The sequence below is a fragment of the Neomonachus schauinslandi genome, chromosome X, assembly GCF_002201575.2.
Source record: "Neomonachus schauinslandi chromosome X, ASM220157v2, whole genome shotgun sequence".
Lineage (NCBI taxonomy): Eukaryota > Metazoa > Chordata > Mammalia > Carnivora > Phocidae > Neomonachus > Neomonachus schauinslandi.
In genome coordinates this window covers 46,791,904-46,936,082 of record NC_058419.1, presented here as the reverse complement: position 1 = coordinate 46,936,082, position 144,179 = coordinate 46,791,904, and the positions used below count along the sequence as shown (strand labels likewise).

Sequence of the window (144,179 nt, the reverse complement as noted above, 5' to 3'; positions counted from 1 at the left end):
TTTTTTTGTATGGCTGAATAATATTCTATTATATATATACCACCTCTTGTTTATCCATTCATCAGTCAATAGACACTTGGGCTGCTCCCATAATTTGGCTATTGGAAATAGTGCTGCTATAAACATAGGGGTGCATGCATCCCTTTGAATTAGTGTTTTGTATTCTTTAAGTAAATACCCGGTAGTGTAATTACTGGATCATAAGATAATTCTATTTTTAACTTTTTGAGGAACCTCCATACTGGTTTCCACAGTGGCTGCACTGGTTTGCATTTCCACCAACAGGGCAAGAGAGTTCCTTTTTCTCTGCATTCTTACCAACACCTGTTGTTTCTTGTGTTGATTTTAGCCATTTTGACAGGTGTGAGGTGATATTTCACTGTAGTTTTGATTTACATTTTCCTGATGATAAATGATGTTGAGCATCTTTTCATGTGTCTGTTGGCCATCTGTATGGCTTCTTGGAGAAATGTCTATTTATGTCTTCTGCCCATTTTTTCATTGGATTTTTTTGGGTCTTGAGTTTTATAACTTTTTACATATTTTTGATACTAACACTTTATCAGATATGTCATTTACAAATATCTTCTCCCATTCTGTAGGTTATATTTCAGTTTTGTTGATTCTTTCCTTCACTGTGCAGAAGGTTTCTTTTTATTTTGATGTCATCTCAATAGTTTATTTTTGCTTTTGTTTCCCTTGCCTCAGGAGACATATCTAGAAAAAGGTTGCTCTGGCTGACATCAAAGAGGTTATTGCCTGTGTTCCCTTCTAGGATTTTTATGGCTTTAGGTTTCATATTTAGGTCTTTAATCCATTTTGAATCCATTTTTGTGTATAGTGCAATAAAGTGATCCTGTTCCATTCTTCTGCTGGTTGCTGTCCAGTTTTCCCAACCACCATTTGTTGAAGAAACTGTCTTTTTCCAATTGGATATTCTCTCTTGTATTGTTGAAGATTAATTGACCATACAGTTGTAGGTTTATTTCTGGGTTTTCTATTCTGTTCTATTGATCTATGTGTCTATTTTTGTGCCAGTACCATACTATTTTGATTACTACAGCTTTGTAATATAACTAGGAATCTGGAATTGTGATGCCTCCAGCTTTGCATTTCTTTTTCACAATTGCTTTGGCTATTTGAGGTCTTTTGTGGTTCCATACAAATTTTAGAATTGTTTCTTCTAGTTCTGTAAAAAATGCTGTTGGTATTCTTGGTAGAGATTGCATTAACTGTGTTGAGTGCTTTGGGTAGTGTAGATATTTTAACAATATTTGCTATTCCAATCCAAGAACCTGGAATGTCTTTCCATTTCTTTGTGTCATCTTCGATTTCTTTCATCAATGTTTCATAGTTTTCAGAGTACAGGTCTTTCACCTCTTTGATTAGATTTATCCCTAGGTAGCTTATTATTTTGGGTGCAATTGTAAATGGGATGGTTTTCTTTATGTCTCTTTCTGCTGCTTCATTATTGGTGTACAGAAATACAACAGATTTCTCTACATTGATTTTGTATCCTGCAGCTTTACTGAATTCTTTTATCAGTTCTAGCAGTTTTTTTGTGAAGTCTTTAGGATTTTCTATAAATAGTATCATGTCATCTACAGAGTGAACATTTTACTTCTTCCTTACTGATTCAGATGCCTTTTATTTCTTTTTGTTGTCTGATTGTTGTGGCTAGGACTTCTAGTACTTTGTTGAAGAAAAGTGATGAGAGTGGACATCTTTGTCTTGTTCCTGACCATAGGGGAAAAGCTCTGTTTTTCCCCATTGAGGATGATGTTAGCTGGCAGGGTTTCATAGATGGCCTTTATTATGTTGAGGTATGTTCCCTTTAAACCTTCTTTGTTGAGGGTATTTATCATGAAGGGATGTTGTATTTTGTCAAGTGCATTTTCTTCATCTTTTGAAATGATCATTTGGTTCTTATCTTTTCTCTAATTGATGTGATGTATCACATTGATTGATCTGTGAATACTGAACCACCTAGCAACCCAGAAATAAATCCCACTTGATCATGGTGAAATGTTTTTTTTAATATATTGTTGGATTTGATTTGCTAGTATTTTGTTGAGGATTTTTGCATCTGTGTTCATCAGGGATATTGGCCTGAAGTTCTGTTTTTTAGTGGTGTCTTTATCCAGTTTCGGTACTGGTAATGCTGGCCTCCTAGAATGAATTTGGAAGTTTTCCTTCCTTTTCTATTTTTTGGGATAGTTTGAGAAGAATAGATATTAACTCCTCTTTAAATGTTTGGTAGAATTCGCCTATGAAGCCATCTGGTTCTGGACTTCTGTTTGTTGGGAGTTTTTGATTACTGATTCAATTTCTTTACTAGTTATCAGTCTGTTCAAATTATCTATTTCTTCCTGTTTTAGTTTGGGTAATTTATATGTTTCTAGGAATTTATCCATTTATTCCAGGTTGTCCAATGTGTTGGCATATAGTTTTTCATAATAATCTCTTATAATTGTTTGTATTTCTGTGGTGTTGATTGTTATTTGTCTTCTCTCGTTTGTGACTTTGAGTCCTTTCTCTCTTTTTTCTTGATAAGTCTAGCTAGAGGTTTATCAATTTTATTCATTTTTTTTTCAAAGAACCAGCTCCTAGTTTCATCAATCTGTTATATTGTTTTTTTCAGTTTCTATATCATTTATTTCTGCTCTACTCATTATTATTTCCTTCCTTCTGCTGGTCTTAGGGTTTGTTTATTGTTTGTTTTCTGACTTGAGATTTTTCTTGCTCATTGATGTAGACTTGTATTGTTATAAACTTCCCCCTTAGAACCAATTTTGCTGTATCCCAAAGGTTTTAGAGCATTATGTTTTCATTTTCATTTGTTTCTATGTACTTTTTAACTTTTTCTTTGATTTCCTGGTTGACCTGTTCACTGTTTAGTAGCATGTTGTTTAACTTCCCTGTATTTGTGGTCTTTCCAGATTTTTTCTTGTGGTTGACTTCTAGTCTCATGGCATTGTGGTCAGAAAAGATGCATGGTATGACTTCAATCTTTTCTAATTTGTTGAGGTTTATTTTGTGGGCTAATATGTGATCTATTCTGGAGAATGCTCCATATGCACTTGAAAAGAATGTGTATTCTGCTATTTTAGGATGGAATGTTCTGAATATATCTGTTAAATCCATCTGGTTCAGTGTGTCATTCAAAGCCATTGTTTCCTTGTTGATTTTCTGTTTAGATGATCTGTCCATTGATGTAAACAGGGTGTTAAAGTCCCCTAATATTATTATATTATTATCAATTAGTTCCTTTATTTTGTTATTACCATTTTTAATGTATTTGGGTGCTCCTTTGTTGGGTGCATAAATATTTGCAATTGCTATATCTTCTTGTTCAATTGTCCCCTTTATGATTATACAGTGCCCTCTTTGGCTGTTGTTACAGTCTTTGTTTTAAAGTCTAGTTTGTCTGATATAAGTATTGCTACTCCAGCTTTCTTTTGACATCCATTTGTGTGATAGATGTTTCTCCATCCCCTCATTTTCAATCTGCAGGTGTCTTTAGATCTAAAATGAGTCACTTGTAGGCAGCATATAGATGGGTCTTGATTTTTTATCCATTCTGTCACCCTATGTCTTTTGACTCGAGCATTTAGTCCATTTACATTCAAAGTAATCATTGATAGATATGTATTTATGGCCATTTTATTACCTGTTTTTTGGTTGTGTGAAGATTTTCTCTGATCCTTTCTTGTCCTCTTTTTCATGTTTTGCTGGCTTTCTTTAGTGGTATATTTGGATTTCTTTCTCTTTATTCTTTACATATTTATTAGTGGTTTTAATTTGTGGTTTCCATTAGGTTTGTATATAACATCTTCTGCATATAGCAGTCTATATTAGGTTGATGGTCATTTAAGTTTGAACCCATTCGTTATTCCTCTCCTCCCCAATGTTTTAAGTATATGGTGTCATACTTTACTTTTTTTTTTATTTTGTGAGTCTCTTGACTGATTTTTACAGATTTACTTATTTTTACTGCTTTTGTGCTTCCTACTTTCCTATTCTTACTAGTGGTCTTTCCTTTCCACTCAAAGAATTCCCTCTAACATTTCTTGCAGGACTAGTTTAGTGGTAATGAACTTCTTTTACCTTTGTTTGTCTGGGAAACTCTATCTCTCCTTCTATTCTGAATTTTAGACTTGCTGGATAGAGTATTTTGGCTGCAGATTTTTCCCATTCAGCACTTTGAATATCAAGCCCCTTCATTCTGGCTTCGAAAGTTTCTCCCAAAAAATCTCCTGTATGTAACTGTTTTCTTTTGTCCTGATGCTTTTAAACTTTTTTTTCTTTATCAGTATATTTTGCATTTTAATTATAATAGGTCTTGGTGTGGATCTGCTTTTGTTGCTCTTGTTGGAAGTTCTCTATGCATCCTGGATCTGGATATCTGTTTCCTTCTCCAGATTAGGGAAGTTTCCAGCTATTATTACTTAAAACAAATTTTCTTCCCCCTTCTCTCTCTCTTCTTCTGGGACTCTTATAATGTGAATGTTATTACATTTGATGGTGTCATTGTATTCCTTAAGTCTATTCTCATTTTACGTAATTTTTTTCTCTCTTTTTCAGCTTGATTACTTTCCATTATTCTGTCTTCTAGGTCATTAATTCATTCCTCTGTTTCTTTCAGCTTGCTGTTCATTCTATCAAGCATGTTTCTCATTTCTTTTATTGAGCCTTTTATTTCTGCTGTATTATTCCTTCTCTCTGTGTTAAGGGTCTCACTCATGACTTTGACTCTTTTCTCAAGTCCAGTGAGTATCATTATGATAATTACTTCAAGTTCTTTATAGGGTATATTACTTATATCTGTTTCACTTAGATCTCTGGCTGTGGCCTTGTCCTGTTCTTTCATTTGTGACAAATTCTTCTGCCTTCTCATTTTGTCTAAGTCTCTGTGCCTGCTTCTCTGTGTTAGGAAAGTCAGCTACTTCTGTTCTTGAGGGCAATGGCCTTAGGAAGAAGAGGTCCTGTAGTGCCCTATAATGTTATGTCCCCTGTTCCCCAGGGCCTGGTACTTCCAGGAGTGTCTCCAATGTGTGCTGCATGGGCCCTGCTATTGTGTCCTGGCTGCTTTATCCTCTAGGCTACTAATTTGCAGAGGCTCTCTTTGCCTGTTGTGGGTCCCTGGCCTGGTTGTGGCAAGTTTTAACTAGGTGTGCTCTGGTCTGCTTGTGAATTGAAACCTGTTGCCACTGCCACCAGATCCAGGGCTCTGCAAAACTTCTGGGTTAGGAGACAGGGTGTGGGCAGGGGTTTTCACCAGTCTTCTGGTGGAAGGGGCCCACCTCACTGGGACTGAGGCAAATGTGACTGGGAAGGACAGTTCCACTGGAGCAGGGGGGACCGGGCTTGGTGTCAGCAAGTTAGCACACAAGAGCTATTTGGGTTCCCGCAGGTGGTCCTGTATTTACGCTGAGGGGCAGGGGAGGGAAATGATACCTGCCAGCACCTTTTTTCCTGTAGGGGTCGTTCTGTGAATGCTGCTTCTCTGGGACATGCTCTGAGATAAGCAAATAACTTATGTGCCTTAGGCACTCTTCAGATTGTTGTTTCCACGCTATATATCCACAGGCTGTTTCCCTTGCCTTCTTTCCAAGAGCAGACCCAATGTCTCTGTGCTCTCCCGAAGCCAAGCCTGCTGACCTTTAAACCCAGGCGTTAAGCCCCACTGGTTGCAAGAATTCACAAAATTTGACGCCTCTCAATTTCCAAGCCAGTTGCTATGGGGATTCGGTTTCCTTGTGCACTCCCCTGTCTGCTAGTCTATCTCTTGCCCTTCTCTGCAACCTCAGCTCCCTCCCCACCATAGTGCCATGATCCATTTCTCTCTCAAACTTTATCCCTGCACCTACTACCTTCTTCATTGTGACCAACCTCTTGTCTACCTTTAGCTGTGGAGTTTGTTCTGCCATTTTCCAGGTCAATTTCTGGGGTATTTAGGATGATTTGACAGTTATATAGTTGTATTCATGGGACAAGGTGAGCCTAGGGTCCTCCTACTCCACTGACATCTTCCCCTTTGTCTATGATATATTTCTAAGTGGCAAGATCAAGTAGCTGACAAACATATAAACATTTTTGTAAGATTACATATATATATATATATTTTAAAACTAATATTATATACATACACACAAATATTTTTGTGAGCATGTATTTTCACTTGAATAGCAAAGGCTATGGAATAATACTCATTAAACTTAACAGTGGTTCTTTCTGAGAACTTGTGGGGAGAGGACTTTGATTTTTTTACTTCCTACTTTGGATAGATTATTTGCCAGTGAGGACGTACTTCTTCTATAAGAGAAAAAAGATTAAATACTCCTTCCACACTAAAATTCTTTCAGTTGCTCAAAAATTCCATTATTTTTCACATTTTCAAGATTTTGTCCATGATTTTCCACTGCCTGGAACACTGTCTACACTGACACTTTTACCTGGCTATTCATCTTGCAAGTCTCAATTTCTTCATCACTTTCTCCCAGAAGCCTGCCCTGAGTACCCCTTCCTCTCCCTATAACCTTGCAAAACTGAGTTAGGTGCCCTCCTCTATGTTCCCAAGCATGCTATACTGCTTTAAGATAACACCACACACTGGCTTATAATTATTGGTTTACACCTTCCTCACTACACTTTTATGTACTGCAGTAATCCCAATTGATATTCAAGATCTATTGAATTTATTAATTGATTTATGAACAAAACATTACTGAAAATCCAATTCCTTTTATTCTAAAGAAAAAATAGAGAAATGTGGCAGACATTAAAGGATGGAGCAAAAGCAATGTAACTCAAGCATTTTTCTTTTGTCCAGATGAAGAGCTATGTGGAGAGGTAGAAGGAAAAAAGAAGGCAATCTAAAAGAAAAAAAGATCTGGATAACTTGATCTGTTATAACTTCATCTTTCCCATGCAATCAATATTCCACCCACAATGGATTACTCAGTACTACCACACCCCAAACACATACTTATACACCTATATAATTTTGCTTATGTTATTCTTGAAGTCCACAATGCTCTTTCACATTCCCCCTACTAAAAAAAAAAAAAGTCCTATTTTTCAGTCTTTCAACCTTGCAGAGGCTTTTGATAGAGTTCAACACTACCTTCTTTGTCAAAGACTCTTTTCTTGGTTTTTGTCACACCTCGGTATTTTCCTTCCATTATCTTGGCCACCCTACTTTGGCCTCATTTGCCAGCTCCTCCTCCTCTATCATCTGACTTCTTTTTTTTTAAGATTTTATTTTTTTATTTGAGAGAGAGAGCTGGGAGAGAGAGCAAGAGGGAGAGAGAGTCCAAAGCAGACTCTGTGCTCCGTGCTGAGCACAGAACTGGACATGGGGCTCAATCCCTCGACGACAAGATCATGACCTGAGCAGAAACCAAGAGTCAGACACTTAACTGACTGAAACACCCAGGTGCCCCTATCATCTGACTTTTAATGCTAGTATTTCTACAGTGAAATCTGGCCAGCCAAAGAATAAATAAAGGACCAATGTAACCCACAATGCCAAAAGGCAGTGGAGCAGTATCAAACTCTTGAGAGAACCAAAGTGTGACCCCAAAATTTTATATGCTATCCCTTCAACATATTCTCAAGCATACAAAAGTTCAAGAAATGCAACATTTATGAGTGCTCCTTTTTAAAAAAACTAGTAAATGAGAAAATATAGACAACCAAGAGATATATCAAAACAAAGAACTCAGGCATAAAGAAGCTGTGATAAGAGGACTAATGGTAAGCATTGAATTCATTTAAACACAGAACCAAGACCAAATAAAGAATTTGGGGGGGAGCAGAAAGTAAAAATAATAAAATAACTAACAAAAATCAGGAGACAGGAGGAGAAGTGCAAGGGGGTCTCATTTTGTCACGTTTCATAATGATAGCTTATGTCCTCATATTTATAATAATGGTTTATTATGTACCAGTCACTATACCAAGTATTTTATATGTATTAACTCTTACTACTCACAACAACTCAATGAAATAGGCATTTTTAAATTCCCATTATAGAAATAAGAAAACTGAGGCACATAGGGATTAAATAATTTGTCCACCTTATAGCTAGTTAAGTTGCAGAACTGATTTGAACCTAAGCAGACTATTTCTAGAACCCATGCTCTTAACCAACCACCCAGGGAATCAGTCAACACTATCAAAAATTGAAACATGGAAATAAAAATATAATGACTACAACCTCTTTATATTTTTCAAATCTTTGATATTAACTTTAAAATAATCTTCAGAGACTTCTATTTTTTGAGAGGGAAGAAACATTTATCTGAAGTATATCAATCCTTTTCACTTCAATTTATTTTTCTTTTGTTCAATTCAAGTAATTTTTAAAATTTCATACTTTTTAAAATAGCATGTATATTACTTCTATTTAATTTTTTCTATTCATTTATTAATCCTATATAATAAAATTGATGCTCAGAATAACACTCATTAATCTTAGCAGCTAATGCATATGAAGTGTTTACTATCTTCCAACTAATAGAATGAGCATTTTAAATGGGTTCTTTCATTAAATTATCACAGCAATCTTATAAATAAGTACTATTTTTGTCCTCCTTTATTCAGATAAAGAAACTGAGGCTCAATAATAGTTATTCTTGGTTGCTGCAGATTTGGAAGGATTTTTTTCCCCTTTCTTGTGCTTTTCTATATTGCTTGTATATTTTATGAGTATCTTTTTTATAAAAATGTAAAAACCATTCTAAAAGTACATTTTTAAATAAATAACTGAAGATTCCCTGGGGCTTAGTCTTGAGCCTTTTTCTCTTTCTATTCTGCACTCTTTCTCTATACTATGTCATCAACCCCCATAGCTTTGAATACCATCCACAGGCAAATGGCTCGCAAATCTATAGTCATACCTTAGAGATATTGTGGGTTCAGTTCCAGATCACTGCAATAAAGCAAAAGTCACAATAAAGTGAATGAAATGAAATTTTTGGTTTCCCAGGACATATACAAGTTATGTATACACTATGCTATAGTCTATTAAGTGTGCAATAGCATTATGTCTAAATGTACGTAACTTAATTAAAAAATACTTTACTGCTAAAAAATGTTAACCATCATCTGAGCTTTCAGTAAGTCATAATCACTGATCACAGATCACCATAAGAAATATAATATTGAAAAGTTTGAAATATTATGAGAATTAGCAAAATGTGACACAGAGACACAAAGTGAACAAATGCTATTGGAAAAAAATGGCCCCAACAAACTTGGTCAATGCAGGGTTGCCACAAAACTTCAATTTGTAAAACATGCATTATCTGTGCTCAGGAAAGCAAAGCACAATAAAATGAAGTATGCCTGTATATTTCCACTCCAGGGACTGTCTTCGGAGCTCCAAACACATATGCCCAACTGCCAACTGGACATCTTTTGTATGATTCATACACACCTCAAATTCAACATGTCCAAAACCATATTCATTATCCCAAACTAGTCCTCCTCCATGTTTCCTGACCCCAGTGAATTGCACCACACTCCACCCAAATGCACAAACCAAAAATACACGAATCATTTTTTTATTCCTCCTTTTTTTTCTCACCCTGTATGTCCAATCTATCACCATGCATGTGCTACCTCTAAAATATATCCCAAATCTGTCTACCATCATTATTATCACTTCCTTAGTCCAGACTAATATCATCTCCTGACTGATTAACATTTTAAAATTCTTGCTTCAAGGGGCCCTGGGTGGCTCAGTTGGTTAAGCGACTGCCTTCGGCTCAGGTCAGGATCCCGGAGTCCTGGGATCGAGTCCCACATCGGGCTCCCGGCTCAGCGGGGAGCCTGCTTCTCCCTCTGACCCTATCCCCTCTCATGCTGTTTCTCTCTCTCTCTCTCTCTCTCAAATAAATAAATAAATAAATAAATAAATAAATAAATAAAGAGTCTGCCTTCAGCTCAGGTAATGATCCTGGAATCCTGGGATCAATCCCCACGTTGGGCTCCCTGCTCAGTGGGGAGTCTGCTTCTCCCTCTCCCTCTGCCCCTCCCCACTTGTGTTCTCTCTCTCGCTCACTCACTCTCTCTCTCTCTCAAATAAATAAGTAAAATATTTAAAAAATTAAAAAATAAAATCAAGTTCTTGCTTCCTTACAATTCATTCTTCTCATAGTAGTCAGAGAGATGTTAATAAATGAAAAAGGAATTGTGTATCTCCCTTGCTTAAAACACTTCAATGAATTCCCATTGCTCAAAAAGTTGAAAATAGAGCTACCATACGATCCAGCAATTGCACTACTGGGTATTTATCCCAAAGATACAAATGTAGGGATCCAAAGGGGTACGTGCACCCCATTGCTCTTGGAATAAACTTCAAACCCTTACTATGGCCCTTGTGGCAGAAACTATGAATTGCCTGCCCAATATGTTGCCTCATTCTATAACAAAACCAGCATTTTGTTAGGGGTAGTAATAGGCTGAGTTGAAAATAAAACCTCCCCATGGGGCGCCTGGGTGGCTCAGTCGTTAAGCACCTGCCTTCGGCTCAGGTCATGATCCCAGGGTTTTGGGATCGAGCCCCGCATCGGGCTCCCTGCTCGGCGGAGAGCCTGCTTCTCCCACTCTCCCTGCTTGTGTTCCCTCTCTCGCTGTGTCTCTCTCTGTCAAATAAATAAAATCTTTAAAAAAAAAAAAAAAGAAAAGAAAAAGAAAACCTCCTCAGACTCCAGTATAGCTAGAATTGGCCATCCAACCCAGTTCTAGCCAAGAAGATAAGCAGAAATCTACAAGATAGGGCTTCCAGGGAAACTCCTATTTTCCTGATGGAAAGAGACAGATTCAGCTGTCACATGTCTTTTGTCCTTTTGCATTCTCTCCTTTTTCCTGACTGGGTGTGAAACAGTCATCTTGGAAGCATGAAAATGGAAGTCATGCTCAAAGGATCACAGAGTAAAGATATGGAAGCTTGGGTCCTAGAACTTGCACAAACCCTGGACTGTTGATACTGAGGTTATCATGTCAGAAAAATAAACCTCTTATTTTGTTAAGCCACCATACCTTGTTTTCTTTTACATGCAGCTAAAAACAGTCCTAATAGACACAATCTTGTATGGTATGGTCCTTGTCTATCTCCTCAGCCTTGTCTTAGACAACTTTCCTCCTCCTTCACTGTTTTACAACCACATTGATTTTCCTTTTACTCTTCAAATACAAGATCTCTTCTGCTTCAGGGTATTTGCATGTGCTGTTCCTTCTGCCTGGGATAATCTTTTCCTCACTCTTTATCAGCTAACTTCTACTCATTTTTCAAGTCTGAGTTTAAGAGACATCTCAGCATGGACTTCCCTGACACCTCCAATTCAAATTAGGTGATTTCATAGCACCCTGAAATTTTCTTTCTTAGCATGTTTCATAATTTATATTTTTTTTCTTTATTTACAGGATCTTTTTCCTTCTAGTTTAACGTCTGTCTCCCCAGCTAGACTCAGAGCTTTATAACGTCAGGGACTGTGTTTGTCTTGTCTAAATATATGTCCAGCCCCTATAACAGTGCCTACCACATATAGGGCACTGAGTAAACAGTGCTAATAAATGAACAATTTACTGCAATTCCATGTGTTTTGTGCCATTTTCCCTGCTCTACTGAATCAGAATTAATCATTGCCCCCATCCTTCCATGGCATATTGCTTTGACCTCTATTTTAATTAAATACTTTTAACAAATAAGGCATGTTTTTAAAGATCTCAAAATCTGTTCAGGAGAAAAACACCTATAAGTGAACTAAAATGCAGTATAAGTGCAAGATTTAAAGTATGAGTAAGATACAAAGAAAGAACAAGGAAGGGAAATCCAAGCAAAGAGTATAGCATGTGCAAATGCCCCATAGTGTGAAAAAGCAGAGGGTGCTCAGTATCAATAAAGGGTAAAGTATAAGGAAGGCATTGGAGGCATAGTGTAACATTGTGGAGGGGGAAATCATCTAGCATAGTAAACATAGGTTTCTCCATGAGACTACTCTCATGACTTTCTCTTTTTTTCTAAGCTTGGTTAAGAATTGTAAAACAAATAAAACCATGACTTATATTTCATAAATTACATAATCAATTTCACACATAATTATGCCTGCAACAGTTGCAAAATTATTTTTCTTTGAGACATTAGGATGTGGATGAAGTCACATGTACATGCTTCATGGCCCTGCCCAGTAGAGAACCCCAGTTTACTCCATCTCTATGAAAGAAATTATCCAAAATCAAGGCTGGAGACGTAGGCAGAGTCCAGACCATGAAATGTCTGTGTTGTCACCATAAGTAGCTTTGATTTTATAGACAATGAATAGAAATGAAAGGATTTTAAGCAGGGGAAAGATTATCCCCAGATTTGCGTCTTAGAAAGAGCACCTTGAAGGCAATGAATTGGAGGCAAAGAAACCAGTTAGAATTCTAATGCAACAGTAAAAGTTGTTGCAACTAAGGCAGTGGCAATTGAGAATGGAGAGAACAGAATTGGAGAGATAATTCAGAGGCAAAATTGACTGGATTTAATAATTGATTAGGCATGGGATGAACAAGAAAGAAAAAACTAAGGATCATTTGGAGATTTCCATTCTAAAGACTAATCATCGTGTCATTTAATGAGGGAGATAATACAGAAAGAAAAGTATGTTTGGAAGGGAAGATAATTAATTCAGTTTGAGACGTGTGATATTAGAAGTGCTTATGAAATATCCAAGTGAAGAGATCCAACAGGTTAGAGAGACACATGGGTCTAGAGCCCTAAGAGAACAGCCTGGATTTGAGACCTCTTAGAGACCTAAACTAAGCTTTAATGGTAAACATAGGGAGGAAAGAATGGCTTTGAAGGATGTAAGAATTTAGAATCCACAAAATTTGGTGACTGATTAGATCAAGGGAATATTAAAAAGAGAGGGGAGTCAGGGACAAACCTCAGTTTTCTGGTTTTGGAGCCTGGTTGGATGATGGTTCCACTGTTATGGACTGAACTGTGCCCTTCACCCTACTAAACTCTTATGTTGAAGCCCTAATACTCATTATCTTAGAATGTAACTGTATTCTGAGATAGGGCTTTTAAAGAGGTAATTAAGTAAAAATAAGGTCATATGCATGGGCCCTAGTCCAATAAGACTGTTGTCCTCATAAGAAGAAATTAGGACATGCATAGAGAGAGAATGCCATGTGAACATAGAAGACCATCTACAAAGCAAGGAGAGAGGTCTCAGTATAAAGCAACTCTGCTGACACCTTGATCTTGGGCTTCCAGCCTCTAGAGCTGTGAGAATATAAATTTCTGTTGTTTATGCCACCTAGTCTGTGCTACTTTGTTATGGTACCTCTAGAAAACTAATATAACCACCAAGCAAGATTAAGAATATGGAGGAGAGTAGGTTGGGAAAAGGAGGTTTCAAAAGAAGAAGTTTTATGTGGGACATGTTGAGTTTGAGGTTTCTGAGGTACATCCAGGTAGAGATATTCAAATGCTTTGAAATTCAGGAGATAGAAAGGGATTATAGATACAGATTTAGAAATCATTGATATGCAGCTGACACTTTAAACTATAGGAGTGGGTGAGATCATCTAAGAAGAGTATATAGAGTTAGAATATAATCAAGATAGAACCATAAGGAATATTAACATTAAAAAACAGACTGAGGAAGAGAATTCAGGGAAGGAAAATAATCAGAGAGATAGGATGAAGAGAGAGAGAAAAAATGTATCATTAATCTTTTAATCTGGTTTTTAATTGTAATTAGTTGAGTACATATTGATCTCAGTCCTCAAAAAGTTTTATCATAATGGAGGAGGCAGTACCTTATTCATTTCTGAATCTCCAAGACCAAGTACAGTGCCTGACATTTAATATCCCTGCAATAAATATTTGTTAAAACAAGTGGAATTGAAATCAGGACTTCATTCCTTTTTTGTTTTGTTTGCTTATTTCTGGAGTGTGCAGCATGTATTGCCACTGATATTTTAAGTTCATAGTGAAAAATCATTTCAATGTGTCCTAGGTTTGGTCCCCTTCCAAGCCAACCCCCAGGACAATAGTTTTTATTATAACCTTCTGTCTTTGCCATTCTGGATGGAATTCTGTGCACAGAAGTTATATACATATATGGGTATATCTATGTAACAAATCACAGCACAGGAGCCCCCCGGGCTCCCTCAGGCTCTGGTATGACATATTTGAGCCATATAAATTCAGCTTCTCCTCTGGCATCTGTTAGCTGACTCACTTGCAACTCCACCTCAGCAGTGGTCTCTCAGTCCTCTCAAAGCAGGAAAAGAGTACTGTGTGCTGAGAGAGCATGGCAAAGAATCCTCCAGAGAACTGTGAGGACTGTCACATTCTAAATGTAAGTTGATTCATATTTTTTCCCTTTTGAGCAGAAGCATGGTTTCACAGATTTATCGTATCACAATGTGAACATTAGAAAGTAAAATCAAAGGTGACTTTGAAGTATGGCTTGCTATTTTAAGAGCTATTGTGTATTGTTTTATTCTCTCTGTTCTTTGCTTAGGCAGAAGCTTTTAAATCCAAGAAGATATGTAAATCACTTAAGATTTGTGGATTGGTGTTTGGTATCCTGGCCCTAACTCTAATTGTCCTGTTTTGGGGGGGCAAGCACTTCTGGCCGGAGACACCCAAAAAAGTAAGTAAATGCACATTAATATCTAATGCTTCTGTTTTGAGTTTGATTGAATTTAATTAGTGCTTGACATGTATATTACTCTGAAATGAAAATCATTAAGTCCCTTTTGCATATATTTTCTGGTGGTATGAAAAACTGAATCAAGATTTTGCTTTCTTTTATTTGCCTAATTATTTGGGTAAGGGAAAAATATGTTTTCTGTATTTCAGTTAATAGTAATAGGAGTAGAATTACGCACTTTTTAATAATGCTCGGCTTTAAGAAGTTAAGACTCCTCCTAGAAGCAAATTTTTACTGTAAGAAAAAAATACTTTTCATCTTTCTTTCAATTATCTGGGCAGAAGCTGATGGAAAGTAATTATACCACCACATAAGAAGAAATCACCAGAAATGGCAGCAAAGGATTTTCAGGGATTATGTTTCTGGCTTAACGCATCTGCTCTGAGGACAGGCAGCTAACTCCTTTTCAGAAGAAGCAATTCTCATACCTGACTTCACATGTATTTATGACTTAAAAACAAAAAAACTAGAGCTTTTTGGCTCCTCACCAGCCACAATTGTCACTGACCCACTGAGATAGTAATGCCACAAGGTAGAAACAAGTCATTAATCACAGGTACCTCCGAAAGCTTCTGATAGCGAGATCATTTGGTATACCTAGGTGGCCACTGTAGTTGATATTAGTGTACCTTAATGTTATGATTACTCCCAGACTCACATGCAATAAGCAAGTTTAGATGTGACCCAAAGAAAATCATAGTTCCTTGATGCTAACAATTTCCATTTAAGAGATAAGTAATAAATGTACAAGCTACAAGGTATGTAGATGGTTTTCTGTCTTTGCCACATTTTTCTCTCTGCATGTGGGTTGTTGTTACTTTTGCTATTAATCTGTTATCATGAGATGCTCATTTCTATTTCATAACAGTTGTAGGAAGAGAAGGGCATATATCCAGGAGGGAGAATGAGAGACAAGAAGAAAATGGGTTAGCATGGACTACTGAGAGCCAAAGGAATGATAGGAGCAGAGAGGAAAGAATATGGATAGATGAAAAAGGAGAGGCAAAGGAGAGAAAATAGAAAATTAACTGAACAAGTGTCCAAAAGAAAACAGAGAAATAAGGCATAGTTACCCTTGGATTCTTCACCTCTATTGCCATACCCAGTTTCATTTAGTCCCAGAGGCTATCTTATCAAGTTTAAATAGGAAGGAGAATGAAAAGCAAAGCAGCCCATCTTGTTGGTTCACCTTTTTATTTACACCTTGTTCCAGAAAGGATTTCAGGCATCACCCAATGCCTATAGTTATCCATTTTTCTCATTCTCTCTCTCTCTCCCCTCTCTCTCCCTCCTTCTCTCTCTCTCTCTCTCTCTCTCTCTCTCTCTCTCTCTCTCTCATCTCTTGCACTGTGCCCTGCTTCTGAACTACTTTCTGTTCACATTTCTTTCTAGAGAATCCACCTATATTCAGGCTATCAAGGTGGACAAAGAAATAGAGATCAGGAAGGAAACAGCAAATGAATAAAAGTGCCAAAATGCCTTCCAATCCAATTGGGCTACCACTTAGCCAATTCCCTAGGTAATGTGCTGCCCCACAAATTGAATATTATTGGATCCTTTAGACAATTATAGGTGAGTTAGAGGACAATAACCCCTTTTGTTCTCCATGGTCATAATGTACTTAACTGAGTGTGGTAGGTAGCTAGCCCTTTTGACCACCTGTGCAAGCATGACTAAACATGGGGCCAGATGGCCTTTCTTGTTTTATTGTAGCTGTTGGTACTGCAAATGCTATTTTGAAGTTTATGTGTTTTTCTAAACTTTCAATGTTATTTGCCTCAGTGCAACTATAAATGACTAAGTAAGACCTTGCTTTTATCTTGCAAGGTGCCAAACTCACTAACAGGGCCCATGGTTCCCTCTGCTTCCGTATTATATCATCTTTGCTTCTCACGTCAGTTCCCTTTTTAATGCATTATAAGGAACAATTCTGTGATTCCTCAAATCAAAAGTAAAACCTATTCAGTGCATGCACAGAAGAGGTGGGGTACGCTACCAAATAAAGTTTATCAAGAATCAAATGACTCGGGCGCCTGGGTGGCTCAGTTGGTTAAGCGACTGCCTTCGGCTCAGGTCATGATCCTGGAGTCCCGGGATCGAGTCCCACGTAGGGCTCCCTGCTCAGCAGGGAGTCTGCCTCTCTCTCTGACCCTACCCCCTCTCATGCTCTCTATCTCATTCTCTCTCTCAAATAAATAAATAAAATCTTTAAAAAAAAAAAAAGAATCAAATGACTCACGAAGTAATCCATCTTGGGATGTGCTTTTCAGCAAAGGGATTCTCAGAAATGAACAAAATTATTGCAAAGTAATCTGGTAAAAGACAATAGGTGTCTCCTAGGTAAACTTTTTCCACCATGAACAAAGGTTATTTGTTCCCCATTCCAACTGGGGAGTTGCAATTTATAGTCTTTGATATTTAAGTCCTGGCCTTCACCACAAGACCAGGCTGGGTCCATTGAAAACTAAAGAACCAGCTGGAGATGTGAATGCTTCCCTCAGTCTACCACTACCTTCAATTCCCAGACAGAGTCCAAGAGACCATCTATGTTTCCAATGGCTAAGATTGCCAATAAGTCTGCCTTGGAGTTGACTTATGAATCCTGGGAAGAGAAAAGTAGTCAGATTAGTCTTGGGAAAAGATTTGCAAAAGAAAAGGATCCAGGCATCTTGCACAAATTAAAGACTCTCCCCTTAAGAGTATGGCCTAGCAAGAAATAACAGCAGATTAAAATCCAGGCTCTTCTGGACTTTCCTTTACAACCTATGGGACCTGTGGGGACCATGGGGCCCTTGGTGAACAGAATTGTTGATGCTGTTGTGCTTATGGATGGAGAGATTTGTTGCTCTCCTGGGGCTTCCTCCAAGCTCTTAGTGTTTGCTCCTCTAGCCTCCATCATATCTCCTTTTTATTTCATTTTTTTGACATCTGTTTAAAGTAAACAGTATTTACTTAACGTCTTACATCTGGTGTTGACATTTCCATGCCAGTAAGTCGTTCTTTTCCTTCTATTACCTCCCACCTTGGTGTATACAAAAGATCCAGATTCCTGATCCCAAAGTAGGAGTAAAACATGCTTGATTACCTTTCCTCACCTCAGGCTTGAGCACACGTGCACGCATGCATACACACACACACACACACACACACACACACACTCCAGAAACAGAAAGGCATCAAAATGAAGTGAAACAAAAAGGATTAACTCTGGGGTAGCTGCTGCACTCCCTTATAGGCTACAGACCCCTAACCCACAACCACATATAGGAGCCACTTGAGCTGAATGAAAGCCAGACCATCAAATTCTGTATTCAGCTTTCTCAACTAAGCAGAAGGGACCTATTCAGTCCCAGAGATTTTGAGAGCACATCACAATGAGGTTCCACTTCCAGGCAGTGACTGCTCAGGGATATTTGAAGCCAATTCCCTAGAGGAACATTCTTCTTTAAACCTCCCTGCATTACACATTTAACTTGAAACAATTAGAAGCCAACTCCCCAGCTAATTAATCCAACATGGAGAAAACAAGTCATAAAAATCCCAGCCTTTAAACCAACAATTTATAGATGCAGCACAGACCTTATAACCTATCCCCTCTAACCCTTTGAAGAATGAGGCAGAAAGATGATAATTTAAATAAATGAAATTCTGCCCTTCCTGCCATATCTAGGAACTGCCTGGTGACTTTAGGGCTCTTTAGAAACTGTAAGTCCTAAGGCCACACAGCAATCAACAGATTACTGGGAGCGTCTTCATAACTCCTACATACTATCAGAATGACAAGAGAAGTGGTAGGGATAGGTGGGCATCCTTCTGCCCTCTCCCCCCAACCTCAACTACAAATAATCATTAAGACAGCCTCACCCAGGTTTGCAAGCCCAATTATCATCATAGGCTAGAAATCCTTTGCTTAGAAAAAACACTTCCTTGCTAAGTCTGGATCCAGCTTTCCTGGGCCTGTTTCTCTAATGCTAGCATTGGCCAGAGACCCACTTTCTTCTTCTTCTACTCCTCTTCTTAGCACACAATTGATACAACTCTCCTTCCTGAGTTCCCTGGGCTTTCCTACACAGCGGTTTGGTGGATAAAATGTGGGTCTGGAGAAGCATTCATACCCTCAAGGAAAAAGTTGGAGTTGTAGCTGAAATCTCTTTAGCAGAGGGACTGAGCTTCTCCAGATGGTGCCACATCGGCATTTTAAAAAAGAAGACTTCTCTTCATTTCATTTTCCTCCCAAACCATTGCAGGAGCAAAGTCCATCCTCACACAAACAGCAACTCTCACTGGGCCAACTTTTGCTCTGAGCTATTAGGAGGCAGCCCCAATTATGTGTACCAGGACTCTGGCTACTGTGGGCACATTCTTATTCAGTCCCTTCATTCTCCTAAGGCAGCATTTGCTGAGCAACTTACATGGCACCAGCAAGGGAAACCTGGGTCCTCAAAGGGAGCTGTCTTTCAGCCACTGAGAGTGGCATTGGGGCTGTATAAGGAAAGCAGCCAGGTGATTAACAGGTAGTAGCAGTCCGATCATCAACCTAACAGGTGTTAGCCCAAATCTGAGCAGAACTAATTTTGTCAACTACTCAACATTGCATCTGGCAAGGCATGGGAGATAAAGATGGGAACTGAAACTCCAGAGAAACTTGGTGACTTGCCCAAGGTCACACAGCTTTTAAGTGGCAAAGTTGAGGCTAGGACTAGAACATGGTCTAAGGATTCTTTCTACTGTTCTTACGTTGCATTTAAGAATAAGGGGTGGTGGGGACAGTGGGCATGGGATAACTTCCCAGCCAACTTGAGTCTATAGATGAAAGAAATGGTTTTTTTCTTGTTGAAAAAGAGGAATGTCTGTGCTGCTTATGCCAATTTTTTTCAGGGCTGAGAACTGGTGATTGAAGATGCAGAAGTCCAACTTTGCATAAGAAACAATCTGTCTGCTCTGTGTTGGTAAAGAAATACCCAGAGGCCCTTTAATTCCCACAGGCTAGGTTGGTAATAAAATGGTACAATGCATGCTCTTCCCTTCCTTCCAGCCTAACACCTGCTAGCCAGCTATTCTGAGCATGTATTTCACCTTTGGAGAGTGTACCTCATAAACAGACAGTAAAGGATGAAGGTGGAGAGAAGAGCAGCTAGATTAATCACAGGCTTCAAGAGGCAAACTTAAGCCAAAAGTCCTCAAATCCCTTTTAGGAAAGGCTAAAGGTACTTGCCCCCAGAACAGATCCATCACACTGAAGTCTCTGGCAACATTACTTTTTATAAAAAGCTTTCTTTTCTACTCTCAGAGATTGCCACAGACTGAGGCAAGAAACAGGGAAAATTGTGAAAGGGGGATGTTAGGGCTCATTTGCTACCTGAGTGGAGGCTTTAACTGGATTGAGGAAAGAATTCCTGGGCAGGGAAGAGAAATGAGTTTGTTTTTGCTCCATGTTTTCTCAGTGTGCTCTTCTTACATCTCTCACTGCCTGAACTGAATCACATATCTATTTCATTTCACATCTGAGTCATATTCCACTCCATAGGCTTCCCTGTCCCACTCCAGTGTTCTGGTCCTTATAATTAAGAGCAGCCCTACATGTGGGTAGAATAGGAACCTATTTGAGTTGTGCTGGAAGGATGCCCTTGCCTCCAAAATATCTCTTATTCCTGGTGTCATTCTTCTTAAAATCCATCATTAGTAATTCATTCCTTAGAATTAAGTATTGCACTCAATTTTTAAGAGACAAATACCCATCCCGATCATCTTAGTGTGAAATCATTTGTCAAATTGATTTCTTCTTTGACATAAGGGACCTGGCACTCCATGAGATTCCAAGATGTCTAGACAGGAGACAAAGGGATAGAGGGAGATGGGAAGAAGGGGAAGGACTAAGAAGGTACAAAGTGAACAGGATATGAAAAGAACTAGGTTCCCTAGAAACACCAATGATTAACTTTCCCCATTTGCCAACTTGACAGACGTGTACTCCTCATCACACTCTGTCCTTGCTCTGTCCTTCTTGAAGTAAAGCTGAGTTGGGGGGCAGTGTGAGATGAGCTACTGAGAGCCCAGTCATACCTCTCTCAGGCCAGTCATCCTCTCTCTGCTTTAGTTAGTGCCTGGAAAGGACAAAACCATTTATTCCTTCCTCTCCAGAAAGACCCTCAGCCCCTGAGCCAGTGAGCTTAGTAGAGAGAAAAGTATTTCTGAGGCCAAAGTCATGAGCTCAGTCTTCATATGGGCCAGTGGAACTTGCATAGCCATTACCCAGGCAATGTGCTCCACAGGGACCTGGGCGAGACAGTATGTCTGGATTTGCTCAAACCCATCCCCAAACAGTCCAAAGTGGGCCACAGGCATCATCTTCCTAGACAAGGACAGTCTGTTCTAAAAGGACATCTTTGATAGCAGAATTCCATCTGGGTGAATATATAGCTTTCCACCCCCACCCCTTATCCAGGATTCACATATAAATGAAGTCTTTCTGATCTCACTCCATTTAGCAATCTATCACTGCTTTAAAAAAAAAAAAAAAGCCAAGAAGCTGGTTAGTGGATACAATCAGAATTGACCCCTTCTTCTCCATCAAAACAAAAAACAAAACTAAACTAAACAAAAAACCAAAAAACCTCTTTGAAGGAATGTTGAAAGTAATCAAGATCTGCTGAGCTTGGCAGTTTCCAATAGTTTTCATCTAGCAAGGTGTCCAAATGAAGTGCATTGCCAACAGTGCAGGAAAACTCATTCCACAGAAGTACACTGAAATTCTAAATGTCACCAGTATGGTTCCATAGTCTTCTACTAATGATTGAAAATACAGCCTCTATTTTTCTTTTGCCCAGGTAGGCAGCATTCCAACATCCCCTAGTCTCTAACCTCATTTTTCCATGCAATAATCCATCAGTAGTGTTACTGATGAAACAAACACCTCACCCCACCCCCAATGACTAGTAGTGTCGACATTTGTCTCAACAATGGATAGTATTTCTGAAGAAATTCCCTCCTTTTGGGAGATCTGACAAGACCAGATCTGAAGTAGATGCCTCTGTCCTCTACTTAGGTCAGGCTGACTGAGAGTTCAATTTGTTGCCATAGGTAGAAGTTTCTCAAGCTGGCTGCAGAGCTGGAATTGAGGACATATTTATAACTAGAAGCAAATAACAAGCCTAAAGGAATTTGTTTGCTACCTGTCACAAACCAGGCCAGATTTCCTGAGTTAACTGCAGTGGCTGGAAGGTTGTAAATACCATTTTCCTTCCCCTTTTAAAGTATGGTTTCTTAAAAGACATTGCCAATGTTCAAAATGTCTCTTTATGAAGATGAGAATTTGTCATTGGTAGGAAAAACTTATGTTGAATACTTAATACTTAATTGAGTACACTCAATACTTAAGCATTGGCCCTGTCCAAGGCACTGTAGAGACAAGGAGGTAAATGACATTGTCTCTTCCTATTCAGCAGTTACATAGACTTTTCACACTTGATATAACATTGTTTCTACAAACCCTTCCAACTCGTTTCTCTACTTCAGTTGTGGAAAATTTGACCAGGTTAAACTAACATTTAGTCACAGACACTGGCAGACATTAAAAAGCAACCCAACCCAGTACAAGCTCTAAAATGCTATCACTGGGAACCATATCATTAGAAAGCAACGTTGGCTCTATAGATGACTTGTTTTAGGGGGATTTTAGTTTACCCAGTTTTTTTCCTAAGGAAAAATGAGTATGATAGCAGATGGCCTCCTAACAATAGGGATAAGACAGATTTCCACATGCCCATCAGGTCTGGCTTGGTTTATGATAGGTAGTGAATTACTTTAGGTTTGTTGTTTGTTTCTAGCTACAAATGTGTCATCAGTTATAGCTAATGGGCTTACTCCTATACTGGGACACTTGATGGGACTGGTCCTCTTGGTCCTAAGAAAAAAATTGTCACTTTTAGAGGGCCGGAGAGAGTCTGGGGTTTTGCTACAACCACTCAAGAATGACCTGATAAGAAGCCTTTCCAAGGCACTGTTCTTGGAAGATACCATATTACTTAGTGCGGGGCACTTGACACAGTTGCTGAATTCTATATACAGGAGAACTTGAAGCCAACTGAATTAGGTTTGGAAAACAGAACGCAGGAAAAAACTGAGTGGGTTTGATTAGCCCATAAAAGAGAAGGTCAGGGGAAGGCAATAAATGTTTCCTGGAGTTGAAAGGGAAAAAGGATGCAATTGAGGTCAGGGTAAGACTATTACCTAATATTGGCCAAGGAGAATGGTCTTCAGATTCTAAAAAAGACAGACCCAAGACTATTGAGGTAATATTAAAGCCCTGGATAGATAAGGAAATAAAGAGCAATACCTAAGCATTCTAAATGTGTTCAAATCTCTTTCTCAGCCCCAGTGAATTTCAGGGGGAGAGAGGGGGTGAGCACTTGGAAAGGAAGTGGTAACTTAAAGAAGCAGCATCAGTTTAACATAAGGGGAAAATACTTTACAGGCTGGTTTGCAAAAATATCATTTGCTATTTAGTCCAGGCTGCCAAGAAAACTGTTGGAATTTTAGTGATTAGTTCAGCAACTTGGGTTGAATACAAAATACCGGTTCTGAAGGGATCCCCATATCAGCTCCAGTGCCAAAAAGCACCTCACTTTAATCTTGAGTCTCAGAGAAATCCCAATGGTAAGCTGCTGAGATGGCACCTCACCACAAAGGCTCCAGAAAGAGAAGGTGCCCCAAATATTATGCAATTAAAGTGTCTTATGAAGGGACACACCGAGTATCTTAGAGCTTGTTTTCCTCTGTTATTCCAGACATATGACATGGAGCACACTTTCTACAGCAATGGAGAGAAGAAGAAGATTTACATGGAAATTGATCCTGTGACCAGAACTGAAATATTCAGAAGTGGAAATGGCACTGATGAAACATTGGAAGTACATGACTTTAAAAATGTAAGTTGGATATTCCCCCTCTCAAGGGTTCCCACTTAAAATATTAGAACATTTTAGTCAAGTTAAAAATAGCCTTAAGGCTCCACTTAATTTATAAGACAAAGCTTTCCTTTGAATTCAGATTTTGCCATCCTGGGGCCTTAACGGATCAGGGAACTCATTAACTTTGGCTATTTCAGGAAGTTTTGTTTTGTTTTGTTTTGTTTGTCTGTTTATAGGGTTACACTGGCATCTACTTTGTAGGTCTTCAAAAATGCTTCATCAAAACTCAGATTAAAGTGATTCCTGAATTTTCTGAACCAGAGGAGGAAATAGATGAGGTACGTAAGAATATTAATAGTGGTAGGAAAAGCCATCATTTATTGGGTGTTAACTATGTGCCAGATATTGTACTAAATGCTTTACTCTCATTTGATTCTCACAATGACCCTATAGGTAGGTGCTATCATTATCCCCATTTTCCCATGTGGAAACTTGGTTCAGAACCAAAAAGTGACTTGCCCAAGGTCATACGGTGACGAGCAGATTGGGATCTTGAACTCAGGCCTTTCAGAAAACTAAAGTTCATGCTGTTAGGTGCACAACTGTACTTTTATACGTGGGTAGCCTTTAACATTATGTACATTTGCTTCCAAACCAAAGTTCTAGTTAAGAGGGGTAAGTTGGAGGAACAAAAACAATCCTGCTTAAAGATAAAGTCTTAAAAAACAAAAGTCCCAAGACCACCTGAGATCCTTGCCACTTTATCACACTGTGGCATTCACTCATTTTAAAAATTTTAGTTCATTCATTACCATTGTATGCTGGGCTGCTAATGGAATAATCTGCATTTAACCTCACTTGGAAAGGCAAAAGCAAAGAAGGTGAGAACTACAGTGTAATACAAATTCTCTGAAAACATAATGCCAGGCCAGGGTAAGGTAACCTAAGATACTGGTGCAATCACTAAATGGCCCCCGAAAGCCTAGTGGAGATGGAGGATTATGGCCTAAAACACAGCCACCACTAAAGCCCTTCAAGCTCTTAATGTTTCCCTGATGCTCTGTCTGTAACTAAAGTGTGTTGCTATCAGTGAAGCAATAAGGCGAACCTTAGCTAAGGCCATCTTGTGGCAACACATTCCCCCTGTAGCCAGAAGAAACAAATGTTTGTTTGGTTTGTTTGGCTTTGTTTTAGTGTTTAACTGGCAAATCTAAAATGAAATTATGGCAATGGCACCGTGGTCTCTCTATATACTGTAAAGACCTCTTTCTTCTCTCTCTCCCCCATTCTTTTTCACTATCTTCCTATATAGCTCTTTCCATTTTAATTCTCGCCTACCCATTTATCTTTTGCTTTTGCTTTTCTTATTGTGGGGGCGAGGGAGGGTGAGGTGGGATAGGGAGCACTTTATCCTTTCCTTTACCCAAGTCTCAGAGCTATCATTGGTTCTCCCAGACATGCCACTGGTCTCCTTATGGCCAGAAAAATTACAGGCCTTAGTTACTAGAATTTCCAAGAAAAAGAAGAAGCTTTCCCAAAGATGATGCTCTGCTCTCAAGGCCTATGGTAGTGAAAAATTTGGGAGATTTTTTTAAAAATAAGCATAAATTCAATGCATCTGAGGAACAGAACTTCCAGGATATTAGAAATTGCTGCAGGAGGCAAGGGTAAGATGAAAGGAAAATCAATAGGATAAAAAGGTACTATATGCTGCTTTTTACAGAAAATAATGTAAACATTTGAGTAGGGCCAGCCAGCAATTAAAGCCCTAAACTAAAACAAGATTAATTTTTCTGAAAAGATAAAGGCAAAGGCTCATAATGTCTCATTTTGGCCCTAATTTATTCCTCAATTTTGCCATATCTTTTAAATAACATAAGTATTTATCTCGTGATAGTGAGATTACTTTACCTTCAGAAAATCCATATATGTGTGTATATATATATATTCATTCAGGCTACAGACTTTTTTATGAAATAAGTTTGTGGTTCTGGATGACAAAACCCCTCTTATTCTATAGTTTTCACTACTGTATCTATGGTTTGTGCATGCTAAACATGCAGAGTAGTTATATAAATAGCCTTGATTTTGCTAACAAAGCTAGTCAGCATACCAACCTCCTTTTTTCTACAGTCCCTTTCAATGCATCCCAAGGTCTTTACAGACTCAAGGGCAAGGGAGCTAAGACTTTCGAGTTTTAAATGACTAGGGGAAAAATTATACAAAGCCATATTTCAGAGAACAAATAAAAACACTGAAATCATAAAGCTAGAAAGCAACCAAAGAGAAAAGTAAAAGCCTTATTAAGAGTAGGGGAAATGTCAAGGCCTAAAAAACAAGTGAGTAAGAAGTAGGTATACAAGGTAACTACTTCCGGTACAAGAAACCAAAGAGAAGGCAGTGTTCTTGATAATGGAAGAAAAAAAAAAACTCTGTAAGACAAACTGTATACATCTAGGGTGAAAGGAGTAAAATAGTGGTAAGGCCAGTGAAGTCACAAGCTGGAGACTTGACTTTAAGACAAAAAAGACATCTTTTGTACTACAACTAGCCACCATTAACAGACAAATCTTGTAAAACCCAAATATTAGGTTCGGTTGTTATGTAATTGATCTCACCAGCTTGGACTATAAGAGTTTTTTCAGCTTGAGATCAAATCCTGTTTGTAATCTTAGTTGCAAGCCTAAAACATGCTGGCACTCACAACATCCATTTAAAAGGGCAAAAACAAATGTAAATCACTCAGGATTCCAGAAGCCCAATTAAAACATACATGGCCCAGTGGGAGGCCCAGAAAATGATGGATAGCCTTCCTAGCTGTGAGTGAAATGGTAGCAGAGAAAACTCCTGTTACGGTAAGCAGCCTTACTGTTAGACCCCCAGAGAGGGATCAGTTGTTAACTCTCCCAAGGGCACCTACTGTATGCACATGACAAAGCTAGTTCACTGGCAGCCCTGGGATTGGAATTGTTATTCAGACTCAAAATAGAGTGTTTTCCAGTATCCCATAATGTCTCACTCATTTTATTAATTTCTCCTCCTATCCCTACCTTGAACTTACTTCTCTCAGAATGAAGAAATTACCACAACTTTTTTTGAACAGTCCGTGATTTGGGTCCCAGCAGAAAAGCCTATTGAAAACCGAGACTTTCTGAAAAATTCCAAAATTCTGGAAATTTGTGATAATGTGACCATGTATTGGATCAATCCCACTCTAATAGCAGGTATGCCTTCTTCTCCTCCTCCTTTTTCTCCTCCTCTTTCTAAAGTCAATAACAGGTTAATGTTCCCATCATTTAGAGACTACATTTCTAAGAAAACAAATGATCAGCTTATATCTTCTTAGATGAAACTGTATATGCTGACTGCCAAGGAAAGAAGGAATTTTTTACAGCCAAGTTATATATCAGATAAATTAATGCTGACAAGCTTTTAAATATCCCAGCAAAGGTAATGTCACCCTAATGTGACTAGTGATAGCAAAAATCTAATCTTTCTTTGCACATCTATATTCAGTGCAGTCAGGATACCAAACTATTCCTCAAACCATTATGTACCCAACCCAAGAACAGAGGAGAAAAGAGCCAAACAATGTCCTGTTGTCTCAAGAATGATTCTGTGTCTCAAATGGCGGCATTCCCCCCGAGAAGATAGGACAGTCACTATAATACAAATTTCTTTGTGGCTGTTTTAGGAATCACTATAAAAGTGATTGAGTGCTACAGCTCTAGAGTAGAAGAGTCCAGCTCTCAACTTCCAGTCAGCTCATAAAGAAGGCAAAGGTCTCTGGACATCTTATTTTGCCCAGCTAACAGAGAGTCCAGCCTCCCTCATTCTAGACAGCCTAGATTACCATATTACTCAAGAGAGGCCACTCTAACCAGTGCAGGCATCTACTGGTACTCTTTGGCAGCTTAAAAAAAAAGGTGACTAAATACAATGTGATATTCTGGACTGGATGCTAGAAATTCTGCTTCAGCATTCTTTTTCTAAAAGACATTAGTGGAAATAATGATGAAATCTGAATAAAGTCTATAGTTTACTTAATAGTATTGTACCAATGTTAATTTCTTAGTTTTCATAATTGTACCATGGTTATGTGAGATGCTAATATTAGAGGAAACTACATAAAGGGTATATAGGAATTCTGTACTACCTTTGCAACTCTTCTGTAAATGTAAGATTATTTCTAAATAGGAAGTTTTTTTTTTTTTTAATTTAAGACAGGAAAGAGAGGGGGAAAGGGAGGAAGACAGAGGGCACCGAATCAAATCCAGCAACTAAAAAATATTTACTGAGCACCTATCATAGGTAAAATCATTATGGGAGACTCCTAGGTTCCCTGTCTTCATTTTTTTTAAGATTTTATTTATTTATTTATTTATTTATTTATTTATTTATTTATTTAAAAGAGAGAGAGCATGTGAGCAGGGGGAGGGGCATAGGGAGAGAGAGAGAGAATCCCAAGCAGACTCCACACCCAGCATGGAGTCCCACACAGGGCTCGATCCCAAGATTCTGAGATTATGATCCCAGCCAAAACCAAGAGTCCAACGCCCAGCTGACTGAGTCACCCAGGTGCCATCCTCATCTTTAAAATTAGGATGCTAGTAAGGCAAAGCAGTAAGTGTTTGATGCCAAATGAGCAAAGAATAGGTCTGTGTACATTAGAATAGTCAGATTTGTTTTGGGAAATCTCTTCAAAATTGCAGCTGTAGGAGTTTGGAAAAGTGGTTCATGTTTGCCTAAATGATGGCAGTGAGAAGACACAATGAAAAACTGTATTCCCAACACCATAACCCCAAGCACTTCTTTCAGGAACCATTTGCAAAGCAGGTGAATCACAACTTTGTGTTTATTACCTTAGTTTCAGAGTTACAAAACTTTGAGGAGGATGGTGAAGATCTTCACTTTCCTACCAATGAAAAAAAAGGCATTGAACAAAATGAGCAGTGGGTGGTCCCTCAAGTGAAGGTGGAAAAGACCCGCCATACCAGACAAGCAAGTGAGGAAGAACTTCCAATAAATGACTATGTGAGTTACGTTCATATTACTCTTGTTAGAGGGATAGCAAAGAGCCCTCAAAAAACTCACTACCCCTTAGATCAAAGTCACTAAATGGAGAATGGTCATTGTTTTAACAAAAAAATATTTAAGAAACATGGAATCCCTAAGAGGTTCATTCATAATCAATCTTGATCAATCTTGATCAGACTAAGGAATTTAACTTCTCATCAGTCCCCAACTCATGTAGTCTTGTAGTCCTTCCCTGCTTGGTGGGCCTCTTCTTGGTGAAGCTTCCCCTCCAACCCCGGTTTATTCTTCTTTCAGACTGAAAATGGAATAGAATTTGACCCCATGCTGGATGAGAGAGGTTATTGTTGTATTTACTGCCGTCGAGGCAACCGCTACTGCCGCCGCGTCTGTGAACCTTTACTAGGTTACTACCCGTATCCATACTGCTACCAAGGAGGGCGGGTTATCTGTCGTGTCATCATGCCTTGCAACTGGTGGGTGGCCCGCATGCTGGGGAGGGTCTAATGGCAAGTTTGAGCTCAAGTGCTTAAACTTCTGGCAGCCAACATATAATAAATGCATGCTATTCATATGAATTTCTGCCTATGAGGCATTTGGCTCCTAGTAGCCAGCACTCCAGAATTACTTGTAGGTAATTCCTCTCTTCATGTTCTAATAAACTTCTACATCATCATCAATGGCCTGATTGCTGCTGAACACACTGGGTAAGTGTTTGCTAAGAATGTTTCCTGCAACTGAAATGGAGCAGATCTGTCTAACATGGATGACAATGATGGAAACTGGCATTGTATCAGGTTTGAGGAGTGGAAAAGGGCAAAGCATAAGGATTCTCAAATACCGTAGTTTACTACGCTGTATTGAGAAAGTGGAAATGAGGGGCTGATGAAAAACTGTCCCCATAAATGATGCATAAAAACTTGTCCTTTTGTGCGTAGCCCCAGTGTTTAATTATCTGAGAGACATATTGTGGTCTTGCTCAAGCATCTGTTAAGCTGCTGGACAGGCAGTGAGTCACAGCAGGCCAGCACTAAAATATTCCAAGTGCTCAGATTCAGCAAAGGAGAAAGCTAACCTAGCAAAAAGGGTCCCAGCTCTCCTCCTGTAAACAAGAACTCAACTTTGGACAAATTCAACACTTTATAACCTTCAGGTCTGTCTTTTCTTCAGATCAGTATCTGGTTACATAACTTTCCAAAGCAATTGTCTGGAAAGGGGGATCCATAAATATCATTCACAAAAACAGGCATCATAGGAAATCACCGAGCTGAGGAATCAAATGGGATTTTTTTTTCCCCTCCAAAACCACAAGGAATTAGCGGTATGCCACTTTCTTAAAGGAAGGGTAAGGCCTGGTTTCCAATACCCCAATACTTTGCTTGGGAAAGAGAAAAGGGGCAAAGGAGAGAGAAAAAGCAGTGGTCAGAGGGTAATGTTAACCTTGATGTCCCAGCCAGTTCTAGTTTCAAAATCTTTGTCTACCAATCTGTCACACCTTCTAGTGTCATTTGACTCTAACCCCTTCTTGCTCAACTTCAAGGTTAATGTGTCATGAGCATATCTGTCTGGCACTTTCCATCAGAAAAGCATTTTCAAAGAGTAAAATCTTTACCAAGATGCCTGCGGACCAGGAGTCATTTCCCCCTTTTTAATAGTTGAGGAAGCAAATAGAAACAGATTTGCCCAAGGCTGAGTTAAAATTAGCCAGTCATTAATTGATAATTAGCATACATGCCATACTTGCATTACCAGTTTTCACAGAATGAGCAATTTCACATATCTAAAAATGCAGCATCACTGAAAATATTTCCTTTTTTATTAATGATTTAGAAGACAACTGAGAATTTTGGAATACTTCAATTATCATAATAAACATTAATTTATAGCTGAAATATAAAAATGCAAAAAAATATGAGATTAATTTGAGGTTGTATGGACTTGATGATGTTCTCTATTATTGTAAAAAATTATTCATTTTTAACAATGGTTTTTAAGATCAGCCAATAGTTTTAAATTCCAAAGACATGCAATTTTATGTGGTCTACATTGTACTATATATACTATGCTCTGTGGGGTACAAATGAAGTAGAAGGTATACTCCTTATTTCCAAAGAAAAATAAGACACCCAAAATTTATAAGCCTAAGTACAGAAATTTAGACATAACTACAATTGTATAAGGCATGCTATATACATGTGCATAAACACACAGACAGATGCACACACACACGCATGGTATAGAAAGCTCCATGTCATATTTTAGGGCTAAGAGTTCCTTTTCACATTATTTAATTAAGGAAGCATTTCTTCGTCAAATGAGAGACCTCAACCTGCACATAGTTTCACACTGAGAAAGTGTGATTCCCCTTAATGAGGCCAACCATGAGTTCAAAAGAAAATACAAGGGACATCCTTAAAGAACCATTCAAATCATCTCATGTTTAGAAAGAAACAAGCCAGGGGCATGTGGGTGGCTCAGTTAGTTGAGTGACTGCCTTTGACTCAGGTCATGATCCTGGAGTCCCAGGATCCAGTCCCACATTGGGCTCCCTGCTCAGCAGGGAGTCTGCTTCTCCCTCTGACCCTCCCCCTCCCCATGCTCTCTCTCGCGCTCTCATTCTCTCTCTCTCAAATAAATAAATAAAATCTTTAAAAAAAAAAAAAAAGAAAGAAAGAAAGAAACAAGCCAAAATGACAAACAAACAAAACCAACCACATTAGTCTGTCATCTCATATAGGCCCAAGCCAGGCTGAAAGAGAGAAAGGGTGGTATCTATCTCCTGCTGTAGATTTTTGCCCCTCACCTGAGTTCTGGGCAGACTCCTTACATCATGCCTTGTACTGCCCTCAGATCAGCCCCACTGAAGCTAGCCCTGCCTCTTTTCCTTTTACCACCCCTTCCTAAGCCCAGCCTCCCCAGCATAAGAAGTGACACCAAAGTTACTCTGACCTCCCAAGCCAGAGACCTTGCAGTAATTCTAATTCTCCCTGTCCTCCACTCCAGTCTCTCACCAAATACTGCCAGTTTGTCCTCCTAAACCACCCCTCACTTATGCTTATGATCTAAGCCCCAGCTGTCACAACCTCCTCCCTACTGAAGTCCCCAGGCTGTAGGCTGAAACTAGAACAAATGCTTTTAGATACAGTTGACTTTTCACTTAAAGATTTTATGAACTCCATTTCCTCTCCTGAAAGTCTGTAATTACTACTTACTACATTAAGGATTAGGCCTACCTTGTGTTCAGATAGTCCTTCCTCAAAGCACCCTTAGCACCACCTCATATCATTTTTCTTCTCCCACTACGCTACCCACTCCTTTGCTTGTCTCAGTCGCATTAACTTCATGCTCTATTTGTGCAGTCATCCCGTCTCATTTACAGTTTTCTCTCACTAACTTGAGGAAATTGTACAAACCCACTTTTTTCTTACCTAAACATGAAACCTAAATCCTCTCTGCTTCATTTTGTGCCTGTGTAAGTTAATATATTATTCAATGAACACATCATTTACATAAGAGTTTAACTTGCAAATTTTAGAAGAGGGCCCATACCCTCTCCCATTTTGCTCTGTCCAGAACCTAGCACAGTATCAAAAGCATATAGGTGGTCTTCCAATTTTTTTAAATTTATTTTTATTTAAATTCAATTAATTAACATATAATGTGTTATTCATTTCAGGGGTACAGGTCTGTGATTCATCAGTCTTATATAATACGCAGTGCTCATTACAACACATACCCTCCCCAATGTCCATCACCCAGTTACCCCATCCCCCCATCCCTCCAGCAACCCTGTTTGTTTTCTAAGATTAAGAGTCTCCTATGATTTGTCTCCCTCTCTGGTTTCGTCTTGTTTCATTTTTGGGGGGCTCTTCCAATTTTTTTTATTGAAAGCAATGAGAAAGAAGAGAGGAAAGAAGGTCAAAGAAAAACGGGAGGGCGCCTGGGTGGTTCAGTTGGTTAAGCGACTGCCTTCGGCTCAGGTCATGATCCTGGAGTCCCAGGATCGAGTCCCGCATCGGGCTCCTTGCTCAGCAGGGAGTCTGCTTCTCCCTCTGACCCTCCCTACTCTCATGCTCTCTCTGTCTCATTCTCTCTCAAAAAAAAAAAAAAAAAATAAAAAAAAAAAAAAAAAAAAAAAAAACGGGAGATTGTAAAAGAGCACAGCTATAAGGCTCTTCAGAATATTACTACCAAAAGTTGGCTTTGAGTTCTAGTGAAATTTAGGATGAAAGTTCCTATCTTACTTAAATCCATTTTTGTATTCCTTATCTTTTGACACAGTCCATTTCTACAAGTATGAAGAATTCTTCTAATCCCAGAATGATCAAAAGCATCAATGATTGCCCACAGCTCGATTATCTATTTCCATTATAATGCAGGCTTTTTGCATTTTCTTCTCAATTTTCAACGATTCCATGTATAAAAAAGAAAAAAAAGGCAAAAAGCACATCTGCCGTGAAATCACAAGAAATATCATATTACCTTTCAGATTCTTTGGGGATCTAAATTCCAATCAAGAAAAGTCAGGTGAGGCAAAGCCATCCATTGCTCCCACTCAGCATAAGGGCACTATGCATTAGTGTGCTCAGCGCCTTCCTGCACACCTAAAATGGCTCTTTGGCAGGACTAGGGGCAAAGGAAATCTATTTTGAGTCTTTATATATAAGGCTCACTGTCTGGCTGAGTCCAAAACTGTCACTTTGGCTCCTAAAGTCTAACGCTGAAAGCTTACTGAGATAAATATGGACCTTCTCATTCAGGCTGTCAGGAAATGCATGGATCTATTTTATTTATACCCTTAAAAAATGATTTCATTTTGGCTTTCCTTTTTTGAAGAAGTTTCATTCTGGGGCTTAATTTTGCTGACAACATGCTGTTCCCTAACAAGAAAGAAAAGTGGCTCCATATTAAAAACCAGGTATTACTGTACACACAAAAAAATATGGTCTGTGGCTTGTTCCAAAGTCCTGCTCCTAAGTCTCCTCTGGTATCTTTAATTAATTCCCATGAAAGCTACTTACCCAAGGACTGCATTGATCATTTACTTAGATTAATAGGCAACTCTGGCATTGTGTAACTTAATGAGTGAAGAGTCACTTGTATGCTTACTGTTTTGATATTTGAGTTCCATTTGCCTATCTTTTCTTCCATTCACTTATTTGACAGTCAGACCTATTGTCCTTGCTAAAAGGGCTCAGAAAGAGGCGGATTGGACCAAAGGAAATAGAGTAAGCCACAATAAATCCTTCAACCAAAACAAACAAACAAAAACGAGCAATTCCACAGTGCTGAGATGATCTTACCCTAACAAGTGATATGAATATACTGTCTATATTTATCCTTCCTTGCTGATGCTATCATTTGCCATTCTGAATTTTCCACTGACAGCAGTATTTCTGCTGGTCTTACTTACAGAGATGTTGGCTACTAAAACACAATTCAGGCTCATACCCATATCAGTCATCAGTGAGCCAAGAACAAGAAACTTGCCAAAGGTAGGAGATTTAGGGTACAGGCCCTAGCTATGGTTAAGTTGCTGAAGTAGAGAGTAAGAAAGCGACAATGTGACTAGCTACAAATAGAACACCGGGATTTGAGCTTATTTATTTTGCAAAGGGATCCATATGGCATGCCATCTCACAAATTTACTGTGTCCACTAAAATCCATTCCTCGTGGTGGGGGTTGCCACTCACAGCCATGTCGCTCTAGCCATGTGTATCTATCTGGTGCACCACTGTGATGTAAATTTCCCGTGTTCCCAATAATAGCTTTTGATGTTTTGGTTATGCTAAATCATATCACGTTTAAATCAGAATGGTTTGTGGTTGACCTTTTACATTTCCTGTTCCTCCAAACTACTTCTTTCTTTGAGAGTATCTTTCTACCAATACATGTCAATCTAGGGTAATTGTTTCACTAACATGATCTACAAGATATGAAGAACCCAGCATTCTACTCTGCTAGACACGGTGGCATGGCTGGGAGAAAATAAGTTATTTTCTTTATTGTCTAGTCATTTACAATACATTTGGCATGATAAGATCTATACCTTCTAAACAGTTAAGAAAGTATGAGACAGAGCTTTTCAGAACAATTTAAGAAGGAGAGCAAGAATTCTACATATGATCTCAGAGAACTTCTCTCTTTCAAAAGCCAACAGTGAATCAGAATCAGCCTACCAATTTTGCTGAGAGATACCACAAATCCCTGATTTCCCAAAGATACTTGTTTTCTGTCTCCTTAAGATCAAGTTCAGCAGCATATAACAGAAAATCCCAAAATGACATGATTTAAACAAAGTAGAAGTAGGCAGTCCAGGCAGTCCAGTCAATTGACCCTTGCACCTATCTTTCTGCTCCACCATCCTCAGTATGCAGTTTCCATTCTCAAGGTCATTTCATGATCTGAGCTAACTCCAGTTCTAGCCATCATGTTCATATTCGACTGGCGTCACAAAGAAGCTGAGCAGGACAAAAGGCCACCCTCTATCTTTTAGGGAGACTTTAACTTACATGTTATAAGCCAGAACTTAGCCACATGGCCAAATGCAGCTTCAAAGGAGATTGGTAATCGTCTTTGATCTGGGCGCATTACCACACCAAATGAAATCATGATTCTGTTACTGAGAAAGAAAGAGAAGTTATGCTGGGGGAGGCAACTGCCAATGCTGGCCACACCTAGTTATTTGTTATAGGATCTAGAATCTCTATTATTAAAGTCATCCCTTTTGTATTCAGTTGCTGTCTTTCAAAATCTCTGAATGTAAATATACTACTTGAAAAGTGGTAAAACTTTAACAAATTAAGACCCATTTTTATATGATCACAAACCAGTTTATATGACGAACTTTTTTCTCTGAAGAAGGTGACCATAAGTAAAGAAAATAAAAAACACTAATGCGGAAACAAATAAAAGATATGTTAAGGGAAAGTATCCACAGGACTCTGTGAAGTCAAGGCACTACAGGTTGAAAGGCTGAGGGTAGGAAGAGCCAAAACCAATTTTGCTTACTTCACAATTTTGCTGAGGACTAACCCCACATGACTAGGTTGATACAATGGTATGAAATTGCTGTAGTCTGTAGATCATGCCCAAAGATAGTGTGTCACAAAGCAAATAATTTCATTAACTACTATCTTTTGTAAGGCTTTTATTCGTTTTTCATTTTTATCAGCAAAGAGGGGAGGTGGTTCTAAAAGATTTAGAACTGGTTGGAAAAAGGACAGAAGAAAAACTTTCAAATAACTATAGCTCTTCTACTGGAATCAAAGTAGAGCACCATTTTGAAGAAAAGTATGGGGACAGTTTTTTCTTTTCAAAAACCATTATGAGATTTTGGAGTAAGACCTTTACAAAATGAATATTATTCATCAAAGAGGTTTTGTTTTGACAGACTTAAATTGACTAGTGAAAGTTCATCTTCTACATTAGGGGGAATCAGAATGTGTCTAGTAGAGCAAATTTCATGACACATCATACACAGAGCAGATGTGAGAATCTGAGGCCAGAAAAAACAAGTTTTATTTTAGTGTCACCCAGGGAAATTTCCCTTTTCTTTCAAGTAGCCAATAATCCACACTTATTTTTCTAAATCTTCATTTTTTGCACTATTAATGGATCCCATCCATCATCCCTATGAATATGGCTTTGGAGATATAAAAGGCTGTAACCAATTTATAGGCCAATCCCAGGAGTATAAACCTTTATATTCAGAGAAACTTGGATGACTATTTAGGCCACCAGAGAAAAAATTTAAAAAAATTTATTAGTTTGAAACTTATTTACAGTCTTCGGGCCAACCAACACAAATTGATTCCCTACAGCACATTCATTGTGGGTAGTCAATGAATATTAACCAACATTCCCCAGTGTTCTGACTCAGTATTATATTTAGGCATCTTAAGAATGAAGCCCACTTCAAATACTGAGAGATTTCTTCACAGAAATTCCACTTGTCTTGATATTGGGTCCAATTTTTTTCTAAAACTTGTTTTTCTAGTGTCTACATTTTATTAATGAACTAATCCTTCCCTCTGAGTTTATAAAAAGTTTTACAGAAAATACTGAGAAATGTTTTCATCTGAGAGTATTGCTACCATAGTCTCAGATATTTTGACTTTGGGGGATTGAGAGAGGGGGAAGGAAAGTTGATCTGTTTTAGCTTTTCCTCAAAGCCCTCAAATGCTTGCCCTTCCAGTTTCTGTTTAGATAATAATTAAATGGTCTATAGGAACTGAGAAAAAAAAAACACCTTGAAACATAGAAAATTGAAATTTATCTTTCATCAAGCATTCAGGTATTTCCCTCCAGGTGTCTAATTTCACATGCCAAAGCATGTTGTTTTAAAAACTAGAATGATTCAACATCTCATAACTTTTCTTACGTATTTCTCTACATTTCACACCTTATTCCAAAGTGCTCAATGGGAATACATGTTACTCACAAAAGAAGGGCTATTTTTCATTTTATAGAATAGGAAGTCTAGGAGACCATATTTTCAGACATAAAATTTATAGAATTAAAAGTTTCATTCTGTGTCGTCTTTGAAAAATGAGCAATCCTGCTCCGAAGGTCACATTCCTACCCCATACAGAAGTAGCCCTTGTCTTCTATTATCCAACCCCCAGGAAAAGATTTCTATACTAAAAATAGAGAAAAAGACCTCAGACTTCTTTGTTATACAAAGCCTAAGATCAATAGACTTACTGTGCTCCCTACTGGCAAAATTGAGAGCTACAACCACATCAAAAATTTATTCGACAAAAGCCTTTACAGACCTAGGAATTTTAAATTTGTTTATGATGCCCACAAACAGGATATCTTGCCATTTGAGTTCAAAAATTACCAAAAAAAGACTATTCATTAGCCTGAGAGCAGAAGTAAAGTGAAATCAGAGCACCTCCTGGTTAAGCTGAATATGAATTCATATACTAGTGGCATTTCACATTATTGTCAGTGTTACTAGCTATTCACTAGGCTCTGATCAAACCATATCTAAACATAGCCTGATCCAGTGGTTCTCAAACTTTAGTCTGCATCAGAAGCTCCCAGGGTGCCTATTTAATATGTACAGTCTTAGATCTAAGGCCCAGAAATTCTGATTCTGCAGGTTTGTGATGAAACTCTGGGATCTGCATTTTATCAGTTCTTCCCGTCCCTGGTGATTCTGATGCAAATAGCTCAAAGAATACATTTTTAATAACATTGACATATTTTTTGCAAAACACCTTAATAGTGTGGTCAGAATAATCAGTGACTTACATGTCAACAACACCACCATCAGAAATACGATCTCCCTGATGGGACTGAAGGAATGCCACCCAATTCCTTCTCACACATACTAGCTCTCTGCCTCTACCTGCCTTACCAGTTCCTGTTAAGTGCCTAACCAAAGGAGAACATTTTTAATTAATAATAATAACAACAATAATAACGGACATTTATTGTTTTCTTCTTCCCCACCACAAAGTACTTTTCTTATACAGGTTTTCCCTGCTATCCAAAAGTAGAGGATTCCTATGAAATCTTTCATAAGCCCAGATGACATAAAGAAAAGAAATTTGTTTATATGGAAAAATTTTTGAGCATTCCCAGACCCCAAAAAGTAACTTTTTATAGGCTTTTCTGATACCTTAAGACACATCTTGCTAATGGATGCACAACAAAAATGGAGATAAAACACCGATGCTCACAGACACAGCTCAACCTATGGCAACTTGATGCTGAGATGCTAAGTGAATTTCTTTCAGTTAGTGAAAACAGGTAGCAATATAGCTCTTTCTTAAAAGCAAAGGGGCATAGTGTGAACTTTTTAAAAGCAGGGGAGGGACGCCTGGATGGCTCAGTTGGTTGAGCATCAGACTCTTGGTTTCTGCTCAGGTCATGATCTTGGGGTCTTGAGATCAAGTCCTATGTCAGGCTCACCCTCAGTGCAAGTCTGCTTGGGATTCTTTCCCTCTTCCTCTCCCTCCCTTTCTTCCTCTCCCTCCCCCTCTGCCCTTCCCCACCCTCTGGTGCACATAAACATGCGCAAGCTCTCTCTCTCTCTCTCTTTAAAATAAATAAATATTTTTTGAAAAGCAGGAGATACCTATATTAACTTAATCTTCATTAATCCTATGGATGAGTTAGGAATTATTATCATTCTTATTTTACAAATGAAGAAACTGAGACATTGCCCAAGGTCACACACTTTATAAGTGACAGAGCCAAGATATGAAGGCAGGCAGTTTGGCTCCAAAGCCAATGCATTTAACCACTATGTTATACTAACCGTCTACATTTAAAAGGGAAAATACTAGCTTTTTTTTCTTTGTTATGATATGACTTTTAGTTTGCTCACTAAGATACAAAATTACGAAATTATCGTAAGGAGAAAAAAGATTTGGTATAGCCCTTTATCAGAAGCTTACTTGATCAAGTTCAATTTAGTATGTGATCATGATAATACCCACTATAATGCTTTATAATCTTACCGTGTTTCCAGATAATTCACTGCCTCACTTAAGAGATTTGAAAACTGAAACATTAAGCAAAATTTCCAAGGTCACCACAGAGCTGATGGTGAAACATAATAAAACCTGGTCACCTTCCTCTGTACCCCCAGTTCCTGCATGCTCCCCACTCAGTTCCTCTACATACTGGCCTGATTTGAATAGTGCGGTATCTATAGCCTGGGAATGGTCATGTGTAGAAGATGTAAAAGAACAAATTGTGTATTAAGCAGACTTGGTTGGCATGGCTTTTGGAAAGCATGCTAATGCCTAAAAGACAATAAACAGAATTGAAGACATCAGCCTAGACAAGAGACATGTTTTCTTTACAGTTGTCATAATAAATCTCTCTCTGAACTTTACCTGACATTTAGGTGTAGCAGGTCTTCAAATGCAGACCTTTGATTTTTTTCCCCTATCTTTCTTAACCTCACTTGAAGCATCACTATTTCCTTCTCTATACCCCTCTTATAAAATATTTTTAAAGGATCCTGGACATAATAGTATTCTTCTCATGCCCTGTAAAAACAATTTGTGAGATTAAAGCATGTGCAATTCTTTCTAGTTGCAACTGTAAAGAGAAAGAAGTCACCAGGAGCTGGTTATATTCATGGGCAACTGTAAGTTCCCCTTAGAGCTTACCAGGGCCTGAGAGCAACTTAAAAGAAGAAGCTGCATTCACTATCCTGAGTCATCATCATACCGAATTCCAGGGTGTAGGACTCCATTTTTTCCAGCAATCACCATGAGTCTTAATAGTGTGAAGTTATCAAAATTCATGAAATAATGGTAACAGCAGATTTTGATTGATGGCTTTCTCCCCAGACTGCTTTCATGAACCACTGGAAAAGTCACTTTGATAATAAGACATGCTCTGTGATGCCTCTACACTGCTTTTTCCTCTCCTCTTCCTTTACTATAACAAAGCCCCGATCCAAAGGACCTTTCACATTGTATGTGTGAGGTAAGCAAACAGGCAGCCTTATACTAAGCTGCTTAATTATATTCATAGCATTAAAACCAAGAAATAGATAAGTGAATCAATGGAATGAAATACCATTCCTTAACTACTGAATTAGTAAAAATTAAGAAGATTCTCAGTGTTGAGCTGTATATGTGAAAAAAAGGCACTCTGATATAGTAGTAAAGACAGTGTAATTGATGCAGCTATTTTGAGGGCAATTTGGCAATGTCAATCAAGATTAGAACTGCACATACTCTTTGAATAGCTCTACTTCAGATGGAAATTTAACCTAAAGATATATACTTGCAATATATATAAAAGATAATTCAAACGGTATTATTGTATTGATTGTGCTGAAAAAAAACCTCAATGATTCAGTGATAGGGCATGGTTAAACAAATTATGTCATATCCCCACTCCGGAACAATACAAAAAAAAAAAAAAAAAAACTCCATGACCTGATATAGAAAACTCTCCAAGAGGCATTGTTAAATTGGATAAAAGTAGGCTAAGGAGCAGCTTGTATAATGAAAATAATAGCTAACCAGGCAGAACTTCTGGAATGGCAGGGTAAGGACTTCTGTAAATCCACTCTTCCACTAAAGCAATGCAAATACTGGCAAAATATTAAAAACCAGTTTTTTCAGAAATATGGAAATTCATCAAAGCCTGAAACAATCTGAGGAGCATTTAATCAAGAAAAACTATTTAGTCTCCGTTAAGAACACTTTACAACATTTTTAACTTGGTCTACTCCCATGTCCCTCTCCCCAGTTCCATAACTGCCTTGAAAAACAGTAGCCCCGTGATGGGTATTAAGGAGGGCACGTATTGCATGGAGCACTGGGTGTTATACGCAAACAATGAATCATGGAACACTACACAAAAACTAATGAAGTAATGTATGGTGACTAACATAACATAACAAAGTTAAATTAAATTAAAAAAAGAAAAGAAAAACAGCATACTCACAACCATAGTAGCTGTAAAGAAAACAACAACAGCATTACAGCCACCAGAGGGAGCAGACTGAGTTTGGAGCTCCTCAAAAAGTCCCATCTCCAGAACATTGTCATTATTTAACCTGTCTCACACCTCCCTAGAAAGCCCCATTCATAGAGTGTTTTCATTATTGGACCTGACTTGGAGCTTGCTCTATGAGAAATACCTTATCTGTAAAGCATTTATTGAAAACAATAAGCAGCATGTGATGCAGAGTTGCCAAATTATACTATCTAAAATGCCCTGTTTTCAACAAAAATTATAAGACTCAAAGAAATAGGAAAATGTGGCCCATATCCGAGGTGGCGGGGGGGGGGATATTCAGTAGAAACTGTTCCTAAAGAAAGCTCAGACATTGGGTTTACTAGACAAAGATTTCAAAGGAGCTTTTATAAATATGTTTAAAGAACTAAGGAAAACCATGTCTAAAGAATTAAAGAAAAAGTATGACAATGATACCTCACTATATACAGAATATCAATGAAGGGAAAGATGTTTCTTAAAAGATCCAAATAGAAATTCTGGAGTTGAAAAATACAATAACTGAAATGAAAAATTTACTATAGAAGTGTTCAACAGAAGATTTGAGCTGACAGAAGAAAGAATCAGAGAACCCAAAATAAGTCAATTAAAATTACCTTGTCTGAGTAACAGAAAGTAAGAAGAATAAAGAAAAGTAAACAGAGCCTCACAGACCTATGAGACACCATCAAACATACCCACATACATATAATGGAAGTTCCAGAAAGGTGAGGGGGCAAGGAAGGGGGCAGAAAGAATATTTAAAGAAATAATGACCCAAAACTCCCCACATTCCAGGAAAAGCTTTAATCTACACATCTAAAAAACTCCAAGTTAGGAAAAGCTAAGGATATATACAACCAGACACATTGTAGTCAAACTGTTGAAAGACAAAGACAAAAAGATTTTTGAAAGCAGCAGGAGAGAAACAACTCATCATGTACAGGGATCCTCTATAAGATTAATAGTGGATTTCTGAACAGAAATTGTGGAAGCCAGAATGCAGTGGAAGCACATATTGAAAATATTGAAATGAAAAATTGTCAACCAAGAACTCTGTATTTGACAAAACTATTCCTCAAAAATAAAGGAAAGATGAAGACATTTGCAATGAACAAAAAAATGAGTTTTTACTAGCAGACCTGCCATATAAGAAATACTCATGGGTGTCCTTCAGTCTGAAATAAAAGGACTAGGCACAAGGAAATAAAAAGCACCAATGAAAGTAACTACGTATGTTAATATAAAAGATAATATACATGAAACTAATGTAACATTGTATGTCAACTATGCTTCAATAAAAAAATATAGTATAAATGTATTGTTTGTAACTTTTGTCCTCTCCTACCTTATTTAAAATACAATTTCATAGAGAAATAATTATAAAACTGTGTTGGTGAAACTAAAGATGTATGAAAGAATAATTTTTATAACAATAATAGCTCAAAGGAATGGAAACAGAATGGAGGTATATTGGAACAAAGAGTCTGTATAGAATCGAAATTAAATTAATATTACTCTGAGCTAGATTGTTTTAAAATGATCATTGCAATCCCCAGGGCTACCACTAAGACAATAACTTGAAAAATACATAGTAGAAGAAACAACAATGTAATTTAAATGATACACTTGAAAATATCTATTTATCACAAAAGAAGGAAGTAATGGCAGAGAAGTACAAAAAGACATGAGATATACAGAAAACAAATAACAAAATGGCAGGAGTCAGTCCTTCCTTATCAGTAATTAAATTAAATGTAAATGAAATAAATTCCCCAATTAAAAGACAGAAATTGACAGAATGGATAAAATCAAACATGATTCAACTATTTTCTATCTACAGGAGACACACCTTTTATTTAAAGATCCACATAGGTTAAACATAAAAGGATGGGGAAAGATATATAAGTAGTATATGCAAAAATATATGCAAACAGTAACCAAAAGAAGACTGGAATAGCTATTATCAATAGCACAAAAAAATAACCTTCAAGACAAAATTATTAGAATCAAAGAGGAAGGGATGCCTGGATGGCTCAGTCAGTTAAGCGTCCGCCTTCGGCTCAGGTCATGATCCCAGGACCCTGGGATCAAGTCCTGCATCGGGCTCCCTGCTCAGCAGGAAGCCTGCTTCTCCCTCTGCCTGCTGCTCTCCCTGCTTGTGCTCTCCCTCTCTCTCTCTCTCACAAATAAATAAATAAATAAAATCTTTTTAAAAAAGAATCAAAGAGGGGTATTTTATAATGATGAAAGGGTTGAATCAGTGGAAAGAGATAATTTTTAAATTACACACAACTAAGAAAAGAGCCTCAAAATACATAAATGTAAAATTGACATAATTGAAGGGAGAAATAGGCAAGGCAATAATAATAGTTGGATACTTTAATATCCCACATTCAACAATGGATAGAAAAACTAGGCAGAAGATCAACAAGAATGTAGAAGACATGAACAACACTATCAACCAAATCAGCATAACAGAAATCCACGGAACATTGCACTTAACAGCAGTAGAGTACATATTTTTTTTCAAGTGTACATTACTAAAATCAAGAATGAAAGAGCAGACATCACTATCAAGCTTAGAGAAATAAAAGTATTTCAGGGAATACCATGAACAATTGTATGCATCAAAGTAGATAACCTACAAGAAACAGACAAATTTCTAGAAAGACACAAGGTACCAAAACTAATTCAAAAAGAAATAGAAATCTAAACAGTTTATTAAAAAGTAAAGAGATTGAATTGGTAATCAATACACTTTCCACAAAGATAAACCCCGGTTCAGATGGTTTCACTGGTTAATTCTATCAAACATTTGAAGAAGAATTAAAACCAATCCTTCACAAACTCATAGGATGGAGTACCTCACAACTAATTCTATGAAGCCAGTATTATCCAAATTAGACAAAGACATCACAAGAAAGCTACAGACCAGTATTCCTTATGAATATAAGCATAAAAATCAACAAAACCCAGCAAACCTAATTGAGCAATATATAGGAAGGCTTATATACCATGACCACGTGGGATTTAAGGTTGGTTCAATTTATAAAAATCAATCAATGTAAGATACCATTCCAGTTGAAAAAAAGACAAAAACCACATTATAATCTCAATAAACACAGAAAAAGCATTTGACAAAATACAATACCCTTCCATGATAAAAACATTCAACAAACTAGAAATAGAAGGTAATTTCTTAACCTGATAAAAGGCATTTACAAAAACCCACAGGTAACATCATTCTTAATTGTAAAAGACTGAAAGCTCTCCACTAAGACAAGAATATCTGTCCTCGTCATTTTTATTCAACGTTGGATTAGATATTCTAGACCGGGAAATTAGGCAAGAAAATGAAATAAAAGATATTCAGACCAAAAAGGTTTATGTACAACTATGTCTATTTGCATATGACACAATCTTGTATATAGAAAATCCTAAGAAATCCACAAAACAAAACAAAACGTAGAAGTACACCAAAGCCATAGTATATAAGCTCAATACAGAAAATCAATTGCATTTCTCTACAAAAGCAGTAAACAATCCAAAACTCAAATTAAGGATGTAATTTCATTTACAATAGCATCAAAAGAACGAAATACTTAGAAATAACTTTAACAAACAAAGCAAAAGGCCTGTACACTAATAATTACAAAACTTTACTGAGGGAAGTTAAAGGAGTTATACATAAATGGACAAGCATTCCATGTTATTGGATTGGAAGACTCAGTATTGTTAAGATAGTAATTCTCCCCAAATTGATCTATAGATTCAACACAATCCCTGATGAAATTCCAGCAGGCCATTTGCAGAAACTGATATAGAGATCTCAAAGTTCTATGGAAATGCAAGAAATCCAGGATGGCTAAAACAATCCTGAAAAAAAGAAAACTGTTGGAGGACCCTCACTTCCCAATTTCAAAAGTGACCATAAAGCTTTATTTATCAAGAAAGATAATGCAGTTCAGAAACAAATCCTAATACTTAAAGTCAACTAATTTTTGACAAAGGTATCGAGGCAATTCATTGGGGGAAAAGAATGTTAACTAAATGGTGCTGGATATGCACATGTAAAAAGATGATCTTAGATCCTTACCTCACGTCATACACAAAAATTTACTATAATTTTTCACAGTTGCATATAAGAGCTAAAAACATATAATACTTTTGGAAGAAAATAGAGGATCTATGGGACCTTCGGTTAGGCTAAGATATGACACCAAAAGCATGGTCCATAAAAGAAAAAAAATGGATAAATTAGACCTCATCAAAATTCAATTTTTTTTACTTTGGAAGATACCATTAAGATAATGAAAGACAAACAAAATTAGGAGAAAGTATTAACTAAGCACATACCTCATAAAGGTCTTGTATCCAGAATACAAAAAGAACTCATATTAAGTTAATAAAAAATAACCAAGCTTTTTAAATGGACAAAAGACATGAGCAGACTTTCTGCCAAAGATTTACAAATGGCTAATAAGCACATGAAAATATGCTTAACATCATCAGTCATTAGGGAAATGTAAATTTAAACCACAATGAGATACAATTTTGTGCTCAATAGAGTGCAAGTAAGGCAGACAATTCCAAATGTCAGTGAGAATATAAAGAAATGGGGAGCACCTGAGTGGCTCAGTCGTTAAGTCATGATCTTATGCTCAGGTCATGATCCCAGATCCTGGGATCGAGCCCCGCATTGGGCTCCCTGCTCCATGGGAAGCCTGCTTCTCCCTCTCCCACTCCCCCTGCTTGTGTTCCCTCTTTCGCTGTGTCTCTCTCTGTCAAATAAACAAATAAAATCTTTAAAAAAAAAAAAGAATATAGAGAAACAGGAACCTTTATCAGATGGTGTTGGGAATGTAAATGGGCACTTTGAAAACAGTTTGGCAGTTCATCAAAATGTTAAACATAAAATTACCATACAACCCAGCAATTCCACTCCTAGGTACCTATTGAAGAGAAATGAAACCCATGTCCACATAATGACTTGCATAGAAATACTCACTGCAGCATTATTCAGAATAGCCGAAAATTGGAAACAACCAAAATGTCTACAAACTGGCAAATAGGGAGATAAATATGGTATATTCATAAAATGGAATACTATTCAGCAATAAAAAGAAATGAACTACTGATATCATGGATGAACCTCCAAAACATTTATAAAGTGAAAGAAGCCAGGTCGCCTGGGTGGCTCAGTCAGTTAAGCGTCTGCCTTTGGCTCAGGTCATGATCTCTGGGTCCTGGGATCGAGCCCCACATCAGGCTCCTGGCTCAGCGGGGGGGTCTGCTTCTCCCTCTCCCCCCTGCTCGAGCTCTCTCTCTTTATCTCTGAATAAATAAAATCTTTTTTTAAAAAAGTGAAAGAAGCCAAGCACAAGAGCCCACATATTATATGATTCCATTTATATTAGTTGCCTGGAGTTAGGGGTGGGAACAGGGATTAACTATAAATGAGCATGAGGGACCTCATTGTGGGGATGAAAATGTTCTAAAATAGATTTAAATCATTGAATTGTATACTTGAAATGGGGGGACTCTCTGATAGCCAAAATATATCGCAATAATGTTATTTTTTAAATTATAGCTAACATATATATATAGCACTTAGTATGTACCATGCATTCTGTTGCGTTTAGCATGTAGCACCTCATTTCATCTTTATAACACCCTTATAAAGTAGGCAATATTTATCCCTCTTTCATGAATTAAGAAAGCGAGGCACAGAGAGATGAGGCAACTTGCTGAAGAGCACACAGCCCATAATTAGTAGAGATGGGATCCAAGCCCAGATGGTCTGGCTCCACAATCTACGATCTTAACTAAGGCTTCCACTTGTGGGAGAGAAAAAAAAAATACATAGATATGCTTGTATATGGCAATATGTGGAAGGATTCACAAGGAACTTTTACCAGTAATTCCCTCTGGGAACTAGGAATGAAGGTGGGCAGGAGAGGGAGACAAATTTATTACTTTATACCACTTTGAACTCTGAATTTTTTAAGCATTTTATAATTCGTGCATTCATTTTGTGGATAAGACACATCATTTTTAAATAAAAACATTGGTTATCTTTGATGTGTCAGATTTTTACATTTTTAATTTCTCCTAAACTTTTTGCTATTTTCTAAGTTCTTCAGGCTGTATCTTCAGGCCAAGTTCTCAAATAATTACCATGACATATTTTCTGTTACATTTCGTTCTGCCAGTGTCAGAGCCCCAGGATGGGGGTGAGGCCAAGAAGGGTAGGGATGGGGGCTGAGGAAGACTTGATGCCAGCAGGGCCTGTGTTGCTTGCTCCCCTGCCAGGGCCAGACTGTGACTGGGCCGGATTCAAGACTGTGCTGAGCTGTGGTGGGCAGCTCTGAAATGCAGAGATGCCCTGGGGCACACCCTGGGGTCTGGCCGCCTCAGAAATCGCTGCTATCCTGTAGGGGATCGATCATCTACATGCATGTGCATGTGTGCACACGAAGTCATTGAAAAGCAGGGGTTTGGACTTGTGCCTCCAGGATGAGAGTGATTCTGCTTCCAGCATATGTGTGTGTCTGTGTGGCAGAGGTTGGGTTTTTTGGGTTGTTTTCCACGCGGGATTTAAAGATACTCACAAGGGAATACAGTATGACAACAGCTAAGTGTTGAAGAGTATCTTTACTAACATAGCAAGTATTTGCTTGTAAACTTGGGGAAGCATTCACTGCATGACAAGATGCTTAAAAGAAAATGGACAGGGTTAGGGCACTTGGGTGGGTCCTGGGTCCAGGGTCCTGGGATTGAGCCCTGCCTCGGCCTCTGATCTCAGCGTGGAGTCTACTTCTCCCTCTGCCTCTGCCACTTCCCAACCCCGCCCCCCAACTCATGCTCTCTCTCTCTCATAAATAAATAAAATCTTAAAAAAAAAAAAAGAAAGAAAACAGATAGGGTTAATGTTTACACTGTGATTAACTCTTTGTAAGCATTTCTATTGTTTAGTAATGTGCGGGCAGGGAGTAACAACAGGATTTTTTTTTTTTTTAAAGATTTTATTTATTTATTTGACAGAGAGACACAGTGAGAGAGGAGCACAAGCAGGGGGAGTGGAGGGGGGAGAGGCAGGCTTCCCGCAGAGCAGGGAGCCCGACGCGGGGCTCGATCCCAGGACCCCGGGATCATGACCTGAGCCGAAGGCAGGCGCTTAACGACTGAGCCACCCAGGCGTCCCACAACAGGATATTTTTTAAGATTGTATTTATTTATTTGAGAGAAAGAGAGGGAGCAGAGTGGCGGGGAAGGACAAGAGGGAGAGGGAGAAGCAGACTCCCTGCTGAGCAGAGAGCCAGGATGGGACTGGATGCCAGCACCTCAAGATCATGACCTGAGCCGAAGACAGAGGCTTAACTGAGTCACCCAGGCGCCCCACAACAAGGTTGTTGTTTTTTTTTTTTAATATGTACTTGTAATTGAATGCTAACACTTTACAAAAGCATATTGTGAGAAAATGGGATACTCTTTTCTATGAAAGCTTCCTTTTTAAAAATTTCATATTCAGTAAAGACTAATTAAAAGATATTTGAAGAAGAATCTTTTTTTTTTTTTTTTCATACTTTTCTTCTCTGGCTTGGGCTAGCATGACATAATCCCCAGAGCCTTTTTGTTATCGAGACACAGAAAAATCCAATGAAAAAAGCCTGGGGCTTCAGAGTCCAACAGATTGAAGTTCAAATCCCAGATCTAGTACTAGCTATGTGATCCTGGGCGGGTTATTTAACCTAATCTTCAGCTTTTTTTGTGTTTTTTTTTTCTGAAAAGATGGGATAGCACCACTTCCCCACACAGCTTCATTAACTGCAGCACCTTACACAGTGTCTGGCAATTAGTAAGTGTTCAACAAACATTAGTTCTCTGACCTCCCCTGAGTGGGAGAAAAAAAGACTTTGTGCAAACAGTCTACCTTCTCTTGTATGTTAATTTTCCTGCTACCGCAGTACATGACAGAGTGATAATGTGTGGATGCCGTCCCTCATCTCTCCAAATCTCTTATACTATACCCCAGGTGTGTTTCCCTATGTACACAATGTAGCTACTCTTCCTTTCCAGCAATGATTCTGAGAAGTTGTATCACCCACTTAGATGCTGCATCCTCTCATTTGTGAACTGATCATCCATATCCAGGCAAGCACCAGAACAGTTTGGTTTGTTTTGAGGATGTCGCTACTAGGCACCTTTCCCAGAAGAGGTGGTGAGGAACTTGGGGGAAAAGTCTTTACAAGTTACTACTTCAGTTGTCTTTATTTTTAAAAGAAAAATGTTGAGGACATGGTAATGAGACCACCGCCAGATCCCATATGACAGTCTTATCTAAAGAATTTACATTCACGGGATAAATGTAGGGGATGGAGCCAGTGATAAGGAACTCTTAGAGCAACTGACCTATTTCCCCCAAGTCCCACAAACTGTGTTATTCCTGATGAAGGAGCCAGTTCAGATGAGGGCCTACTATGCACGGACTAGATGTTATAGGAGAAATTTTTGACTTTTGAAAAGTGTTCAGCGTGCTAAGCTTTTGGGTATTGGAGCAGGGAGGAGGATACAAGCAACCCACTATGTCCAACACACAACTAAAGTGTACAACCAGAGAGCAAGGGGTTAGGCCTTGATGATATCTACACTTAATTCCTCCAAGGTCAGGGGCACCTGGGTGGCCCAGTCGGTTAAGCATCTGCCTTCGGCTCAGGTCATGATCACAGGGTCCTGGGATCCAGCCCTGCATCAGGCTCCCTGCTCAGTGGGAAGTCTGCTTCTCCCTCTCCCTCTGCTCCTTCTCTCTCTCTCAAATAAATAAATAAAATAAAATAAAATAAAATAAAAAAATAATTCCTCCAAGGTCAGCATAATCTAAGAGCAGAAAGCCAAGTGCAAGCCTTTGGGGGAAGCCACACTTGAAAAGTAGGAGGAAATTAAAACAGTAAAGTAAACTAAAAAGAGCAGTAAAAAGGAAAGAAAGCAGGATATCACAAGGTCAAAACAAAAAACAAAACAACGATCTTCAGTGGCATCGAAAGTAACAATGAATTCAAAAAAGAGAAGCAGCAAAAAGTGATTTGACCAGGAGGAAGTTAGCTGCGGTTTCTGAGGTTAAGTGGTTTCTGACTGAGCAGGTGGTCTCTATTATATAAACGATGGTTTGTATGGAATGAGATATTTAGATCAACAGCTTATTTCTCACAGAACATTAAAGAGCCATTATAGTTAGATTCACTCACTCATTCATTTATTTCATTAGCATTTGCCGTGCTCTTACAAGTGCCTAATTCTACTAAGCTCCATGAGGTAAGGGGACCTAATAGAAAAGCCATAATTAAATCATAATGGCTTCTCTCTCACAAGGAATCTGGGTGAAGTTTTAGACCTATGACTTCAAAATGAGAGTCTCATTTCCCAGTAACTGTTGCATTGTATGTATTCTTTTCTGATATATTAGCCTTTTGTTTCCCTTTTTGAATTAAAAAAGTTTGGTTTGCCACATCACAGGCCAAGTGTCAACGTCAGACAGCAAGCTTAAAAAAAACCCGAAATCTCAATGCATCTTATGTATGCAGTGAGGAGAGGCAGGAATGGTATTTATACGTTGTATTAAGCTTTCTTTTTTTTTCTTTCTTTTTTTTTTTTTTACAAATACAAAAGCCCACACAGAATAGTCCAAAGGAACCAAAGTTTCCTCAGTTCCACAAAAAAAGCATCCATTGCTTTGCCTCTCATAATTTAATCAGTTTGGTTGGCCGCATCACTGGCAAAGTACCAACTTGGATTCTCGCAGGAGGTTAAAAACATCAAGTCTCAAAGACGCCTGTGTGAGCTCTGAGGGAACACAGAAATGGCATTTATACCTTGTATTAGGTATTTGTTTCCATAAAAGTTTGATGCCTACCACATAAACCCCCCCACACCCACACGGGAATAGGCCAAAGATGCCAAGCTTTCCACACGTTCAGAAAATATACCTGTGGAGTCTGCTTCTCAAGGTGGAGTTCAGAGCCTCTTTGCGGTAAGTAACATGGTGCCTGGAAGTGAGACAACCCACAGGATGCCTTTGGCACATCAAAGGTGGAGGTGAATTTTACAGTCCAGTGTGCACATGCACACATTAGCGATAAGGGACTTTTGTAACTGGCCAGCCAGAATAACGAACCTTAAAAATAAATACGCCAACCCGCCTACAGCGTGATGTGTGGTGTTTTTTTCTTCCTACATTCCTTATTTTCTGGGTTTTTTTTTTTTTTCCTTTTTAACAGTGAGGAAAAATTGGGGTGCCTGGGTGGCTCAGTCGGTTAAGCATCTGCCTTCGGCTCGAGCCCCGCATCAGGCTCCCTGCTCAGCGGGGAGTCTGCTTCTCCCTCTCCCCCTGCTCATGCTCTCTCTCTCTCACTCTCTCTCAAATAAATAAAAATAAAATCTTAAAAAAAATGAGGAAAAACTTTTAACTTAAAAAAAAAAAAAACCTACTTAATGACAACTTTATCAGGCTCTTCTAGGCCATCCTAGTGAAATGTACCTACTTAACACTGCTTGGATTATCCTTTAGTTTCTTTATCCTTTAAATTAGCTTCACTAATTCCAATAGCCAAAATCTGATCTATATATTTGGAAAGCCACTATTTTCCAACTGTTTTATCACTCTGTCTTGAGTCAGACCTGTCAAATGTTTTAATGTAGAATACTCTTTCTGCAGTAACTCAAGGCATATATATATAGACATGTACCCACAAGTCACTATGAATCTTAACTAGTAGTTTTTGCCCACTTTATAACTGTGATTGACTCCCCCTTACCATCAGATTCAAGGACTGCGTGGATGTGTAGCAGAGAAGAGTTAGGTTCTACTAATGGATGTGTAAAGAAACCCAAAACCAAGGAAAAAATTCCCCCATCCCAGCCCAAATTTTAATTATTCATTTCCTTATTACCCCGAAGGTACAAGTTATATCTCTCCCCATCCAACTTCTTTTTTTTTTTTTGATTTTATTTATTTATTTGAGACAGAGAGAATGAGATACAGAGAGCATGAGAGGGAGGAGGGTCAGAGGGAGAAGCAGACTCCCTGCCGAGCAGGGAGCCCGATGCGGGACTCGATCCAGGGACTCCAGGATCATGACCTGAGCCGAAGGCAGTCGCTTAACCAACTGAGCCACCCAGGCGCCCCCCATCCAACTTCTTAATGTAAACTAGACAATCAAAATAGTCCCAGTTCCAGGAGAATGCTAAGCATATGCTATTTCATAATATGAAATGAAATCCTTCCACAGGGAATAGTTTTTATAAACAAAGACTTTTTAAAAAATGAAACCAAGTCAAGACCTCAGTTTCACATTTCCTATCTAAACCTGCACCTTCAAGTAGAAATGTGGGGCTTAGCTTTCTCAGTGGAAAACAACCATCCCGGCAGATTTTCTACAAGTTAAACATGATGATTTTAGAGGAAAACAACATTTATTGTGTGAAAGATTTATATTTAATCAAAGGCACAAACCAAAACTAAGACTATTATAGTTGACCATGATACTGACAATTAAGTCACATCAACCTGATAAAGAAATAGCAGCTAACGCTAATGAAGATGAATTGCTTTCAATTCCTAAGGAAAATACAGTAATTCCGACACCATTAAGTAATAATTAGAACCTTTCAAATATAAATTTGAGAGCAAAACAGAGAGTAATGAAAATATCTTAACTTGATGAAAATTATACAATAATTTTAACTCATCTGGGAAGAGGCCAGTTCGGAAGGGTCAATTTTCTATCACATTACATCAGTCAGCAAATTCAGAGCGGTCACTTTGTAACACCACATCAAAATAGCAGATTCACAATGCGATTTTGAAAAATAAAAGTCAAGAGGAACACGGTATTGCATCATTTGCAATTTACTAGCTCTTCCAGTGTTTCACAGTGATACAGGGGTTTCAATGATCTAACATCAATGGGACAAAAGGTGGACTTAAACTGAACACGTCTTGATTGAATCAGACTACTTATGTAAGTTTTTGGTCTATTGTAAGCAGTAGTAGCTAGTCTTCCATCCAGGCAATTTCATAGCTTACAGGGGGGATGTAAATGTCCTAAAAGTAAAGAAAAAAAAAGTTAATCGACTTGTAACCCAAATTTCCATATATGTATGCGCTCGCATACGTGAGCATCTACTCGTGTGTTCCCCGTCAGCGGCCCAATTAAACTGTGAAGGGCACCCCAGGGGATTAATTCAGCCAGCCACAGTTCTCATGGTTTGCCATTCAAATACTGAAGTTACTGAAACACATATTTTCCCCAAATCTGGCTCCAGGTTAGGCTAGATGTGTTTATCGCTCTAAGAAGAGTTCACCAGAGGAGTGTGGTAAATAAAGACTAGGGAAAACGCCAGTATTGGGAGCGGAGTGTGCATGCCAGGGAACCTCACCAGTAAAGGTCACTGTTCTCCATTTCTCTTCAGTCCAGGTCCAAGTTTGTTAGAAAGGGGACCACTTAGGATCTTTAGATTGATGTGCAGGTAAACCCCCAAAGGCTCTTCTGTCCTTTGTGGCCATGCCTTGCATTGAGAGACCTGATCTAACTGCAGGGCTAACACAGTACCAACCAGATCTGAATGCACCACTCCACAAGACCTCGGCAAACTCAGTCCATCCATCACATGAACAGGCTGAAGTAAACACACTGATAGAGAGCTGAGGACTAAAATGAACATACCTTAAAGTTGAAGAGGAATAGGCCCATGGTTTGCTGTTTACACTATCTCATACTGGTTATTTGTTATGGCGCGAGAGAGACAGTAGGCTAGAAAGATTCCAATCAGCTAGAAATAAAATACAAACAAAAATTAAACACACACACACACACGCACACACAAAAGAGCTTAAAGTACTCAGGATACAGGTTTATTTTCCTTACACTTCAAATTCACTAATAATTTCCTTAAGTTTCTCTCGGCAGTTACATTTGATACTCTGCAGCTCCTGGATCACATTCAAAGAATATAAGGGAAGTTTTACTGCTACTATGACTGCTACTATGACCTGGAGTTTCACAACTGTCACTGACAAAATTATCACTCAGTTAACCTGTCAGCCATCAGAACAAAAAGGACATGGCTTAGACTATGCATCTCATCACGTAAAATCTCCATCTATGATGGCAGAGATCTTCTTGGAAGCTCTAGGGCAGTGCTACACCAAGGGATTTGTTCTTTAAGCCCCGGGCTGTCCAGTAACCTAGCCGCTAGCCACATGTAGCTTATTGAGCACCTCAAATGCGGCTCGAGTAACTGAGGAATCGAATTTTTTATTTTATTTAATAATTAGAACCTTTCGAAGGTGCTAGTGGCCATTTTATTAGACAGTGCAGACTCAGACATAGCTAGGCCTGCTGCTCGAGAAATATGTTAAGATCAGACTTCCAAAACCAATTACATAGGTCGAAATGAAGTATGTCCATTCTTTTAGTTTTATCGCCACGATGTTCGATACAGGACAAACCCCCATTACCTAAGAAAAATTGTTTAGAGCCACAATACAAACTTTCCATGCTACGGTGAGAAGCAGCACAACTCGGAAAATAGAATTTGACCCACAACATAGCACGTCCCCAACATGACAGGCACATATTGAATGTGGGTCATATGATCTAAGTTTTTGTAGGTCAGAACTTATATGGAACTCACCAGGCAGCCGCAGCCCAGGAAAGAAAAAATCTGGACAATGTTTTAGAATCTTGACTGCACAGTAAGACAAGGTTCCCATCTATCTCATGTTTTAATTAATGAACTAGGATGCTGGAGAGCTGCCGTACCCGGGGGCACCAGGTTTGTACTACTACGAGTTAATTCTAAGCCTTGCTTTCTGTAGTTTCAAGGCATGCTAGGCCATGGTAAAAAAAAAAAAAAAAAAAAAAGAGCAGGAAAACAGGGAATAAAAATCTGGAGAAGTCTAATTGTGAAAATAGTGTGGGAAAACATAAGATCCAAGACATCGAAGAATTGGAATGAAAATAGCAGAACATCCCCTCCCAAATAAAACAAAGCTAAATAGACCCAACACAAATGACTGACTACATATGTTTCACATACAAAATAAAAACAGCCGGGAGCTTGTAAAAATGTGACTTCTCTGGAAATGCCCTGAGGCCTTCAGATTGGCAATCTTCTAGCTTACCACTGAATAAGAGCGAGGAGACATTCCTAACAAGGACTTACCTGGAAGCAAGCAACTCCAAAAGAAATCCCGGCAACCACTCCCATTTCTGACTCTATAATGGTCATCACCTTTATAAAACAACCCTAATGGGAGACGAAAAACAATTTTAAGTACAGCACAAGCATCCATCTCTGCCAAAAGATGAGCTTTAGCTACCTCAGCCTTTGGTTATCATTTTATTCAAATTCACTCTTTCATATAACATATTCTATATCTCCTTTCAAGCACAATGCTCTGACAGGAGTTTGAAGAACAGAAGTTCCACCTTTTGGATTAAGCATTTAAAAGTGTTATTTGCTAGTTGTGTGAACTCAAGTCACAAACTGTCTGAGCTTCAGTTTCCTCATTTATTCAGTGAGAATAATACCTGCCCCGCCTATTTTAGATTATATCTATTGTGAGGAAAAATTAAAAACTGAGTCAACTCTGAATTCAGTTAATATTTTCAAATAAAAAAAAAAATTTAAAATCTCCTTACTTCATTGTTTACTTTATCTGCATCTCTCTGTGGAGAACAATTTTCAAGTTTGCAGCAACTCTTGGGAAATCCTTTTTCTGAGTAATAATTAGTATCCTTCCAATCTCTATAGTCGGTGACACCACAACAGTGCAACTGAAAAAAAAAATCCAACAAAACCATTTACAGTTCACATCACAGCTTTGTAGTCAAACACTTAGCCTATTACCTTAGATTGCAATTTGTGCTCAAAACACAAACATTATACTCGATGATCTCTATCCTAATATCTTAATGTGGCCGTTCTCAATTGGCCTTATAATTCAAGAGATAAGCACTCTTTTTCTAAATACCAAGTGTAAGCCTTCTGGACTGGCCTTATTTTCCTGCTACAGCTGGTACTAAGAGTACTTGTTCCGTGATGTCTGTGAGGAGTGAAGAGGTGTACATGTGAGGAGAATGATTAGGAGAAAATGGAGATATGTCACTTAGTATCATCTCACACTTCTTTTCCAGGGACATATCTTTCCAGGGACATACTCTCTCCTGATCTAAGATTGTAATGAGAATATCATACAAGTGGACAACGTCTAGTAGCCAGATAAGGATGTGTTCCCCTCTTGAATAGCCACCACCCTATGACCACTTACCTTATTTTGAATCTTGTCTACTGCATCGCTTCTATAATCTCCCGTAGAGTTATACTGCTTTAAAATTTTCTCATAATTATTCTTAAAACTGTTCTTAATCTACAGCAAAGAAACACAACGCCAGTAAATAAAGATTCTAGAAAGTTCTTTGGGTTTCTAGACCAAATAAAAAAATCCCCCACATCTGACTAACGTTCATTATCTTTGACAGCAGCAACATGTATGGTAATTAACTTCTATGGTCCAATCCTGTCTTCTCTGAGCTACAGTTTAGCTGAGGGGATTACTAAGCAAAACATTACAATAAAAGATGATAACTGCTCAAGTTCAAAGTGCTATGGGAGCTTTTATTCAAGTGGCAGCTCTGTACTGCTGTATCCCTCCCCCAATTTTTCTCTATTTTAAATTAAGTACAAATTTGATGCCTACAGGATTTTTAAGCTTACTTAAGCTTACTTTGGGAGACTGCACTACCACTTTGTAAAACACTCTCATTGAGGAGCCTTCACTACTCACTGAAGGATTTCCCAACCCCAGTTTTAACAGTGGATCCCCGATTTCTACTTCAATATTAAAGTTTTGATGATTTGCATTAAGTATATCCAATTTTTTTAAACACGTGGCATAAGGGAGAACACAGTTGTGTTACCAATTTCGTGCCTTAAATATTTTCCTCTATCAGTAAGGTTATAAATTGTACTATCTCCACTTTAACAGGTACTTGTACACAGAAAAAGAACTGGAAATACATGTAACTACAGGTACCTGTAATTTTCTTCTGTTAACTGTCAGTCTACAATTTTCTAAAATTTTTTTTATATTAAACGTGGGCTAGAATTTTTACAAGAAAGCCATTATTGTCAGCTACAGTTTGAAAAGAAAGTTTTAAAAGTGATTTCTGAACTATTAACTATTTTTATCTCTGGGAGGATAAATCATAACATATCAAGGTTCCCAAATTCAGCTTACCTCATGTCTGAAAACAAATCCTACGATGGCAGCGACCAGTTCAACCAAAAAAATGAGAGTCAGAAACATTGCATACTGTGGGATAAAAAGAAAGTCCAAGTCAGCATAAATAAGATACATCACAGCTGCGAGGGGAGTCAAAGAAAAAAACGAGTCTGCTCAATCAGTTCAGCATGTTTTTATTAAAAAGGACAGGGAAAACACAACAAAAGTGGGAACTGGTAGCAGAAATGTTACTTGGGAAGAAAGAGGAGAAATGAGAAAGGGCTGTGGCCAGTTTCAAGAAACAAAGCCAACAACATATAAGACTTTTCTGAAGTCAAGAATCAATTCTAAGGAAAACAAGGACTCACCAGTTTTAACATCCATGCAGAAGCTCGGCAGGTAGCAAAACAGCCAAAGGTGCCCAACAGAATAATGACGGTACCGGTACCAATGAGCACGAAGGGGACATTGGTGGCCTTCTCATTCAAAAGGGAAAAATAATTCTCCAGGCTCACCTTGCCCCAAATACCAACCGCAAGAAGGATAACACCAGTGATCTATGTGGGAAGTCAGAGAAGAGAGAGTTATACACTGTAGACTACAGCACCTTCAAACCACACACCTATTGTTTAAGAAACAAGAGCTGGGAGAATTGAGTTAGCAGTCCGTGGCCACAGATCTGTGGCTGGGATATGGGAGACAAGGGGTAGGACGGGGACCTGCACATAAGGACAGGCCTTGATAAATCCACCCTGGATCACTAGGTAGCCCAGGCAGCCAGGGCAAAACCAGCGGGCAGCTAGCGAAGGCATCCTAACAAAATTCTTAGATTTCATCTGTTTCTTTTTGTTGGGTTTTGTTTTGTTTTGGGTATAAACCGAAGTCCACGGCATATCTGTCCGAGGAACAACAACTTATTTAACCGCCTCACTCCGGCCATAGAAAGAAAACCTTCTGGAGAAAGGAAGAAAGTGTCTCTGTGAGTTCCAGAAACTTACCCCTTCTCCCCACCCCAGTTCAGAGACGAGCACCGCGTACAAAGGGATAGTACACAAAAGCAAGGCCGAGGAGAGGTGGGCGGGAGTGCAGCCATGACCATACTTACCTGCGAAATGCTCCCCTCTTACGAAGCGGTGAAAAGAAAGAGACTATTATGCGGGTGAGCCCTCAGAGGGGCGGGGCAAGCCTCGCCTCTCTCAACGGTCCGGGGACACCCTCTGCGAGCTCTGGGGTGTTCACTCCCCTCCTCGTCCCCCGCATCACATTCGAACCCGAAGCCCGTCTGTGTCCCAGCACAGCCTATTGGCTGCCATCCTCCGGGACCCTGACCCCGGCGCCGGCAGGATGCCCGGGCTCGAGCCCCAGCGACTCTTCACCCGCGTCGGGGTCCCAACAGCTCCAGCCGCCCGAACCCCACCCGCGCCTCCCTCCCCACACCCCCAGGCCTGAGCGCCCTCTGCTCAGGGTCACACCCCCCACCCAAACCCAGGACCCCCTCCCGTCCCCGGGCTCCTCCATCTCTCACCCAGAAGATGAAAGTGTAGATCAAGAGGACGCTCTTGAAGCAAGTAATGACTGGTTTCGTCTGTAGTCTCCGAGACGGGGACGCCATGACTAGCCCCAGACCCTGCCCCGCCGCACCGGGCACTCGGAGCCGAGCGAGACAGACGCAGAGTCCCCGAGTCTCCCCGGAAACTGCCGGAAACTTACGAGCGTCTACAACTGAGAAAAGCCGGAAACACTGTACAGTTTTCTAGAGGGTAAAGTCTTGGGAGACTACCCGGAAAGTGACGACAATTTCCGAGCGCCCCCTGCTGCAGGTTACCGAAAACTGTATGCAACTTTTCTAGTGCCGGAAATCCCTTAGATCTTCAAGTGGAGCTTGCTTCATTTTTTCTCTGAATCCTTCCCGCCCCCCCCATCTCTCCGCCGCCCTTATAACTTGATCATATTGTTCTATCACCAGTAGCGCCAGCAGCGCTTTGAGATTCGGCCTCGCCGGCCCCTGGTGCCCTAGAGGGAAAGAAAGGAATGAAAAGAGGTTAAAAGTGACCGAAGAATATTTCATTACATGGCTCAATACCCCCAAGAAACATAGTTCCAAAGAGAAACAAAGCGGATTGCAAAGCGACACGTACAGTCGTAGGGTTTTAGACATAAACTGAGGAAAAGTGAAATCTACCTGAGTGGGGGAATTAGGCTGATTTCTTTTTCTAGGAGGCTGAAACCTAAAGTCACACAGCTAAGAGCAAAGGGAAAACTAGAGATCACTGTGGGTTTCGGTCCCCTCGCCTGTTAAACACAAGCTACATACGGTATTGGGTTGTAGAGTGTCTGTCCATTCCCCTAAAATTCTCCCAACTGCTTAGATCTTCCTAGAACTTAAGACTATGTGTTCCTAAAGAGTTAAACTGCTTACGGAATGGGAATGAATCACGAAAAAGTTTTCTGTCCCATATGTCCTGAGGCAGCCCTGAGTCAATCTTAGGGGTAAAATATAATAAAAAAAAAAAAAAAAAAACAGCCCTCTTCACGATCTCCTAAACCCTGGTGATAAAAGCTGAGGCGCTTTTTGTTTGGGGCTTAGCTTTAGGAAGTGTTAAATGTAAAGACAAGTCTCCGGATAGCTGAAAGGCCTAGAAAATTTGGATTATGCAAATCAGCAGAGCCTTAAAGGGTAAAGTTCTCTGATACATCTGTGAAATGGGATGTCTCTGTTTCATAAAGGACGCATGTGCATGTGCTTTGCCCAGCCCACAAGGATAAGTGCAGTTATTTGAGCTAGTAGATACAAAAACGGATTAATTCTATGCCTATTGTTACAGGGGAGAAAAGAAATGAGCCTAGACATTATAGATACTTACTCTTTCCTGCTTTCTGGCACCTTTTAGGCTTCAAGAGTGACCAAATGAGCCATTCAAATTGCCCTCAATTTGAATAGGTCATTTACTTTTCATAGGAACCTCAGAAAAGGGTGGTCTTTTTTATCAAGTCAGGTTCAAAACACATTTACAAAATGAATTAAATACAAATGAACTAATGAAGTGCTATAGGCTTCCTGGTCTCCCATTTTACTCAGGGACATTTGTTCGATCCCTAGCATTCATCTTTCTAGAAATTCAGGACAGGTGTAATCAAGGAGAAAAGAAAGATCACTATTGGGTGTCAAGACTCAATTTTCTGTTTAGTGGAAAATATGCACTTTGTGAAACTTTCTCTGGACCTTCTTGCTCCCTCCATAAAAATATATCCCTATGAGAAAAAAAATAGTTACTTCTAGGAAATCTGAGTTGATACCTAACACCAACAGTACTATAGATCTGTATGCTCCTTTATCCATGTGGTGAGACACAGAGCATTGAAATGTCAACCAAAAACAAGTTAACTCTTAAGAAAAGTTTGTCACTGGACATTCCTAGTGAACTATGGATGGCATTTGAAGTATGGAAGTGTATTTTTTTCCTATTAAATCATGTATGTAGGTAGCTCCATGTTTCCATGTTCTGTATCATGAACAGGTTGGTCAATATTACAGCACAGAGTATGTATTAAGGTCTGGTTTCTCAACTAAAGTGTAAGCTCTTCGAGGGCAGAGACTGAGTGTCCAGTGAGTGTGTACTGTTTCTTGAAGATTGGGAGAAGACAGTATCCATTCCCTGTGCAGTCCACCGCATCATAATTGACACAAGCTCAACATCACAGTGGGTGTTTCCTGTATTGCTCTTGTATTGTGTAGTGAAAGGAGAGGTGATACCCAAACTTTTTTTGCTTGAAACCTTGCTTTAAGCATATACCACAGAACCAGAAAACAAGAAAGTTCCATTGACTCGGTCACACAGAGCTTCCCTGTACCTCGAATATTGACCTGGGACCAGCTCCTCTAGCAACATGCCAGATGTCTGAGGTCCAAGAGAGCAACTACTGGAGAATGAATATTTCACCAACAGTCTTTATACTAAAATTTTACCCTAAAACTTTAAAAGCCTAACATATAAACACATGGCGAGAATGGGTAAATGATACAACTATACACCTACAAACACTGAAGGAACGTTATCAGGAAATACAGCCGATGTCAATTTTGAAAGTAACACACATGCCATAAGTACAAGGAATGAGGTTGAGGGAGGCTCCAAGTAAATGCAAAGCTTTCTCCCTAGGCTGAATAACTCTATCTGAGGGGTTCTCATATTAAAATAAGTATCAAGGGAAGTCTTGCTAACTCCTCGTCATCTTAAATGGAACCTTCCTCTGAAGCTTAGGTTTCTACCATGGTCTGGAAGGGATTTTCGTTGTGAGCCCAAGAGCGAAGAAATATTTTTGTAGCTGAAGAGAAAACAAAATAGTCAAAGCAAAAGCCACATCTTATTTCCAAGAATGTGTTGATTTTCCGCCTCTCCCTTCCTCTGCCACCACAACGCTGCTTTGTTTGAGTAACAGGCAGTGCCAAATTAAACCAAAGGCTGACATGGAATTTAATATTCCTATGGCCACAACACCTTGCACCACCACCTCCCACCCTCCCATGCCACTAAACCCAGAAGAGTTCACTTTACTTCAAATTTAGGCCTGGGTCTGGGTCCAAACCCAGACCAAAGGGGTATCTAATCCCATCTAAATAGTAATTCTCTAGGTCATAAGATACATTTATCCTTTAAAGTATTAATATTGTAATACTTAATTGTGTTATTGATATTACACTCTATTATATATTATATATTACATATTATATATCATATATGGTAACTGTAGTACTGAGCATTGACTATGTAGCAACCACCGTTGCTAAGCACTGGGCTGGTGGTACCTCATGCATACATCACAAAAGCCCTTATTGTGAGGTCAAGCCTGCTGCTGCCCTCATGTTACAGATGAGGAAACAGGTTCAAAGAGGCTAACTTGCCTAGGATGAAGCTTTGCCAACTTCTGTCTCTCTCACCAGAAACAGGGCCCACTCTGTGATGAGACACGGCTGCCACTGAATAAACAGCTGTCTTGGCTGGGAATTATCCAAGCAAAGACCGCTGTATTCAGACATGTAGCCACAAACAAGGGCTTTTAAAAGTCCCTGAAGCACAAGAACCTCGATCTCCCCAATTCTGCCTTGTACTTGGGGTTTTTGTTGAGTTTTACTTTTGCCTTCATTCCAGTAGCCCAATCACCTAAGAAGTAACCCTGCCCATCCCAGAGTGGCAAGGCAGAGAGTTCAATACTTTTTCTGGTCCAATCTATTTTCCTCCCTCTCTCTGACCACAAAGACACATGTGTGATGCTGAAAATTTAGGAAAAAGGAAAATGTTTTCCTTAAGTATTGTTGCTGTTTGGTTTACATTCGATATTTAGTAGGGATTTGTGTCCCTTCCCTATTAATCTCCTGTAACCTTCAAGATTAAGTTTAAATGTTGTTCTTTGGCATTTAAACTATGCCTCCCCCAGCAAATATGGTATCAGCTTATTTCCTACTGCTTTTCCAATGTGAATTTTCTGTTCCACAGTAAACCAGTATGACTACCTCCCAATAAACAAGATCTGTCCCCTGCTCCCATCCCGGTCTCCAACCTCACACAGAATCCCTACTCCCTACTTAAGGCACATCCCAACCCCAACTCAATTGAGAGCATTCCTCTGCCCCCTTTATCCATAACCCCCACCCCTGCCCACACACACCTCTTTTTCTAGTATCAGACCTCATAGTCTGACCACTCACACTAACTCAGACCCTTAGTTAATTAGAAGGGTACCTGCTTTCTTCTCTACTTACCTGTCTTACTCCTGCTATCTACATGTTCAGAAACTACTGAAGAGCCAGTCTGGCAGGCTCCTGCGCCCCCTTTTATACTCTCCCCAATGCCCTAGGACACAATGCTCAATTGATGAGCTCGTTTAGTGCTCAGCCAATCCCTGTTGACCTCCTTGGTCATGGCTGGTCTCTGAGACTAACCACTCAGTAGTGACTTGAGGTTTGATTAATTAAATTAAATAAACTGAATGTCTAAGCCATCCCAGTGTCACACTGTCATAAACAAAACAATTAAGTTGAGCTGCTGGATAATGTCTTGGAACATTACTACTCCCTGTCTTAGGAACCAGCGAAAAAACTTCAACTATTTCACTCAGAATACATCTTATCTCTTATTCACATAATGTCCTTCCCATTTTCATTTTCTAAAACGTTTTCTAGAATCCCTTCAATTACCTTTGGCTAAGTGCCCATCATAAAATTTAAAAGCATGTCCTGCTTATTTTCTTAAAGTCTCATATTTCACATTACAGCCATCAGATAAACATCATTTAAACAGATAATTTGAACATCACCACTTAAATAGATAATTCGTATATACAGTTTTAAAACTTAGTTTCCCAAATAGGAATATCTTTATTCCTGTTGTCTCTTGTGTATTCTCATTATTCCTTTTCTGAAATTCTCTTCTGTGTCTAGTTTTCATTCACTTTTTTTCCATCTACTCCTTTCAGATTCTCCATGAATCCTTTCCTCCCTTTCCAGCCCTGATCTTTCCTTCTTCAAAAAAGTTCATAATACACAATTTGGGACACATAGAAATGAGAAACTCTTAAACGATATTAAAATTCACAATTTCATATCAATTTGCCTTAGTTGGTATTCTAGAAAAGTTGTTTCTAGTTTAGTTTTGTCAAGCTTTGTTGAGATCTTATCTAGGCAAGTCAGTTTCCATATCTAATATTTCTTAAAACAATACCTTATTGACTGCTAAAGAACTTCACACTCAACGTCTTGACATTGAAAAAGTTTGTCAGTCTGTGTGTGTGTCTTTGTCTTATCGTCCCAACTAAATCATACAGAGAGGTGGTTTATTTAACTTTATACCCCACAGTGTCTAATATAGTGTTATCCACAGATACTAGGGGCTGAAGAAATGCTGTGTTTTTTTTTAAATTAGTCCCCCTTGTTTTGTGTAAGCTCTTCCTTTTGCCCATCTCTGTGCCTCACAGTGACGCTGTCTCTTTTATTTATCCCCTTACTTTGTTCTCCCTATGATTTCCATATTCTCCCCCTTCCCTTTCTTCTTTAACTCCTCTCTGCCACCCCTCTGTCCTGCTCCTTCCAGCTCTGAGTGGGACAGGAGGCCTTATGCCTCATCTTCGGCCTAGCATGTGCTGGGCTCTGTGTTGGGTGCTGGGGAAATGATGAAGACTAAGGCAAGTTTGTTGCCCCCTAGGCTCTCACAGTCTAGGCAGGGACAGAGATGAGTCTGAGATGAACAAACTAGTAGAGTAGGGGACAGAAATTGTCACGGGTGTACAATGACATTAAGTGTGATAAACCTATAATTGAGACATGTGCAAAGTGATGTGATAGCAAAGGCAGGCAAACCAGATCTGCCTGGGGTGGGCTGAGGGGAACTTCTCAGCAGCAAAGATGGATACAGTTTCAACAGTCCAGGAAAGGATGGAAAGGAATACAGGGTAGAGTAAATATATCTGTGCAAAGCCACCAAAGTATGAAAGGAAGAGCAAGAAGTTCAGTATGTCTAGAATGAGTCATGAGGTGAATGTTTAAAACTAGGCTGAGGACATAGATGGGGCCTGCTTGTGAGGGACATAGTATGCCCTGCTGAGAGCTCGGACTATACTCTTTGCCAAGAGGGGGGCCGGTAAAGGGTTTTTTGTTTTGTTTGTTTTTTAAGAAAACAACCCTAGAAGAATATATTCCTCTGTGCTCTCTCTCACCTCTCTCTCCATCTCTCTCTCTCTTTCTCTCTCTCTCTCTCACACACACACACACACTGAATAGATTTACTGTTTCTTAACACGTGAGTTTAGAGTAAACTTCTATATCTGATTTCAAAGGCCTCACAATCTGGTCGTACTCGATTTATCCAGTTTTGTTCCCTATCACTCTCTTGATCCCTCTAACCAGTTAGCCCATCCCCCTCTGACCTAACAATGAGCTCTTGTTTATGTCATTTCCCTTGCCTGAGAACGGACCATGGCCTACCTCTTCCCACAGAACATTCACAGGGTCCTCACAGTTTATACCATAGCTTTTAGAATTTTATGTGGTCTTGTACTGTTTTCTAATTGTTTGTGTCCCTCTTATCTCCCTTCCTAAACATAAACCCTCTGGGAGCTGGAGAGTAAGCTTCATTAGATGAAGGATCACACAGTCCATATTCACCTCTGTTCCGCCTTCTAAGCTTATAGTAGATGCCCAGTGAAGGCTAATTCCCTAAACGCACACAGTTGTAATCAAGAACATTTTTGTTGAGGGGCGCCTGGGTGCCTCAGTTGGTTAGGCGGCTGCTTTCGGCTCAGGTCATGATCCCAGGGAGCCTGCTTCTCTCTCTCCCTCTGCTCCCCCTGCTTGTGTGCTCACTCTCTCTCTGTCAAATAAATAAAATCTTTTTAAAAAAAGAACATTTCTGTTGAATGTCTGCCTCCTCCATTCCACGGGGGCAACGATTTTTGTCTTTTTTGCTCACTGATGTTTCTTAAGTACCTAAAAGAGTGTGTAGCACATAATGGACACTCAATAAATATTGTTGAATCAATTATGTGTTACGATGTCAGGGACTTTTGTCTTTGTCCACCCTCCTTAACACAGTAGAAGCATGATAAATTTATTGAATAAATGAGGCCAAGATCATGTCTTCAGTCTTTTATACCACTATCACACTGTTAGACACTCAATACATATTTCTTTTTTTTAAAAGATTTTATTTATTTATTTGAGAGAGAGAGAATGAGAGAGAGAGAGCATGACAGGGGGAGGGTCAGAGGGAGAAGCAGACTCCCTGCCGAGCAGGGAGCCCGATGCGGGACTCGATTTCGGGACTCCAGGATCATGACCTGAGCCGAAGGCAGTCGCTCAACCAACTGAGCCACCCAGGCGCCCTCAATACATATTTCTGATTGGTGGATTGGACATGAAACAGGCTTGCTACTGAACTTTATATTAACAGAAGCACAATTCTTCCCTTTGTAACTGAGAAGGTGTTGCCAGTTTGCTTGCACACACAGGGAAGAAACCCTTTCTACAGCATCTAAACAAAATTCTTCCACAATCACTGATTTTTCAAGGACAAAAATGTCCACTCTGAGAGCCGGGAGAGTGTACGAAGCTGGTCCGTATACTCTCATTAGCAGATACTAAAAAGAAAGCTTGCTTAGCGAAGCATATCCCTCCGTCAGAGGTCACTGGGAAACAGCTTAGCCACAGCTATAACTTTGCCATACACAGATCATCGAGGTTTGCTTAAACAGCCTCCCACTAAAGCCTCTCTAAGCATGCTTTCCCTCCACTCTTATTACAGGAAATCGGTCTTGATCCTTCAGGCAAAAAGTGCATGGTAATTTTTGTAAACAACATAATCTTATCAGAAACTGAAGTCCATGGACGTTAGATCATCAGTGAGAGAGTTTCAAAGTGTGTTTGACCCTGTGTATATGGATGGCAAGGCAACTCCGAGTTGGGAAGTACGAAGGAATTACTGGGGAAATCTCTAGGGAATGTCAAAGTCGGCTACAATCTGCCCCTCTCCTTGGATTTTTCGAAATTCCTTTTCATTCAATCCTGATGTCATGCTGAGTCATAAGAAGAAGGGTTCTTCAGTACACCACATCTCTGGAGGCCCTGCAGGCAGCCTCTGTTAGTCATTACTATACTCATGGGATCTGGGCCAGCACCATTCACACTTTCCCCCTGTTCCGTGGCAGACGGACTGTGTGCCTCTAATCCTTGTGTTCTTTCTCCCCTACCTCTCTAAAGCCCTTCTCTGAGGGAGGAATAGCTTATAGCTTTGGGGATAATATAGCTTTAAGGAAACTTTTGGCAGATGCGGATGTCCTCACATCTGGGCAGTGTTAACAGAATCTTGGAGGCCCTGACAGACCAAGAGCCACTCGTTCTAGGAATGTTAAAATAGAAGTTTTTCCGACTGATGAGAGGAGCAGAGAGGAAGGAGAAAAAGGAGAAAGAAAGAGAGCACCAAAAAAGTATAAAACAGGTAAGATCTGCTGCTTAACCCTCCACACTCTATTACCTCATTTCACAACCATGGCGGGTAATGAGACCCAGGACATGAGCAGCATGGCTGGTGGGGGAGGGGGCGTTCTTTTATGAAGCTGGATCATATGCTGCTTGCCGTTTGAGCCATGACCTGGCTGCAGATACAGGTCCCCACTACCTTCCCGGCCTGCAGCAGAGGGTGGCTGACTCTGCGAGTCAGGTTTTCAGCCTCAGATCGGGGGAGGAGAAGGGCAGGGAAGCAGTGACAGATGTAGAGCAGTGGGTCTGAAAAGGACAGCCCCAGCTCCAGAGCCAAGGAATTGCACTGAGAATGCATACGTGAGAGGGGGTGGTGATTAGTTTACCTGGCTGTTCATTTTCCTGGATCTCTCTTTAATCTCCCTTTTCTTGTCCTTTTGTTCCCTCTTTCTGCTTTTATCTCTTGCCTTCAACCCTGGCAGATTTTCTTTTCTTTCTAGCTTCCTTCCCACACCTTTCCACTTTCCTTGCCTCCCTCGCTTGTTCTCAATTTTTTTTTTTTTTCTGTCCTGCTTCCTTGCCAGTCTCTGGACAAAATCTGAAACCAAGTAGCAATGAATTGGAAAATGAACTTTTGCCATTCTTGGACTTCTCATGTCCCTTAAGGACTCTGGCCAGAATCTGCTATCTTTTTGTTTCTCCATTTCTGGGAGTGACTCCTCCCCTGAGCATGGCATTTCATTGAGAACATGTGGGTGAATGGGTGCTTGCTGAAAAGTTCAGGCCAGTTTATACTAATGGGCAGCAAGTTTTAATACTGTCCTGTATGAAGTACTTGCTTACTGGGAACCACAAAACTCTCATCGCATTAGAGTGAGGACAGGACAGGAAGTGAGAGGTCAACTGAAGATTGCTTACCCTCTCCTCACATACCTCAATAGGTTCTTCCCAACCTCACTGACTTCCTGCTGGCTCAGCAGAATAATACTAGAAGGTCAGGCTGGACTCGAAAGCCAGAAGCCACTACCAAACCACTAAGTCTCAAAATCCAAAGCCAAAAAAAGAGCCAGGCATAGTTAAGGTATGAGAGACTAGAGAAAGGAAACATCTAGTCCTGTCTAATACAAAGTTGGGTATAATAACATCTAATATATATTTATTGCTTCCCTATGTGCCAGGCAATAATCTCTTCTGTAAGATAGATACTATTATTATTCCCATTTTATAGGTGAGGAAACTGAGGCTCGGAGAAGTTAAGGAAGTTGTCCAAGACCCCATAGCTAATAAGGACAGAATTGGATACATATACAGATCTGTGTAACTCCAGAGTTCAAGAGCTCTTAGTCCATACACGCTAATGCTTTCCCAGATTAGTGGTTAGGAAATACTAGTTAAATGGATGAAACCATCAACTGACAGCCTTTAGATCACAGGATTCCCTCTTGGCTCTATACGACTTTATGTTGGACCTCTCCTGATCTTGACTCCTCCATGTCCCTCTCTATAACTTGGACAGTGGAACATTTGCATCTGATCCCACCAGGGTTAATTGAGAATTGATTGTTTTATGTCATCCTCCTCCTGGGAAGAAAAGAGATCAGAAATAACAAATAGAGTCTTGTTACTCTTATAAGGTAGAAGATCCTTACAAAGGGGACAATATAACAAGCATTCAGTAATTTAAAAATTTCTCTTCTTCCTCACAGATCCTGCATTTCTGCTGCTTCTCACTTTTGGAAGTTCACTGATGGCTGATTTCTGAAAGATATTTTCCTTTTCCCTGGTACTTCTTGCCACATATCTCTATTCTTATCTCCCTAACCTCCCCTCATCCCGACTCCTTTCAAGGATGGCTGGTCAACTAACCCAAAGAGGAGCTCTATCTCTCCTGCTCTTCCTCACTCCAGCAGTGACACCAACATGGTATGCAGGTAAGTTTTAGGACCTGTTGCTCATTATTTCCAAGGAAGGCAGGGCCTAGACTAAGTCTTGGAGAAGAGAGAGTTAGACTGCAATAAGAGATACTTAAATTAAATAAAGAACTATTTGCAACAACAAAGATGGTTAATCATTACAACTGGCTACTAAGGGAGGCTTTGAGGCAAACCAGAGACATTTGAAAACAGGCTGCATCAGCACAAACACGAGAGGGTTGGACAACATGGTTTTGAGGCCACTATCTTACCTGCTTCTGCACTCAGCTTCCTCTCTCTCAACCTCCTTTCCCCACACCCTCTCTCTCAGTCTCTCCCTCCCTCTCTCTCCCCTAGACCTTACTTATAGGACAAGATTTTTATAGTTCCTCTCTGCCAAAGATGTTAATGACAAGACAGGTCACATTCTCTTAAACAGGAACTCCCCAGTCTCTTCTGGCTTAGTCTTTACTTCAGAAGGGATGAAGATTTCTGGATTCTTGAATGTGTCATCCTTTGCCCCTAGACACATAAGGAGCTGAAAAGAACAGACTCAGTGAGGAGAGGGAACGGGGGAGGGAGAGAAATGAAGGAAGGATAATGAGGCGGCAGACAGAGGTTTTTGTTGGGGCCCAACTGGCATTCCAAGTGCTAAGAATATTCTGTGGCCAGCAGTGTCTGCCCTCATGGGGGCTGGGAGGAGTAGGGGAAGGAGTCAGACCCAACCAATAGAGTTAGGAAAATATCCAGAGATGAGTAAATAACAAACTGCTTCCATCACAGCCACAGTCATTGCAGCTAAAATTTTCCACTTGCCCTTAGCTCCTGGTGGAGGCCTTTGGCAGTAGCTCTGTTTGTCTGGGACAGCTGCAACAAGCTTTCAACCAAATATGCAAACATCTCCCCCTCTCTGGCTTAACTTGGCTTTGGAGGGGGTGAGGCACAAGGGCTGACACTGAGATGAAGAAATTCAAGTCAAGCCCTTGGCAGAGTGTGCACTGTTTGGGGTTAAAGGACCCCCAAGTCTCCAGGAGATAATATGTGCAACTGTCCTCGCCAACCTGCCCTTAGCTTCAGCTCAAGTACATAAGACCAAAATCCAGCCAAAGACCAGAGGACTGGGGAGTGGAGATTAGATGGCTCGAAGCCCAACACTTGTAAGAAACCTCATGGAGTACAAGGGCCTTTACCTTTTCCAGAGTGGAAGCCTGAGCTATTGGAGTCTTGAGGACAGAGCGGTTTAAAACAAAACAAAACAAAACAAAACAAAAAAACTTAGACTCATTTGAGGCTTTCAAAGGGCTGTTCGCAAAGGTGGCACTCTCTACTTCCACAAGAATCTTGAGGCTCCTTCTGAGGAGCCCAGGTTGGCGAGGTCTCTGAGAGCCCTACAAACCTATTCATTCTGCCTTCTGTTCTTTTTCTTTTTTTTAACATTTTATTTATTTATTTGAGAGAGAGAATGAGATAGAGAGAGCATGAGAGTAGAGAGGGTCAGAGGGAGAAGCAGACTGCCTGCTGAGCAGGGAGCCTGATGCGGGACTCGATCCCGGGACTCCAGGATCATGACCTGAGCCGAAGGCAGTCGCTTAACCAACTGAGCCACCCAGGCGCCCTCTGCCTTCTGTTCTTAGAAGGCTACATGATGAGAGAAATTCAGAAATGTCTTGATAATCCTCCCCTACATCTCTAGCTCGGCTGTCTGAGCCTGCTCTACTCATTGCTTCATTCATTCATTCAGCAGCTATTTATTGACCACTCTCTGTGCATCCAACATTGTTTATTCATGGCTTTGTCCTCAAATAGGAATGACACAAGGGAAGCAGCCACGTGTGGATTCAGGGCTAATCAGAAGAAAGAGCCAGGAATAATCAGCAGGTGTTGGGAAGGGTTAAGAATATTAATAAAGTGAACAGTGTGTTATAAAGTGGGGATTGGCGTATCTGTGCAGTTCAGGAAGTCAGACTATTGTGATCGTAAGCCAAGCATTAGTGTGGATCTTAAAATAGTTTCCCACTATTAGTTACACTTCCAACCATACCTTTGTGAAGGGCAGTGCTTAGAGGGTCTGATGGTACAATTGAATTTGGAGGGACCACACAGTAATCTCTGACGGATACAAGGGAACTGAGGAATGCTGCCCAAACCTCTCTTCCCAGGTGCTGAAAAGGGGTAAGCAGATAGAACAATGTGGGGAGCATGCCCCTCTATTTTCTTATCTCTCATCTCAGTATCTTAATATTGGCAACATAAAATACCCCAAGACAGGCAAAGAGAGGGAAATGGAAAGGCTTAAAGTGGTAAGGTGGCCTAAGCCCATTCCCAACCGATGCAAACTTGGCCCTGGTCCAGCTACCTCTGCACCCTGCTGTAGACTGTAATTATCTGACTGAGTCTTCCCTTCAGCTTTCCCACACCCCCTGTAATTCTGGAACACTAGAAGTTGTTTTGTGGCCTTTGATCCTACACACAGAGGAAAAAAGCTGGATCGCAAGAAAGATTATGCATTTTTTTTCCTCTGCTGGATACTATCCAAAGCTTTCTCTTACTGCCCTCTTGAGCAGAGTATCTGAGTCTGGTATCAGGGGATCAAACCACCCTGGGCTGGGCTGGAAGGCCCACTCTGCTCCTTCCTTGCTGAGAGAACTTGGGCTATTCCCTTAACTTCTCTGAGCCTGTGTCTTCATCTGTATATCAGAGAGCAGTAGGAGTGTCTACCTCCCTGAAATGTTAGGGTGACACGATACGATAACATATGTAATGGGCTGAACACAGAGTACAAGTACGTGCTGAGTGCTGTTAGCAGTGGTGTTGCTACTGCTATCAAGCCATAGGCTTTCTGACACTCCTGTTTGCTCTTCTGGTAAACAGAGGCTTCCTCCCTGCGGGGCATTCCTTCGCAAGCAAACTCTGGAACAAGAGCGCTGGGGCAAATCCTTTAGGGAATCACACACACATCTGGTCTCCTGTTTACAGAAGCTGTAAGGCTCTGAGGCTAATACTAAACTGAAACAGCTGACAAGAATCCTGTGCGCCCACAAAGAACCCTCCCATGTGGGAAGAGAGAGAGCAAGGGACAGGAGGCCTAAGGAGAAATAAAGGAAAGCCAAGAAAGGAACCGGACTGGGAAAACAGAAAATAATAATAATAATAAAGGGAAAGAAAAAAAATGAACTCTTTCCTCTGGAATGAGGGCAAACCAATGAAGACATGATTTCATAAGGCAAACTTTCAGTTTGATTCATTCCCTTGTTCATCAGGTTGGAATGGTTTCCCAACACCCCCCACCCCGCAGTCTGGGCTTGTGGGGAATGGAGGAGCTTCATCATCTGGCCCTCTGCTCCACCGTTTAGTGCAGGGGGCCCTGTGCCTCCTCCCGGAGAGGAGGCAGACCAGCTTGTGGTCTGAGTGTTTACACAGGCCAAAGGGCTCCTGCATTAAAACCCAGTCCTGTCCTGAAAGCACACCCTCTCCTGGAAATGAGGAATTGTTTTCTGACTCCGGCATGGCTGGCTGCTCGATTCCTGTGCATGCATAAGGGCTCAGAGAGGCTGGAAAGAGAGCTTCCGGAAACTTCACTCCGGAAAGGACTAAGTTGTATTCCAATTAGTTTGTATTCATGACTGATTTCCTGCCGTCTGGTGGAACACACTGTTTAGTCTCCCAGACAGCCACGGGCCTGCCTCTACCAGGGACTGGGCCACTTAACAGAATGGGGGCTAGATTGGGACTGTTCTCCTAGCTCAGCCGCTCCCTGCTAAAGCTTCTGCTGATTAGAGGAACAGGAAATTTCTCCAAAGGACTCTGCCTTCTTTTTCTTCCAAACGAGGACAAACTGCTCGGGACATGAAACTATGCTCATTCCCTCTTGCCTTTTGAACCCTTCCTCTGCTTTGGCATGCCAGCCCTAGCAATGGCAACCAAATGGCAAAAGGGTGGTACCCTATGTGCTAGTGGGAGGTTGAGGAATTGTTTCTCTCTGAGGACCATGAGCAGGCCTGTCACTAGTGGGAAGACTCTTACTCAGACTAATTTTTTCCCCTACCCGGGACAACAGTCCATCCTCAGAGCTTGGTCATCAGTGTCTCACCAAGACCTTGTGTGTTGCATCAAGGAAAAGGGTCAGTTATAGCCCCCATTGGTGGGATTGATGGATAGTCAAGAAGTTCTTTTTTTTTTTTCTTTTGAATGGAAGCTTCTTGTGCTACAAGTAAGTCACTTCCACCCCCATGATGCTGAGCTCACCTTCTATGCACCTGGGATGTTGAGATTTATGTACAATAGTTCTGCTGCCTTACAAGGCAGAATTTTTCCCACTAAATATCCACCTGGCTCCCTCCTACAAGGAGTGCCATGTCCTCAGGAAGGGACCAAGTTGGATAGGGGGAAAGTTTGGGAAGGATTTGAGCGAGAAATTAGTATGTCATCTTGGTATTATCTTTTTCATTGTAGGTTCGGGCTACTACCCAGATGAAAGCTACAATGAAGTATATGCTGAAGAGGTCCCCCGGGCCCCTGCCCTAGACTACCGAGGTAAACCTCCCTGTTTCTCAGGCTCAGGAAAGGGTCTTTTCTGGCTTAAGGCCTAGACCCTCCCTGAAGTATCCTCATCCAGCTTGGCTGGATGTACCAACACTTCTGCTCAGGGAATCAGGGGCCATGATTGCCAGTCATGAACTTGGTTACTGACTTGCTCTGTGACCTTACCTCTTTAGCACTAAGGCTACCCATCTATTATTAATCATTAAATATTGACTGGGTACCTTCTGTATGCCTAATCCTGTGCAGGGTAAGCCTGTGGATGATACAAAATCTAAGGTAAGGTTTTGTCCTCCTCAAGGAGCTTACATTCTGCTGGGGGCAGGGTGGGAGTGGGGGATGTGTGACAGGGCAATAAAATTAGCACACATAGGGCAAGTGTGAAACTATGTGGTAGCAGTAAATGCAATAGGAGTTAAGAAAAAGAAGTCAGGGAAAGGATAATGAAAGATGATGTTTAGATTAGGCCTTGAATGATGGGTGGATTTTGAGAACTGGAGAAAGGAGGGGAGGGCATTCAGCAAAGCAGTTGGCCACAGATAGAGAGGTAAGAACAAAGCAGTTAGAGGAAGGAGCTAAGAAGAAACCAGCCTGACTGGAGGAGATGAGATGTGGAGGAAGTAAGAGAAAATAAAGTTGAATATAAAGAGTAAGACAAAAATTAAGAAAGGCTCCATGATCTAGGGACCTCTGTTAGGTCAGGCAGGAGAACTATCTGTGAAGAATGCTGAATAGAGAGGGACTCCTACATTAGAAAGCAAGTAAGACCAGGTGATATCTAGTATCTCTTCCATTTCTAAGGTTCTTTTTTTCTATGCTTTGCAAGCCATGCAGAAGAGCTCAGCTGTTGTGCTAGGAGTTATAAGGAGCCATCATCATATATCTTTGCACAGGGGGTGGCATGACAATGAAATTTCAGAATATCAACCTTGTTGTTGTCTACAGAAGTAGGGGTTCAGGAAAGGTAGAGCCTGGGTCAGGGAGACTCTTCATTACATGAATCAGTAATGGTAATGTTGGTCAGAGATGACTGAGGGTAGTGGCTAATAAATGGAGAGTAAGGATGAACCCCAGAGATGTTTCAAAGAAAGAGATGACAAGATTTGGTCCAGATGTAATGTACTAAGAGGCTAAGAAACAAACAGATATCTGAAAGCACCCAGTCTGAATACCTAGGGGAACTGTAAGACCCCTCTCAGAAAAGACAAAGTTAGAAAATTCGTTTGGGGAAGGTACCCTACAGGCAGTGGGAAGTAGGAAGACGGAGCTTAGATGGATGAGCTGTCTGAGAGACCAGAGGGCCAAAAGTCAGAGCCTTAGGGGACATCTACAGATGTGAGTAGGAGAAGAGAAGCCAACAGAGGAAAAAGAGATAGAAGTCAGCCATGTAGAAGGAGATTTGGGTAGTAGTTATCATATCACAGAAGTCATGTGAAAAGAGTTTTAAGGAAGGGGAAAGAATGAGATATCTACTGTGTCAAATATTGCAGAGAAAAACTGAGGGTATTTCAAATATTATATTTGGCAAGAAGAAGGTAAATGGTGACTTTTGAGAAAATAGTTTCAATCGAGAAATGATCAGAGCTTTGGGTTTCTCTATGGTCCTTTCTAGCTTAGCTACCTTCTACCCATTTTCTTCTTGTTGCCAAATGGCCCACACCCACTGCCTCATTGCCTTAGCTCCTATTAACTCCTAAACTCCCTAAGGTGTGTTTTCCACTCACCCACAAATCCCCATGCTGAAACAACATTCCTTGAAGATCACAATTCTCTCCCAATGCCTAAATCATATGGCCCCTTCTGGAACTTCAATCTCTCTAGTTTCTCAGCAACAATGAGCAAATTCCTCTCTTCTTACCACCCCCCACATACTTGGGCTCCATGGCATTTCACTATTCTGGTCATAGTTCAAGCCAAGAAAGGAGATGGGCTCTCCTAGTGGTGACAAGAGACAATGAGGCATGGATGTGAACTTTATACAACCCTGTCATGTCTCCTGAGCTCCCAGATAAGATCTCCAACTGCTCCTGGAAACTTCCATTTGGAGATATCTAAAACTAAATTCTTTCATCTTCCCTGAAAAAGGCTCAACCAGCTGACCTTCCTGCTTTTGATAATAATACCATCATTCTCCAAAAAAAATGGCTCAATGACATTTTTGTTTGTTTCAAGTTTTTATTTGAATTCCAGTAGTTGGGGCACCTGGGTGGCTCAGTCAGTTAAGCCTCCAACTCTTGATTTTGGCTCAGGTCATGATCTCAGGGTCATGAGATCGAGCCTCACACTGGGCTCCGCACCGGGCATGGAGCCTGCTTAAGGTCCTCTCTCTCCCTCTCCCTCTGCCCCTCCCCCCCACTCATGCTCTCTCTCTCTCTCTAAAATAAAATAAAATAAAATAAAAGTAAATTCCAGTTAGTTAACATATGGTGTAATATTAGATCCAGGAGTAGAATTCAGTGATTCATCACTTACATACAACACCCAGTGCTCATCATAACAAGTGCCCTTTTTTTTCTTTTTAAAGGTGTATTAATTTATTATTTTAGAGAGAGAGAGAGAGCACAAGTGGGAGGGACAAAGGGAGAGGGAGAGAGAATCTCAAGCAGACTCCACACTGAGCACAGAGCCAGACAAGGGGCTAGATCCCTCGACCCTGAGATGATGACCTGAGCTGAAACCAAGAGTCGGGCACTTAACTAACTATGCCACCCAGGCGCCCCACAGCAAGTGCCCTTCTTACTACCCATCACCCATTTAACCCATCCCCCGCCCACCTCCTCTCTGGCAACTCTCAGTCTGTTCTCTATACTTAAGAATCTGTTTCTTGGTTTCCCTCTCCCTTTTTTCCCCCCACGATTGTTTGTTTCATTTCTTAAATTCCACATATGAGTGAAATCATGTGGTATTTGTCTGTCTCTGACTGAATTATTTCCCTTAGCATAATACACTCTAGCTCCATCCACGTCGTTTCAGATGACAAGATTTCATTCTTTTTTGATGGCTGATGAATATTCCATTGTGTGTGTATATATATATTTATATATGTATGTATATATGCCACAACTTCTTTATCCATTTGTCAGTCGATGGACATTTGGGCTCTTTCCATAATTAATGCAGCTGTAAACATCGGGATGCATATGTCCCTTTGAATCACTATTTTTGTATCCCTTGAGTAAATACCTCGTAGTACAATTGCTGGATCATAGGGTAGTTCTATTTTTAACTTTTTGAGGAACCTCCATGCTATTTTCCAGAGTGGCTGCGCCAGTTTGCATTCCTACCAACAGTGTAAAAGGGTTCCCCTTTCTCCATCAATGGCATTTTTAATAGCCCCTTTTCCTCATCACCTCTCACTAGTCATTCACCAAGAACTATCATTTCTTTATTACTCCATGGGATTAAAACTTTTATTACCTCACACATGGATAATGACAATTGCCTCCTAACTGGATTCTCTGACTCATGTTTTTCCCTTCCCCAAACCTAGTGGCCCACTGTGACCATTTCTTTTTTTCTTTTTTCTCAATCCACTTAGCTTGTGGTACCCACTGGGACCATTTTTAACAGAATTTGGCCTCAGTCTAGCTGTCCAGGCTGAGAATTCACTACCCCTTCTCTCCACATGAAATCTATGCTTCAGCCAGATTAGTAGAACTCTACTTTGGTCCCTGCCAGCTTTAGCCCACACTGAGCTTTCCCTCATCCATTCCCTCATTCCCTTCCATTCATTTATTCAATAAATATTTACTGAGTACCTACTATGTACTTCCTCTAAAATAAATATTTATTGTGTGGACCACTCATCTGGCATTCATCATGTACTGCCCCTTAGGTTTACTTTTTTGTTACCCTCAACAAAATAGTTACCTGTTAACAGAAGGAGCCATGTATGATATCCCTGCAGAGCTATGCAAAAAGTCGTGCTCAAGAAATGTTTACTGGCTGGTTGGCATCCTGGGAACAGAAGCCAGATTGTAGGAAACTGTGAATGGGAGAAGTAGAAGGGAAAAGGCAACAGACGGGAGGTCTGGCAGCCCTATGATTAATATTAACCTGTATCATTGGTTCTTTTTAAATGTTATAAAGCTCCTTAGAAAAATGTAAGTGACGTGGTGGCCTTTGGCCTTGGGGTGAAGTGTCTCATGACTCTTTTTGTAACTTAGTCTCAGGACATAAAACTGAGTAAGGTTATCACTGTTGAGCGGGGATGGGGTGGCTGGGAAATACAACCTGAGAGCCCAGCCTCCCTTGTAAGGTCTTTGTGTTTTCACAACAGCTCTGCAATTGTAGTGCTTGAGACTTTCTGTTAAAAAAAAAAAAAAGTCTGATATGTGGGATTTGAGAAACAAGGCAGAGGATCATAGGGGAAGGGAGGGAAAAACGAAACAAGATGAAACCAGAGAGGGAGACAAACCATAAGAGACTCTTAATCTCAGGAAACAAACTGAGGGTTGCTGCAGTGGAGGGGCGTGGGAGGGATGGGGTGGCTGAGGGATGGACATTGGGGAGGGTATGTGCTATGGTGAGCGCTGTGAATTGTGTAAGAATGAGGAATCACAGACCTGTACCCCTGAAACAAATAATACATTATATGTTAATTAAAAAAGAGAGAAAAAAAAAGTCTGGTAGCAGCGTGTTGTTGCTTGAAGCAAAATGAGCTGGTGGCTCAAACCCAGACACTGATTTCAGAAATATCATTCCCAGGGTTAGATATATTTTACACATGCAATTTCATGTGATTCTCAGAACAGCCCTATGACACTGGTTCAGTATCCCCATTTTACAGATCAGGAAACTTAGCTCAGGGAAGGTAAATTTAGAAAGTTGCAGAGCTCAGAGGTGGCAGAGCAGGAATTTAGACCCAGGTCGGTCTGTTGGACTCTGAGCCACGCTCATTCCGTCTCTTTCATCAAAAACATAACCCATCATTTAAAAAAAAAAAAAGATTAAAAAAAGAAAAAGAGTTAACTAGTAAAAACCAGATCGTGATTTTTAGAGCAAGCTGACCATGTAGTTTGGTGCCATTTTGGCTCATCTTGAACTTTCTTTCATTCCCTTATCCTGACTCCTGGAGCGGAGTCAGAAACCCTTGTCTGAGGTATGCCCTCAGTCCTCTGGGGGCACTGCTTTTCCAGCATATTGCTTCAGCCCTAGGCAAGCTGGTAACTCTGCCTGGGTGATCTGAAGATAATCACAGATGAGGCCCTTTCACCTCTGTTGTCAGCACTTTGTTCTCTTCTAATCAGCAAAACGAGATAGGTGGACAGCTGCACAGAGAAGAGGACATGGGTCTGAATTTCAAGTCCCAGCCCCTCCACCTTCCAGCAATATCACCCTGGACAAACACATATTGTGTGCCAGTTGTTGCGCTGTGTATTTTATAAATGTTATTTCATTTAAATAAATTGCATGCTTGCTATGTAGTGGTATGAAAAGGTCTCTAAAACACATTGTTGGGGCGCCTGGGTGGCTCAGTTGGTTAAGCGACTGCCTTCGGCTCAGGTCATGATCCCAGGGTCCTGGGATCGAGCCCTGCATCGGGCTCCCTGCTCAGCGGGGAGTCTGCTTCTCCCTCTGACCCTCCCCCGTCTCATGCTCTCTCTCTCTATCTCATTCTCTCTCTCAAATAAATAAATAAAATCTTAAAAAAAAAAAAAACACATTGTTAAGTTTATTTTTAAAAACATTGGTGGGAACAGTAGCATAATATACTACTCTATGTGTTAAAAGAAAGGGGGTAGGGGCGCCTGGATGGCTCAGTCGGTTAAGCGTCTGCCTTCGACTCAGGTCATGACCTCAGGGTCCTGGGTTCGAGCCCTGCGTTGGGCTCCCTGCTCAGCAGGGAGTCTGCTTCTCCCTCTCCTTCTGCCACTCCCCCTGCTCGTGTGCTCTCTCTCTCAAATAAATAAAATCTTTTTTTAAAAAAAGAAGGGGGGGTAAAAAATATCTAGAGCAAGATCTGCTTTATATGCATAAAGAAACAATTAACAGTGGTTCTTTATGAAGGGGACTAAGTGGGGGTAGACATGGGAGCAGGGAATGGGAGGGAGACTCTTGACCATGTAACTTTTTATACTTTTTGTGTTTCAAATCATGTGGCTATGTTACCTATTCAAAAAATGTAAATTTATACTTCCAAATAGCAGCCTAACATGCTGCAGCGATAGATAGTGTGATTAGAAAAAGATAAGGGGTTTTAGAGCCAGACAAAGCTTGGGTTCAAATCCCAGCTCTGCCCCTTACTTGCTGAAGGACTCCGGGCAAGTTACTTCCCCATCTGCAATACAGGGATAAACACCTACCTATCTCACAGGGCCATTGGGAACTGCATGAAATGATGGATGTGAAAATAAAAAATATACATATATAAAGCATTGTGCCCAGCTCATGGCAGCTACTCAATAAATGGCTAACACACTTCCTACTGGACATTTTTGCCATGGAATTTTTAGCCACATCCTTAGTTTCAGTTTTCCATCAGCATTCTTTGGGTACGGTTGTTCAACCAATTGTAAATCTCCACAGCCGTACTGTCACCTCTCCTGTACGTATGTCTTCATCTCCTCCACATCAATGGCCTGAAAGGCATTGTCATATAGTGTACCCACCATTTACCTTGCTCTACCAGTCTGGCGACCCTACCCAAAAAAGGAAATGAGGTCAGTCCGGAATTACTTGCTTTTCAAGGCACATGGAGATAACCATTTCTCTTTCTAACTTCTCAGAAGCCTGTGTTTAAATATTCTAGAACCCGCTGCTCTCAGCGCTGTCAGCCTCACCAGGCTGTGGTTCCCAGAGGTTACCTTCCCCCTTCCGGGGATCTAATGTCCAACACCGTGACCTTAGTTAATAATACTGTGTTGCGTACTTGAAATTTGCTAGGAAACTACATCTTCCGGGTGGTCCCTACAAAAAAAGAAAAAATGGTAACTGTGAAATTATGGATGTGTTCATCAACTTGATTGCAGTAATCATTTCACAATGTATATGTACATTAAAACAGCACATCGTACGTCTTAAATGTATATGATTTTATTCGTCGATTGTACCCTTAATAAAGCTGGGGCAAAAACAAAACTGGAAGAGTGTTTTCTCTCGTTTCCAGCCTTCCAATGTGTTTTCTTTACGCTAAGATTCCCCTGGGCCAGCAAATTTGAACTTATTTGCAATAACGAGGCCCTCTCTTACCATCTCAGCGTTTATCCTGAACTTTATATCTCCCTTTCCTATGCTTGCTTGTTCCATTCATTCCAATCTGATGTGTATTTTCCTTGGCAGAATATAGGCAAGCAAGAGAATGGGAGTGATTGTTGGGGTCCCCGCCTCCCAAGTAGAGTCGTTGAGTGGTGACATTATCATCAACAGCTCTGCAACTATAGTGCTTAAGAGACCTTCTGTAATTTGCAGATGGTGTCCCCAGATGGCAGTCGTGTATCGTAGGCACAGGCTCAAAACTAACACTGGAAGCCACAAGCATGTTGCTTAGAGGATAGTTTTCTCACTATCATCTGTCTTCATTTGCCAGCTGCCCTCAAGCAGAGGTTCCTAGCCTTTCTCTCTCTGTTCCTTTAGCTCCTGATGTGCTTTGTTTGTTGTTTGTTTGTTTGTTTAAAGCCGCTCCTTCTTTGTCTCTTGGGATTTGGGTATTGAATGAGCTCTTCTGGGGCTTTAGCCTTCCCAATCCCAGGCTAAAAGATCTGTGTCATCCTATGTATGCATCCCTGGGCATGCCTGCTTATATGTGCTCCTTTAAAATCCAAACCTACTGGGGGCAGCTGGGTGGCTCAGTCGTTAAGTGTCTGCCTTCGGCTCAGGTCATGATCCCAGGGTCCTGGGATCGAGCCCCACAGCGGGCTCCCTGCTCCGTGAGAAGCCTGCTTCTCCCGCTCCCGCTGCTTGTGCTCTCTCTCTGGCAAAATAAATAAATAAAATCTTAAAAAAAAAATCTGAACCCACTGAAGAGTCGTTTATTTTGTGTAGCCAATGAGGCATCTTTCTAATGTCTTTATAATTTAAGGGCTCTATTATCTTTTGTGCTCAGTACTGAACTGGGATCTTTCATTCTTAAGCAGCCTTCTTTGGTATCACATTCCCTTCCTCTCTCTAGCTTATATATTTGTGTTAATTTTTTTTTTAGTCATTTTAAATTTACCTACTTTAAAATTCATTCTTTTTGGCGTACAGTTCTATGAGTTGCAACAAATGCATATAGTCAGGTAACCACCACCACATTTCCATCACCTCGAAAACTTGTCCAGGGCTGCCCCTTTGAAGTTATCCCCAACCTTTTCTCCTGATCTCTGGCAACTCCTGATCTGTCCCTGTATTTTTTCCTAATCCAGAATGTCATATAAATGGACTCCTATAGTACGCAGACTTTTGAATCCGGCTTCTTTCACTTCACAAACTGCATTGGAGATTCATTCATCCTGTTGCGTGTGTCAGCGCTTCCTTCTTTTGTATGGATAAACCAGTTAGTTTAACCATTCAGCCACAGGACATTTGAGTTGTTTCCAGCTTTTGTTAATTACAAATTGAGATATTTTAAACATTTGTGTACAGTGTTTTGTATGAACACAGGTTTTGTTTTTTTTTAAAGATTTTATTTATTTATTTATTTGAGAGAGAGCGAGAGTGAGAGAGCATGAGCAGGGGGAGCAGCAGAGGGAGAGGGAGAAGCAGATTCCCCGCTGAGCAGGGAGTCCGATGCGGGGCTCAATCCCAGGACCCCCCCCCCCCGCCCCGGGATCATGACCTGAGCTTAAGGCAGACGCTTAACCGACTGAGCCCCCCAGGCGCCCCCACAGGTTTTCATTTCACTTGGGTAAATACATAAAGTGGAATTGTAGGGGCTCACAGCAAGTGTGTATTCACCTTTATAAGAAACTACCAAAATATTTTCCAAAGTGGTGGTATCAGTTTGTATTTGCCCTTGCAGTGTATGAGAGTTCCAGTTTCCATCCTCACCAACATTTGATGCATTTTTTTTAAATTTAGACATCCTAATGGGTATATAATGGTATCTTGTGGTAGTTTTAGTTTTCATTTCTCTACAGACTAATGATGCTGAACATCTTTTTATGTACTTATTTGCTTATCAGTATACCCTCTTCAGTGACATGTCTGTTCGTGTCTTTTGTCCACGTTCTAACTGGATTGTTTGCTTTTTTACTGTTGAGTTTTGAGAGTTCTTTTTATATTCTAGCTACTGGTCCTTTGTCAGATATGTGGTTTGCAAAGATTTTCTCCCAGTTTGTGACTTTTCCTGTCTATTACAATGCTTTTCACAGAACAAAAGTTTTTAGTTCTAACAAGGTTAAATTTTGTGGTGTTTTTCTTCTATGAATTGAGTTTCGGGTGTCATGTCTATAAGATGTCTTTGCCTAGTTCTAGATACCAGAGATTTTCTCCTATTTTTTTCTCAAAGTTTTATAATTTTATTTTTTACATTGAAGTCCACGATACATTTTGAGTTAACTTTTGTATAAGACTTAGGCTGAAGTTTTGTTTTGTTCTGTTTTGTTTTGTTTGCCTAAGGAAGTTCAATTACTCCTGCACCGTTTGTCCAAAAGGCTAGCTTTCCTCCATTGAATTGCTTTTGCGCCTCTGTCAAAAATCATTTTGACAGACAGACTTGTGTGGATCTATTTCTGGGCTCTCTATTCTGTTCCATCGATCTATGTGTCTGTCTTTTCACCAATACCACGCTGTCTTGATGACTGGACTTCTAGCTTACTTTTCTTCTATTGCTACAGTCCCCCGATGGTGTTATACATTAAATATCCAGGATGGAGAAGCCACATGCTACTCTCCGAGGGGAGGAAATTATCACAGCAGCCTGGGTACTCGTTGTGAGCTCTCCTGTGACCGGGGCTTTCGACTGATCGGACGAAGGTCGGTGCAATGCCTGCCCAGCCGCCGTTGGTCTGGAACTGCCTACTGCAGGCGTAAGTGGTGTGTGTGAATATACTGACATGTGTCTATGGGAGAGGCCGTCCAGCCAGTCAGCCACTTGCAGGTATATGCTTGGAGGCGTCACTATGCCCTCTGTCAAGGGCAAATTGAGAATTTTCCACAGGTGCCCTACAGGCCCTTTCCCCATCCTAACATTCTAGCTCATTTTCTCTCCCTGTGGTTATTGCCCAAGCAATATGGGCATTTAAGCAACAACCAGCCCTTCTGACTCAGAGGGTCCAGGAGTACATATAAAGTTTGGGCCTGGGGCCTAATGTGAACCTTGGCCTTTCTCTAGAGCTCTCAAGGATGTGTGTGGTCTCAGACTCTTTCCCACTCATGGTAAACTGCTGTACTTCCTGCCCCAAGGCCTTAGACGGTCTTGGCAGTGAAAGTACGAGACAGCTGCTATTCTTCATTTGCTTCTGAAAGTCAAGAAGAATCCCCAAGGCTAGAATGTGGAAATACTAATACACACATTCTAAATCATGTCTCCCTCAGCTGCCACATCCCTACCTCTTATTCAAGCTCTACAGCCTACCCACGTTTGGCAGCTGAGCTTTGTCTATCCATATGTCCGTCACTCAATGCCATTTGTAGAACCGCCACATGTGGGGGACCCCATATTGGTCTCGTCAGGAGCTCACTCAGTTCCTTCATTACTCCCAGGCTGCTTATCGACTAATGAGGTAGAAACACAAATGTGTGCACGTGAATGCAGTGTAAGTGGATGCATGGCAGTGAGCATTTAGAGAGAAATGGCATTGGTCAGAGAAGATGCTGTGGAGGAAAAGGGAGGCTTGATAGCCAAAAAAAAGGAAGCCACCACACGCCTCTAGGTGCTCGTAAGTACTGTGGTTTAGGACTTAGACCCCATCATTTCCAAAATGAAGTTGAATTGGGCTTACAAAATTAAAATAATATGTCTATAAATGAACATAAAATCACTTAAAATAATGAAGGCACACATATTTCCATGTGCTTGGAATGAGTTAATTACTACGTTTGAACACGGATCTGGCTTTGTCCTTCCTCTTTAGAGAGAAAAGGGCAAACACCTTGGATCATTTTCACTGTCATATTATACTAAGAAAACAAATTCATCTGAAAAGACAAACCTTTTTCCTTAGCCTTGATTTCAAGGAAGTCATTTTTCTGTAGGTCTTTAAGTAGAGGATATTAGAAAACATAAAAGGCACTCATCTTCAATTCTGGTTTGGCCAAGAAGCCAAACGAACATAGCTTATCTAGAATTCTTTATTCAAAGCTCCAAAAATCGAACCTACACAGGGCTAGAACTTAGATAACCTAAAGTATAACCTGCCTACTTCTCTCAAGTCTCAGGTATCTCAAACTAGACTTTGGCAAGCTCACAGTCAGGCTCACAATCAATTCATGGAAGCAGTCTCCACTTCTAGCACATGTGGTGTCTAAAGCCCATGGATTCCTCTTTAATCAAATACCACCAAGTCTGGCCCTCCAGGCACTGGTCTGACTTGTATTCTCACCCAGATATAAGACGAGCCTGCTTCCACATGGAAGTGAGCCTCAGCTGAGGGGTGCTGTGGTAACCCCAAAATTATACTCAAGGGGGGGCCTTGCATTTGCTAAAGAGCATCTAGGATTTGAGGAACAAGATCTGAAACAGCTGCTGAGGCCCTGAGTCCAGAGGTTTATATGCATTGTTTCTTTTAATCTGCACAACAATCCCATGGAATATCCGCATTTTACTGATGAAAACACTGAGACACAGAGAGAGATGAGGTAATTTGCTCAGGTCACAGAGCTAGTAAGAGGTGGAGCTGGGATCCGAACTTGGGTGTGATTCTGAAGTCCATGCACTTGGACAAGTAATTCACTTCTTGAAGATGGCCCCCGGCCTCTAAGAGCATTGCTGTGTTTTATAAGGTGAAAAAAAAAGGCAATTGGGCACAAGAATGTAAGGACAGTTTGGGGTAGGGTTTTCTGTATTTTCTACTGGCTCTGATATGGTTCTCCTTGTGCTAGATGCCCAGGCATCACCTCCAGATAGTCCCACAGGCCACTGAGCTTGCCACTTGGTTCTCTCTTAGAGATGCGATGCCATGCGCTGCCATTCATCACTAGTGGTACTTACACCTGCACAAACGGGGTGCTCCTTGACTCCCGTTGTGACTACAGCTGTGCCAGTGGCTACCACTTGGAAGGTGACCGCAGCCGAATCTGCATGGAAGATGGCCGATGGAGCGGAGGCGAGCCCGTGTGTGTAGGTAAATGGTGGTCACTCCCACGTGTCCTGCTGCAAAGAGCCACCCTGGCATTATAGCCACAGAAGATGGGGAATTCTCACCACAGAAGGCATTCCTGCTCGCTATGAGGGGGGCACCCTGGGCACAAGCTCCGCAAAGGGATCACTTCCCCGGGAGCTGGGCTTCCTGCCCCTTTCACTGAGCGTCTTGAGCCAAGGGTGCATCTCCTACCTACCCAGTAGTGTGGTATTGCTTCTATGGGTTCCCTCCAGGGAAGGTAGGGGGGCCCATGAGTCAGCACTTGATTTCTGACCTTGGCAGACATAGATCCCCCCAAGATCCGTTGTCCCCACTCCCGTGAGAAGATGGCAGAGCCGGAGAAACTGACCGCTCGAGTATATTGGGACCCACCCTTGGTGAAAGACTCTGCCGATGGGACTATCACCAGGTGAGTAATGGATTCCCCCTACACCTCCCAGCAGTTTCTCAGGCCTCCCACACTGCACTGCACAGGCTGATGCCACAGTGGTGTACCCCAGACCCCAGTTCGAAGAAGTCTCTTTCCTCAGTGGCTCTCTTACCCGGTCCCATGCAGGGTGACACTTCGGGGCCCTGAGCCTGGCTCTCACTTTCCCGAAGGAGAGCATGTGATTCGTTACACTGCCTACGATCGAGCCTATAACCGAGCCAGCTGCAAGTTCATTGTGAAAGTACAAGGTCAGAAAGAAGTCTTCCATCTCTACATTGTTCATTATTCCTGCTTTACCCTGACCCTCTACGTGCCTGCCACAACCTTCTCCCCTCTGTGCCCGAAACAGATGCCCCTTTTATATTGGGAGAGGGGAAAAAACAAGTTCACTTACACAGGGTCATTCGGGGAGCTGCACGACATGGGTATACACGCTTCAGAAACCCTCACTCCCCAACAAGACTTTCTCATTCTAAATCTCGATAAAATTCATGAAGATACTCTGTATTTGTTCCTTTTCTTAGTCTTCTGATTATCAAATCTAATCAGCCTTCATCCTCAGTCTTTGACCTCTGTTGAAATTGGTGGTGTTGGCTGCCTGATTCTTCCTCTTTGGGTTGTGTCGTATTGTTTTGATTTGGTTTTTTCATTATAAAAATAATTCATGCTCATCGTTGAACATTTTGGAAATAAATATACAAAGGGGAAAAAAATCTATTACCCCATAATCCAGAGGCAATTATTGTTAATCTTTTGGTATTTTCCTTCCAGTCTTTTATCTACATAGACTTTAAAAAAAATATATAGTTGAGATCATACTGAACACCCAATCTTAGATCGCCCTTTTTCACTTTCATTACCACACAAGTAGTTTTCTCATGCTTTTTAAAATATCTTCAGAAGTCATTTTCAATGACAACATAATAACCTACTTCTAAGAACATATTTTGGCTTGCTTAACACTTCTACCACTGATGGATATTTAAGTCTTCTCCAATTTATTTTTGATATTAAAATTAATTGTGTAAGGTGGTCATCTTTGTGCAGGGTGTCCACCGAGTCTGAAAACAAACTTTTTTTTTTTTATAGATTGATAGTCTTTTTTATGATAATGTGTATACTCACCTGCACCTCCAGATTTTGTGAACACCGTTGTGTGCATTTCAGATTTAATTCCTTAGGAGGAAAATTCTGGCTCCACCCTTGGCCACTGAAAATACAGAGAAGCCATTCATTCTGATCCTCCTGGGTCTCCTGGTCTAGAAAACACAGCCTGGGCACCCTCTTAACTTTTTGTCCCTAAAAGAGATACCATAGCCCCTAACTTGATCTCCTGCCTGACAGTGAGACGCTGCCCACTGCTAAAACCGCCACAGCATGGCTACCTCACCTGCACCTCGGCAGGGGACAACTATGGTGCCACCTGTGAATACCACTGTGACGGAGGTTATGAACGCCAAGGAACCCCCTCCCGGGTCTGCCAGTCCAGCCGCCAGTGGTCAGGATCACCACCCATCTGTGCCCGTGAGTGAAACCAGGGGGCTGGGGAGAGAAGACGTACCGATCAGGGCTACTTTGGAGGATCTCTCCTGATGTACGGCACAGTGGTCCCCTAGCAATGTGTATGATGTGGGAATGGGGGTTTCTGAGATGTGTTTATTTTTAAGGGCTAATGCCCCCCCCATAGGGGACTCCTCCCCCAATCAGAAGGGTTCAAAATTTCCAAGTGTTCTTTCAGCATTTCCCCCCAAGGAAAGGCAGAAACAACCAGAAAGGGTTAACCTGAAGGACTACAACTCCTCAAGGTGTTGTTACCTGTGCTGGGATGAAGGATAAGGCCATACTCTGACTGACCGTATGCTCTTGCCCTAGCTATGAAGATTAATGTCAATGTCAACTCTGCCGCTGGCCTTCTGGATCAGTTCTATGAGAAACAGCGACTCCTCATCATCTCAGCTCCTGATCCCTCCAACCGATATTATAAAATGCAGATCTCTATGCTGCAGGTGAGACCCATCCCCTAAGTAGGGCTTAGCTCCTTTACTTACCCCCTAAGCCCACCCCGTTACTCCCTTACCTCTTTCAAAGCAAACAGTTGTTCTTTCTGCAGCACAAACCCTAGTTCCTCAAACTTTTTGTGGGCAACATGTGATCAGTTTTACTGTGGACAGATTTAGCACATTTTAAAAACTGCTATGTTTTTACTGAGCCCAGGCAGTCTGACTCCAAGATCTGTGCTCTTAACCACGATAGTAGCAGAAACGAAGGAAAAATTAGGGAATTGCATGACAATTTTTAACATACTAAGATTTACCTAGCCAAAACCATTTGTGGGGGAGGGAGAGGTAGATAAGACACAATAGATATACCCATTGGGTCTTATAAAAAGGTTCTTGAAGAGAATTCAGGGGGTACTGACAGGACTAAGAGAAATGGCTCTGAGGAGCCGCAAGGGGCTAGATACCCAGGTAAGAGAAGATGCTATTTAGGGGGATCTCTAAAGGTTAAATCTTAGAAGTTGGTAAGTCACTATTCAGAGGCCCATGATGGCAGCAGCTCTAACAAAGGGATGATCCTGGGTGTCCATACCAAAAAGGACCTCATTCCTCCAGCAATTTCCCGCCCACCCCCCAAAAAGGGCAGACAAAGACAAAACCTCAGCTTGAACAGAAAGCAAGAACAAGAACAGGAAGCAGCCAGTAACGACAGTGATTCTGAGGGTCAGGACTAGAGGAATAGCCCAAAGATTAAATAAGGGGTTGGGTGCCCCGGAGTGTTCACTCTTGCTTTAAACCTCACTCCAGGTAACTGGCTAAGAAGCGACCCTGCAAGACAAAGAGCCAGGATAGAGTTACAGGGTATCCTGCCCAGGGTGAGGAAGGCAACAAAAGGTAACGAAAAGGGCACTGGCCCTACTTTGGAGAAATCCTGGAGATTGAGGGAAGGCCCTGGCCATGTAGCCTAGTGGTAAGGAGCATACAAGTATACGCCCTCAGTTTGAATCCTGGCTCAGCATCTTATTGTCATGCCAACTCGAGCAAGTTACTTTGTCCCCTACAGAAGAGGAATGAAACCACCTACCTTGTTAGGGGGAGTGTAAAGATTCGCTTATTCCTGTAAAGCATTAGGTATGTGTGTTCAATAAACACTAGCCATCATAATCACATCACCACAGCCATCTGTTAAGGACCCATGTAGGTTAAAGCCAATGCAATACTAAACAAGGAGAGATTATGTTCCTGCAATCTATCAATTACATTTAGCTTTTCTACACTGCATAGTGTGACGGGTTTGGCACATTTCATTGGGATAAAAGAAATGCCGTTAGGGCAAATGCTTCAGGAACAACAGAGGAAAGAGGTTGTTGAACCCCACAATATGATGGTTGGGGGGGAAGCCCCTCCTTTCCTACACTGCCTCAGTGTGGTCCCGGGAAGAATCAGCTAAGTAGCCTTGGGTTTGAGTCTAAGAACCTGTTCCATCAAACCTTCTCTTCTCTCCCAGCAATGCACCTGTGGACTGGACCTGCGTCACGTGACCATCATTGAACTGGTGGGGCAGCCACCTCAGGAGGTGGGGCGCATCCGGGAGCAACAGCTATCAGCCAACATCATCGAGGAGCTCAGGTCCAGGCTGGAGGCCACAGGGAAGCGGGGGAGCAACGCTGGGCAGGACACTGGCAACAGGAGGGTTGGGGGAGAATCAGCAGACACTACCATCTTGAGGCATGCCTCGTGTTTGAACTCTCTGGATGCGTTAGGTAAAACCAGAGAGTGGTAGAATATCAAAATCAAATGGGCAGGGGGGAGAGCATAAAAGACAGATGAGCAGGCTCCACCCCAAACTACCTCTGGATTGTGCTTTTATTTATTTTTATTTATTTTGAATATTTTATTTATTTGACAGAGAGAGAGAGAGTGAGACAGCACAAGCAGGTTGAGTGGGAGAGGGAGAAGCAGGCTCCCCGCTGTGCAGGGAGCCCAACATGGATAGCTCCATCCCAGGACCCTGGGATCGTGACATGAGCTGAAGGTAGACACTTAACGACTGAGCCACCCAGGCACCCCAGGACTATGCTTTTATAAGGCACCTCAGGTGACTCAGACCCAAACGTGACTCAGAGAATCCTCTGATTCTGTTGCCTCATGGCCTCATCTCTTTGTCTTCAGTCTCCAAAGGAGCAAAAGGCATCTTTTAGGCACTAAAAATCTGAATCACACTCCTCTGGACCCTGGGCGAAGAGAAGATTATAGGGGACAGGTTGTAGAAGTGGACTTTTCTCATTATCTATCCATTATCACCCCTCCAACGCCCGCACATACACTCAGTGCCAATAAAGCTATCATTGCTCTCTGTTCTATAAACGATACCTGCCTCTAGGGCTCAGTCTCAGCGGGGACAGAAAGATTCAGTCTCAGGTAGGGGAGAGCCTGGGAAACACGCAGAGGAAGGAGACTGCAAACTTGCTTCTCCAGATAGAAGAGTTGACCAGGTAATATTAATCAACCTCAGGGCTGCCATGTACAGTTGTGCAGGTTATGCCCAGCCCAACTCCAGAAAACACTAGTCGCATCATAGTACATACGACTGGTGCTCCCTGGAGTTATTCTGTGCAGCCCGCATTGCTATATGTAATAGCTCTGCTTAAGGGGGCCTATGAGGGAAGCCTAGCCTGGTATCAACACAGTTGCTCTATCTGGGGTAAGGAAGGGACAGCTTAGCAGAATCAGATGCAAAGGGACAGCAAGACTAGGGTCTGAGCAGAGAGAAAACAAAGGGGCTTGAGACAGGTAGGAGAGGGGGTGGGGACAAGAGATCAGGTAGGGAAGGAATTAGTCCATGAGGAGAGCCGTGAAATGTGAGTGTAGTAGAGCCTGGTGGGGTGAAGCGCAGACAAGGTCTCACTCACACGTCGTGGGCTCCTCTCTCTAGGCAATTTCAGCGTCTCACTCCTTCCTACTTCAACATGGTATTGATTGACAAGCAGGGAATTGACCGGGAACGCTACATGGAACCTGTCACCCCTGAGGAGATCTTCACATTCATTGATGACTACCTACTGAGCAACCAGGAGCTGATCCAGCGCCGGGAGCAAAGGGACATGTGCGAGTGAACTTGAGCCAGGGCATGGATGGAGGTCAAGGGAAAAGCTCCCCTAGTCAGCTGGAGCTGGGGCCTGAGAAAAGGAGGAAGTGATTCCCCACGGCTCTAGGGACAGGACTCTGAGGTGGGTGAGATTCACCAATCCTGGGACATTCCCAGGCCCCTTTGTAGGGCTGTGTAATAGTTTCCCTAAGCAAGTCTCTGCTTTAAGTAGCACTCGAGGAGCATACGAAGCTAAGCAGGGACTGGGGGCAGGTCCTGGACAATGGGCTGTGGGGTGAAAGTCTTCTTTTCGCAACCTGGGCCTCTGCGCTGCACTCCAAAGTCTTCCAGATAAGTAAATTCTCGATTCATTCACTAATCGGCCTTGGTTTCAATGGTTCCTCTACCCTGAGGTGACAGCAGAGGGCAGCACTGTCACAACAGACAACCAGGACAAGTAAGCAAGCAAGTGTAGCTGGATTTTCCCCTACAGAGGAGCTCTATCATTGGAGGCTGTGGGAGGGAGCTTCAAGACCTTCTTGAGCTTGTCATTTGCCCTTTGAGGGGATTGGGTTACAAATGTTATGTTAACCATTGCTTCAACTAAGAGTAAGGAGAATGCGGCCATGGGAGGCCGCTTAGGAAGATAAATCAGGCCAGAGCAGAATGTTTTGTCCTGGCCCCTCCAGCTGGCTCATGGGCAACAGTCTCTTCTTCCTGAGCCTGCAGTTCCATAGCAAAAGGCAGCCAGGGCTGTCCCTTCCTCAGGGAAGCCCCCAGCTCATGACCTAGGGCACCCGGAAACCATCACTCCAAGCTTCTGTAAAACTAGTAGAGAAGGGGAAAAAAACAAAAACAAAGAGACCAATTCAGCCTCATGTCTTAACTTACTCAGATTGCTTTCAAGAGGTGAGCACAGAGCAGGTAGGAGCCGCTGCAGCATGGAGTCAAGCCTTAAGAGCCGGGCCTGAAAGTAAATTTGAGGCTGGGCCCTTGTGAAATGGGGCAACACTGTACGGTGTGTCCGAGAACCTTCTTGCTGACACTCAGGGAACCCCATGTCCTGGTTAAGACTCGGCAGCCTTTGTCCTTCGGCTTTGCCTAGGGGGTCCCCAGTGGAAAATGAGAGGAGAGAAGAAAGCAGGGTGAGTGGTGAGGCTAAGCTAATGCTTGAGCACTCACCATGTACCGAGTGCCATTCTAAACAGTCTATCAACGGACTCGGAAATCTTCACAAGAACCTTATAAGGCAGGTCCTGTTATTACTCCCATTTCATGGAGGAGGGAATTGAGGCACAGAGAGGTTAGGCAATTCACCCGAGATCAGACAGCTAGTAAGTGACAGAGTTGGGATTTAAGCACCCGCAGTCTGGCTCCAGAGTCCTTGTTCTTAAATATTATGCTGTACTGCTTCTACTTTTTTGACTTTTCATTTAAGGACAGCTGACTGCTCCAAGCACAGACTAGGGTTTCACCTTCTCTATATCATCCTACTCAGACACAAGACTTGGGGGTGGACCCAGGAGAAAAGAGGGAACTGGGAAGCTCTCAACCCAAGAAAGAGGGATGGGGCATAGATCAATCACGAGCCCAGAACACAGCGGGGTAGTAGTGAGTCAGAGAGAAGCTGTTCTCACTGCAGGCTTAGTGGAAAACTCATTTGTAAAATGCAAAAATAACAAGTGAGGCAGTTGCTCAGTGGACCAGGACATGGAGCGAATGATCAAACTTGGAGCAAAAAAGTCCCCTTCTCCCTCTTCCCTCCCGGGAAATCCAAGAGCTTAAAAGTCAAAAGACAAGTTATGGGCAGAAGACAAAATACAATGAGCTAATGTGGGAAATCTCTGGTCAGACGAGGTCTGTGGTTCCAAAGGCAAGGACTGCATGTTAATCAGAATAAATGCCCCGCCTTGTCTTGATCACTTACACCTCAAGTGGCAAGCCAGGGCGTGCTAGCAGGTCAAAGGCCCAAATGACAACATGAATGACAACTTGAACCGAGTCTCCACCTGGGCCTGACTCTCGCATAGAAATGCTCCTCTAGCTTCGAAAAATTGAGAAGCTTTTGTTTTGTTTCATTTTATTGAGTAGTCAGGCAAGTCAGTCTTGCTTTCTTTAGGTAAAGTTTCACTGTAGCCTCTTTTGCCTTATGATTCAAGAAATTCCAGCTCCTCAAGTAGGGGGAGGGGGCCACAGCAGAATCAGGCTCACAGCCAGAAAAGCCTCACCCCAGCCTTGTACATATCTGTTTTTCTTTCTCTGCCTCCCATCTACCCCCATCCCCATCTCTGTCTGTCTCTCTCATACATATACACACACTTACACACTCACGTGCACGAACTATTGATTCAGTCAGCTGGTTAGGTAACCTCCAAAGCATTCTGATTATCCTACCTTGTAGACTAAACTTACTTGAGAGATTTTAGAATAAGGGAGTCATCCCTTCCTTTGACTCTTTGCCCATAACACATATAAAGCCCTTGCAGGAAGTAGCATGATACACAGAATCAGACCTTGATTCAAATCCCAACTCTGTTGTGCAATAGTGGACTTGACTTTCCTCATCTGTAAAAAGGGAAATTTTCCTACTTCATAAGGTGCTTGGAGAAATTAAGGCACTAATATATAATGTGCCTAGCATAAAGCTTCGTACACAAAAGACATCTAATACATATTAATGTCTTTTGCACAAGAGGTCAAGAATCACTTGGGCTCTCCCTAGAAACCCAGGTTTCTTAACCCAGGGCCTTATTTCTGAGATGAGGTGCTTAGTATCTGTGTTATTTATTTCTCAAAACTAAATAATGATAGTAGGAGTGAAGGAAAAAGGCCCTACCTCCTAGAGACAGCGAAGGATCCAGAAAGAAACACAGCAGAGAACATCTTCCTTCCCCTGTGCTCATACATATACACACAGCTCTCTCCTTCCTAGTGATAGGGGACTACAAAACTAGAGAAGGAATTCCCTTGATACTTGAGAGAGAAAGAAAAGTGGTGTCACTTTTAAGATGGATTCTCAGGTCTCTCCCTAGATACCAAACACAAAGGTCAATAGATCAGAGCTCAGCAGAGCTATCAGGCAGCAACCGTAGGGAAAGGGAAATTTTCTTTGAATCAGTACAGTGTACGGTTAGGGAAGGGCATTTGTCACTTTGATTCTTCTCCTTCAAACCACTGAACAGCAGCAGCAGTAGGTGAGGACATCAGAGAGAAAAGCCTCAGCAGAACTAACAAATGCAAACACTTGACAAGTGAGAAAGCTTTATTGACGCACACGTACATTTCAGGGGTTGGAGAACAAAGGAGCGAGTTACAGGCCAGGATTCCAAATTATGCTTTCCATTACAATATCAATCCATACCAAACAAACCTTTTAAAAACACTCCTCCATTCAGGTCACCCATACAGTAGAAACCACGGGAACTGCCCTCGATCTAAGGGCCTCTTATAAGAGAAATCAGCAGACTCTACCAAAAGGGATTTTTTCTCTGGTATAGACTCCTTTCACAAACAACTTTGTGTAGGTACACTTGCAAGGATAAAAAGGTCAGTCTGGTACAGTGAGTTTCAGAAAATGAAGCTCAGGTCACCAGACCCTTCCTAGAAAGGTCTCAACACATCACACCCACTTTATATCTAGGTCAAGTTTAGGAAACAATAGGAAAAATAGAAACTGAAGTTACCTCAAGAAGGAAGTCAGAATAACTAGGAGATTCTCTAAACACATTCTCTTAGAGTACTAACAGTGCCCAGTCTGGAGAAACACTGGGCCAGTTTATTTTTTTTAAAGATTTTTATTTATTTGAGAGAGAGAGAGTGAACGAGAGAGAGAGAGAGAGAGAGCGCACAAGCAGGGGGGAGGGGAAGAGGCAGAGGGAGAAGTAGGCTCCCCAAGGAGCAGGGAGCCTGATGGGGGACTCCATCCCAGGACCCCCAGATCACGACCTGAGCCGAAGGCAGTGGCTTAACCAATTGAGCCACCCAGGCGCTCCAACACTGGGCCAGTTTAGACAGTACTTGGCTATTCTGGCTGGCATAATGGTATGTAGACCGTATTCTGTGTGGTACCACATCGTGGACACAAATGCTAAGGAACATGTGGCATATGAGGGGGAAGATGTCTTTTATTGGAGAAATGAGTTCTCCAAGAACAGCTGTATCTGTATAAAATGCAAAGATCCAGCACGGGCTGGGAGACATTTCACTCTCAGCCACTCTGGTCCTATGAGACCACTGAGAAGCCATTTTGGGCACGTCCATGACTCAGTCACTACCTAATTAAAGTGTTTTTCTAAAGCAGCTCCATTACGAGGGTCCCCTAAAGGTCTAGTGAAGGTTTCTGGAGCTGGAAGGAACTTAGGAATTTTCTTAGCATTTCAAAGAAAACCATGAGACCCAAGCACTATGGAAACTGCTTAAGAGCAAGAAGAGTTAAAAGCCAAGTTCCAGAAATGTATCGGGGTAAAAATGGAGTTTAAAAACAGAAATTGGAAAGGAAGGGGGCAGACCTACTCACCTCTCTCCCATCTTCTCCTGTCTTTAGTAACCCAACCCTGCTTCCCAGAGCCTTGGCCTCAGACCAGGCACACCTTGAAACACAGACCTGTGGGAATGCCAAAGATAGCCAGGGCTTCCTGGGGAAGGAGGAAACGGTTTGCAAGACAGGAGATAAAGAACTTGTTTTAAAGGATTTTTAAGTTAATTAAACATCATAAAGACATAAGCATGGACTCTGGATATATACTAGATTATGCACAAATAAAAACATTTTGAGCAGACCCTTAGTCTTGAGCCTGCTTTAAAAAGGGGAACAAGTCTGCATCACTCTAGCATAATAGGAATTGTAGAAATACATGTTTATACACACACATACATAACACACACACGTGCACACACACACACACAAAATTATAAATCTTTGCTCTTGGTTTCTTCACTTCCTCCAACTTGCCCTGGACAGGGCTGGACCTGCAGAGAAGGACAGGGACTCATAAGCCCAGCTTCTGCTTGGCCATCGAGGAACGCAGCTGCAGAGTCCCTTCTGCCCAAGACCCTGGGTACTGTCGCATCTTCTGCCACAGGCTCACTTCTTCCCCAGTCGAGTCCATCCAGTCCACCACTTCCCCATTACTGATCCCTGAGGAGAAACACCAGAGGAGGCTGAACAGGGAACCCACACCTCAGCCCCCCGGGAAAGATGGGTGATATGGCAGCAGCTAAACACCTTTTTTTCTCTAGCTGTAGACTCCAGGCCTGAGGTTCGGATTGTATGTGGCCTCATTCCTCCTGTCTTGTAATTCATCTTTTCAACAAACATTTATTGAGTGCCTACTGTGTACCGGGTACTCTTCGGGGCTTGGAAGATACAGTGGTGAACAAAGCAAAAAAAAAAAAAAAGTCCTGTCTTACAGGCAGCTTACATTTGAATGGGGGAAACAGAACATCTACAAGGAAGTCAAGAATACTTCAGATAGCGAGATAAATGTCATGAAGTAAATAAACAGGGTGATCGGCAGTGCCTAGATCAGGGCCTCCCTTAGACGGAGTGGTCTGAGCGCCCCTCCAAGGAGACATCTGAGTCAAGCTCCAAAGGATGGGAAGGAGCCAGACAGAGGTTAACAATAATTGCAAAGGTTCTGAAGTTGGAATGAGCTTGGTATATTTGGGGAGCAGAAAGAGTCATTGTGCTTGGAGCACAGGGAGCAAGTAGGAGAGTGATATAGGGATGAATTATAAAGGAACAAAGGGGCCAGAATCTATAGGGGTCTGGCAGAACGATAAGAACTTGGGATTGTCTTCTAAGTACAAGAGTAAGCCCCTGAAGGGTTTTAAGTGGGGGACTGATATGAACTGGCTTACATTTGTAAAAACCTCATTCTAGACACTTTGGGTTAAGTGCTTTGTATGACTTATTAACATACAAGTAGTATTTAAGGCCGCAGGCGTGCAGAGACTGCAGAGAGCAAAAAGGATTCAAGACTAAGCCTTGAAAAACACCAATATTTAGTTTGGGTAGAGAATGAGAAAGCCACAAAGACAAGTGCAGAATCAGTAGAAGCTAAGTATTTGAAGAAAAAGGGAGTGATCAGCTATGCTAAATCGCATGAAAATTCTAGTAAGATGAAAACAAAACTTTACCATGAGCAACTGCTCAGTGAAGTGGTGAGACAGAAGCCAGATCACAGTGGACTGAGGACTAAAAGAGATGTGAGGAAGTAGAGACAGTTCCTTTTAAGGAATTAGAAGGGGGACGCAGGGTCAAGAAAAGGTTAATTTCTGTTTCTTAAGATTGGCAATACCCAAGTGTATCTGTTTTCACCTCCAGTAGGGAGGTAGAGGGAATGAAAGTGATCAGACAGGAGAGACAGGAGATTCCAGAAGTGAGGTTAAGAAGGTTAGGGGGTGATCCAGAACACTTGGAAAGAGCTTGGCCTTTGCTAGAAAGGCCCCTCTTTCATTATAACAGGATGGAAGATGGAAATTATCCGTACAGCTACAGGTAGGTTTTTAGATTTTTTTTTGATGCTGAGATGATGGCATTCGTGGCCATCAGGGTCCCGTTTATGTGTGCGCATTAACAGCGCATGAGCTCAGCCTCCCCTAAGGTCTGCACAGAGTAGGCACTCAGTAAACAGTGACCAAATGTTAACCGAAAAGAAAAGAAGACAACGCTTGCTATAGAGAAGCTCTGAAGGAGGGGATAAAGGCAGATGAGGAGGGAAAAATACACAAGAGACCTTTAAAAGAGTTAGGACAGGGGGAGAGGCTCTCACCAGTGCCAACACCCAGCCTGACCCCGCCCAGGAAGTCATTGCTGGCCAGGGGCTCCCGGTCCCACACTGTCAGTTCCAGGCACATGTGCTGTAGATCTTCCAGCCTCACACCATTGTAGACAAATGTGTGGTTGTAGTGGGGATTCAGGGTCTTCTTCATCACAGGAGTTTTACGCTTACTGGCCTTGTTCCTCATGGGAAGGAGGTATCTGGCAGAGGGTGGGCAGTGATCAACGAGCTACTCAAAGCTGGCAAATATTGACCGAAATTCCCCTGTCCCCCTACCGCAGGCCTAGCCGAGGAAGGTAAGTCGCCATGCGGATGCTAGCACACACATACACTCCCTCCTTCGAACATGCCGAAGCAGAGTTCCCACTACCCCCACTGGATCTTTCACCTGATTCAATTCCTTTAACCTGGAGAGAAAATTAATATAGTGTCATTAGTAAACTGTTATCTATACTCTACCAAACAGGGGTTTTAAATATTTGATTCCATTTCTACTGGACAAGGTCCTCTTTCAAGAAAACCAATGGTCGTAACTCCAGGCCTAGCCACACGATTTGCTAGAGAACTTGAGTCAGCGGGGGCCGGAGGGGGGGTGTGATCTATCATTTGGGGAAAACTGGCGTTGCTGCAATATTGTGGGGAACAGAGTCCTGCGCTCCTAAATCCGAACAGTCAGAGGACACAGCTTTTGATTCAGGATTCATTAAAAGCCGAAGTCTATAACAAAGGAAAAGTCCAGCCTCTCTGTCTCCCACCCTCCTCTTTGGAAATCCACACTACAGCACCATCCAAACTGAGCTCAGACCAGGACAAAGGCAGAGGTTTTGTGGAGGTTTTCCTATTACCTACTTTCAGGAACAGAGTCGGTTGCGGGAGGTGGCAGGATATACAAGGATAATATCCATAGACAAAGGTTAATTTGGGTTCCTCTCGTAGCTTCCTTGTCCTGGAACTGGTTAGTTTGGTGCTGGAGCCGGGGACTCACCCCTTGACAAAGCTGTCTGAAGTCCCTCCTGATTTGGCAGCTGTCAGATTCTTGGCTTCTTTGATCCACACCTGGAGCTCTCCCCCTTCCCCACCTTTACCTGCAAGGGAGGTCAGCCATAGCAAGTGAGCCCCTCCCCGCTTCAGATTTCACTTGACCTTTTCTACAGACCACCTTCCATCCCTGGCTCCTGAAGGCAGCAAGCTCCATGACAACTGGACCACATCTGACTTCCACCCTCAGGACCTAACACAGTGCCTGACTCAATTAGTAAGGACAACAATAGCAATTTGCTTTTTAGAAAACTGGCTATGTGCCTGATTCTACAGTAAGCATTTAATTGTCAAAGCAACCGTATAAGATATCTACTATTATTCCTATTTTATAAATGGGAAAGTGGAGGCTTAGAGAAGTAAAGTTGCCTGATATTTGTTGAATGATTTTTAAAAAGGGAACTCCCCTGCTTGTGTTCTTGATCCCATGCCCACTTCACAGGACTCATCAGGCATCATCAATTTCAACCACCACCTTCCATTTTTTTAAAGATTTTATTTATTTATTTGAGAGAGAGAGAGAGAGAGTGAGCGAGAGAGAGAGAGAGCACAAGCCAGGGGGAAGAGGCAGAGGGAGAAGCAGACTCCCCGCTGAGCAGGGAGCCGGACGCAGGGCTCGATCCCAGGCCCCTGGGACCATGACCTGAGCCAAAGGCAGACGCTTAACCCACTGAGCCACCCAGGCACACCCCTCCCTTTTGTTTAAAGATTTTATTTATTTATTTGAGAGTGTGTGTGAGTGAGAGAGAAAGCACAAGCCAGGGAGAAGAGGTAGAGGGAGAACCCACCTCCTTAATATCTCTTCCTCTACTAGTCCTGTCTCCTCAGTCTAAATATACGCTAATCTCACCTCTTCTTTTAAAAATCCTTTAAAAAGGGGCACCTGGGTGGCTCAGTCAGTTAAGCATCTGCCTTCGGCTTAGGTCATGATCCTGGGGTCCTGGGATGGAGCCCCACATCAGGCTTCCTGCTTATCAGGGAGTCTGCTTCTCCCTCTCCCTCTGCCCCTCCCCCTTGCTTGTACTTTCTCTCTCCTTCTCTCTCAAATAAAGTCTTTTTTAAAAAGAAAAAATTCTTTAAAAAGAAAATCTCCCTTTACACTTATCTCTTTCTTTCACCATCAATTATCCTAAAAAAAGAGTTCACACTCACTACTTCTGCTTCTTTGCTTCATTCACCCAGCCTAGTTTCTGGTGAAATCTGGCTTCTGCTTCCACTAACCCACTGAAAATACAACCTAACGCCGATGAGCCATGTCTTCTCCATCCTCACCGGCCTGACATCCCAGTAGTATTTCAACACTATTGACAACCTCTGCTCTTTTCTTCTCCAAGCCCTTTCCTAATAACCCTCTGCCTCGCTAGCTTTTCGTCCTCTCTTTATCCTTTAAAGTGTTGGCTCTTCCCTAGGTTCTATCCTTGCTTCTCTTCTCTAGTCATCCCGCACACCTTTCTTGGGGGTATTGTTCATCCCCGTATCCTATGGATTCGACCCTGCTACAGGTATCTTTCTAAGAACTTTGGCTTCCCATTGCACCAATGGATCAAATTCAACTCCTTACCCTTATGTTCAAAGCCCTTTTCAGTCAGGCACTCACCTTATCAACAATTCCAGCTCCACCCCCACATACACAAACCATAACTCCAGTGCCACCTGGAGTTTGTTCACGGTAGTGAACTCCTCACATAAAACCTCACATTTACCATGCCTTTTTAAAACCTTTGCTCATGCTGTGTCTTCTGGAACTGCTCTTCTCACCCCATCCTCTTCCTTTTCTGCCTGGTAAAATCTGAAGTCCAGTTTCATCCTTACTTCCTCTTTAAAGTTCTCCCCAGGGGCGCCTGGGTGGCTCAGTTGTTAAGCATCTGCCTTCGGCTCAGGTCATGATCCCAGGGTCCTGGGATCAAGCCCCGCATTGGGCTCCCTTCTCCCTCTCCCACTCCCCCTACTTGTGTTCCCTCTCTCGCTGTGTGTCTCTCTGTGTCAAATAAATAAATAAAAATAAATTTCTCCCCAAATGTAACTAGAGAGAATTCATCACTCCTCTTTTAGCATAGGACTGTCATCCTTGCTACACTAAGCTTCTCAAGGGAGGTCAAATATGTCTTATTCATTTACATATCTATCCCTAGTCACTAGCACAGTGCCCCGTATGTTCACTGACTCTTCCTCCACCTTTAACTTCCCGTCCCTCACACTTCACCACCCCTTGCAACCACCCTTTCTCACCCCCAAAGTTTCTGTTCTAATCTGCCCTCTTAATAGCTTGCCATAGCTGGACCGAGACCAAGTCTGTTTAATGGCCTAAAAAAAAAAAAAAGAGTGCCAACCCGAAGATACTCCCTTCTGCTTGAAAATGATACAGAAAAGGCTCACTTAGTAAAGGAATCTTCCCTAGAGGATGATCCAGGGAGCATCTCAATCTGGTTTCGCCCACAGTGCTGGCGGCCAGCTGCACTATCTCACAGCCACCCTGTACAGAAGCCTCAGGGCTAAATCCAGCCCCCCCCCCCCCCCCCCGCAAAAAAACAAACTCACTCTTTTTCCGGTCACCTCCAACAGGGAGTTTGGAGGCTGGGATGTATTTCAATGAAACCACCAACTCGCCTTTGTGTGATGGCAAGCCAGTCGGGGACTCAGCACTGATCTGAAACACAGGGAAACCCAACAGGTCAAGCGGGGCTTCTCAGGGGCTGTTGGGTCCTCTTGCTGAGGAGACTCGAAAATTGACTCCAAGAACAGCTTCACGACATAAGAGAATCCTCCTTATGAATACAATCCAGGGTCCCCAGGCCATGGCAGCCACGGGTTTCTAAGACAGTTCCTTCAGAAGGGGCTGCAGAAAAACCAACAAAGGTTCTTCATCATGGTATCAGTTGCCTGTGAGTCTGTGTGGCATCTTCGCTGCAAGACCTTTGAGGGTATTCAGAATCTAGTAACTGTAGTGTAGTCGTCTGCAATGCCCACTAGATTCCAAATATATATATATATACACACACACACACACAGTCTTTTTCAAGAGAATGGTATGTGTTGCTTGTATGATTTTCAAAGATAAAAAGTATTTTTTTAAAGAGAGTTTGCAAAGATTTGAAAGCTAGGTGGAACTCTGTTGCAAGGATTTGAGCATGCCACAATTTCTGATTTTATATGTATTTACATTACTTTTGATGAATGGCTGTCTCTAGCACTAGAACCTAGATGCCAGGAGGCCAGGAGTCACCCGAGATTTGCTCGGCCTAGTAGGCCTGACACTTAGCCAAGTACCTGGCACATAGTAGGTGCTCCACAAATATTTATGGAATGAATGTAAGAGTGAATGAATGAATGTCTGGAATGAGCGGCAAGTGGCATATTGTCTTTGGCTGTTGGTACCAGAATTGCTTCATTCTATTGGCTCTCTGGGCATGGTTCACTTCTTTATGCTTCGGTATCCATAACATGAGTTGGTGCAGACCAGACGTGCCCTGTCACCCGCCTGTGTTCACTGGGGCTCCTCTCACCTAGGTCCTCAGCATGGAGTATACCAATGCCAGGAAGGCATAATCCCCATTGGCTTGGAAAAATGTACCACATACCCAGATGCACAGTTTAGTATATGGGAGAGATATAAAAGAATAGGGAGGTGGATGCCAGGAAGAGAAAGCTGAATGGGAGCAAGTGGATTGCTAGGGGGAAGAAAGAGGCAATAAATGTAGACAGTTTTAAGTTAAAATAGATCTGTAATGCTGGAGTGGACTTTTTGTTGTTTATACATGTCTACACAACTGATTCATTTCCAGATTGTGAACTTCAGGAGATTCTTAAAACTGGAGTTTAGCCTTCGCAAGAAATTGGTGTATTTTTTCAGTAGCATATTTCCATTCCAGCTCAAAATAATTGCAAAGAGCAAATGTCTCCATCTTAACGCAGTTTTTTTCTTTTCTTTTGATGTAAGACACTTCCATTGGCAGTAGTTCATAATGGCTTATGGTGACATTTCCAATATCATTATATCAACTGTAGGCCCCTGAGAGAATGACTCGTGTGCCAAATGATTAAGAAATTCTACATTTCTGGGGCGCCTGGGTGGCTCAGTCGGTTAAGCATCTGCCCTCGGCCCAGGTCATGATCCTGGGGTCCTGGGATGGAGCCTCATCAGGCTTCCTGCTCAGTGGGAAGTCTGCTTCTCCCTCTCCCTCTGCCCCTCCCCCAGCTTGCGCTCGCATGCGCGCACTCTCTCTCTCTCAAGTAAAATCTTTAAAAAAGAGATTCTACATTTCTAATAATATGCTATAGATTGGTGATCATTGCTTTCCTGCTTTTATTAGTATTTAAAAGGGCAGATTTAACACTGTTAATATTTTTTATGGAAGGAAGTAGCTATCAAAATATTGCATGACTGACTCAACAAATTCCACCACCAGAAATTTCCCTTATGTTACATTCACATAAGAAGGCCAAGATATATTACAGCATAGTTTTAACAGAAAAAAAAGCCAACAATTTATAATATAGGCACATGAAAGAACACTATACAGCAATGAAAATGAGATAGATATGTAAGTGATGGCAGAGAAAGATGTCCATGATAATGAATTGTTACATGAAAAAAATCAAGGTATATGTACACGATGAGTTTCATACAAGCCTATTTGTATAAAAAGGAACAAATATAAATCCCTACGTGCATATTCATGCTGCTTAATATAAAATCTCTATCAGGATATCCAAGTAGTTGATAAGGGTGGTTATTTCTAGGGATTGGAATGTACTTTTCTTTTTATATACTTCTATGTCGTTGCAATTTCGAACCACGTGTACACAAATCCTCTTGTTCTTAATTTTTTAAATAAGCAATACATGTAGACATGGTAAAAAAGTTCAGACGTTCTAAAAGGGCACACAGAGAAAACTAAATTGCTCTCTCACCTCAGTCTCTCTTCCCAGAGACAGCCACTGCTACTAGTTTCCTGGCTATCTTTCCAAAGATAGTCTATGCACCATGTACTATTTTTAGCATTGAAAAATGCTAGTGTATACATCAAAAACTAATGATACATTGGCTAACTGAAAATAATAATAATAAAAAAAGAAAACGTTAGTGTAAAAAAATTTTACCAAGGAACCTTGCCATTGGACAGTTCAGATCATCAAGAAATCCTAACTCTCTTTTAGCAATTTCATCTTAACCAGAATGACAGTAACCTACTGAATGTCCATGAGGTACCAGGCATTGCTTGGCACTTTGTGGACAAGCCTGGGAAAGAGAAATATTATTATGATCTCCATTTTGTGGATGAATAAACTGAGACTCACAGAAGTTAAGTGACTTGCCTAAGTTGTTTTAGAACAGGGGTGACTTACCTAGCTGGCAGATAACAGAACCAGGACTCAAATCCAGGTCTGCACTCGGATCTCAGGCACTATTTTTGGAAACTGCTACACTCTCGCCTGAGGTGCCATCACCAAAGTAAAATTTGCCCTGGCTTGTGTGACGAAGAGCACAATTAGAACCCCATGAATTGTTTTACTTCCCACTTCTTCAGTGAAAAGATCAGCTCGGAAAAGGAGTGATTAGGAGACACCCAAGAGGTTAGCTTGGAGAAGAGGCGCAAGTTAGGATGTTAGGGTATGCCCGGCCTCTGGAAGGTTATGAGGCAAAGCTTGGCACACATATGAAAGACTTTTCAAAGGAAAACCGTGCTTCATCCTTTGCCTGGCCTACAAGGAGATGATAACACACTTCACGTGCAAGTGCGTCTGAAGTTACTGTCAAACTCAGAAACCCCAGCAGGGTGCCCTAGAACTCTACAGATTACATTCAAAGACGCCACCAACATGTACCAGCAGAGGTCCCTGCAGACCATGCTACTTCAGATCCAAACTGTGTAAGGAGTTGTTAAAGCAGACTGACTACCTTTCCGTGTAAAGGGAGGCAATGATCCAGTTTCTTATCAAGCTTCCAGGAATCCATCTGAACCTCTGCCTCTCCAAGGAAAGTGTTTCTGCCAAAACGACCATGATGCCAAACTGAGAACTGCAAAGTCCTCTGGGCCAGAAGAGATTCTGGGATCTCATACTGCGAAAGAAAAAGAGAAGCCCAAGGTGATTAGTTTGTGGTAATTCCTCAGAAAAGATTATTCCAAACTCTGAGCAACCATACCCAAAGTCCATAATCCTGAATACCAAATTACTTTGGTCCCTAAGTACTTTGAGTTTCCTTAATCAAAGCCTTCACTTACCCCATTTCACACAAATCCACATTCTATGGTGGGACGTGGAAAATCAATTTTTCCTTGACTGGGTAAAAGAACAACGGAATCTTCAAAACAGACTGCCACAGAAACTCCTGATCCCAAATGACTTTTTAAAAGATTTGTGGGGGCACCTGGGTGGCTCAGTTGGTGAAGCGTCTGCCTTCGGCTCAGGCCATGAACCCAGGGTCCTGGGATTGAGCCCCGTGTTGGGGGGGGGGTCCCTGCTCAGCGGGGAGCCTGCTTCTCCCTCTGCCCCTCCCCCCACTCACGTGCACGCACTCTCACTCTCTCTCTCAAATAAATGAAATCTTTTAAAAAGTAAAATAACATGAGATTTGTGGTCACATGAATCTCCAGTTTCACAACAATGCAAGAAAGCCAGATCACTTTTGTTCTCTTCTCTGGGAGGTTAGCATGTGAACAGATGCCCACGGCATATCTTCAGATACAGACATGGCCACTGAATACCATGTCACCCAGCCCTGGAGCAGAGGAATAGCTACAGCTTAGCACACAAGACAGAACGTGTTCTCCTCTCGGGATCTAGATACGTACTCTGAGGGTCTCATCATACAGTGGATTGGTGGTGTCCCGCTTGATGCTGGTTTTTCTTTTTCCTTGGCGGGACCTGTCAGGCAGAAGGTAAGTCTTCACGTATCTAGAAATCAAGGAGAGTATGGAGTCATTTATTGTTTTTTTTTTTTTTTTTTCCTCAAGCCCATTCTTCACTTCTCTGCTCTCCATACAGATGCCATGATGAAATGAAAATGTCACAGCAAGCCCTCTCAGGCATGTCCTTCTAGCATGTTCCCAGTCCTGGTCCCTTTCCCGTATCTCCCCTAGCCGCTCTCAAATACACCTCCCTGTCTGCCCAGGAAGTGATAACCGAGATGCCAGGGTCCGAGCTCCCATCTCAGAGCACCAGTCAGATTCCAGAAGCACTCACGGGTTAGAGCGCTTCTTAGCTTCATCAGCGTACGCCAGCTGGTGGCACTCTTTCACGTGGATGACCAGAGTCTGTGTTTGCCACTCATACTTCAGGGAAAAGGCAATCTTGCCAGTCACAAAGATGTTGCCAAAGTCACCAGCTTCACTATAGATGCTCATCATGCTGCCAATTGTACTCTGCAGATAAAGCGCCCACAAACATCTGATAAAGGCATACCTCCCCTTCCCACACTGCTCACATCTTCCCTCATAATAAAGCCACAGTCACTGAACAAAACAACATCTTCAGAAGCCCCTGCGGTAAGCGAGCGCTGCCAACAGTCTTGTACCCAGAGGATGAGAGAGCTAGTAGCACACTCACTGCTGAGGTTAACAACCAGTTCATGGCTCACCCATGCTCTTAGCTTCTCTTCTTTCCCTCTTTTTACAATTTTTAGTTTTAGTTTTCACATGGCCCAGAAGGTAGACAAGGAATACAGGTAAGATGAAACTATGTTTCTGGTATATGTTATATATGCTAACATGTTGGCTGGCAGGGGTCAGGTACTAATTAAAACAAAGTGCCTTAATTATCTGTGGGTTTCTTTTTTTATTTAAATCTTAGTTAACATGCGGTGCAATATTGGTGTCTGGAGTAGAATGCAGTGACTCAGCACTTACATACAACACCCAGTGCTCAACATGACAAGTGCCCTCTTTAATACCCATCCCCCATCTAGCCCAGCCCCCATCCACCTCCCTCCATCAACCCACAGTTTGTTCTCTATCCTTAAGAGTCTCTTATGGCTTGTTTCCCTCTCCTTTTTTTCCTTTTCCCCCTTGCCATATGTAAGCCTGCCATTCTATTCCTGTGTGGGGATGGGAACGAACCCCAATCACTTCGGTTCCTGACTCTCTGTCCCCTAAACACCAATCTTCATACTTTGACAGAACTAGGCCCTAATTCTTAAATGTGCCTTTAACTTCATGATTCTGATTGACATTGCTACTCCTTAATCATACCCAGGTGCCAATTAACCCTGCCAGGGCCCCTGTCAGGACAATGCTCTTGAATGTGAGATCTGGAGTGGACTGTGATGAAGAAATACTATCTTGCTCACTTCGTGGCCTGTTAACCTTTTTAGAGGAGAAGTCATGGTTTACTGTTCACAAAGCTGTGATCAAGAATGTCTCTAGCCCAAACTGCCTAATTACCTGACTACTTCCAGGGCAGAGGCCAAGGAAAGTCACCTAGCTGTGCCCTCAGCAACTACTATCTAAACTGAGGATATGAACAGACAAATGCATCTCACTTACCTGGAAAGAGTGACAAGGATGATTTCCCCAGGTCCTGGCTCAGCTCTAGAGAGATACTTCCTTCATTCCTGGTACCCCAACATGTCTGTAGCCACAAAACTACTAGAACTTACCATGGAGGAACCACTTCGCATGCTGCTCCTGGCTAGCTTCTGGCGATGCAGCTTCACCAGATGGTCAATGTCTTCTTCTTCCTCTTCCTCCTCCTGGAACAGTAAATATAGATTCAGAGTTAATAAAGTTAGAAAAAGTTCAAAGACTAATAAACTTCCTTGAGTGGGAGCCATAATTATGACTCAACTCTGAAGTGTCATGCGCATATACATGCACATTATCCTCATTTTGTGTCTCCCATTTCAGGCTTCCAAACTATATTCCAACCATCTTTTTCCAATCTCAAAAGAACAAGATAAGAATATCTCTTTCCCATTCGACTGCCCCAACCCAACCAACGCTTTATATTTTAATCAAAGTAAGTATTTATTGGGGCGCCTGGGTGGCTCAGTCGTTAAGCCTCTGCCTTCGGCTCGGGTCATGATCCTGGGATCGAGCCCCGCATCGGGCTCCCTGCTCAGCGGGAAGCCTGCTTCTCCCTCTCCCACTCTCCCTGCTTGTGCTCTCTCTCTCTCACTGTCTCTCTCTCTGTCAAATAAATAAATAAAATCTTTAAAAAAATAAGTATTTATTTGAGCTCCCAACTATATATCAAGCAACGTATTAAAAGATAAAAGAGACAGTGAAGACAGTCTTTTTTTTTAAGTGATTCAGCAACCAGATTTACTTTAGAAATTTGGAGGAATTAAGATTCATGTTGCCTTTTCCTAAAGAATTAAACAGACTGATTAGGAGTATCAAGTACTAAGGTCAACTCTAGATTTATAAAATTTCATATAGCGACCAATACAAGGGTACTTACCATATCTACACTGAGGCCTGGGACAGATTTGCTTCTGTCTCCCAAGGAGCCACTTTCATGTCCCACATCTTCCGGGCGAAGATCAATCACAGATTTAGTATATTCTGAATGGAAGACCAAAAACCCAAAACATAAGAGACCTACTCTTTTCCATACCAAGAACACATCCAGGGCATGCAGGACTTCAATCTCAAAGGCCATGAAGGGAAACCTACCTGAAGGCCTGAGGACTTTTCTGGTGTTCTTCTTAAATATCATCTCACCCTCATCAACAGATATCACATTTTGACCCCCAGGCTGAGTTTCCTAGGAAGGAATAAGGGCAAGGAAATAGAAAAGGATTGTAGGGTAGCTGGAAGGATGGAGTAAGGAAAAAGAGCCTTAGGAAGAATAAGGCTCAGATTTTTGCTAAACTATACAAAGTTAAAGGAAAGATTAATTTAATCTTAGGAATTTAATCCTAGGAAGTAGTACAAAACGTATTTTCTCATATGTTTAAACCAAAACCTTCAATACTCCCAAGTGAATCTAAACTTAAATTTGTTTAGTTGAACTCTTGATGCAAACTGCTCCTGAGAAGGGAGAAAGAAAGAGAGAAAAGAGAGAGAGAGACCCCAACTGACCAATAACAAAACCTTACCTTTTCCACTTGAGGTGCAGGGGCAGACATCTTCTTCCATTCTGGAAAGAGGCCAGATTTATCCAGAGAGTCTCTCCTGGAGGTAGATATAGAAGTTATAACAAAATCACCTCCTCACCTTCCCCATCTATGGAAGCTCTATGGAAGGAGATCCACTGGCTTGGGGTCACTGTAGTAACCAAATCCAGAAGGTAATACTTCACATCTGATTTACCTTGAAGGAATGCAGACAAGCAGATAAGCAACTTTGCACAAACACACTCACTCCCCCATTCCTAAGGGACATCGGGGGCAGTTGCTACTGGTCCAGGAAGACTCCTCCAAGATGCAGCAGCCTGTGGAAGTTAGCATGCCCCAGAAGGCTGTGCTCGGAGCCAACAGCAGATGTACTACTGACAAGACTTGTGGCAAGATGAGAGAAAATACTTCATTTGACCTGATGAGGACAGAAGGCAGACACACTGAAGCTACAGGAGCCCTGCATCCTGAACTAGACAACAAAATGGAGACTTGGGATGAGCGGAGGTGCCAGGACTCGTAGGGGTTTTACCTTGACAGGCTATCCGAGTCAGCTGTGTAGCTATCCAGACTCTCGCTCTCGGCCTCCAGTGCACTCTTTCCACTTTTCGGCTTGGGCACTTCAAATGGCACACTAGAATAAAAACCAAGAGGTGATTATGTAGAGGAAGTGGGCTCTCCTGCTGGGAGTCGGGCCTCCTTCCAGCCCACTCACCCTGGTAGCCTGAGTGATCTTTCTCAGATAAATATCTGAGTATACTTTGAAAACTGTTCAGCAGTTCCTCATTGCTGTTGGGATTGAGTTCAAACTCCTTACCATGGCAAGAAAACCCTTAGGATTTTGCCCCCTGTTCACTTCTCCAGACTCATCTCCACCTTCCTTATACTTTACGTTTCCAGAATGATTAAGCTCTTTTGGTTCCTTGAATATGCCAAAGTTCTCCCTTTTACTCTTTTCTCTGCCTGGGATGTTCTTTTCACAATGACCATTTTCCTCACCTGGCTAAATCAACTCCTTCTTCAGGAATCTCCTTCTATGTTAATTCCTCTAGATCTCTCTATGTCCCCACTCCAAGTCTGGATTAGTAACCTTCCTATATGCTCCGAAAGCACCCTGATTTCTTGATAGCAGTCATCCCACATGTAATTATTTATGTCTTTTAAACAAATTATTTAATTTATCCAATAATTTAAACAAATGACCTATTTAATGTCTTTCTCCTCCATTAGACTAAGTTGTGTGAGATCAGTGACCACATATCTTATTCACTGCTGTGTTCCCAGTGCCTAGAAGAGAAACTACCATACAGCGGGCACTCCTATATTTGTTGACTGAATCCCCTCAGTGGGGCTTAAAGTAGACACATAAATAAGAAGTATGTTTCAAAGACCGTATTCAGAAGACCAGAATTCTTTCTCAGCTTTATGGATGACCCTGGGCATTCAAAACAGCAGTTCTCATTGCTAAAAGGAAGGACACCATTCCTGAGCCTCAAGGAATTTGTGAGAGCAGTAAGAAAAAGGGAAAAATCATTCTTCCTCAAGAATCTCAACTAATTTCACTTGGCTGCCAGGACATGACACTCTCCTGGTCCTCTGATCTTGCTGCAGTCCCCTTCGTGGGCTCCTTTGCTGGTCCTTCGTCTCCTAAACCTCCAGTCTTTGGATTGTGTCCAGGCTTATTCCTTAGGCTGCTTCTCTTCACTATCTAGAATTATCCCTAAATGATCTCATCTACTAGTCTCATGGCTTTAAATATCCTCCATAAACCAATAACTCCTAAATTTATCTCTCACTCAAACACCAGGCTTGTATTTCCAACAGCCTACTTGACATCTCTACTTGGATGTCTCAAACACAGCAAGTGCAAAACTAAGGCCCTAATCCTCCCCCAAACCCGTTCTTCTCTCAATTTCATCAAATGACAACTTTCTCCTTTCATGTGTCTGGTCAAAAATCTTAACAGTTTCCCTTAACTCCCCTCATTCTCTCACAATACAAACTCAATCTGTTAGCAAACACTCTTGGCTTTGTCTTCAATTATATCTAGAATCTGACCAGTTCTCAGCCCCTCCACTGCCATTACTTTGGTCCAAACCACCATCATCCAGCTAGTGGTCACAATATGGTCACAACAGCCTCCTGACTGAACTCCCTACTTACACCCTTGTCCCTACACAATCTATCCTCAATAGAACAGTCAAAATGAGCTTTTAAAATATAAATCCAGGGGCTCCTTGCTCAGCAAGGAGCCTACTTCTCCCTCTGCCTGCCACTCCCCCTGCTTGTGCTCTCTCTGACAAAATAATAATAATAATAATAAATAAAATCTTTAAAGTAAATAAATTTAAGGAATAAAATAAAATAAAATATAAATCCAGCATAGAATTACCATATGACCCAGCAATTCCACTTCTAGGTATACACCCAAGAGAACTGAAAACATGTGTTCACACAAAAACTTGTGCGTGACTGTTCAGACCAGCATTATTCACAATAGCCAACAGGTGGAAACAGTCTAAATATTCACCAATGGATGAATGGATAAACAAAATGTGGTATATCCTATACAATGAAATATTACTGTCAATAAAAAGAAATCAAGTTCTGATCCATACTACCACATAGATGAACCTTGAAAACATTACGTGAAGTGAAAGAAGCAAGCAGTATTTTCTATGACTCCACTTATATGAAATATCCAGAGTAGGCAAACCCACAGAGAGACAGAAAGCAGATTAGGGACTGGAGGAAATGGGGAGTGACTGCTTAAGAGGTGCGGGGTTTCTTTCTGTAGTGACGGAAATGTTCTGAAGTTAGACCATGGCGACAGTTGCGCAGCATTCTCGAAGTATTAAAAGCCACTGAATGGCATGCCTTAAACTTGTGAAAATGATGAATTGTATGTTATGTGAATTTTACTTCAATTTAAAAATAGGAAAATTGTATCATGTCACTCGGAGTGAAAGACAGAGTCCTTACAAGTGCCAACAAAGTCTTACATGATCTGCTTCTCATCCCTTCTCTGTCCTCATCTCCTACCACTTCTCCCCTTGCTCACTCAGTTCCAGAGTATTCAAACGTGCCAAATACCAACTTACCTTAAGGTCTTTGTATCTTCTGCTTTCTCTGCCCACAATGCTTTTCCCCCAGATACTCTCAGGATTTGCTCCCCCATTTGCTTCATGTCTTTGCTCAGGTATCACCGTATTATTAAGACTTTCCCTGGCTATCCTAAGTGGATAACAGGAAACATGGCACACATGTTTTCCTGGCACTCCCTATCCTTTTAGCCTACTTCATTTTCTCCATAGCACTTGTCAACATCTGATTTGATATATGCATTTGATTACTGTCTGTGTCTCCCCATCCCCAAATCTAAGGTCCACAAGCAAGGGACTTCCTTGTATTTACCAGTGTATCCCACGGCCTAAAACAATGCCTGGCAAATAGTAGGCATTCACAGACATTTGTTTAAAAAATGCATGAACTAGTACATGAACAAAGAACAAAGTAACCAGAAAAAAAAAGAACAAAATAGCCAGAATCTATAATGTCTTAGGCAGTAAAGAATAAACTTTCCAAGTTATCACATGATGTTTGCAATAGCTTTATGAAAACAGACAGCGGGGGTTAAAATCCTGGGGCCTGCAAGAGGTGAAACGGTGGTCATTTCTTGAGAGGTATATTAGCTTTATTGTCCAAGGCACAGCAGGGAAGTTGATTTCATTTTTACTTTTTTCCCCTCTTTGCTCCAAAGAATAAGGAACCCAAAGCAGAACCATTCCTCTAGAGAGGCAGTTTAACAATAGCCCATGGAGTGTGTTTTCTGCTTGTATTTTTTCCTAAAGATGAATACGTACTAATCCAGAGCTGATACAAATAACCCTAGGGCAAAAAGGCAATTACTGACATCTGTGCAGTAAAAAATAGACTAAGAGATGGGAGTCCTGGCCTCTACCTATCTGTATGATCTCAGGGAAATCATTTATCTTGTTTTCTTTTCTGTAAAAACAAGAGGGCTGAATGTGATTACCTCTGAGGCTCCATAATTTTATGGCAAAGATCATTTATGGCCACTTAATCTGCTTCCATGTTTAGGATAAATAAGTGTTCTGGGTCCAATGAGACAAGAGGTCCTAGATAGCCAGAAGCAGTAGTTTTCAGAAATTGCATTCTGACCGATGATGTCAGATGTGTTAATCGGATTCGGGAAATAAAAGCCGTTTTTATCCTTATCCAAAAGGAAAAAGGGGCGGCCTCATCACCTAGAACAGATGAGTCACCCACCCGAAGCTGTGTGGATAAAATCACAGTACACACACACGATGAAACACCATACAGATAGCAAAAAGAATGAGATAGACCCTTGGTGCAGACACAGAAAGATGTCGATGTTATATTTTTCTAGAGTTGTTCCTTTTACACCTTGAGTTATAACTGACATAAATAAACTGCACGGGGTTAAGTGTGCAATTTGATGAGTTTTAGCATATACATACACTCGTGAAACCATTACCTCAATTAAGTGAGTGAATATATCTATCACTCTCAAGGGTTTCCTCTTGCTCCTTCATAATCCATTACTCCCTCCCTGCCTCTGTCCCTAGACAGGAAGTGCTGATCTGTGTTCTGCCACTAAAATGTGGGGTGCATTTTCTAGAATTTTATATAAATAGAATCGTACAGTATGTCCTCTCTTTTGTTTGGCTTCTTTCACTCAACAGGATTATTTTGAGATTCACCCATGTTATTGCTTGTATCAATAGTTTATTCCTTTCGATTGCTGAGTAGTATTCCACTGTATAAGCCAACCACAATTCATCCCTTCACCTGTTAATAGACATTTGAGTTGTTTCCAGGTTTTGGCTATTACAAACAAAGCTGCCATGAACATTCATGTACAAGTCTTTGCATGGACATATGCTTTCGCTTCTCTTGAGTAAATACCGAGAAATGGAATGGCTGAATCACAAGGTAGTGCACATTTAACTGAACTACTACTAAACTGGTTTTCAAAGGGGCTGCGCTGTTGCACATTCCCACCAGCAGTGTATGAGAATTCCAGTTGCTCTACATCCTCACCAACAACTGGTATGGTCAGTTTTTACATTTTAGCCAGTCTAGTGGGTATATGGTAGTATCTTATTATGATTTTAATTTGTATTTCCCTAATAACTAAAGAAGTTGAGCATCTTTTTATGTGCTTATTTGAAATCTGTATATTGCCTTTGGCAAAATGTCTGTTCAAATATTTTGCCAATTTTCTATGGGATTATCTGTATTATTGAGTTTTTTAAATTCTTTCTCTTCCATTTTTTACCACTAAATTTGTATGTAGTACGGTCCTTTTTTAAAAAGAGATTAAAAATTTAAGAATCCAGGATGCCTGGGTGGCTCAGTCAGTTGGACGTCTGCCTTCGGCTCAGGTCGTGATCCCAGCGTCCTGGGATCGAGTCCTGCATCGGGCTCCCTGCTCACCAGTGAGTCTGCTTCTCCCTCTCCCTCTGTGCCCTTTCTCTCTCTTACTCTCTCTCAAGTAAATAAATAATCTTTTAAAAAAATAAAAGTTTAAGAATCCAATCTATATTTGTACATTTAGACGGTCTGGTAGTCCATATACCAAAACTAGTAATGCCTATTAACAATAATAGTCTGGGGCAGAAGCAGTGAGGTTACTGGGGACTCATTTTACATATTTCTATATTGCTTTTCAACAATCATATAAAACATGATTAAGTCACTTCCCTTTGGCTGAGGGAAAGGTAGGGGGAACAAAACACAAATAAAAAGCCAAAAAATTCACCAGCAGCAACCAAACAAGGAGTAAAGCCTCAGGTCCTGAAGTTCAAAAAGTCATGGCTAAGAAAACAGAAGAAAAGATTTAGCACAGCAAAACTCCATCTGATGTAGAGATGTGCAGATGAAGTGAGTGAGTCAGTAGTCCTGGAATGAGTCTAGGAAAACAAAGTTCTCAAGATTTGTAGCCCCAGGTACCACTGGAGGATCCCAACAGAGGTAGACACGACAGCTGGGGTATGTGATCTCTAGGGGAGCAAGGGTATGAGTTAGAGGATGCATCCAGAGCTGGACTGTGTGAGCCTGGACATTTAAGAGAATTTCAGCAGACCCAAACCCAAGACCCCCAAGGTGCCTTTTGCCCTTCCCCTCAGGTGCCAAAAAAGAAGCATATCACAAGCAATATTCTATTCTTAAAGTACAGCTGGGGGTAGGGAAGAGATAAATTGTCTCAGGTTGAGGTGAGAGGCCTGTCAAGGAGGATTCACACACTGTATCAGAACAAATAAAAGATACAGGTAGAACTTCCCGGGTTAAACATGAGTAAAATGAGAAGAAATGGTCTGGCAGATATATAAATATGCCATGGGGTGGAGAGTAATAGAATCAACTTGCAATATAGGCAGAGAACTATTCTGGAGAAGAATATAACCCTAAGAAAATAAGTAGCTTTCTTGTGAGTACTCTATACTATGTAGGAACTTAATAAGAATATAGATTTGATAAAGCATAAGAGCTCAAACAGGAAAGATGATAAAACAACATTAGGGGAAAAGGAAGATTGAGAGCAAAGAACAAATTAAAACCTAATCAAGATAATTCATTCTCTTTTTAAAAGATATTTATTTACTTACTTGAGAGAGAGAAAATGGCACATGGGGTAGGGAGGAGCAGAGGCAGAGGGGGAGGGAGGGGGTAAGAATCTCAAGCACGCTCTGCATTGAGCATGGAGCCCAATGTGGGGCTTGACCTCACGATCCTGAGATCATAAGCCTGAGATCATGAGCCTGAGATCATGATCTGAGCTGAAACCAAGAGTCAGACGCTTAACTGACTGAGCTACCCAGGTGTCCCAAGATAATTCGTTCTAAAAGTACATTAGATATAGCAAAAAGAAAGGGAAGTGGGGGAATAATGAAAATGTCTGAAAGTCAAAGTAATAGCATAGAGGAAAGGTTTGGGTTAATCACAGTTCATTGCTTTTACCTTTCTTTTCTCTTGCATTTGATAGTTAAAGAAAAGGACAGAAAAGGAGAATAAAGAAATAAGAAATCCGGGGCACCTGGGTGGCTCAGTCGTTAAGCATCTGCCTTTGGCTTGGGTCATGATCCGAGGTCCTGGGATCGAGCCCCGCATCGTGCTCCCCGCTCCACGGGAAGCCTGCTTCTCCCTCTCCCACTCCCCCTGCTTGTGTTCCCTCTCTCGCTGTGTCTCGCTCTGTCAAATAAATAAATAAAATCTTAAAAAAAAAAAAAGAAGAAGAAATCCAATGTCCTCAGGGGCGCCTGGGTGGCTCAGTCATTAAGCGTTTGCCTTCGGCTGGGGTCATGATCCCTGAGTCCTGCGATCGAGTCCCGCATCAGGCTCCCTGCTCAGTGGGGAGTCTGTTTCTCCCTCTCCCTCTGCCGCTCCCCCTGCTTGTGCTCTCTGTCTCTCTGTCAAATAAATAAAAAAAATTTTTACAAAAAAGAAATCCAATGTCCCTAAGGTGGGAAACTTAACTAATTAAACAGAAAAAAAGTTCAGAGGATATGATACAGAAAAATTTTCCAGCAATGGAGAAAGGACTCATCAAGGGTACATATTAGTGGGAAATGATGCAGAATGATCACCATTGAGATGTGTGCACACGTGTGCACACACGCACGTGCACACACACACACACTCAGTTACCTACAAGGGAGAAAAACAAAAGGCTAGCTGGCCTCAGACTTCATCACAGTCACATTCAGTGGCAGAAGACAGTGGAGTAGTGTCTACAACATTCTGAGGGAAAAAAAGTATGACCCAAGAATACAATACCCAGCCAAGATATCATTCAGGTATAAAGTCACTAGGCAGACATTCTTAACATGAAAGAGTAAAATAAATATAGCTTCTGCAAGCCCTTCTTGAAGGAACTTCTCAGTGGTAAAATCCAAACAACCAAGAAATAAATGAAAGGAAAGAATTCGGAAATATAGAGGAGTCATGTTCCAAGGCCTGATTACAAGCAGACAATCCTTTAAAATATGAAATAAAACTAAACAAACAGATAAAACAGGCAGATGACTTATGGTTGCATAACAGAATGTAAATGTTATAAGTGCTGACAAAGTAAAAGTGATTTGAGTAATAAAAAATGGGAGTAGGGGAAAGCATTTAGAGAAAGTATAAGAAAGCTAATCTCCTCTTTCATAGCAGAGAGTCCACTGGTGATATTGAAACAGGTAGATTTTTTAAAATGACTAAATGATTGACCTAGCACTCCACTCCTAGGTATCTACCTAAAAGAAATGAAAATGTTATGTCCATACAAAAACTCATAATGAAAGTTCATAGCTGCATTACTTATAATAATCAAAAAGTGAAAACAACCCAAATGTCCATCAACAGATGAATGGAAAAATTAAATGTGGTATATACATATAACAGAATATTATCAGAATATAGAATAGAATATTGTTTGGCAATAAAAAGAAATTAAGTCCTGACACATGCTATAACGTGGATGAACCCTGAATACATTATGTTAAGTGACAGAAGACAGTCACAAAGGACCACATATTCTTTGATTCCATTTAAATGAAATGTCCAGAATAGGCAAATATATAGAGATAGAAAGTAGATCAGTGAATGCTTAGGAGGGGGAGAAGGATAAGGAAGTTGGGGGAGTGATAGCTAAAGAGTACAGGGTTTCTTATTAAGGCGATGAAAAGTTCTAAAATCAGTTGAGGTGATGGTTGCACAATTCTGTGAACACACTAAAAACCACTGCATTATACACTATAAATGGGTGAATTGTATGGTATGTGAATTATATCTCAATAGGGCTGTTACCAAAAAGACTCTAGGGAAAAAATGACTACTCAATGGTTTTTATGATTTTTTTTTCTTAAACTCAGAAGGATGTTAATGACTAATATCTTTTATGGTAAAGAAACATTTGTCTGAAGATGAGCAATTCTTCAATTTTATTTCTTCTGTTTTATTCTGTTAAATTCAAGTAAAATTTCATAGCATGCTTTTAATGTATATATTATGATCCAATATCACACAGATTTTTCAGTCTATCCACCCACCCATCCTTCTATCTATATATACACACAAAAGATATCTGAAATAATTTTCACATGTGAATACTGGGCTAGTAGGAATTTGGGTGATTTGTTGCTTTCTTTATTGTTTCCTATACTGGCTAAGTTTTTAATAATGAATATGTGTTATTTCTATTCATCTTTAAATTGTTCTTAACAGAACAGAGTAAGGGCACCTGGGTGTCTCAGTCGGTTAAGCCTCTGCCTTCGGCTCAGGTATGATCACAGGGTCCTGGGATTGAGTCCCGTGCTCAGCAGGGAGTCTGCTTCTCCCTCTGCCTCTGCCCCTCTCCCCTGCTCATGCTCTCTTGCTCTCTCAAATAAATAAATAAAATGTTTTAAAAAAAAAGAACAGAGTAAATATGCCAAAATGTTAATATTTACATGTGGGTGGTAGGATGGTATTTTTTTCCCTCTTTCTTTATTCTTTTCTGTACTTTCCAAATTTTCCTGTAATAAACAGCTATTGTTTTATAAATAGAAGAAAGTTTAAAATAATGTTAAAATAAGTTAAAAGGATGTGTAGCATTTCTGTAAATGATTGCTAGTTCTTACCTGGGCTTCTTCTGTTGCTCCTGAATGATCTTTCTTCCCGGCCAGGTATCATCCATCTGTGACTGATGAAGAAGGGGCTGTCCCAGCATCTCCCTTTTATTCACTTCAAGACAAACAAAAGCGTGGCAGAGTGGTGGTGATGAGGGGGAAAAGGGAAACACATCACACTTGCAGAAGGGATGGCCATATAATCTTTATATTCCCCCACAGAACCCATGAAGTGAGGACACCACCAGTAAGACTATAACAGGATTCCACGTCAGAGGATCTATCACTGAAGTCAAGCACCTCAAAAACAACAACAACAACAACAAACAAACAACAACAACAAACAACAAAACACTTCCAGAAAGGGCCAGTACCTGCAGGCTTACGGCGCAGGGACATCCTAATTATCTCACTGCCTGTGTGATAAGCAAAGCGATTCATTTTCTGGTCATAAAACCAGTCTCCAGTTGCCTTCTTCAGCTCTCTGGGAGGAAATAAAAGAAAGTGACAGATGAATTTTTTTTAAAAAAATGGCTCCTGTCATTCAACTAACAAAGGCCAAGGAGGGAAATTCTTCCTTTTCTCTCTCTCTCCATAGGTGATACTCACATTTCCTTGGTGCACACCTTACACCTCCAGGTACCATTGCTTTCCTGGATGCGGCAGTCCCGACACACCAGGTGATTACAACCCCGACAAGTGTTGGTCTTGGGAGTCAAACGGCCCAGGCTCTCCTGGCACCGGGCACAGGTCCGATCGCCATAGTGTTGGCTGCCCCTCTTGGCCCCTTTTCTTTTTATCTCCAGTAGCTCATTCTTCAGTCGCCTGCCAAGACCCCAGAGAGAAGCACAAGCGCATTCACAATCTGCATAGGTTGGATGGAAAGTTGTTGAGGGGTAGAGACAGTAAGACTATTTGGTTCTGTGGAAGCAACAACTTTAGAGCCCAACCTGACCCAGTGAGGAATTGTAAACCTGTACACAAGTTCCTCTGAAAGTCACATGGGAGGTAGAAGGAAAGGTCCAGATAAAATTGATCAAAGGTCTGGGAACCTGTGCTTTTTCTGGAACGCTTACCTGATCCTTTTCTCATCTGCTTTCCGGAGCTCCTCATCTCGTTGTAGAACACTGAGGATCAAATCCCTCTCCACCTCAGACAGAAAAGAGAGATCAAGTATCTCTGACATGATTTATCCTATTTTTTCTTCTACTCTTCTTTCTTCAAAGCAACCAGACCAGGAGAGCCACCAGAGTTGCCTGAAATAAGATAAGAACTATTTTCACACAGATAATTTATTCCAGAGTAGGCCCACCACCCTAGAGCCTCTTAGTAGGGTACTTTCCCCTGAAGCCAGGCTAAAAAAGACAATGTAGAAGTATCTGACCTATTTACCATTCTTACTCCCACCTGAATCCTGCCCTGAAAATGAGGAGGCTTTGATTTTTCAAGAAGAACTTATTCATGACTCTGGAAGAGGGCTGAGTCTCTCAGCATAAGCATCTTAGTCTGGAATAAGCACAGAACAGCTAAGTCAAACTCTCCCAACACCAAGTGAATCCTCAGTCATCCAATTTTTAATACTTTACATGTTCTCAAGTCCCAAGTCTATTAATCCAAATAATCAGACAGCTGGTCTCTGTAATGGAGGAGAAAACCACATGGGGACTCCTGCCAGTTGAAGCCCATTTCTCCTTTCCTGACCAGCTTCCATGTTCTCAGGACTCAGTTAGCTTTATGCTACACTCCATAACTTCCATCACTTATTCTATCTCCCAGAGTTCTTATTGCTACCACCTACCTGAAGAATATCTTCACCCATTACACACACATTTGTTAAGCACCCACTCTGACAGGCATTGTGCAAAGTGCTAGGGATACAGAGAGATGAGTAAGACACGATTCCTGTCCTTAAGTTCACAGACTAGTAGGGGAGTCAGATACAAATAAATACAGTACAATGCACAAAGTGCTATCAAAGGGATAATAAATTTAATGCTCTCGGAACCTAAAGAAGGAAGTAATTAGTTCTATCCTGCATAGAGAAGAGAAAGACCTGTATACATGAAAGGTTTTATAGAAGAGGTGGATTTTTCCTTATAAAACAGTATATTTTTGTTGGTGGGGGGGTGGAAATGGCAGGAAAGATAGGTTTGGGCTAAATTTTATAACTCTCATTCTTTTTTAAAAAAAAGATTTTATTTTTTTGAGAGAGTGAGAGCACTAGCGGGGGCAGGGGTGAGAGGCAGAGGGAGAGGGAGAAGCAGACTCCCCACCGAGCAGGGAGCCCAATGTGGGGCTCCATCCCAGGATCCTGGGATCCTGACCTGAGCCGAAAGCAGAGGCTTAACCAACTGAGCCACCCAGGTACCCCTATAACTCTCATTTTTAAAAATTAAGAATTTTTGAATTTATTACACAGACAGTAGAAGTCCATCAAACATGTCTGTGGTTGCTTTGTTTTGTTTTGTTTTGTTTTAAAGATTTTATTTATTCATAAGAGACAGAGAGAGAGAGGCAGAGGGAGAAGCAGGCTCCCCGCTGAGCAGGGAGCCCGATGCGGGACTCAATCCCAGGACCCTGGGATCATGACCTGAGCCGAAGGCAGACGCTTAACCATCTGAGCCACCCAGGCGCCCCAGTTGCTTTGTTTTTGATGTTGGGAAATCACATGATTAAATCCATTTTACAGAGATCACTCTAGCTTTAGTACAAAAGATTGATTCAAAAGATAAATTGAAGTGCAGTTTGAAAATACACAACACATCGGGCGCCTGGGTGGCTCAGTTGGTTAGGTGACTGCCTTCAGCTCAGGTCATGATCCTGGAGTCCCAGGATCGAGTCCTGCATCAGGCTCCCTGCTCAGCAGGGAGTCTGCTTCTCCCTCTGACCCTCCCCCCTCTCATGCTCTCTCTATCTCATTCTCTCTCTCAAATAAATAAATAAAATCTTTAAAAAAAAAAAAAAAGAAAAAAGAAAATACACAACACATTGTAAAATGTATACATTCCTTAGCCAAGCAATATCACTTCTAAGAATCTACCTATAGAAATATTCATACAAATAAATGTGCATACAACAGTATATATACAAGAATATTACTGCAACATTATTTGTAAGAGCAAAACAAAAAAAGTTCTTTAAAGAAGATAATACTTCCATATAATGGCATACTATGCAATCATTAAAAAATGTGGTAGGTCTGTATGAAAATACATCTCGGAGTGGAAAAAAAAAAGTAGTTGCCGGACTATATTGAATGATTTCTTTGGTAAAGTATTTATCTATACATTTGTATATGTAGAGGAAAAGATCTGGAAGAAAAACCATGATCACTGGTTTCTCTTGGGGAATAGAATTGGGAGGGGGCAACTTTCACTTTTTATTGTAAATGGTTATGATTTTTTTTACATAAAAAATCTCTTACTTTTAAATCCTAGAAAAAAAGAAAATTCAAAGGAGACAGAGGGATTATTGTAATAGTCCAGACAAAAGACAATCTAGGTTTACTAAGTGCGCCTCTAACCAACTTGGCAAGTCATTTTATTTCTGTCACCCTCTAGTTTCTCATGTACAAAATGACCTATTTCACAAAGTTATCAAGAAAATGAAATAATGTGTGTTAAAGGGCCAATCACAATGCTTGGGACCCATGTTTGGAATACACATACTTGCTGAATCTGCTACAGGGCAGGTGGGAACCATGGCAGCAAGACAAAGAACAGAGATTAAAGTTTGAGAAGCAGAACTGACAGAATGGAGTGACTAAGAGGATGAAGAAGGCAAAGTCAAAGATGCCTACCTTGCATGTCTGGGTTTAACAACTGATGGATTAGTGATAATCCCAACAGTGGTAAGAGTTATAAGAGAAGAACCCAGGTTTGGGAGTAAAGCAAGAAGTTTCATTTTAGTCATACTGAGTTTGTGCTACATACAGGATATCCCGGTAATTAGGCCCAGAAAGTAGTTGGAGACACAGGGCTGGTCCTTAGGAAGAGGAACGGTATTTGAAAGGACAGATTCATAGTCATGGCAGTCAAAGAGCTCAGGGTAGACATAGTGAGAAAGGAAATGAGGATCCTATTTGCCTTCTCTGTGCTCCCTTAAAACTAGACCATAAGCCCTTTTTCACTCTTTTTTTTAAACTAATTACCTACAGGACAATAAAGAGTATAAACAATACAGCAGAGTTATAAGGTTCCTGAAACCTCAACAGTTTCTTGACTTGGTTATTTCCTGGTCTTTATTGAACTGTAAGATACTAAGCTTCTGGGGCGCCTGGGTGGCTCAGTCGGTCAAGCATCTGCCTTCGGCTCAGGTCATGATCCCAGGGTCCTGGGATCGAGCCCCACATCTGGCTCCCTGTTCAGTGGGGAGGCTGCTTCTCCTGCTCCCTCTGCTGCTCCCCCTGGTTATGCTCTCTCTCTGTGTCAAATGAATAAATAAAGTCTTAAAAAATAAATAAATAAAATAAAATATTGAACAGAGCGATCGAAAGCATTGTGCAAATGGATTCTCCTATTTGTGGTTAGGAGTGAAACACTGGCCAAAATATCAGCCTCTTATGAATAAAACAGGTATCATCAATTGCCTGGCAGCTAAAGACCAAGGATGGCACAGGCACACTGGGAGTAAGAACAAAACCAGATTTGTGGAGTGGCAGCAGAGTTCTGTGATGAGACAGGCACATGCGCACAATAATGAGAAGAAGTAATATCAAGAGCCAGGGAGGTAAGAACATCATTGAGGAAATAAAGACCGCATCATAAGAAAATGGAACTGCTAATACTGTATATCTTCCCTTTGTTTTTCACTCATGGACTTGATCCACCAGAACTGCCTCCTTCTAAAATCTTAAGTTCAAGAATCCCCATTTTCTGACCATAGCTCACTCCCACTAAACCTCTTCTTCAACCTCATGAAGACCACAGTCTCTTGAGGCCACCTTTCATTTTTTCTTGGTCTGCTTGCCTCCCGCTGATCTGTTTTCCTTTCCAACCCATCCTGGACTCCAAATGACTCAACATTTGAACCACTCTCACAAGTCTCTCCCATATCCATGTGTCTTCATCCCTCTGCTACAACTGCCCATCAAAATCCCAAACCTATACCAATGTTAGAGTCTTGCCTTGTATGCTCCTACACCCAAGTCCTACACAATGCTTGGTCTCCAACCTCAGGTGGACCCTCACTGTCACCCATAATTCTTTTTACCTGCCCTGAGTTCAGTTCCTTTACCTAGTCTATTCAGGTTCTATTTTTAAGCCTTCATTCATCTCATCTCACACTCCCACTTCCCTTTCCTCCAGGTCCTATCGGACATCCTTGTTTCACACTTGTAAAGAAAAGGGTTTTAGAATCCATCACCCATGACTTCCTCAGCTCCCTGCCTCCTTTCTCCTATAACTTGTCAATCTGACTCCTTTCAGAAAAGCCATATCCCACCTCAACCCCTCCTTTGACCATGGGTTGCTATTTCAAACACTAACCCTGTTACCAACCAGTTCGCTTGAGATGCCATCTTGCATAATCAGTAGTCGGGAGAAGAAAGTAGGCGAAGAAAAAAATTTCTGAGGCAAGGAGAGAAAGGAAAGCATAGAAAAAAAAATGAGACAAACAGCAAGAAGAAGATGGTAAAAACTAATTCCAATATATCAATAAACATATGAGAGGAACTCACCCATTAAAATGCAGAGGTTAACAGCTGGATAAAATTTTTAAAAATCCAGCTATGTGCCATTTTACAAGGGACACATCTAAAACATAAAGATGAGGAAAGATTGAAAATAAAAAAGATGGGAAAAGATATACCAGGTAAATGCCAACCCAAAGAAAGTTGATGTAGTTATATTAACATCTAAAAAATAAAACTTAGGGACAATAAAAGCATTGTTACACTTAAAGAAAATCAGTACATAGAGTAAATAAACCTGTATGCACTAATTAAACACTTCCAAATATATAAAGATTAACTATACTAGAAAGAAATTGAAAAATCAACCATCAAAATGGGAGATAAATATACCTCTCTCAGTTATTGACAGTACAAGCTGATAAAAAATTAATAAATATATAGATAAGTTGAACAACAAAATAAGCTTGATTTAGTGGACATATGTAGAAATCTATATCCAATTGCAAAATCACATTCTTTTCAAGCACATATGGAACATCTACCCCCCAAATTATCATGTACTAGGTTGTAATACAAGTCTCAGTAAATTTCAGAGAAATCATTCTCATACAGATCATGGTCTCTGACCTCAGTGAAATTAAATATGAGGTCAATAACAAGAGATCATTTTTAATCCCAAAACATTTTGGAAATCTAAAGACACTTCTAAATAACTCAAAGGGTCAAACAAAATTGTAACTGTACTAAATCTATCATTAATACCTTAAAAAGAAACCTACTGTCTGTTTTACCACCACTACCACTCCCATAACCATAGAATGTATTCTAGAAATTCAGAAAGGAAAATATGGGATAAAAATAATGCTTTTGTATGCAAAGAGTTTTATGGTAAATGATATAACATGTTTTGAAAAACCTAACTCAGAAAAATAATGGAGACACAAATAAAACCAGACAGATCTGAAGTTAGGAAACCTGTGACCTTTCATATTCTCCCAACTGATGAATCCTAGGGTTTAGTGGGGAAACCAAAGCCCAAAAATACTTGTTAAGGCTCTTCACTGAAATTCAGTCACAGATGTGTTGTCAAAAGAGCAAGGATTATCTACTGAGAAAACCACAGCTCAGATAACATGAGTGTCCAAACCGAAGCTCTGATGGACAATTTGTTCCATGTTAATCGTGGGGTGTCAAGACTCAGATTAAGTATCTTTTTTTTAAAGATTTTATTTATTTATTTGACAGAGAGAGAGTGAGCGTGTGCGTGCATGAGCACACAAGCAGGGGGGAGGGCAGAGGGAGAGGGAGAAGCAGATTCCCCGCTGAGCAGGGAGCCTGATGGGGGCCCGATCCCAGGACCCCAGAATCATGACCTGAGCTGAAGGCAGACACTTAACTGACTGACAACCCAGGTGCCCCTCAGATTAATATCTTAATATAGCATCCTTGTGGGACCTCATACCCACAGGAAGTTATTTTAGAAAAGATGGCTTGTTTATTTAGAAAATTATATACATTTACTGCTCAAAATTCAGGATATTTTAATGAAAATACAAAAGCCAGAAGGAGCTGAAAAATCTATCAAAATGGAAAGTTAACATACCTCTCTCAATTATATATCCAAGTGGATATATCTAATTTATACCCTAAACCTATAGATTAGGAGATAATAATGATTAATAAGTGAACATTAACACTAACAGCTAGTTTTCAAGAAGGGGTGGGGAGAGCTTTCTCAAGTTATTTTAAATTCTGAAGACCAATTATAAAAACAAAAAACTGGGCCAAATTGATAGGAAGCATGAAATAATGAATATAGTGGTGTAAGACAGACTTGGGTTCAAATCTTAGGTTTACTATTTATTAGTTATATGTCCTTGGACAAGGGCCCAAAATATATATATAAAAAAAAAGATTATCAAAAATGTAGAAATCCTTAGAAGAATAGTATTTACATTAAAAGCCATTGTTGGTGTTCCCAAAATGGAAATTGATGCGAATCAGAAAAACACCAAATAATGTCCCTGCACCAGGCAGCAAATAAACAAGTTTCACTGTGTTTAATTTGTTGGGCACCTTGGTCCCTCTCCCTCTCCCCAACATATAGTGCATGTTCAAACTAGAAACTTCTACCATACGTAACCTCCTTGGGGGCAGACACTGTATCTGGACTTCCATGGCCCCAGAAACTTTTTTAGCACAGTGTCTGATACACAGTATGAATTCAATAAATGTTTACTGACTGTATTCACCCAGAAATCTATTTATATTTATATGTTTAAACTTAACTCATGGGAATTGAAGAGCAGTAATAGAGCTGAGAGAACAGTGGTTTTGTTTTCCTGAAGCACTATGGTGTCGTGATTAAGAGCATAGACTCTGGAGCCAGACTGCCTGCATTTGAATCCCAACCTCACTATTCACTAGTTGTGTGACCCTGGGCAAGTTCCTACACCTCTCAGCACCTCCATTTCCTCATTTGTAAAATGAAGATAATTACCTACCCTTTTGGGCTTATTATAAAGATTAAATGAGTTTTTACAATATATAAAGTGCATGAAGTAATAACACAGAGAATGCTCTTTGTTAGCTATTTTTATTTTGTAAGGTTTCATATGTATACTCATGCTTTAAGACTTAACTGGGTCTTGAAAAATGACATTTACTTTCTTTTAAAGAATACAGATGAATTGTGAGTTAAAGTGCATCTAGACACCATTTAAAGTTTCAAGCATTGTTTTTCAAAGTGAGAAATTATGCTGACAATATTCAAGATGAGAGAAGAATCTCAGAAAAACTGACCCACGCTCAAGGACAAAAAGACTGAACTGGTATTAAAGTGTTCCTCTAAACCTACTAGTAGTAATTATGTGATGGTTTTGCATATAAATTCTATTGGATTATCAGTTAAGTCCCACCAAAGTGATATGGTAAGAGCATTTTGCTGTTTGGACCAAGGAAAATGGACAATTTGGGTAAAATTTATACTTCACTGAACATGAAAAAGTGAATCAGAGTCTTTCAAAGGATATCAGTTTAAACCAAGAAGTTCTGAATTAAACTGCTGTTGTTAAGCAAATGATGCTATGTTTTACACAGAAACTGATTAGTGATGTGAGAAGATTTACACTGCTACGTGTCAGATTCTGTATACTCTTGTACATAGATAATCAGAAATGATATGGTTATGACAAGAAATATGATGGTGTCTACATTTTTGAAAGGTTAGGATTGAAACTGGGCTACAAATTATAATTGGTAATGAAAATTTGGGATTTTAGAATGTCAGTGGACTTCTAATTCTAGCTAAGACGGAGTAACAAAAAATGGATTTCCACCTTGCCTGAAAGAAGCCACTGCCCCAAATGGATAAAATACATGAAACAATGGTGTTTTCAAGACAATGAACATCAGGCAATGAAGAACTGTGATCCCTGAGAGATAATAAACAAACAGGGTGAGACCTCGGACTTCCCAGGCTCACTGTCTTGAGACACTTTCCAGACCATGGTGCAGGGAACAGGAATGTAGGCAGAACCTGGTGAACTCCTTGAGCTGAGGTCACAGAGCTGAGAGTCTGGGAAAATGCAGGTAGCTAAAGTTCATAGGACAGAATACCTGAGACAGATGCACATAGATCTTTGAAGAGCTGCTGAGGGTCTCGCTTGAGTATTCAGCACAGCACTGATTAGTGCATGGCATGCCTGTGATGAAATCACCCTAGGCCAAAAACAGAACCAACTGAAAGGATTCAAACGAACAGTGTCTGTCACTCACACAGGGCCAGGAGTAATGCCTGTTCCACCAGCCAAATTGATTCACAGGGCATGGGGCAAGGTACGCAGAAGGGTCTTGGCTTCCATAATGGGAACTAATTAGTCCTAGACTGTGTACTGCTCTGGTCCTGCCTAACAAATCTAAACAAAACAGTCTGAAAGGATCAGTTTCCAAGTAACTCAAGTGCATCCCAGAACAGAGCTCAAGCATATTTGTAGTAATATAAAAATATGCAGCATCAAGCAAAGTAAAAATCAGAATATCTGGTACCCAATAAAAAAGTTAACAGGCATGATTTGCAAAGACACAGATGAACCTAGAGGGTATTATGCTAAGTGAAATAAGTCAGACAGGGAAGGGCAAATACCATATGATTTCATTTATATGTGGAATCTAAAAAAATGAAACAAATGAACAAATAACAGAAACAGAATCATAAATACTGAGAACAAACTGGTGGTTGGCAGAAGGGAGGAGGGTGGGAGAATGGGTAAATGGGTGAAGGGAAGTGGGAGGTACAGGCTTCCAGTTATGGAATGAATAAGTCACAAGGATGAAAGGTACAGCATAGGGAATACAGTCAATGGCAATTTAATAGTATCGTATGGTGACAGATGGTACCTACACTTGAGGTGAGCTCAACATAGCATAACATAGTTATCAAATCATTACAGTGTAAACCTGAAATTAATATAGCATTATGTGTCAACTATACTTCAATAAAAAAAATTAACAGGCATGCAAAAAAGCAGAAAAATACAGTCCATGATGAGGAGATAAATCAAAAACTAAGAACTGAAAGAAAGGTTAGAATTAGCCAAAAACAAAAAGATCATTAAAACAGTCATTTAACTGTATTCCAATTTTTAAAAGTTAAATAAAGACATGGAAGATATTTTTAAAAAATACCCAAATCACACCTAGAGGTAAAAATGACAATGTCTGAGATGAAAAGTACACAGGATGGGATTAACAGCAAATTATACATTGTAGTAGAAAAGATTACTGAATTTGAAGACATTGCAATAGAAACTATCCAAATGAAACAGTAAGAAAAAAGACAAAAAAACAGAGCATTAATGAACTATAGAACAACTTTAAGCTGGTCAATGTACATGTAATTGGAGTCACCAAAGGAAACTGAAAAATTTTTTGAGGAAACAGTGGCCAAAATTTTTCTAAATTTGATGAACACTAGAAAGTCAGATTGAAGAAACTCAATAAACTTCATGCAAAAGGAATATAAAGAAAACTACACCATATGGCACACCACAGTCAAATTTTTAAAAACCAGAGATAATGAGAATATTCTTCAAAGCTGGAGGCAGGGGGTACATGTTACACACAGAGAAACAAAGATAATGATGAAAGGAAATTTATCATTGGAAACCATGAAACGAGAAGACAGTGGAACATCTCTAAAATACTGAAAGGAAAAAAAAAAACTGTCAACCTAGAATTCCAAACCCAGTGAAACAGCATCCAAAAACAGAGGTGAAATAAAGCCTTTTTTAAACATGCAAGAGTTGAAAGAATTAATTTCCAGTAGACCTGTGTTATAAAAATTGTTAAAGTCTTTTGGGCAGAAGAAAAATAATCTAGATAGAAATATGGGTCTAGGGGCACCTGGGTGGCTCAGTCGGTTAAGCATCTGACTCTTGATTTTGGCTCAGGTTGTGATCTTGGGGTTGTGAGATCAAGTTCAGTGTCAGGCTCATGCACTGGGTGTGCAGCCTGCTTGAGATTCTTGATCTCCCTCTTCCTCTGCCCCTACCCCCCTCTAAAAAAAAAGAAATATAGGTCTACAAAAGGGAATGAAGGGCACATGCAATGGCAAACTATGTGCGTAAAAAATTTTTTTTCTTATAGAATGAACAGGCAAAGAAGATATGGTGTGTGTGCATACACACACACACACACACACACACACACACACACACAATGCAGTGGACTATTACTCAGCCATAAAAAGTGAGATCTTGCCATTTTCAATAACATGGATGGATGTAGAAGATATTATACTAGGTGAAAAAGTTAGAGAAAGACACACCACATGATTTCATTTACATGTGGAATCCATAAACAAAACAAATGAGCAAACAAACAAAAAGCAGAAACAGACCCATCAATGCACAGAATAAACTGATGGTTTCTAGAGGGGAGAGATGTGGGGGTCTGGGCAAAATAGGTGAAGAGCAATGGGAGATACAGACTTCCAATTATGGAATGAGTAAGTCACAGGAATAAAAGGTACAGTATAGGGAATACAGATGATGGTACTGTAATAGTATTATATTGTGACAGGTGGTAGCTATGATTATGAGCATAGCATAACATATAAACTTGTCAAATCACTATGTTGTACACCTGAAACTAATGTAACAGTGTGTGTCAACTATACTTCAATAAAAAAATAATTGAATGTTAAAAGTAAACAATATATATATATAACAATATACATATACACAATATACACTATATATATATACACAATATACACAATATATATATGTATATATACAATATACACAATATATACACAATATATATAACAATATATTGTGAGGTGCAAAACATATGTAGAACAAAGTTAGAAGACTTACACAACCTGATTTTAAGATTTACTATAAATCTACAATAATTGAGAGTGGTATTGGCATACAGATAGGCAAACAGAGCAATAGAACAGAAGACTCCAGAAATAAACCTTATGTTTATAGTCACTTGATTTTTGATAAAGGTACAAGAGAGTTCAGTGGAGAAATGATAGTCATTTCAACAAATGATGCTGGAAAAACAGGATATCCGTAAGCAAATTTTTTTTTAAATGTGAAGATTTCTTAGATAAGACACTTAAAAACATGATCCAGAACTTGATAACTTAGACTTCATTAAAATTAAAAACGTCTGCTCTTTGAAAGATGCTGATAAAAAAATAAAAAGACAAGCCATTTACTGGAAGAAAATATTTGCAAATAGTATATCTGATAAGGACTTGTATCCAGAATATGTAAAGAACTCTCAAAACTAGAATTTAAAAAAACCACACAACCCAAATTTTTTAAGTGGACAAAATTTGAACAAATCCATCACCAAATAAAATATATGAATAGCAAATACACTCATGAAAGTATGCTCAACATCATTAATCATTAAGGAAAATGCAAACTAAAATTACAATGAGATACCACCACACAGTTATTAGAATGGCTAAAATAAAAAATGTACTGAATGTTGACCAGAATCTGAAACAACTAGAGCTCTCATATATTGTAGTGGGAATATAAAATGGTACAGCCACATTGGAAAAGATTTTAGTAATTTCTCAGAAAGTTAAACATATATCTCCCATATGACCCAGCCTTTCTACTTTTAGGTATTTACCCCAGAAAAGCAAACACATATGTCCATGCAAAGACTTGTATGTGAATGCAAATAACAGCATTATTCATAATAGCCAAAAACTAGAAACACCACAAATGTCCATGAAGAGGTGAATGCATTTTTTTTTAAGTTGTATATCCACACAATGGAATACTACTCAACAATAGAAAGGAATGAGTTACTGCAATATGCAATTTGGATCAATCTCAAAATAATTATGCTGACTGAAAAAAAATCAGACAAAAGAAGAACACATAATACATGATTTCATGTATATAAAACTCTAGAAAATAAAAATTAATTTATAGTGGCAGAAAACAGATCAGTAGTTGCTGGAGAAGGGTGTTATAGTACAGAGAAGAACAGGAAGGAAAGATTACAAAATGGCACAAGGAAATTTGAAGGTAATGAACGTTTACTATCTCAATTTTGGTGATGGTTTAATGGGTATATCAGATGTCAAAATTTATCAAATTCGATACTTTTTAAAATGTAGTTTATCATATGTAAATTATATGTCAATAAAGCTTGTTATTTAAAGTTTTAAAATTAAATATAACCACATCTTATAATCAGAAGTTTTACCACCCCAGAATACCTATAAAATAGTAGGAGACTCTAAATGTATTCAAACAGTAAAATGTTGTTTTATGTCAGAGGGTTTTTTTTCTTCTAAGAGGTGTTTTATTATTTTTATTTATGTGTATCTTATTTTTTTATTGAAGTATATTTTTTTTTTAAATTTTTTTTTTAAGATTTTTTTTTGAAGTATATTTATTGAAGTATAATTAACATACAGTGGTATATTAGTTTCACGTGTACAATATGATTCAACAATTCTATACATTACTCAGTGCTCATCAAGATAAGTCTACTCTTAATCCCCTTTGTCTATTTCACTCTCCCCCCACCCACTTCCTCTCTGGGAACCACAGGTTTGTTCTTCATATTTAAGAGTCTGGTTTTTTTCTTTTTTCTTTATTCATTATTCCACATGAGTGAACTTGTATGACATTTGTCTTTTTCTGACTTATTGCCTTTAGCATTATACCCTCTAGGTCCATCCATATCATTGCAAATGGCAACATCTCATTCTTTTTTATGGCTGAGTAATATTCCATTATCTATCTATCTATACACACATACACACACACACACACACACATCTCCATTTATCTATCAATGGACACTTGAGTTGCTTCCATATCTTGGCTATTGTACATAATGCTGCAATAAACATAGGGGTGCATGTACCTTTTTCACAATTAGTGTTTTCATCTTCTTTGGGTAAATAACCAGTAGTAGAATTACTGGATGATACAGTAATTTTATTTTTAACTTCCTGAGGAACCTCCATACTGTTTTCCACAGAGGCTGCACCAATTTGCATTCCCACCAACAGCGCACAAGAGTTCCTTTTTTTCCACATCCCCACCAACACTTGTTATTTTTTGATTTTTTGGTTTTTTGTGTTTTTTTCAAAAACTTTATTTATTTATTTGAGAGAGAGAGAGAGAGAGCACAAGCGGGGGGGGAGGGGCAGAACCAGAGGGAGAAGCAGGCTCCCAGGGAGCCTTATGCGGGGCTCAATCCCAGGACACCAAGATCACAACCTGAGCCAAAGGCAGATGCTTAACCAACTGAGCCACCCAGGCACCCCTGTCTTTTTTATTGTAGCCATTCTGACAGGTGTAAGGTGATATCTCATTGTGGTTTTGATTTGCATTTCCATGATGATTAGTGATACTGAGCATCTTTTCATGTATCTGTTGACTACTTATATGTCTTCTTTGGAAAAATATCTATTCAGTTCCCCTGCCCATTTTTAATCAGATTATTTGGGAGGATTTTTTTGGTGTTATGTAAGTTCTCTATATATTTTGGATATTAACCCTTTATCAGATATATCATTTGCAAATATCTTCTCCCATTCACTAGGATGCCTTTTTGATGGTTTCCTTCATTGTGCAAAATTATTTTTGATAAAGAATAAATAATACACAGTAAATTTGAAATTGTTTCCATTATTATTTAATTTTGTTGCCTAAAATATGTGTTTTATCTTCTAACGCTTCCATGAAGAATTTCAGTGAGTTTTGAACTTGTTAAAAATATGAAAAGACAGTAGTAGAATTACTGGATGATATAGGGATTCTATTTTTAATTTTTTAAAAGATTTTATTTATTTATTTGAGAGACAGAGAGAGAGAGCACAAGGAGGGGGAGGAGCAGAAGGAGAGGGAGAAGCAGGCTCCCCAAAGAGCAGGGAGCCTGATGCGGGTTTGATCCCAGGACCCTGAGATCATGAACTGAGCTGAAGGCAGACACTTAACTGACTGAGCCACCCAGGCACCCCTATTTCAAATTTTTTAGGAAATACCATAGTGTTTCCCACAGTGGCTGCACTGAAAAACGTATAAAATTGGTGAATCATTCATTATATTGTACACCTGAAACTAATATAACAATGTATGTTAATTATACTTAAATTAAAAAATGTGAAAAGACAGCATGCATGCTCAGAGCTGAGAAGATGAAACAGCAACAAAATGTTTGCATAATTGTTTCCCAGAATTATGAGTATCATTATTTAGTAAATGCATTCAACAATGGGCTTCTTTTATTTTTAGATTTATATGTTCTGTGAGGTATCTTTTTTTAGCTCTGACATTCACTTGAATCAAGTATAAAAATAAATAGAACTTAGAATCAGACCTTCAGATAGCTGTATCAGAAACCAATATTTTGTTTAAATGAAGCACATTTAATGTCAGTGTTCTCATCAAAATGAGAGCAAAGGAAAAAATGAGAGCAAAGGTTATTACACCATTAATAAATACTAAAATTAATTTTAAAGTGTTCATTTCATCTTGTACCTTTATTTCTATATTTATAGAAATGAATGTCTTATATATTAGTATAGTTAATATGCCATTTATAAGTAAATATACATATATTAGGGGTGATCAAAATTTTTAGTGGTAAGGGAGAAAGATCAAAAAAGTTGGGAAATATTTTGCTTAAAGGAGGATGAAGGGAAACCATTCTTACGAAATGCCATATGTTACTGTGATTCTGCTTGCATATATTTATGATGTATGTTAATTAGAAAAGAATAAATCATTCTGATGATTGTAATGCAGTTGCCCTGACGCAAGGAGGGCAGCATAATGAATAAGGATTTGTGCTGCCATAAAGTACATTCCAAACTGAACTCTATTAACTAATTGTAACCAAGGCAATTACAGTATCTGAAGCGGACCAATCTTAAGCACTGTCAGAATGAATACTTATTATATGTGTGGGTTTCCAAAAAGTGAGTCAGGCATGGCCCTTAAAAGCTGGCAAAATCCAACCCCCTTTGGGGAAAAAAAAAATACTAAAGGTAAAAGAGTGGATTTTAGAGCACAGAAAAGTAAGACCAAAACAGATTGTGATGTGGTAAGTCTGCACACTTCATTAAAAAAAAAAAAAGATTCCAGAAATGCAGATTTCCCTAAATCTCCTTGTTTGGATCTAGCCACCTATGCACAAAGGCACCAACTGATAACATTTTTTTGTTGGTAACAGCTAAGTGAACATGCAACACTGATTACAGTCAATAAAATGTTTACATTGGGATATTGTGTTGGTCATTTTATCACCTGTCCCTTTCAATTTTAGGGTGATGTCCCTCCAAGAAAATAACTCTAAATATTTTATTAAAATGTACCTGTTTTAGATATCTAATAAGGCCATTCAAACAAACTTAAGGTAGATTCAAACTGCCAAGCTGTGAAATCCAGTTTCTCAATCTTTCCAAGTTTTCTTTGGATGCAGACCCCTACTCCCATCCCCCCAAGCCCCTTCTGGCTCCTGGATTAAATAATGTAAATGTATCTGGCCCAAAGATTCTTCTGTGAGACCTCCTTCTACCTTTGTAGTTAGAGTTACCTTTGAACATCCATGTGGTTTTAGGCCTTCAAAATCCCGCTTCATTCCCTGACCTGAAGCTCTATATTCTGCACTGTTTACAGAATACTCCCTAGTTAGGAGGGCCAACTACATGCTAAGTGCTATGCTAACTGGCTAAGGATAAAATCATGCATAGCCCCTGCCCAAAAGCAGTTCACAGCCTACTGAAAGCGATACTTAAATAGATAATCATAAAAGAACATGGTGAGCGCGCCTGGGTGGCTCAGTTGGTTAAGCGACTGCCTTCGGCTCAGGTCATGATCCTGGAGTCCCGCATCAGGCTCCCTGCTCAGCAGGGAGTCTGCTTCTCCCTCTGACCCTCCCCCCTCTCATGTGCTCTCTCTCTCTCTCTCTCATTCTCTCTCTCAAATAAATAAATAAAATCTAAACAAACAAACAAAAAAGAACATGGTGATCCAAGAAATATATTCACAAGGTATAATGAGAATACCAATTTGGGACACCTACTCCAGCTTGGGGAAAGGGAACTAGAAAGAGATACCAGCCATAGCACGTGAAATGGTTGTAAATAATGTGTACCAGTTGGTTAACCAAGTAGAGCCCACGGCATTTACAAAAGCGTGGAGGCATAAAGCAAGATGGTATGAGCAAGCAATTCAGCAATACTGGACAGTAAATTGTAAGGGAAGATGCGGAAGAGACGGGGTGGGAATTATATCATGCAAGGGGAAGAGTTTGATATACTATGCTCAGAAACATGGATAATTAGCCTTTGACAACGGGAACCACTGAAGAGCTTCAGTTAAGGCAAAGACTTGCTAGAACACTCTGACAGTTATGCAGAAAACAGATTTGAGAAGGCTGTGATAAAAATCCAGGGGGCAGATGATGAGAGCCCAAAGTAGAAGGCAGTGGTAGTGGAGATGGGAAGGGGCATACTGAAGACATAACACTCAGGTAGAACCTGCAGAACCTGTTACAGAACATGTTCTGTAAACAGAACAGCCTCTTCTACTAGGACTTGGGGTTCTGATGTGCTAGATTTCTAAGAGCAGTATTGCTTAGAATAGTGCCTATAAACACTGGATCTGGGGCCAGGCTGCCTGGCTTTCAATCAGAGCTTCACTACTTTTTTAGCTGTGTGACTTTGATTGTTAATTTGACCTCCCTGAGTCTCAGTTTCCCCTTTTGCAAAAGCAGTGATTAACAATAGGAGCTCCTGCCTCTTCTTTTCTTCTTTATCTTGCTTTTCTTCTTTATCACGGCTCTTGCTTTTCTTCTTTTGGTCCTATTTTAAAAATTATGCTATTTTGTTATGTTTTATGTATCTTTTTAAGTCATTTTAAATCCCATCTGGAACAGTGTATAAACAAACAGCTTTTCAACTGATCATATCAAATTACTAACATTTACTTAATATTTATGCCTGTCAGCCTACCTCCATGCAGAGAGGTATGGTGACTTTCCATCTGGAAAAGACTACTGATTAGATTTCTCAAATATCACAGTAAGATGTCAAAATAGCCATATGCTCATATGTTTTTCAAAGCATATGGTTAATAATAATTAAAATTAAACAGCTGCCAGATTGGCTGCTTATTCTAGACTGGGCACTATGCTATGCCTTTTACTCATGATGTACACTGGAATCCTCACGGCCTATTGTGAGGCAGATACTACATTATCATGTTTTATAAAACAAGGAAAGGGAGGCACACATCCAGCAAATAACTTGCCCAAGGTCATACATACTATAAGTGACAATCTGGTCTTTGAACCCAGGCAGCCTGGTCCCAGAGTCTGACCTCTTAACCACTATGCTATACAGTCTCTTCTTTTTCTGATAATATTGCTTGTACATGGTAATATTTGGAAAAGGGACATCTTACCCTCAGTAACTGGAGTTTTTAAAAAGTCCTCAGCTAGTAACAGATGAACGTTTGAGAGGCCCTCAGTCTGGCTTATTTTCTCAGTCCCCTGAGCTCCCCTCATCCAGGATATCCCTTCTAAAGGACAGTAGGAGCATATGGGGGAAGTAACTAAAATATAATCTCTTTTGTTAGTTCTTAGAATCACAGTTGGGGATAATTTCCTCCAGACTGAAACCACATGGTTACTTTTCAATGCCACCAAATTCTGTTCATAAATGGTTTGAAGAAATTCCCACTTAAAATAATGCATACTTCTCTAAAGTAAGCCCCAAAGGGAAGCTGGGTGTCTTATATATATTTCTCCTGCAGAGTAGTTTTTTGGATACATGGAAATGTGGTCTTATTTTCATGATTTCACACTTTTTTCTTGCTCCTCAGCAACTCCAGACATCTTAAACCTACCACCATTCCTGGAAGGCAGATCTCCATAAACATGGTACATAGAAGTAAGTATATATAAAAGATCATAAAAACGAGACCATGTGTCCAAATACCACCCTTGGCAACAGGAGAAATACATATATATGTCAAATCCCATTTGGCTTTCCAGCTTGCAAGACCTATGCTTAAAGCTACCACTCACATAAGCCAGGCTCACAAGAGCCCCATGAGATTGACGCGAGGGGGGCAGGAAATGGCCAGTTCATCCTCTTCTCTGCCAAAGTCCTTTTCCTTAACAGCCCAAAGGCTTAAAAAGATTAAAAATCCCCCACTAAAAAAAATATAATGTTTTAAAATCCAGGTCATTTATATGCATAAAATATTTTTTTACATCTGGTTAAGAGCTGACACACTGTCATTTTTCAGTAAGTCCCATGACTGTGCACAACACCATTATCTTTCCTTAGTCAACAAGCTTTTATAAACCATCACCCTTGCAGGGAAGACCCTCTTCCACCAGGGTCACAGATCTTGGGGATTGCTAAACTGAACTCTAGCGAATCATCTAATTCTTTCTTGCAGGCCATGTCACCTAAAAATCACCTATACAGTCCCCTTAGATGAGAAATCCTGATGGTTCGTGACTAATCCAGCCCATGTTCACACATAACTGTGATTTCATGCATTTGGTTTCTTTTTTAATTTTAGGGATGCTGTGATCTAGCTACGGTCACAGAAACCCTAAACATAATCAAATAACCTGTGGTTGAACTTAAATTTAACTGTGTATGTAGCAGATAATTTTAAGATTTAAGGCCTATAAGACATAAAATAAATGCTAATTTCTTTCAAATAAAATATTAACATATCCATAAGTATATATATACAAAAGAGAAGGTACAAATTGGAGAATATAAAATAAAGGTAAAAATATGAATGTACTACAAGCCTCTTTCCCTCCTAAACTGCTTAACTATAATTACTTAACACATTACATCAAATCCCTAGAACAAGATTGGTACATGCAATATCAACATCTAGTCTACAGCTAGAAGCAATGTAGATATTTGAAAAATCCTAAAGGATAAAAAAATTAAAATTGCTAAAATGTTCAAATTATGCGTGTATATATTTGTTTTATCTTCAATTCTGACATAGCATATGAAAGTACCTTAAAAAGTTTTAAGGGGGGGGTATAAATTTTCATAATTCAGTTAAGGTAACTTACAATAAAGCAAGGCACTCAAAATGTCCAGCTGAACTTTCCTCACCCTGTATATGTAAATATTTGACTTGATCATTATTAGTTCTAAATCTAACTACACAATCAGCATATCAATGAGGATGCCCTTTTATAAAAATGAACAATCTCCCCCACTAGATAGCAAGCTGTATGAGAGAAGGGACTTTGTTTTGTTCGTCTCTCTACCTTCAGTGCCCAGAGCATCGCCTGGCACATAGTATGCATACAATACATATTTGTTGATTAAATGAGCTGGCATCGAAAATATCAAATATATTCAGATACACCTAAGAGCTTATCATCCAGGACTTCACTTTTGATATTATTAATTCAAATACCCTTTCTGCTTCTGCTCTCTCAGCTCCTACCTGTCTTCACTTCCTTTCCTAGGCAGTCTGAATTCTATTGTTTCAACTTCACTCTGTCAATATCCTCAATAACCCATTTTCATTGCAAATATCTGATAAAAACATAACCCTACAAGAGCCCAACTGTTGTGCTTTATGCCTGCCCTGGGGCTACTGAGATCTACTGTAAAAAAATCACAGTCTGGTAGGTTATTATCAATATGAATTCTTGGTCACCAAGCTCACCTCAACACTGCCTGACACTCCAACTATGCTTTCCTGTTCACCACAATAACTATTTTAAACCTTCCCCAAGAACTGCAAATCTCCAACCCAAACCTTGCCCCACTTCAACCCCTGCTCTAAAGGATGACCTTTCCTCCTACATCACAGAAAAATATAAATGCCCTTAGACAAGTTCCTGCCACCAAATCTATAAATCTATTTTCATCTAGATTCACTTTTTGTTCTTCCTACCTAGTAATGTACTTCCTCTTATTTAAGGGTAATCCCTCCACTTCATTCTGGATCCTCTTCTATTTGACATAAAAACTTCACACTGTAAGGACTGTGCTCCATCAATTATCCCTTCCTTCCCATCAGCTTTTAAACATGTCTAAGTCCCTCCCAAATAAAAAACATATATATATATATATATCTATCTTTGGATGCCTGGGTGGCTCAGCCAGTTAAGCGTCTGCCTTCAGCTCAGGTCATGATCCCAGGGTCCTGGGAACGAGTCCCGCATCAGGCTCTCTGCTCAGCGGGGAGTCTTCTTTCTCCCTCTCCCTCCCGCTCTCCCTGCTTGTGCTCTCTCTCTCTGACAAATAAATAAATAAAATCTTTAAAAAAAGAAACATCCCTAGATCTCAAACTTTCCCCTACTACCACTCTCACTGCTCTTGAGAGCCAAATTTCTCTAAGGAGTTCTCCATATTCACTGCCTCCACCTCCTCATATCCCCAATCATTTCTCAACCTACCAAAGTCTAGCATTCCATCCCACTCACCCCGTGAAATTGCTCTAAGGTCACCAGGAACCTCCTAAATCCAGTGGACAGTAGCCAGTCTTGTATCTTCCCAGACCTCTCTGGATCTTTAGCACCACTTACCACTTTTCAGTGGAGCCATTCCATTTTGAAAAACTTATCCTACTGATATTCAAGTACATACACAAATATGTATCATAAGGGTGCTTGGTATTTGAATAAGCAAAATCGTTATACAACAATATAAACATATATCAATAAGAAACTGATTATGTTAGTTACGGTACATACATATAATGGAATACTATGCCACTGGTTTCTTTTTTTTCATTTTACATAGTTAACATATAGTGCAATATTGGTTTCTGGTGTAGAATGCAGTGATTCATCACTTACATACAACACCCAGTGCTCATCACAAGTGCCCTCCTTAACACTCATCACCCATCTAGCTCATCCCCCACCCAATTCCCCCCATCAGCCCTCAGTTTGTTCTCTATCTGAAGAGTCTCTTAAAATCTTTTTTAAAAGCCCCAATAATTCATTTTTGCTTTTGTTTACCTTGCCTCCAGAGACGTGTCTAGTTAGAAGTTGCTATGGCTGAGGTCAAAGAGGTTGCTGCACATGTTCTCCTCTAGGATTTTGATGGTTTCCTATCTCACATTTAGATCTTTCATCCACTTTGAATTTATTTTTGTGTATGGTGTAAGAAAGTGGTCCAGTTTCATTCTTCTGCACTTTGCTGTCCAGTTTTCCCAACACCATTTGTTGAAGAGACTGTCTTTTTTCCATTGGATATTCTTTCCTGCCTTGTCAAAGATTAGTTGACCATATAGTTGTGGGTCCACTTCTGGGTTCTCTATTCTGTTCCATTGATCTATGTGTCCGTTTTTGTGCCAGTATCATACTGTCTTGATGACTACAGCTTTGTAATATAGGTAGAAATCTGGAATTGTGATGCCTCCAGTTTTGTTTTTCTTATTGAGAATTGCTTTAGCTATTCAGGGTCTTTTGTGGTTCCATGCAAATTTTAGGATTGTTTGTTCTAGCTCCGTGAAAAATGCTGTTGGTATTTTGATAGGGATTGCATTAAATGTGTACATTGCTTTGGGAAGTGTAGACATTTTAACAATGTTTGCTCTTCCAATCCATGAGCATGGAATGCTCTTCCATTTCTTTGTGTCCTCTTCAATTTCTTTCATAAGTGTTCTACAGTTTTCAGAGCACAGATCTTTCACCTTTTTAGTTAGGTTTATTCCTAGATATCTTATGGTTTTTGGTGCAATTGCAAATGGGATCGATTCCTTGATATCTTTTTCTGCTGCTTCATTATTGGTGTATAGAAATGCAACAGATTTCTGTTCATTGATTTTATATACTGCAACTTTGCTGAACTCATGTATTACTTCTAGCAAATTTTTATGGAGTCTTCCAGGGTTTCTACATAGAGTATCATGTTGTCTGCAAATAGTGAAAGTTTGATTTCTTCCTTGCCAATTTGGATGCCTTTTATTTCTTTTTGTTTTCTGATTGCTGAGGCTAAGATTTCCAGTACCACATTAAATAGTAATGGTGAGAGTGGACATCCTTGTCTTCTTCCTAACAGTAGGGGAAAGGCTCTCAGTTTTTCCCCATTGAGAATATTAGCTGTGGGTCTTTTGTATATGGCCTTTATGATGTTGAGGTATGTTCCATTTAGCCCTACTTTGTTGAGGGTTTTATCAAGAAAGGATGCTGTATTTTGTCAAATGCTTTTTCTGCATCTATTGACAGGATCATATGGTTCTCATCCTTTCTTTTATTAATGTGGTGTATCACATTGATTGATTTGCAAATATCGAGCCACCCCTGCAGCCCAGGAATAAATCCCATCTGATCATGGTAAATAATTCTTTTAATGCACTGTTGAATTCAATTTGCTAGTATTTTATTGAGAATTTTTTTGCATCCATGTTCATCAGGGATATTGGCCTGTAATTCTCCTTTTTAGTGGGGTCTTTGTCTAGTTTTGGAATCAAGGTAATGCTGGCTTCATAGAATGAATTTGGAAGTTTTCCTTCCATTTCCATTTTTTGGAGCAGTTTGAGAAAAGTAGGCATTAACTCTCCTTTAAATGGCTGGTATAATTCCCCTAGGAATCCATCTGGCCCAGGACTTTCGTGTGTTGGGAGGTTTTTATTACTGATTCAATTTCTTTGCTGGTTATGGGTCTCTTCAAATTTTTTATTTCTTCCTGTTTCACCTTTGGTAGTTTGCTGGTTTCTAGGAATTTGTCCATTTCTTCCAGGTTGCCCAGTTTATTGGCATATAATTTTTCATCATTTTCTCTTATAATTGTGTTTCTCTGGTGTTGGCTGTGATCTCCCCCTTTCATTCATGGTTTTATTTATTTGGATCCTTTCTCTTTTCTTTTTGATAAGTCTGGTAGTAGTTTATCAATTTTATTAATTATTTTGAAGAACCAGCTCTTAGTTTGTTAATCCATTCTACTAGGGTTTTTTGTTTGTTTCTATATCATTTATTTCTGCTCTAATCTTTATTATTTCCATTCTTCTGCCGGCTTTAGGCTTTATTTGCTGTTCCTTTTCTAGCTCCTTTAGGTTTAAGGTTAGGTTGTGTATTTGAGACTTTTCCTGTTTCTTACAGTAGGCCTGTATTGGTATGTACTTCCCTCTTAGAACTGCCTTTGCTGTATTCCAAAGTTTGGACGATCATGTTTTCATTCATTTGCTTCCATGTATTTTTTAATTTCTTCTTTAACAACCTGGTTAACTGATTCATTCTTTAGTAGGATGTTCTTTAAATTCCATGTATTTGGGGTCTTCCCAAAGTTTTTCTTGTTGTTGACTTCAAGTTTCATAGTGCTGTGGTCTGAAAATATGCATGCTATGATCTCGATCTTTTTGTATGTGTTGAGGGCTGATTTGTGACCCGGTATGTGATCTATTCTGGAGAATTTTCCACGTACACTTGAAAAGAATGTGTATTCTGCTGCTTTAGGATGAAATGTTCTGAATGTATCTGTTAAGTCCATTTGGCCCAGTGTGTCATTCAAAGGCATCGCTTCCTTGTTGATTTTCTGCATAGGTGATCTATCCATTGCTGTAAGTGGGGTGTTAAAGTCCCCTACTATTATTATATTATTATCAATGAGTTTCTTTGTTATTAGGTGATTTATATATTTGGGTGCTCCCAAGTTGGGGGCATAAATATTTACAATTGTTAGATCTTCTTGATGGATAATCCCCTTAATTATGATATAATGCCCTTCTTCAACTCTTTTTACAGGCTTTGTTCTAAAATCTAGTTTGTCTGACGTAAGTATGGCTACTCTGGCTTTCTTTTGACATCCATTAGAATAACAGATGGTTCTCCATCCCCTCACTTTCAATCTGCAGGTGTCTTTAGGTCTAAAATGAGTCTTGGAGGCAGCATATAGATGGATCTTATTTTTTTGTCCATTTTGATACCCT

The 144,179-nt window shown here is 40.5% G+C and overlaps 4 protein-coding genes across 4 annotated transcripts; 2 read left to right on the top strand and 2 right to left on the bottom strand.

Annotated features, from left to right (window-relative positions):
- The first annotated feature begins 14,097 nt into the window (after nt 1-14,097).
- TNMD (tenomodulin) lies at nt 14,098-29,348 on the top strand. Its single transcript, XM_021694883.1, has 7 exons — nt 14,098-14,366; nt 14,532-14,663; nt 23,510-23,650; nt 23,869-23,970; nt 26,703-26,856; nt 28,500-28,666; nt 28,964-29,348. The coding sequence occupies exons 1-7, from the start codon at nt 14,319-14,321 to the stop codon at nt 29,171-29,173; spliced, it is 954 nt and encodes a 317-aa protein (XP_021550558.1). The 5' UTR covers nt 14,098-14,318; the 3' UTR covers nt 29,174-29,348.
- Nucleotides 29,349-52,611: 23,263 nt separating this feature from the next.
- Nucleotides 52,612-59,342, bottom strand: TSPAN6 (tetraspanin 6). The gene is made up of 8 exons (XM_021694991.1): nt 58,961-59,342; nt 57,804-57,992; nt 57,451-57,525; nt 56,482-56,580; nt 55,853-55,987; nt 55,374-55,457; nt 53,873-53,978; nt 52,612-53,250 (listed from the first exon to the last, which is right to left on the bottom strand). Exons 1-7 carry the CDS (start codon nt 59,045-59,047, stop codon nt 53,910-53,912), a joined length of 738 nt encoding a protein of 245 aa, XP_021550666.1. The 5' UTR covers nt 59,048-59,342; the 3' UTR covers nt 52,612-53,250; nt 53,873-53,909.
- A 9,909-nt stretch (nt 59,343-69,251) lies between these two features.
- SRPX2 (sushi repeat containing protein X-linked 2) lies at nt 69,252-91,621 on the top strand. Its single transcript, XM_021695094.1, has 10 exons — nt 69,252-69,333; nt 73,768-73,848; nt 83,613-83,804; nt 85,884-86,060; nt 86,361-86,487; nt 86,635-86,756; nt 87,853-88,032; nt 88,381-88,514; nt 90,013-90,134; nt 91,441-91,621. The coding sequence occupies exons 1-10, from the start codon at nt 69,252-69,254 to the stop codon at nt 91,619-91,621; spliced, it is 1,398 nt and encodes a 465-aa protein (XP_021550769.1).
- A 4,823-nt stretch (nt 91,622-96,444) lies between these two features.
- Nucleotides 96,445-120,294, bottom strand: SYTL4 (synaptotagmin like 4). The gene is made up of 16 exons (XM_021695189.2): nt 120,185-120,294; nt 119,718-119,933; nt 119,483-119,592; nt 119,121-119,223; nt 110,003-110,104; nt 109,453-109,528; nt 109,028-109,118; nt 108,813-108,916; nt 108,010-108,102; nt 106,599-106,777; nt 106,208-106,310; nt 105,313-105,474; nt 101,952-102,060; nt 99,361-99,460; nt 98,367-98,575; nt 96,445-96,730 (listed from the first exon to the last, which is right to left on the bottom strand). Exons 1-16 carry the CDS (start codon nt 120,292-120,294, stop codon nt 96,582-96,584), a joined length of 2,016 nt encoding a protein of 671 aa, XP_021550864.1. The 3' UTR covers nt 96,445-96,581.
- Nucleotides 120,295-144,179: the final 23,885 nt, after the last annotated feature.

What these genes read in the sequence shown, in the direction of transcription:
- TSPAN6 (XM_021694991.1), bottom strand. Translation starts at nt 59,047, where the DNA reads ATGGCGTCCCCGTCTCGGAGACTACAGACGAAACCAGTCATTACTTGC. An exon ending in GATTTGTTTTCAGACATGAG is followed by an intron (nt 56,581 to 57,450) that starts GTAAGCTGAATT and finishes TCTTTGCTGTAG; the next exon opens with ATTAAGAACAGTTTTAAGAA. An exon ending in TAGACAAGATTCAAAATAAG is followed by an intron (nt 55,988 to 56,481) that starts GTAAGTGGTCAT and finishes TTTTTTTTTCAG; the next exon opens with TTGCACTGTTGTGGTGTCAC.
- TNMD (XM_021694883.1), top strand. Translation starts at nt 14,319, where the DNA reads ATGGCAAAGAATCCTCCAGAGAACTGTGAGGACTGTCACATTCTAAAT. An exon ending in GGCCGGAGACACCCAAAAAA is followed by an intron (nt 14,664 to 23,509) that starts GTAAGTAAATGC and finishes CTGTTATTCCAG; the next exon opens with ACATATGACATGGAGCACAC. An exon ending in CAGAGGAGGAAATAGATGAG is followed by an intron (nt 23,971 to 26,702) that starts GTACGTAAGAAT and finishes TACTTCTCTCAG; the next exon opens with AATGAAGAAATTACCACAAC.
- SRPX2 (XM_021695094.1), top strand. Translation starts at nt 69,252, where the DNA reads ATGGCTGGTCAACTAACCCAAAGAGGAGCTCTATCTCTCCTGCTCTTC. An exon ending in GACACCAACATGGTATGCAG is followed by an intron (nt 69,334 to 73,767) that starts GTAAGTTTTAGG and finishes TTTTCATTGTAG; the next exon opens with GTTCGGGCTACTACCCAGAT. An exon ending in TGCAGATCTCTATGCTGCAG is followed by an intron (nt 88,515 to 90,012) that starts GTGAGACCCATC and finishes CTTCTCTCCCAG; the next exon opens with CAATGCACCTGTGGACTGGA.
- SYTL4 (XM_021695189.2), bottom strand. Translation starts at nt 120,294, where the DNA reads ATGTCAGAGATACTTGATCTCTCTTTTCTGTCTGAGGTGGAGAGGGAT. An exon ending in GCCTCCCTTTACACGGAAAG is followed by an intron (nt 102,061 to 105,312) that starts GTAGTCAGTCTG and finishes CCTGTGTTTCAG; the next exon opens with ATCAGTGCTGAGTCCCCGAC. An exon ending in TCAGACAGCTTTGTCAAGGG is followed by an intron (nt 98,576 to 99,360) that starts GTGAGTCCCCGG and finishes ACCCTCTGCCAG; the next exon opens with ATACCTCCTTCCCATGAGGA.